General features: G+C 46.4%; 4 protein-coding genes across 4 annotated transcripts in view; 3 read left to right on the top strand and 1 right to left on the bottom strand.

Moving 5' to 3' along the window:
• Positions 1 to 17,692: 17,692 nt before the first annotated feature.
• Positions 17,693 to 63,071, top strand: SH3BGRL (SH3 domain binding glutamate rich protein like). Its single transcript, XM_048514498.1, has 4 exons — positions 17,693 to 17,919; positions 58,254 to 58,439; positions 60,060 to 60,140; positions 62,017 to 63,071. The coding sequence occupies exons 1-4, from the start codon at positions 17,875 to 17,877 to the stop codon at positions 62,047 to 62,049; spliced, it is 345 nt and encodes a 114-aa protein (XP_048370455.1). The 5' UTR covers positions 17,693 to 17,874; the 3' UTR covers positions 62,050 to 63,071.
• Positions 63,072 to 69,061: 5,990 nt separating this feature from the next.
• LOC125443095 (SH3 domain-binding glutamic acid-rich-like protein 3) lies at positions 69,062 to 78,837 on the bottom strand. The gene is made up of 3 exons (XM_048515002.1): positions 78,770 to 78,837; positions 73,583 to 73,750; positions 69,062 to 69,457 (listed from the first exon to the last, which is right to left on the bottom strand). The coding sequence occupies exons 1-3, from the start codon at positions 78,797 to 78,799 to the stop codon at positions 69,374 to 69,376; spliced, it is 282 nt and encodes a 93-aa protein (XP_048370959.1). The 5' UTR covers positions 78,800 to 78,837; the 3' UTR covers positions 69,062 to 69,373.
• Positions 78,838 to 87,844: 9,007 nt separating this feature from the next.
• LOC125442947 (TLR adapter interacting with SLC15A4 on the lysosome-like) lies at positions 87,845 to 90,625 on the top strand. The gene is made up of 3 exons (XM_048514752.1): positions 87,845 to 87,909; positions 88,969 to 90,170; positions 90,564 to 90,625. Exon 2 carries the CDS (start codon positions 89,020 to 89,022, stop codon positions 89,905 to 89,907), a length of 888 nt encoding a protein of 295 aa, XP_048370709.1. The 5' UTR covers positions 87,845 to 87,909; positions 88,969 to 89,019; the 3' UTR covers positions 89,908 to 90,170; positions 90,564 to 90,625.
• Positions 90,626 to 107,291: 16,666 nt separating this feature from the next.
• Positions 107,292 to 142,985, top strand: part of LOC125442948 (sodium/hydrogen exchanger 2-like) — a 54,609-nt gene continuing 18,915 nt past the window's right edge. The window contains exons 1-9 of the mRNA XM_048514753.1: positions 107,292 to 107,322; positions 110,490 to 110,900; positions 114,876 to 115,339; positions 117,917 to 118,167; positions 119,972 to 120,189; positions 122,758 to 122,954; positions 126,874 to 126,963; positions 127,277 to 127,347; positions 139,002 to 139,166. Coding sequence (XP_048370710.1) covers positions 107,292 to 107,322; positions 110,490 to 110,900; positions 114,876 to 115,339; positions 117,917 to 118,167; positions 119,972 to 120,189; positions 122,758 to 122,954; positions 126,874 to 126,963; positions 127,277 to 127,347; positions 139,002 to 139,166 — 1,898 coding nt within the window. The remainder of the gene's footprint in view (positions 107,323 to 110,489; positions 110,901 to 114,875; positions 115,340 to 117,916; positions 118,168 to 119,971; positions 120,190 to 122,757; positions 122,955 to 126,873; positions 126,964 to 127,276; positions 127,348 to 139,001; positions 139,167 to 142,985) is intronic.

The raw sequence follows: 142,985 nt of genomic DNA on the forward strand, positions 1-142,985 counted from the left end.
GTTTGGGGTGATACAGCATCTCGGTTTACAAAAGCTCATCCTCACATGCAAGTTGCCACTTGGTGCTGTACTTTATCCAACGTTGGACTTGTAAGTGTGAATCAGTGGCAAGTGTTGGGGAGAACAGTCAATAATGCAAATCGCTCAGCACAACAGAGCTCAACACTTCTCCCAAACCCCTTTTCTCACCATTTTGTGCTCTTCCTTTCCCTTTGGGAGGTATTGAATTCATTAGTTTATAGAAAGGCATTTGCTAGGGCTAGGCTAGACAGTGGTGGCAAACCTTTGGCACTCCAGATGTTATGGACTACAATTCCCATCATCCCCTTTCAGTATGGCCAATTGGAGTGCCATAACATCTGGAGTGCCAAAGGTTCGTCACCACGGGGCTAGGATGTATAAACTACAGTCAGCAGTAGTGAAGGGCCGCTACAATAAGATACCATTTGAGGATCAGCAGTGGCATAGTGGTTAAAAGCAGGTGCATTCTAATCTGGAGGAACCGGGTTTGATTCCCCGCTCTGCCGCTTGAGCTGTGGAGGTTTGTCTGGGGAATTCAGATTAGCATGTGCACTCCGACACAGGCCAGCTGGGTGACCTTGGGCTAGTCACAGCTTCTCGGAGCTCTCTCAGCCCCACCCACCTCACAGGGTGTTTGTTGTGAGGGGGGAAGGGCAAGGAGATTGTCAGCCCCCTTGAGTCTCCTACAGGAGAGAAAGGGGGGATATATCTTCCGCTGTTCAAGATTTGTAACATTTCAGGAGAAGAAATGTTATACAGCATTTGCCAGGGAGATAGGAGCAAAACTAAATTAGTCATGTTATTGGCAGAGAAGGACAGATACAATGCAGATGGCAAAATTTGTGGCATCCGCCATTAAGACACATTTAAGGTTACTGAAATAAATTAATAAGATCTTAGGTATGACTAATTATATTTCATATTATTTTATGGATTTTATGAATTTAGATTCATTTTCAGGGGTACGTTAGTTCGTATAATTGCTTATTGTTCCAATTATGTGATAGTTTGTGCTGATATCATTATTGCAATTCATTGTGTTTTTCTTCTTGAGCTATATTGTTTGCTATAGGTGTGCTGAAACCATAAAGTTGTTGATCAATTGATTGATTATTCTTCTGCCACCTGAAAGGCCCCTTGCTAGAGCACTTTGAACCAACTGAAGTTTCTGAAATGCCTTCAAGGGGAGCCCCACATAAAGTGTGTTTCAGTAGTCAAGCCTGCATGTGACCATGTCATGCTGCCTGTCCTTGGCCAACTGGGTCCTCCCCAGATCTGACCCTGTCCTTCATGCCATGCTGCAGTATTGCCTCAGGCGGCAGCAGTGTCCCCTTCCTATCAGCCATCTACTGGTAGGAGAAGGAGGCGGAGTTTGGCTTTGGCTGCTGCGGTTGCTTGGTCTTGACCACTCAGTGCCTTCTGCCCCAACTGTTGCCTGAGGAGGGGGCAGGCAACAGTTTGGGAAGAGGGCACTGAGTGGTCAAGAATTCATAAAATCCATAAAATCATATGAAATATAATTAGTCATATCTAAGATCTTATTAATCTCAGCAACCTTAAATGTGTCTTAAGATCAGAGAATCCCTGCTGTTTTTGAAAACTCTGAAAGTGTGACTTTCCCTTTGCAGGGAAAGCGAAGGAGATCAGTATGCATTTAGCTTTCTTTGGGTTTTCTCACTCCTCCCCACCTTTCCTCACCCACACAACAGCAATTCCGCTCTCTCTTCAGGTCACCATTTCAGAAGGATCAGAAGAACTTTCTTTTTAAAAAAATTAACACTGAAGGTTTATCACTGGAGTGATACTCAGTACGCTGTCAAGAAATTGACATCTTGCAAACTTATATAAGTTTGAGCCATTTTTTTTTTTTAATGGAGATCAAAAATTGGGATGGGGGAGAAGCTGGGATGGGAGTTTGGTTCTGGTCTGCAACTCATCAATGTGCTGAATTCCATCCAAATATCATTTGTTTTATATATTTATTGATCAATGGCAGTTTTATAATTCTTGTTGCAATCAAGCTTTTATGCCTATTAAAGGTTAAAATAAAATAAAAAATAAATCAAGCTAATTACATTTGTTACCATTGCCCTCTGCTTAAAAAAAATGTTATTTATTACTGTATTCATCTATTTGGCAAATAATGACTCAGGAGGTAATTGTCAATCTCTTTTTTAAAAGTCATATTTATTGTTGTTGTTGTTGTTGTTGTTGTTGTTGTAGATTTCACAGCCTCCAGATCTTTAGCTGGTTGTTGGCCTTCATTACAATTCGAGCCTCACCCAGAGGCCTAGGAAGTTGTAATGTATCGGCGTAGTATTTGTGCGGATCCCAGCAGGGCTGCCTTCTGAATTTGACAGATGTTAATTTTGTCAATTCAAAGATATTTTATATGCTGCCCTAGTGTTTTTGGGATGGCGCCCAGCGTGCCGATTACAACTGGGACAACCTCAGCTGGTTTGTTCCATAGACGCTGAAGCTCAATTTTCAAATCGCGGTATCTAGTGACCTCCTCCTCCTCCTCCTCCTCCTCCTCCTCCTCCTCCTCCTCCTCCTCCTCCTCCTCCTCCTCCTCCTTATTGTTATTGTTGTTGTTGTTGTTGTTATTATTATTATTATTATTATTATTTGTTAGATTTAATAGACCGCCCTACCCCTGAAGGGGTCAGGGCAGTGTACAGTTACTCAACATACACTAATATGTTGATTAATCTGTTGTGGTATATCCTATATGGGTTTGCTGGCTTAATGATAATTAAGATTTTTTACATTGCATCCTAAAACTTTGATCCATGTGGCGGGGAGAGGAAATAGTGCACAATAACCATGTGTTATGGGTGGCAGGAGTTATTTTTTACAGATTGGGCATGAGGCATTGTCCTATGCTGCCTTAGCACATGCATCTCAGAAAAAAAATCAATGTTGAAAATATGAAACACAAATTTGGAAGCGGTCTCATATAGTTACAACAGGACTAATGGCATATCTGGGTATTAAGTTAAACTGTAACACTGAAAAAATTGATCTATACAATAGTATATTATCAAATACATTATAGAACGCTAGTTGTTGGCAAAATTAGTCATTTAAAGAAAATAGTCTTGAAGATAGCGTACATATCTACAGAATTATCATCCTCTAAATCAGTGATGGCGAACCTTTTCGAGACTGAGTGCAAACTGCAACCCAAAACCCACTTATTTATTGCAAAGTGCCAACACGGCAATTTAACCTGAATACTGAGGTTTTCGTTTAGGAAAAACGGTTAGCTCCGAGGCACGTGTTACTCGGGAGTAAGCTTGGTGGTAGTCGGTGGCTTTGCTTTGAAGCAACCATGCAACGCTTCAAATGGGTGAATCATGACCCTAGGAGGGTTTACTCAGAAGCAAGCCCCCCCCACATGACAAACTCTGTGCATGCGTGCCCACAGAGAGGGTTCTGAGTGCCACCTCTGGCACCCGTGCCATAGGTTCGCCACCACTGCTCTAGATTATTTTACATTAAAAATCCTCATCATGCTTCAAAGTGAATAAAATCTTGTCTCAAAAAGCATTTCATTCATTCCAAAACAAAATATGTCATTGGGGTGGGGTGGGGTGGGGTGGGGGGTTTCAGTGATTCCCAGATTTTCCTTTGAAATAATGGGGAAAGTATCCTAGGCGGGGGATGTGTCTCCTAAACTTTTCTGTTTTTCCCCCAGATGACCACATCTTAGGAGGCTCACTTGACCAAATGCTACATAGAACATTAACATGCTAGTCAGGGCTGCCAAGAAGCTGCTAGAAAAATGTCCTGTCCCTGTAATACAGGCTTACTGTGTGGAAAATGGGCAGTTAGTTAAAGTTATTCATGGCATGGAGGTGAATAGCATCAACTGATAAGTAACATCCCATTAAGCCTCTATTTAAGGCAAATGAATTTTTAGTCCTGGCCCGGTGATAAGACTGGGAGCTCTCCTATAGTGGGAGACCTCTGGCTGGTAGAAAAATAAAAAAACAGCAGTGATGTTGACTGCGAAAAATTAATCAAAATAACCCCCCTTATTTGTCAAGCACTCTTCATATGGTTGCCAGTTCTGAGTTGGTAATATCTGGAGCAGTGGTGGGATCCAAAAATTTTAGTAACAGGTTCCCATGGTGGTGGGATTCAAACTGTGGCGTAGCGCCAATGGGGCTGCGTGGGGCGTGACAGGGGCGTGGCCGGGCATTCCGGGGGTGGGGCATTCCTGGGAGGGGCTGTGGCAAGGATGCAGCCGGTCCTTGGGTGGGAAACAAATGCATGCAGGCGCAGGCTGCCACGCACGCCGGTGCACCTCCTGCTAGACTGCTTCAAGTTCTGCGCGCTACTGCTGAGAGGAGGGGCGTAACTAAGGCAAAAATCACGTGGCAAAATCACCAATTAGTAACCCCCTCTCGGCACACACAAATAATTAGTAACCTACTCTCGGGAACCTGTGAGAACCTGCTGGATCCCACCTCTGATCTGGTGGGTTGGGGGTGGAGCCTGGGGAGGGCGGGGTTTGAGGAGGGGAGGGGCCTCAGCAAGATGTAATACCATAGACCCCACCCTCCAAAGCAGCCATTTTCTTCAGGGTAACAGATCTTGGTCATCTAGCAGTCAATCGTAATAGCGAGAGATCTCCAGATGCCGCCAAGTAAAGGTTCAAACACGCCTGACAGTGATATATACTAAAAATATAGCCCATTTTTTAAAAAATGACAAAATGAATTTGTCTACTGGGTTTTTTAAAAACTCAAATTAATCTTACAAAATGTTATCCCAAATCTGTAATCTCAAATTAATCTCAAGTTAATGTTATCACCAATTAATGATACAAAATAAACAAACTTAGTATTTGTCCTACAGAGTTTTTGTGCAACAATCCAACAGGTCAAGCATTTATCACACTTGTTGTACCAAGTTTTAGCTGATGGAATCAAGTGTTTAAAGCCTCACTTGTTATGATAATGTTTCTTATCCATTCCAAAATGTAATTCAGCAGGTGAAGTGTAAATGTAATTCAACAGGTCAAGCGTTTTCCACAGTCCAGAAGTTGGCAACCCAGACTCTGCAACATTTCTTTTATCTGTTAATTCTGTAAAATTTCAAACACACAAGCTCATATTTGCCAACGTTTTTAAACAGACAGGGAGAAGTTGGACAATAAAGTAGTACTCTGCTCTGTTATCAAGAAAGGTTGGTTTGGGGTATGGATTTGGGGAGGCCTGAGTATAAATCCTTGTTTGGGCCCATTTTGGCATACTTTGCAGTGTTGCTATCAAGAAAAAAAATGGGATCATCCCATCTTTATACACCATTTCAACCTCCCTTCAGGGAGGGTAAGCTCCAAAGGAGGGTAGGTTCCAAAGGAGCAGCAGTGGCGTAGTGGTTAAGAGCAGGTGTACTCTAATCTGGAGGAACTGGGTTTGATTCCCTGCTTTGCCGCCCAAGCTGTGGAGGCTTATCTGGGGAATTCAGATTAGCCTGTACACTCCCACACACGCTAGCTGGGTGACCTTGGGCTAGTCACAGTTCTTCTGAGCTCTCTCAACCCCACCCACCTCACAGGGTGTTTGTTGTGAGTGGGGAAGGGAAAGGAGTTTGTAAGCCCCTTTGAGTCGCCTTGCAGGAGAGAAAGGGGGATATAAATCCAACTCTCCTTCTCCTTCTTCTTCTTCATCATCATCAATATGAAGAATAACCTATGGCAGGGGTCTGCAAAATATGGCTCTCCAGATGTTCCTAGACTACAATTCCCATCAGTAGGACTGATGGGAATTGTAGTCCAGGAACATCTGGAGAGTCATCCTGCTGGCAGGGACTGATGGGAATTGTAGTCCATAAACATCTGGAGAGTCATAGTTTGCAGACCCCTGGTCTAAGTTGCTGTGTTGCAGGAACGCCTGTTGCGGGAACGCCTTGAATTCTGAGCTTATTCTATACAAACATTACTATCTTGGCCTTGACCCTCTCCTTAAAAAGCAAAACAAATATAGGCTGTGATTAGTCATTTTAATATCTCGCTCCTGTTCACTCAGCTTGGACATGCTGGAACATATCAGATCATAATTAAATCTTTCAAAGTACCAGCAGAACAGCATGACTTAGCATCTTCATTCCTTATTAGTAATCACTAAAGAATTTTTAAAAAAATGCTGTTCAAACATGTAGCTTTTCCAATTAACATCAAAGATGAATGGTGATGTTTACTAATGTGATTGGATAAGGCCACCTAACATCACTGACTAATGGGCAAGAGCCGCCCTTATCCTGAAGATGCAGAGATGAAGGTCTGTGGTTTAACTGCCAAAGGATTTGATAGAAATGTCAAATGTTGGGTGCGTTTTGTTAGTCTTGATCCATTTTTAGCTCACAGTTGTAATTTGCACAGCTTGTTGCATTCTCTATTCTCCTTGTCCTCACTGAGTTTCTATTATCTAGGACAGTGGTGGCGAACCTTTGGCACTCCAGATGTTATGGACTACAATTCCCATCAGCCCCCGTCAACATGGCCAATTGACCATGCTGGCAGGGGCTGATGGGAATTGTAGTCCATAACATCTGGAGTGCCAAAGGTTCGCCACCACGGATCTAGGACATAGGTGTCAAACTTGCATCATGCTGGCAGGGGATGATGGGAACTGTAGTCCATAACATCTGGAGGGCCTCGAGTTTGATACCTGTGATCTAGGAAGTCAACTGCTTACATTACTTTTTTGCAAATGGACTTTTTTTTTACAAAATGCACAAATATATTTAACTATTTTGTTAAGGAATTGTATAAACATGGTTTCCAAATCTGAGTGATAAAGCAAATTCAATCCTCCCTGTTTCTCAGTTTTCATACAGAAGTTCTTGTTCCAAAAGACCATGAAAAAAACCCACACATCAAAAAGTGTCTCTGTGTATTTCTTTGTATCATAATCTTATTTCTGCATTGATATTTTATCCATCATTATTACCAGCCACATTTTCTGCAACCAGCTCTCCAGACTTGGCAAAATTTACTGCTTCCAATTCTTAGCAATTAACCTTCTAGCTGTTCCTGCTAAACGCAATACTAAATACCACAAATTATTGGGTATTTTGCCCAGAAGGCATGTGAACAGCATAAAAGGAACATTTTTATCATGATATCTGGTATCTCTGTCTGTATCATATTTAAATAATCTTCTATAAAGCCTGCTGCCATCCCACCATGTTTCAATATTGGTTTTAATGACAATTAATGTTAGTTTTATAAGTCTGTGGATATATTTCATTGCTGCTGTGAAGAAGCCGCCATTTTGTCCACCCCCTGCGCCAGTCTTGGTGTTGGAACCAGCCAATGGTGGGATTCAGCCGATTCGCACCACTTCGGCAGAACCTGTTGTTAAAATGGTGCTTGTAAACAACCAGTTGTTAAATTATTTGAATCCCACTACTGGAACCAGCTTGTTTCCTCTCTGTAGTTGCACAGGGCCAGTACAGAGGTTTCTGACCCTATCACAAAAGAGAGAAGGCAAATTGATTTATAACCAGGGGTGGGATCCAAAAATTTTAGTAACAGGTTCCCATGGTGGTGGGATTGAAACTGTGGCGTAGCGCCAATGGGGATGGGCTGGGGCACGACGGGGGCGTGGCCAGGCATTCCTGGGTGGGGCATTCCTGGGCGGGGCTGTGGCAAGGACGCAGCCGCTGCACCGGTCCTTGGGCGGGAAACGAATGCACGCAGGCGCAGGCTGACACGCATGCTGGTGCACCTCCTGCTAGACTGCTTCAAGTTCTGCGCGCTACTGCTGAGAGGAGGGGCGTAACTAAGGCAAAAATCATGTGGCAAAATCACCACTTAGTAACCCCCTCTCGGCACACACAAATAATTAGTAACCTACTCTCGGGAACCTGTGAGAACCTGCTGGATCCCACCTCTGTTTATAACGTTGTCTTGGTGATGGGAGAAACATGACTATCCTGGGGGAAAGCTGTGCCTCACCCAGTGTCTAACCATCAGATTGTTGCTCAGGAACCTCCACGATTAACCAGCGCGCTTTGTTGGAATTGACAATGTCTAACGTGCAGAGGAATGTGAGAAGACCACCCTGCAGGGGGCAGCAATTGGACAGCTAGACAGGTCAGTAAAGTTAGAGACCTTTCTGTCCTCTTATGTGTCTCCTCTTATCTGTCCTCAGACTTATGGCAGGCTGTGCCAGGGGATTTGCCCTCTCCAGGGCACTTACTCCGGTGGAGGGGCAAAACTGCTGGTGGAAGCTGTGGCCCTCTGGGATGATGCCCACACACGATACTGGGAACGCCGTGGCCTGGACCTTGGAGTTGTGCCACATGAAAGGGTGGCATAACTCTATCCATGGAGGACTTTTAGGTGGCTAGTGGGGGGGGGGGTTGGCTGTGCCCCCACGCTGCCTGAAAGCCTTCCGCAGGCGCCACGGTGGCATGGCAGCAGAGATGTCCCCAGCCACAGCACCCTCTGGATTGGGCTGTTAAGGAAAACTTCCTCCTTCTCTTTGGAATAGTTCTCTTTGCTCTCATGTAGTTAGGTAGCTAGAAGCTGTCTCTGTCTGGAGCCTTTACTAGCTATTATTCAGTTCCTTTAATAAACATTGAATTTAATCCTTAATCAGAGAGTGCTAATTCTGGTGCATGACGTACATGTTGCAAACACTTTAGCCACAAACAGAACCTGTTGCATTAACATTTCCCCAAAAAGGATTTCCTGCCATGGACCTGCTGACACAGTAATCCAATTTAGATTGTTTGATCTCCCTGCCAAAGTTCCATTTTTCTAATCAGACCGAGATTGCACCAAACACCCGCCCTCTTTGACCTCATACTTGTTGTGGACAGGCCCTCAGGAACCAAAGATAGTCTGGACACAGTTGTTAGCAGGTTCAGTCATTTAATGAGTACACAGAGCCTGGAACCAAGAGAAGGCTAACAGAAACAGCGACCTGCAAACTGAACCACAAGCTAGCTCAACCGCAACCTCTCTTTTATAGCCAGCCTTCTATTCACTAGTGCAATAACCTCTTGCAGCTGGGTTACTTTAGCCTGGCTCCTGCAAAGACTTTGCATCCAATCCAGCTCGCCCCATAGCTGCTAACCTGCTGCTGTGTCTCCTTTGCTGTAAACTAGCATGGAGCTCCTGCGTTGCTTCTGGGGCGCTGGAGACAAGGGAACTGGCAGGGTCCCTCAAGGCTGAAGAGTCTCACAGCTGGCTGGCTGGGGAACCCTGTCTCACAGACCCTGAAGGCTGAAGAGGCTCACAGACCCTGGCTGGGGAACCTCAGAGCTTGGACCTGGCTGTGGATCCCCAGCCTGAATGCTCTGCCTGAGCCTCTGGACCTGGTCCTGCAGGAACTACTGACTGCTCAGGCTCTGCGTTTAGAGGCAGTGCCTGGGAATCTGGAACCAAAACTGTCCCCTCCTCTCCATCTGAGTCTTCCTCCCAGAGGTCCCCAGCCAGACCAGCTTGAGCCATAACAATACTTTGGGGTCTTCAAACTATGGCCCTCCAGATGTTCATGGACTACAATTCCCATCAGCCCCTGCCAGCATGGCCAAGTGGCAGGGCTGATGGGAATTGTAGTTCTTGAACATCTGGAGGGCCATAGTTTGAAGACCCCTTGCTATAACCACCACATCATTATAATGCCTGAATTTGCTTTGGGGTTTGTCTGGTTGTTTCTGAGTATACTTCTCGGCTTTGTTCTTCCAAGGAGTCATAAGGAAGTTACTAGATATATATCACTTGGAAGCTCATTACTGAATGGAACCATTCTTGGGGGTAGCACAGTCACAACATTTCCACTACAAATATTTTATTAATTCGTTATAAGCATATTCTGCTTTTCTAACAATTGTCTCCCAAAGCCATTTATTTATAGTCTAAAAAGGCAAGGCATTCAAGCAAAGAGACTTGGGGAGAAGGGGTAAAGGAAGATCAGTCTGGCAGGATTCCTATTCAACTGTGTCAGGGTCATCTTCCAGGCAGATCTTACAAATACCTCCTATATATATATATGAATGAATGAATGAATGAATGAATGAATGAATGAATGAATGAATGAATGAATGAATGAATGAATGAATTTTATTGTTGTGGTCAAAGACCAGTCCTTAAAAATTTCTACATCATTTATCCATAAAATACCTACCGGTATATACAAATCTAGTGTACTTTCTGCCGTTACACAAGTACATACAATAAAACATACAGTTACATAAAAATAACCTCAAGATTCAGTTCCTTAGATGGGCAATCCAAAAGTACACAATATTATCACATTCCCATCATATCTTATCTCCCCACTAATTATTTGCTACTAAAACATATACATTATAAATTTGTCTTAAAATTCCTTTAAATTTAGCTCTTCTTCACTTATCATAATAGTCTTAAATATATATATTTATATATGTGTCAAAATTCCAGCCCTTAAGTGTTATTCCCAGCAGCTTTCTTAGTGTTGTATATTGCCCTTCCAAATTTAGCAACCTTAAAAGTAATTTTGTGATCCTTGTCGGCAAGTATATATGATAGAAGAATATTTCTATCTCTCTATCTCTCAGCAATCGTTCCAAGATTTCCTTCATTAGGACTTCTCTAACATTTCTATACAATTTACAATCGAGAAGGGTATGGTCTAATGTCTCAATACTCCCATCCCTGCAAGGGCAAACACAATCTTCTAGAAATCCGCTATATAGGAAAATCTTCTCATGTTCAGAAGATATTGTAGATTTGCAATTGAGTTGGTATTAAGGAAAATGGAGTTGACAGCAGAGTCGTAGCAAGGAGGAACTGTGTCCGGGGCATGTTTCTGCCCCACCCCCCTGCCACGCCCCTGGAAAGGTGCCCCCACGCAATGGGGGTGTATGCACGGATGCAAAAACACACATCTCACAGATCCTAGTCTGACAATAGAACCACTACACCATGTTGTCTGTTTCCACTGTTTCCTATTACCGGTAGATATAATGATGTGTCAGAATTACCAGGCAAGTGTGAGATAATGTAGTTGATTTAAAAATACCAACTCTGTCTTATTGCCATTTTTGGTTTCTCAGTAGCTGTTTTAATGTCTTTCCTTGCACAGACTTCTCTGAGGGTTTGTTGCTGCTCCAGTAGGTGTCTCTGTTTAGTTGCAAAGTAATTCTCCCAAGTGCCCTCAACCAATCCACAGATATTTTATTTCCAATCCCTTCTGAATATTTTTGATAACATACGTGAAACAATACATACTAGAGAAGTTTTCACCCCTTTTCTGCTGCACTTTTGTTACTACCTGTTTAAGCTGAAAAATGACATTTTTTTCCCTATTGACAAGCGCATTAAAGGATAATAATAATATTTTCCATAGGACTGCACATATACAGATTTTAGAACACCCTCTTTACATATGATGGAGTGGATCCAACCATGCTTCAATGTGCCTCTCTCCAGCCTAAGGAAAATTCCTCCAGTTTAATGGGTTCTTCCTCCAGTCATTTAGGAAGAAGCGGTCAATAAATAAATAAACAAACAAATAAATAGGGGAAATGGTTATCCAGCATAAGGAGACTAATTAGATTTAATAGCCATCTCAAATTAAATGGAGCTGTCTTAGTCACAGGACATCTGGGGCCCCAATCTGAGATGTTAATTTCAGTTTGGTGAAGTTAGGTTCAGGAGGACCAAAGTTATGGTCCCTCAAATGGGTAGCCCCCATCTCACGTTAGCTCCCTTTGAAAACAATCGGGATGGGGGCATTCCATTTGGGCATCCATAACTTTGCTGCCCCTGAACCAAACATCACCAAACTTGGGTGGTATCATCAGGGCAGTCTCTGGATGATGCCCTGAAATCATGGTGCTGCTAGCTTTAAAAATGTGCTCCCTGCAGGCCAAAAAACACCAAAAAATATCCCCCCAAAGCCCAAATACCTTGCATTTGCATTTGTTCATATTTGGGCAGGACATAATTGGACAATTTTTGTCCGAATTTGCCCAAATTTGCCCAGATTCCAGCCGAATATGGTATTTGTTTCATCTGAATCTCCCTCAAAAGTGATGCTGTTTCAGGGTGGGGGAGAATCCACCCCCAAACAGCATCACTTTCAATTTTGTTTTAACCGGGGACCCCAGATTCTCCCTTTAAGGTGGATTTAAAAGAAGAATCTGAGCTCCCTAGTTTAAACACAATTGAAAGTGATGCTGTTTGCGGGTGGATTCCACTGGAGGTGTTTTGTGAGAGATGATGCTGACATTTGTTTGGTAAATGTTTTGCTGGGGGTGATTTGTGAGAGATTTACATGCTTAATACCGACTTGAACTGGCTTGGAGTTGTTTCTCAGGCTAACAACCTACCTCATAGGGTTGTTGTGATTAGAAAATTAGGAAAAGAGTTGGTGGGGAGAGAGCCATATATGTTTTGCTGGGAGTGGGAGGTGTTTTGTGAGCTGGTACAAAAAAATCATTGTTTGGTCATGGTGGGGGAGGGTGCCAAACTCAGGTTTTGTCCCTGGGCGCTAGGTATGCCCCTGGCAATGCTGCATCGATTTGGTGGCGGTGCCTGTACAAAGGCTTCCCCCCTCCCCAACGGTGTTTCACCGATTTCGGCCCATGCAGAAATGGCCAGGGTTTGTGTTGAAATGACAAGCATGCCTTTCACCTCCTTTCCTGCAGGACCTTGCGTGTTCTCCTCCTCCATCATTCCTGAGGCTCTGGTGATGATGGAGGTGAGCCGACTGGCATCTGGCATTCTGCAGCTGGCTCAGATGAGGGGTTACTGTGCCGATTCTTGGCTGCAGGTTCAAGCCTGCCACACAGGGCCTGTATGACTTCTGCCATCAACTGCGGATAGGAACCTGAGCTGCTGGCTGACTCTTCATCGGAGGAGTCTTTGGTAGCTAGGACCCTTCACCTTCTCTTCCTCTGTATTCAACAGTGAAACTTCCCATTACACTGGGGAATCAACATTAAAGTTGTCAAACATCTCCAGCGCTTTTTTTGTGTACAAAAGAAAATCAGCTTTGCCAACACCACTGAGATCCTAGAGAACCTCTGCGAGTCAGAGTGAGCAATACTGACCTGGCTAGATCAAGAGTCTCAGCAGAAGGCATTCTCATATGTTTGGACACCAATTTGTACCTAAAAAGGGATCAGGCTTCCCTTTCCGTCTTCCACATCCCTGGAACGCTAATGCATAATAAGTTGACAAATGGACAATAACAGTACAACTCTATGCGTACTTCCCTAGGAGTAACTCACAGCAATACTTAACCTCTGAGAAAAATGTACACAGGCATGGCTATAACTCCTTCAGTATCATCAGGTGAAGTGAAACAGTCCACAAGAGAAACGCATAAGCTTGTCTAAACAAAGGCCCTTCTGTCAGCACATTTCCTGTTTAGGAAAATAAGCCTATTCTCATAAACCAAGAAGTTTAGCTTCTGGAAGGGCCAACAATAGTTCACTTTATAACTATCTGCCTCATTTAACTGGTATTCTCAGGTGAGCTGCCCAGATGTACCAAATATATAAAAATTTTCCACTCAAACAACAGAAGACCAAATTACACAGAGGAATGCCATAAAGGAATCATACAAAAAGTAATGGACATTGTACGGTCTTCGAAATAACACCAAGCGCAAACACATCAAAACAGTATATGTTTTGTACAGATTGCCCACTGCAGAAAATTTAAAAAAAATGGAGTCTGCTTTTCCACCCCCCTGAATAGCCCCAAATTCTTTCTATTCTTTTAAAAAATGTTATTATAAACAAAGAATCATAGAGTTGGAAGAGACCTCAAGGGCCATGCAGGAACACAAAATCAAAGCACCCTTGAGAGATGCCCATCCAGCCTCTGTTTAAAAACCTCCAAAGAAAATGATCCCACTACCCTCCGAGGCAGCACATTCCATTGTTGAACAGCCCTTACCACCAGGAAGTTCTTCCTAATGTTCAGGTGGAATCTCTTTTCCTGTACTTTGAATCCATTACTCCTTGTTCTAGTCACTGAAGCAGCAGAAAACAGGCTTCCTCCATCTTCATTATGACATCCCGTCAAACATTTAATCATGGCTATCATGTCACCCCTTAACCTTCTCTTCTCCAGACTAAACATACCTAGCTGCTTAAGCCACTCCTCATAGGACATGGAATCCAGACCTTTTACCATTTTGGCTGCCTTTCTCCCAGGGACGTAGGTATAGATCAGGGGTAGGGAACCTGCGGCTCTCCAGATGTTCAGGAACTACAATTCCCATCAGCCTCTGTCAGCATGGCCAATTGGCCATGCTGGTAGGGGCTGATGGGAATTGTAGTTCCTGAACATCTGGAGAGCCGCAGGTTCCCTACCCCTGGTATAGATGTTTTATGGGGGGGTTGGGGGGGCATACCCCCACCCGCCCCTAGGGCATGGCCATGCCTCCCCAAGCCCCACCCCTGGCCTAGCGCTTATAAAAGCAGCTCTCTGAGGTCGGGGATGGCACACTCCCCTGCCCTCCGCTCTGGCCAGAGGCATAGAGGGAAAATGGAGCCTGGTGCAAAATCTGAGTTTTGTGCCCCCCCCCCCCCCCCGGGCAGCCGCTGTGATGCTGGAATCCACCCCCAAACAGCATCACTTTCAATTGTGCTTAAACTAGAGAGCCCAAATTCTTCTTTTAAATCCACCCTAAAGGGAGAATCTGGGGTCCCTAGTTAAACAACATTGAAAGTGATGCTGTTTTGGGGTGGATTATCCCCCACTCTGAAACACCCTCCAGACCCGTTCCAGATTGTCAATATCATTTTTGAATTATGGTGCCCAGAACTGGACACAGTATTCCAGGTGAGGACTGACCAATGCAGAATAGAGTGGTGCTATTATGTTGCTCGCTCTAGGCACTATTAATGCAGTCCAGAATTGTATTGGCTTTCTTGGCTGCCATATCACACTGCTGACTCGTGTTCAGTTTGTGGTCTACTCAGACTCGCAGATCCCTTTCACATGTAGTGTTGTCAAGCCAGGTGTCACTCATCCTATATCTGTGCATTTCATTTTTTTTCCTGCCTGAGTGTAGCACATTTATCTATGTAAAAAAATGCATTTTGTTAGTTTTGGCCCAGCTCTCTAACATGCAGGCCATTTTGAATGCTGACCCTGTCCTCTGGGGTATTAGCTACCTCTCCTAATTTGGTGTCATCTGAAATTTGATTAGCATGCTCTCTATTCCATCATCCAAGTCATTGACAAAAATATTGAATACTACTGGGCCCAGGACTGAACCCTGTGGCATCCCACTAGTGACTAGTCACTTCTCTCCAGGATGAAGATAAATAATTGGTGAGCACCATTTGGGTTCAGTCAGTCAACCAATTACAAGTCCATCTAACAATACCTTTGTCTAGCCCACATTTTGCTAGCTTGCTTGCAAGAATATCATGGGGCGCCTTGTCAAAGGCCTTATTGAAATCAAGGTATGCTACATCCACAGCGTTCCCTTCGTTTACCAAGCTTGTCACTCTATCAAAAAAAAAAGAGAGATAAGATTAGCCTGGCAAGGCTTGTTTTTGAGAAATCCTTGCTGACTTTTAGTGATCACAGAATTCCCTCTGAAGTGCTTACAGACTGTCTGTTTAATGATCTGCTATAAAAGGATGTAGAGTGATAAGTATAAAGTAAAGGACAAGAAGGTTCCTTTAGCCTCTATGATGAAAGATTTTTAATAAAACTTTTCATTATAACCTCTCTCAATTTTTGATATCAGGTTAGATATTTAAAATTCAACAATAAAATATTCAAGACCATTCTTCAATGGATATAAAATATATTTTCCTCTGCTCAGGACCATCTCAATCCTTACGGCAATATACTAGTTACTAAATCCTTAGTTCCTTTTCACTGCATGGTGGTGTAGTGAGCCAGTGTGGTGTAGTGGTTAAGAGCGATGGACTCTAATCTGGAGAACTGGGTTTGATTCCCCCCTCCTCCACATAAAGCCTGTTTGGTGACCTCGGGCTAGTCATAATCCTCTTCAAACTCTCTCAGCTCCACCTGCCTCACAAGGTGTCTGTTGTGGGAAGAAGAAGGGAAGAAAGTTGTAAGCAGCTTTGAAACTCCTTATGGTTGAGAAAAGTGCAGTATAAATCCAAACTCTTCTATTCAAATTCATCTTTATGCCCTTGACTTGGTTTTTTTGGTTGGATGGTGTCTGGAGAGAAGCCCTTTTTATGCCCCATCAAGTCGCAGGCTATTCAAGGCAGGAGGTTCAGAGGTGGTTTGCCATTGCCTGCCTCTGCATGGCGACCCTTGACTTCCTTGGTGGTCTCCCTTCCAAATACTAGCCAGGACCAACCCTGCTTAGCTTCCAAGATCTGACGAGATCCGGCTATCCAAGTCAGGGGAGAAGACTATTTTTCGAAATAGAATACACACAACATAGAATCCTATTGGATACGGCTGATTCCAGTGTCAGTTCCGCCATGACCTGAGCAGGCAGTAGGGTTGCCACCTCCAGGCTGGGAAATTCCAGGATATTTGGGAGCAGAGCCTATACCCGTTTCAACAAAAAGAACTAACTGCCACATGCTGGACTATCTTGGGCTCATTCCGCACATGCGGAATAATGCACTTTCAAACTGCTTTCAGTGCTCTTTGAAGCTGTGTGGAGTAGCAAAACCCACTTGCAAACAGTTGTGAAAGTGGTTTGAAAATGCATTATTTTGCGTGTGCGGAAGGGGCCTTGGTTTTAGAATGCTCGGCACCAGGACCCAAGCGGAGCATTCTAAAACAAAGACCGTCCAGCACATTGCGGATCAATTCTATGCAGCTGTTTTTCTTGAAAAGGGTATAAGGGGGGAATGATTTGGGAAGGAGGGAGACCTTCGCAGGGTATCATGCCGTAGAACCCATCCTCCAAAGCAGTCATTTTCTCCAGGTGAATTGGTCTTTCTCTCTCACACCCCCTGCTCTTTGACTGAGGTCTTGGACAATAAATCCATAAAACATAAAAACAGGTGAACCAATCTCTTTCGTTTGAGATCCTTTTGTAATTGTGGGAGATCTTCATTCCCCACCTAGAAACAGGCAACCTTCCTTGCAGGCGGCCTTAAGGACACTCACTACCCCGGCTTCAGAGGTGGGATCCAACCAGTTCTCACCACTTCTCTAGAAGTGGTTACTAATTTTTTTCTGAGTGCCGAGAAGGGGTTACTAAAGCAACCTCCCTGCCCAATAGGTGCGTGTGTGCAGCGGCGCCACTGTTTGAATCCCACCACCATCGGAACCTGTTAATAAAATTTTTGGATCCCACCACTGCCTGGCTTCTACCTCTTTTCTCCAAGGGGAGGCAGAACACATTGGTCTACCTTACCAGGCTGTTGTAATGATTACACTAGATGAAATGCACTCTGCCCAGCAGCACAGTAGCTCTAAGGCTGACCTATCTCATGAGGAACTCCCTGGTCCAAATACCCCTTCTCTCGAGGTAAACCCGTAGCAGGCGCCCGAAGAGGCAGAGGGATCGCGGTGCAAGCGTCCCTGAACGAAAGGGGCTTCTCTTCTGCCGCCGCCGCCTCCTCACCCGCCTGCCTGCCTGCTTTGAGGCGCAGCTGGCGTGGCCAAAAGGCTTGGCGCCGCCCTCCTTTGGATCGGGATTGGATCGCAGCAAGGCGGTTGGGCGGTTTCTCCCCCCGCCGCCCTCGCCCAGCTCCTTCCGGGGTTGGGAGCGGCAACCCAGCCAGCCAGCCAGCCAGCCAGGCGGAGGAGGAGCCGGAGCCTTTTGGGGCTGAGCATTTCTCGCCTTTGCGCGCTCGCCGCTTCGCATCCCTCCATCTCTCCATCCATCCATCCTGCCCGGGCTGAGCAAGGACCCGCCCGCCCCGGCCCTCGCCATGGTCATCAAGGTCTACATCGCTTCTTCGTCCGGCTCGACGGCGGTAAGGCGACCCCTGGCCCGAGCGACCCCCTCCTCCGTCCCCCCTTTGTGCAGGAGGAAAGTTGCAGCAGCCCGGCGCCGTCCTTCCTTCCTCTGCGCTCCACTCCCACCTTCCAGCGTGGCTGGTGGCGGCGGCGGCGGCGAAGGGGCTTTCAGAGTTGCTCCGACTCCTGAAACTTTGGGTGGGCACGGCTGCAACAGCACTCGCCTTAAAGGCTTGGGGATCGAGGGAGCGCCGCGCCGCCACTGGAACCCCAGCTGCGCCCTGGGCGCGCTTTGCAAATCTTCCTTTTGCTAATCACCATACCGTTGTTTTTGCGTGCTGGGGAAAAAAAACCCTCCCCGCAGAGGTGGGCCACAGACCTTTGCGCCCTCGCTTTCTCGCAAGTAGACGCGGAGAGCGTCATGGGGCTCCTTTCGGAGCCAGCCTGTAGGATGGAGCGCATCGCTCCGGCCAAATTTGGCACAGTCGCTGGAGGGGGACGGGGAGGCTTCTGCCACCCGCGGGGCGGGGGGGGGGGAGCCACCAAGCTTCAACCTCCGTTGCGAGGCCTGAACCTCTAGAAAGGGGAGTGTGGTGGTGTCTGAGCATGTGCAGAGTTTATTGTCTCCTTAGGGGGGAGAGGCCGTCTGGGCTGGAAAAAGGCAAACGTGGTACATTTCTCAGGAAGCATGGCTTGTTCAAGGCTTTCATGGCTGGAATCAACTGTGGTTTGTGGTTTTTCTAGGCTGTGGGGCCATGGTCTGGTAGTTTTTGCTCCTAACGTTTCGCCCACTGGCAAAAAACTACCAGACCACGGCCACACAGCCGGGAAAAACCACAACAACCAAACATGGTTTCCTTGTTTGGTTGCTACATGTATAGCTCATATCACCCCCACCCAGGGGTAGGGAACCTGCGGCTCTCCAGATGTTCAGGAACTACAATTCCCATCAGCCCCTACCAGCGCAGCTGGCCCAATGCCTCGACCCAGAGGGCTGATGAGGAATCTGGGAAGTTCCTGAACATCCTAAAGGAGAGCCGCGACGATTCCATACCCTGCTTTAGGGACCTAGAGCTGTTTGGTTTCAGAGGGTATCTGTTGATCTTCAGTAGAACATCTAGATTTGACTCATTAGAAACCAACAAGATTTGGGGGATACGCGCTGTTAAGGATTAGGAGTCCCCTTCGTCAGATACCAGCAGCTCAGGTAACTCTCCTCCATTTTATTCTTGTAACAACCCCGCGAGATGAGTTAGGTTGAAACTCAGGTGGAAACTGGCCCCAGATCATCCAGTGAACTTACATGGGCGGGGGGGGGGGGGGGGTCTGGTGTCTCTCAGGTCCTAGTCCAGTGATGGCGAACCTTTTTGAGACCAAGTGCCCAAATTGCAACCCAAAACCCACTTATTTATCGCAAAATGCCAACATGGCAATTTAACCTGAATACTGAGGTTTTAGTTTAGAAAAAATGGTTGGCTCAGAGGCGTGCATTACTCGGGAGTAAGCTTGGTGGTAGTTGGTGGCTTTGCTTTGCTTTGAAGCAACTGTACAACTCTTCAAATGGGTGAATCACAACCCTAGGAGGGTTTACTCAGAAGCAAGCCCCATTGCCAGCAACCGAGCTTACTCCCAGGTAAAGGATCACACTTTAGTTCTTCGCATGAAAATCAGTGGGGTTTAACAGTGTTTAACAGGGTTACCTACACTGCTTCCCCAAAACTTGGTCTTAATGCTAATAATTGAGCCCAGCGACCCAGGCCAGCCTAGATGTGTGGGGGGGGGGGTGTGGGGGCAACTCTGTTTGCACGGGCCCACAGAGAGGGCTCTGAGTGCCACTTCTGGCACCCGTGCCATAGGTTCGCCACCACTGTCCTAGTCTAGTACGGCAACCACTATGCTACATTGGGATGCTGCTTTTGTAAAAAAATGCGGAGGCACTTCTTCAGGTGTAGCTCTTAAACATGATTCTCTGCCACACCCCTGGGTTTTTGACTTTCAGCATCCAGATAGGCGCCCCTGCATTTGCATGGATTTCTCATGCACTCCCTCTTCCAAGGGGCTCAGAGCTACCTCGATGAAGCTCCCTGGTTGTTTTTTATTCCGGTGCTGTCCAGGTACAAGTCTGCATAACTTCCGAAGTGGAGCGTCGCCATCGGTCCCTGATCATTGGCTGGCAGCCAAGTGTTGAATCAGTGAAAGGGCACAGGTTTCGTTGGCAAGGAGCTCAGCAGCATAATTCTGTGCAGAGCGACTTCAGTCTAAACCCGCTGAAATGAATGGGTTTAAATGTAGGATTCCACTTTTGGCTACCAGGAAAAAAAAATGTTTTAGGGTGGGTTTGCTAAGTCCAGTGCAAACCTGATGGACAGCTTCTGGGAGCTGATAGGGTACTGAGGTTGATCCCGTGAGATCTGGGTTCAAATCCTTATTTGGGCAGGAAGCCTGCAAGGTGGCCTTTGGCAAATGTCTAACTGTTGCGCGCTGCCTTTCTCACAGAGTTGTGTGCCGAGATCCTAGGTGAGCCACCCGGTGCTCCTTACAGGATGGCTTAGGTCGAAATGGGGCTGTCCATAATACCCCTTTAGAGCTTTGCAAGTTTGTTTGTTTTCAATCTGGCCCTGCAGATGGTTCATTGTAAGAGAGTAAGGGGGCTCTGCATGTCATCAGACACGTGCTCCAGTGAAGGATAAGGCACAAAGCATCAGTTGGTTTTTGCTTTTTGTTTTGGTGTGTTATCTTTGGCCAGCGTGGTGCAATGGGTTAAAGAGCGACAGACTCTAATCTGGTGATTTGTTTCCCATATCCTACACATCAAGCCTGCTGGATGTCCCTGGACTAGCCACAGTTCTCTCAAAACTCTCGGCACTGCCTACCTATCAAGGGCTCCTTCCGCACATGCAGAATAATGCACTTTGAAACTGCTTTCAGTGCTCTTTGAAGCTGTGCGGAATGGCAAAATCCACTTGCAAACAGTTGTGAAAGTGGTTTGAAAATGCATTATTTTGTGTGTGTGGAAGGGGCCAAAGTGTCTGTTGTGAGAAGAGGAAGGGAAGGCAGTTGTCAGCTGCTTGGAGCCTCCTTAAAAGGCAGAGAAAAACTGGGTGCAGATTAACTTCTTGATTTCACTTTCTGATATTCTTAAGGTGTTTGGTATTTTCCTATCTGTTTTACAGTAGATGCCATTTTTGTGCAATTGACAAAACCAGGTGCCAGTTTCAATAACCGTCTTCCCACCAAAGGCAACGGCGGTTTCACCCCAAACGGGGAGACATCATGACATAAACTAGAACGATTATTGGAAATACCCTGTGAACCGTACGTGATATTGGCATACTTTATCATATTGTCTAGCCTGCAGTGCTCTACAATCTTAGAGGATCTTCTTAAACTCTTGTGCCAGAGACCTTTGAACCAGAATAACTAGAGATTTGGGATGCTGGTGGGAGGGGCAGGGGGGCGGCGGGAGGTGAGCTTAGATGTCCAAAGTCTGTACAGTGCCAATGGGCTTTGGTTCAGCTGAGAAGTTTTTTTTAAGGTTCAACCGCATGGGACAGATCTCTATTTAGGATTTCTTACCCTTCCTCCCCCCTTTTTTTAAAAAGTTCAAAGCTGTAGGGCAGTGATGGCCAACCTTTTCGAGACCGAGTGCCCAAATTGCAACCCAAAACCCACTTATTTATCGCAAAGTGACAACGCGGCAATTTAACCAGAATACTGAGCTTTTAGTTTAGAAAAAACGGCTCCGAGGCATGCATTACTCGGGAGTAAGCTTGGTGGTAGTCGGTGGCTTTGCTTTGAAGCAACCGTGCAACTCTTCCAACTGGTGAATCATGACCCTAGGAGGGTTTACTCAGAAGCAAGCCCCACTGCCAGCAACCGAGCTTACTCCCAGGTAAAGGATCGCGCTTTAGTTCTTCGCATGAAAATCAGTGGGGTTTAACAGCGCTTAACAGAGTTACCTACACTGCTTCCCCAAAACTAGGTCTTTGGTTTAATGCTAATAATCTAGCCCAGCAGCCCAGGCCAGCCTATATTGGGGGGGGGGGGACTCTGTTTGCACGTGCCCACAGAGAGGGCTCTGAGTGCCACCTCTGGCACCCGTGCCATAGGTTCGCCACCACTGCTGTAGGGGGTAGGAATGCACAGAGATGAACATCAGTGGCGTATCTGCCAGAGGAACATGGGGGTCAATGACCCTGGCCCCCCCAGTGGATCACGTGGGAGCCTGCCGAGGAGGTGCCCCACCAGGCCCAGCCCCACCAGGCTGCCCGGGACCGCTGCTGGCTAAGGTAAGTGGGGGTGGGGGTGCCTGGAGCAGGTGTTGCCCTGGGCACCCTTTCCCCCCAGCACGCCTCTGATGTGCAAACAGATGCTTGTCTTTAAACTGGGAAAAAAATGGAGAGGCACAAGGAAAAGATCCTCCTTAGGCGCGTTTTCCCCCAGCTGGATTCAACCCCCTCAGGGTTGCCGTCAGAAAATAAGAGGAAGAAATCCCGATTTCAGATCTTGTATGTCCCGTTGATATGCGGTTTGAATCCAGAAAACAACCTGCTAGCAGACGCTCGAAACTAACCAAGAAAAGGTGTCAGTCGTAAAATTCTGCTCGTGGATCCGAAGGACGGGGGTAGAGTTTTTCTAAGCATAGGTGTCAAACTCGTGGCCCTCCAGATGTTATGGACTACAGTTCCCATCATCCCCTGCAACCATCATGCTGGCAGGGGATGATGGGAACTGTAGTCCATAACATCTGGAGGGCCGCGAGTTTGACACCTGTGTTCTAGAGGAAGACAGTGTCCCCTCACTGCAGCCCCCCCTTGCCATTGGGTGCAATGTGGTAAAGAATTGGGGAGGTTTGCAGCAGGTGGGAGGAGCTGGAAAAAGTCTGACCCTCACAAGTGGGAAAAGCTAATTAGATAAGGTCAGAGGTGGGATCCAGCAGGTTCTCACAGGTTCCCAAGAGTAGGTTACTAATTATTTGTGTGTGCTGAGAGGGGGTTACTAATTGGTGATTTTGCCACGTGATTTTTGCCTTAGTTATGCCCCTCCTCTCAGCAGTAGCGCACAAAACTTGAAGCAGTCTAGCAGGAGGTGCACCGGCGTGCGTGGCAGCCTGCGCCTGCATACATTCGTTTCCTGCCCAAGGACCAGTGTAGCAGCTGCGTCCTTGCCACAGCCCCATCCAGGAATGCCCCGCCCCCAGAATGCCCGGCCACGCCCCCGTTGTGCCCCTCCCAGCCCCATTGGCGCTACGCCACAGTTTGAATCCCACCACCTTGGGAACCTGTTACTAAAATGTTTGGATCCCACCACTGAATAAGGTGCTTCTGTGCTGACAGAAAGGGAGGTCCAAAGACATGTGGCATAATCTGTGGCCTGCTATGATTGTATTTAAGCCCTTGCATTAAAAAAAACATGCCTCTCCAAGCAGTCCTATACTGTTCGTGGATTAAAACATGGATTAAATAGCTGTGTACCTCCTGGATAAAAATCTGAAAAGTCCAAGAGCATCCCCCCATTTCTTCTCCCCCCACCCCACCAAAAGCAGCAGGGTTAAACTGTGCTTTATCCCTAGATTCTCTACCCCCTAAATTCAGAAAGTGCAACTATTAGAGGTGGCTATTCAAGGATGAGGCACTCTGCTCATGCTTAGAGGAACCACCATGCTAATTTTTCCCTTGTTTCCCCCTCCCCTTTTGTCTCCTGGGCAAATGAAACAGCCAGGGGGAAGTCTGTTTCAATTAGTTATCCTGTGTAAGGAGGGATAGACCAATGTAAGGCCTCTTCTGCCTCACACTGTATCCCTGATCCAAAATTGATCCCATGGCAGGGGGCATTTCCGAAAGTGCAACTATTGGAGGTGGCTATGTAAGGAAGAAGCACTCTGCTCATGTTCAGAGGAATCACCACGCTCATTTCCCCCCTTGTTTCCCCCTCCTCTTTTGTCTCCCGGGCAAATTGCAGCCAGGGGACAGTCTGTTTCAATTGGTGATCCTGAATAAGGAGGGATAGACCCATGTAAGGCCTCTGCTCCCTCGCAGTGTATCCCTGATCCAAAATTGATCCCATGACGGGGGCATTTCCCTCCCTGCCCCATGTGATTATTCCCGAGGAGCACTTATATCTCACGCTAGTTTACTGACTCTGCACACGGACTGGCTATTGTTAGCAATCATTAAGAGGCTTGGTATGTGTGCCAAAGGCATAAATTCCTCAGCTTTAAAAAGGAAAAGGGGGAAAAAAGAGTGACTGTTGTGTGAATAGCCTTGTAGTGAGGTCTGAGAACAGTTCAGGGAAAGCTCTTAAAATGCCAGCCCCCCCCCTTTTTTTGGGGGGGGGGCAATGCCAGTATATCCAAAAGCAGACTTTGTTGAAGATCTTCCCATCTTTGCTACACTTCTGTCAAAATGCTTTCTGAAAAAGCCACACAGGAACCACTTGTGTGTCAGAGTTCCTGCTAGGGGTTTATTTACAGACAGAGAAGCCGTTGCCGCTTCCGGATTGATGTAATTTGCTGTCCTCCTCCCTTTCGCAAGTGCGCTGGCTGCCAGAATCCTGCACTGTCTAAACCAGTGATGGCGAACCTTTTTGAGACCGAGTGCCCAAATTGCAACCCAAAACCCACTTATTTATCGCAAAGGGCCAACACGGCAATTTAACCTGAATGCTGAGGTTTTAGTTTAGAAAAAAACGTTTGGCTCCGAAGCGTATGCTACTTGGGAGTAAGCGTGGTGAAGCAACCATGCCACGCTTTGAACAGGTGAATCACGACCATAGGAGGGTTTACTCAGAAGCAACCCCCATTGCCAGGTAAAGGATTGTGCTTTCTTCTCATGAAAATCAGTGGGGTTTAACAGCACTTAACGGGGTTACCTACACTGTCTTAGGTTTAATGCTTAGGTTTAACCATGAAACTCTTCCAACTGGTGAATCACGACCCTAGGAGGGTTTACTCAGAAGCAAGCCCCATTGCCAGCAACTGAGCTTACTCCCAGGTAAAGGATTGCACATTAGTTCTTCGCATGAAAATCAGTGGGGTTTAACAGCGCTTAACAGGGTTACCTACACTGCTTCCCCAAAACTAGGTCCTAGGTTTACTAGTAATAATCGGGCCCAGCGGCCCAGGCCAGCCTAGATGTGGTGGGAGGGACTCTGTTTGGGCGTGCCCACACAGAGGGCTCTGAGTGCCACCTCTGGCACCCGTGCCATAGGTTCGCCACCACTGGTCTAAACTGATGTGCTTAAGATGGTCCGGTCCCATATGGATTGTGCAGCTTTGCAGAAATCCTTGCACAATCAGCGAGAAGAATGCGTAGGAAACACCCACTGAAAGAGCGGGCTGGTTGTGCCAGTCATCCAAACAGTTGTTGGAGGACTGTGGGGTTCAGATGATTGCTGCATTAGGCCCCTTCTGCACATGCAGAATAATGCCCTTTCTGTGCACTTTGCAGCTGGATTTTACTGTGCGGAATAGCAAAATTCACTTTCAAACAGTTGTGAGAGTGGATTGAAAGTGCATTATTCTGCTTGTGCAGAAGGGGCCTTGGTGCATTATAACTGCAGAAATTTACCACATGGACTCTATGTATCACTATCTCAAGGAGGTGCTTTTCAGATGTTCTTCCAAACTCATGAAGGACAAAATGGCTAAGATCCGATCACAGTGATCTTTTCCATGAAGATTTCTTGTGAAAGTGTGTGTGTGGCGGGGGGGGGGGGCACAGAGGTGGGATCCAGCAGGTTCTCACAGGTTCCTGAGAGTAGGTTACTAATTATTTGTGTGTGCCGAGAGGGGGTTACTAATTGGTGATTTTGCCACGTGATTTTTGCCTTAGTTACACCCCTCCTCTCAGCAGTAGCGCGCAGAACATGAAGTAGTCTAGCAGGAGCTGCACCAGTGTGCGTGGCAGCCTGCACCGGCGTGCATTCGTTTCCCGCCCAAGGGCCGGCGCAGTGGCTGCGTCCTTGCAATAGCCCCGCCCAGGATTGCCTGACCACGCCCCATTGTGCCCCGCCCAGCCCCATTGGTGCTATGCCACAGTTTGAATCCCACCACCATGGGAACCTGTTACTAAAATTTTTGGATCCCACCACTGGGTGGGGGGTCTGGTTGCTAACCATCCACCTGCCATCTGTGAAGTTAGGGGACATTTAATTAGCCAAGCAAGGACTTTTACAAATAAGATCACCCCCCCCCCCCGCCCACAAGTACACTGGGAGTGCATTTTGAAGGCTCCTGGATCTGTGTATGAAAAACTCTCAATAAAGCAAAAATCTGTGTCCCAGTGGTTATGGGCAGGTTGTTTTAAAGTTGGCTGTAGCTACAAATGGAACTGATGTCTGCATCGAGCAGAGGAAGCCGTTGAGGAGTGCCGTGAGGAAGAAGGCGGTCAAGATGGGAGTCCTTTTTTTCAAGACAAAACAGTCGCTAATGTTTGACCTAAGAGAAAGGGGCAGAAGTGGGGGAGTGGAAGGCTGCTGTATCTTTCCTCGTAAAAAAACAAACAAAACATCCACTTTGGCAAAGGTTTTTGGTGAAAGCCTTTTAGTCCTTTACCCCCAACTGAAACAAAGCCCAAATAAATGGGGTGATGGCATTTACTGTATTTGTCCCGCTCTTGTGTGTTCCTTGGTGTCTCCATCTCTCCTTTGACCCACTCCCTGGAATCTCAAATTCGACTTTGCTTGTATTACTTTAATAAAGTGTTGGCGTGTATTGATTGCTGCAGCTACCTGTGCAATCCTAAGAAAAGGTACTCCAGTCTTAGCCCATTTATTTCATTGAAAATTGCCCGTTTCCTTTGGGAGGTCCTTGCTGAATAAATGATAGATTTCCTACTGCATTACCCTTCCCCATATGGAAGTTCCCTGGTGAGGGAGAGCCATCCAGGTATCCAAAAACTTTGTCACCTGAATTGGCTTCTCTCAGGTGGCTGCCACCACTCCTGACCCCCTGCACAAGTTATCACCCCAATGACAGTGGAATTCACTGCCTTGGAGATTGGTGGAGTCTCCTTCTTTGGAGGTTTTAAAACAAAGGCTGGATCGTCCTATGTCGGGAGTGCTTTGATTGTGTGTTCCTGCATTGCAGGGGGTTGGGCTTGATGGCCCTTGGGGTCTCTTCCAGCTCTATGATTCAATGAATAGAGGGGCAATTTGTTCTCACTTTTGTGCTGGACTTCCCAGAAACAGTGAGGAAGAGATTCAAAAGAGGGGAGAGTCTCTTATCTTGCTTTGCACCTGACTTTTGAGAAGAGAACTCTAGACTCTCTTGCCACTTTTGACTCCCCAGAACACTTGACATAATGTGTGATGGTCTCCTGGACCTTCTTGTCCACTTCCGGTCAGCAAGTGTTAGATAGAAAGACCCTGTACCGCATCCCACCCACTGCCTGCATTATTTTGTGTATGTACCAGCGGATTTTAGCATACGGATAATCAGTAACTGATCAGCTAAGCCAAAATATATATGGTGCCTTCCCCAGCAAAAAACTACTTACTGTACTCTGGGGAATAGTCTGCAGCAGTGGCGTAGGAGGTTAAGAGCTCGTGTATCTAATCTGGAGGAACCGGGTTTGATTCCCAGCTCTGCCCCCTGAGCTGTGGAGGCTTATCTGGGGAATTCAGATTAGCCTGTACACTCCCATACATGCCAGCTGGGTGACCTTTGGCTAGTCACAGCTTCTCGGAGCTCTCTCAGCCCCACCCACCTCACAGGGTGTTTGTTGTGAGGGGGGAAGGGCAAGGAGATTGTAAGCCCCTTTGAGTCTCCTGCAGGAGAGAAAGGGGGGATATAAACCCAAACTCTTCTTCTTCTATACTCATTTTAAATAAGTAAAATGGAACACTTGAATATAATTAACACTTGGAATAATATATGCCTTTAAAAATAGCTTGTGTTTCTCTGCTTCTCTGTTGATATATTTATTAAATGAATTTCATATGTAGGTCACTTGGACAGTTTAGATTTGTATTCAGTCTTAGATCACTGAAAAAAGTGAGAAGATCTCATCATCTCTCCCTGCCCAGAATGCCTCGAATTACTACAAACAAGTATGGTCAACCAATCACTTGTACAGTCTCCTGCAGTCAGCTAATGGTGCTTGTTTGCAACATGTGAAAAGGATTTTGCATGGGACAGTTGCTCAGGCTATGATGTACTGGCCTCTAAAGTCCCGCTCAGTGCAGTACAAAGTGCCATTCCAAGGTTGAGAGAAGGTGCGAACTAAACAGCCCAGATATAAAGCAGTTATAGCAACACGCGCTTGTGTTAGTTTTGAAATTACGTTTAGGAGACAGTCGTAGTCCAGTTGAACTCTGTCTGCTACTAGCAGTGAGCTTTTTAAATTTTATTTTTGTTCTCTGTGTTCCTACACGGTCGATATGAACCTGGTTTGTTTTGTTTGTTTTTTACTTCTTCTGTATAAGTTTTTAGTACAGTCAGATGACATTAAGGACTCAAAAAATATAGCAGAGTAATGATTAGATTACATAATGAATGTGCAACTCAGGGAATTTGCCGACAGCTCTGGCTTTTCTCCTGTCGATAAGCGTCTTGCCAAGGTTGGAGCCTTTTTAGTGTTGGTGCATGCTTCTCTTCCATATGGTGTGGGTCAATTTTTGTTTCCTCAACACTTTCTAAGGCAAGACCTCATCTTGAAAGGAGGACATTTCCTTTGAAGGGCAGACAGGTAAGGGCTTGTTTGGGTATGACTATTTTTTTAATAGAAGAAGAAGAAGAGTTTGGATTTATATCCCCCCTTTCTCTCCTGCAGGAGACTCAAAGGTGCTTACAATCTCCTTGCCCTTCCTCCCTCACAACAAAACACCCTGTGAGGTAGGTGGGGCTGAGAGAGCTCCGAGAAGCTGTGACTAGCCCAAGGTCACCCAGCTGGCGTGTGTGGGAGTGCACAGGCTAATCTGAATTCCCTAGATAAGCCTCCACAGCTCAGGCGGCAGAGCGGGGAATCAAACCCGGTTCCTCCAGATTAGATACACGAGCTCTTAACCTCCTACACCACTGCTGCTCCCTAGAACTCCCTAGAATAGAAAGAACTATTTGAAGAACTCACAATCCTTATGAAGGTGTAGTAGAAATATGGTGGGATAACGCTGGTACTCTGACTTGGTAAATTACCTCAGGCTCCACAGAACCACTCATACCAGTAGGGTTCAGTACGCTGGTCGATTTCCTATAGTCTGACATTGTCAGTTGACAAACTGTTATATTGTTTCCTATTCCATGAAGTTAAGAATGCTCCCATGTCAATGACCATTCCTCTTTGACCAATTCCCTAGTGGTATCATTTGTTAGCAAGGACAAGACGCTAAAGATCTGCATTATTCAGCAGATGTAGCGGTCAGCATGATGTAGTGGTTAAGAGCAGCGACTCTAATCTGGACAACCAGGTTTTATTCCCCATTCCTCCGCATGAGCAGCAGACACTAATCTGGTATACCCAGGTTTGCTTCCCCGCTGTTCCACATGAAGCCTACTGGGTGACCTTGGGCTAGTCACAGTTCTCTTGGAACTCTCTCAGCCCCACCTACGTCACAAGGCGTCTGTTGTGGGAAGAGAAAGGGAAGAAGTTTGTAAGCTGCTTTGAGACTTCTTACATTGCGAAGTGTGAGGTATAATTCCAAACTCTTCTTCAGTACGAGTTCTTGACTGTCACTTCTCACATTATACCACAGTTCTTTGCTTTCTGAAATCAGCTTGGACCATTCTTAGGGAGTGCCTGTTAGATGAAGTTGCCTTATTCCAAACCAGACTGTTGATCCATCTCGCGGGGTATCGCCTATTGCACTTGGTCACAGGTGAAGAAAGCTCTTTCCAGAGATTTTTAAAATGTTGCTAAGAAATACATCGAGGAGCTTCTGCATATGATGTGGGGCCTCCCTTAAAGATAGCCTAAGTGTGAGGTTGAGATAATGCTTTTTAAAAAAATAATTTTTATTGTATCATTTAAATATTCCATTTTATATTAATACTCTTCATTCATTTTCAAACAATACATTTTCCCCTCCCCCCTGTATTTTCTTCATAGTTTTATCAAACAGCAGTAAGTTCATTCTTTGTAATCTCTTCTCTCAGATCTCCTCATTGACTCCAGCTTCTTTTATCCAGTCCGCATATATAGTCCATATCTTCAAAATTTCGCTGTTTATCTTGCCACAGTTTATTTTTTGTTATTATTTCGAAAATGTCCAGTGTCACTTGTTCCCAGATATATTCCAACCATTTCTGGATTGTCCATTTTTTCTTTTCTTTCCAGCCTAAAGCTATCGTTGCATGTGCTGCTTTGATCATTATTTTATTCATGTAGCTATATTTTTTATCTACCCTTCTATCCTCCATTACACCCATGAACATTAAATCATTATTTATCCCAATATTAATCTTCACCAGTTTCTTGATATATAACATTACGGTTGTCCAAAAATTTTTCACTTCTATACATTCCGTCCACATATGACTATAATATGCCTCTTGGTTTCCACAGTGCCAGCATTTAGGACTGAGTCCTTTAATCATATATGCTAGCTGTTTTGGTGTTCTAGGTTGAGATAATTCTATATAATACTTCCTTTTTATACTATTCATCTGTTTCTGTAACTCAGTCATATATCTAAACATATGGATTCAGTCAACATCAATAGAAAGCATCTCTTGCCCAGAAATTTGCAAACAACATGGAGATGTGTAGCAACCGGCCTTTAGAGAAAAATTATTCTTTTCAGACTCCTGATAGTTTGAAATTTCCTATAATACTAACAGTTGTGTTGAAATCTAGTACACTGAAAAATGCTGTTTTACAAATCTTGGCATCAGTGTGTTTGTAATTAAACTCGAGACTGTGTCGAAACTGATAGGGCTGCTCTCGGTGACCTATGAAATGAATGCTGAGATTTTCAAAGGCTGATAATATTTCCAGGTATCAGGGTCAAAGTATTATTCCTGTTTAAAATCAATCTTGTATAGATCTTCTATTAGAAATTCTTAATCTTTCTTCCTTACATAGGTGGTAAAACAGGTGTAGCCTGAACCTATATTATTAAAAAGAGGACCGAAGAGAATCCAATCAAGGATCCTAAATTCCCTAAAAGGAGCAGCAATTAGGCAGTGGGAGGTTAAGAGCTCATGTATTTAGATCTGGAGGAACCGGGTTTGATTCCCAGCTCTGCCGCCTGAGCTGTGGAGGCTTATCTGGGGATGTCAGATTAGCCTGTACACTCTCACACACGCCAGCTGGGTGACCTTGGGCTAGTCACAGCTTCTCGGAGCTCTCTCAGCCCCACCTACCTCACAGGGTGTTTGTTGTGAGCGGGGAGGGCAAGGAGATTGTAAGCCCCTTTGAGTCTCCTGCAGGAGAGAAAGGGGGGATATAAATCCAAACTCTTCTTCTTCTTCTTCTTCTTCTAAATGTAGCCAGCGCTTATGAATGCAAAGAATAATATGTTGCCCATAGGAATGCACATAGAAGCAACTTTACTTGCCTGCTTATGTGAAAGTGTCTTAGACCCATTGGTCCAGTAACTCAGAGTGGTGTAGTGGTTAGAGTGTTGGGCATGTGAGATTCAGGTTCAAATCCCACTGTGCCATGGGGGCTTGCTCAGAGGCGAAGCTAGGGAAAATGGAGGCCGGGGCAAAATCTGAGTTTTCCGTGCCTCCCCCCCCAACAAAAGTATGATTTTTTGCGCCAGGTCATCTCAAAGTCACCATCACATTATAGAACATGCCCCAACTCACAAATCTGACACACACCCAGGGCTCCCTAGTTTAAACAACATTGAAAGTGATGCTGTCTTTTTTTGGAGGGGGGATTCACCCTGAAACAGCATCACTTTTAATGTTGTTTAGACTAGAAAGCGTAGATTCTCCTTTTAAATCCACCTTAAAGGGAGTCTCTGGGCTCCCTAGTTTAAACAACATTGAAAGTGATACTGTTTTTTTTTTTGGGGGGGGGGTCCACCCCAAAACAGCATCACTTTCAATGTTGCTTAGACTAGAGAGCCCAGATTTTCCTATAGAACCCAGATTCTCCTTTTAAATCTACCTTAAAGGGAGAATCTGGGCTCTCTAGTTTAAACAACATTGAAAATGATGCTGTTTCAGGGTAGATTCCCCACCCAACCCCCAAACAACATCACTTTCAATGTTTGTGGTTGTGGGTTTTCCGGGCTGCGTGACCGTGGTTTGGTAGAACTTGTTCCTAACATCTCACCTGCATCTGTGGCTGGCATCTTCAGAGGTGTATCACAGAGAGAAGTCTGTTATACACTGTGTCCAGACTTCTCTTATAACAAACTTCTCTCTGTGATACACCTCTGAAGATGCCAGCCACAGATGCAGGTGAAATGTTAAGAACAAGATCTGCGAGACCACAGCCTGGAAAACCCACAACAACCAGTTGAATCCGGCCATGAAAGTCTTCAACAATACTTTCAATGTTTTTTTTAATCTAGAGAGCCCAGATTCTCCATTTAAATCCACTCCAAAGAAGGTGGATTTAAAGGAAGAACCTGGGGAAAATTGAGGGTGCCTGTTAGAGGAGCAATGTTTAAGTTAGCAGTACCACGTGATCACACGGTGGGTGCCCGGGACATTTGTCCCCACTCATTCCCATGGTATCTACGCCCCTGGGCTTTCTGGATGACCTAGGGCCAGCCACATCCTCTCAGCCTCACCTACCTCAGAGGGTTGTTATGAGGATAAAATTGAAGACAGGAAAACAATGTATGCCACGCTGAGTTCCTGGGAAGGAGGGTGGCATAAAAACGTACCACATAAAACGTACCACATAAAAAAAGTCCTTCTCACCAAACCTGTTATCGAAAATGTTATCGAAAATGCCACTGATTGAACCTGGCACTTTCTACCCACAAGGCATATGTCCAATTGGCCATGCTGGCAGGGGCTGATGGGAATTGTAGTCCATAACATCTGGAGTGCCAAAGGTTTGCCACCACTGGCATATGTTCTGTGACTGAAATGTACCCTTCCTACAGTCTTGCCTCCTAAATGGGACCAGGAAGTGAGAATACCATTGCTTTCGCTTTTTGCGCACATCTGTGGAGGCGATAGGGTTTCTTTTATCCTTTTCGTTTGGCTCAAACATGGCTCCCGTGGTTGTCTGGCAATCTTCTCTTGCTTGAATTCCCTCATGAACAGTTATGAAAACTGACCGGTTTTGCAGATGAGCGCACAGGACGGAGCACTCTGTGAGTGTGACAAAAAAATTGGCCTGGATGAGGGAGATTCTTGACTTCCCTTCCAGCTTTGACAGCCGGCCAAGGTCTGGAAGCTATTGAATAATAATTCCCTTCCAAACAAGGTATGCTTGTCTCTTCCCACTTCCTGGGAACGCAGTCTGTGAGTTACGTTCTGTTATTTGAACGGGTTCAAGTAACCTTCTATGGACAGAGAGGTGTGCATGGTCTGCTTAAATAAAATCGCGTCCCAAATATTAATTCTGATTCTCTATAAATTATGAAGATTATTTGTTCATAATTATTTGTTTGGGATTTGTTTTGGCGGGTCAGGGGCAAAGCTAGGATTGACCTGCTTATTCTTGCGGTGCTCAGTCCCCCCTTCTGGGAGGATCTGCTACAAAGAATACCCCAAACCCATGAGGAAGAGCTGGGGGGTTTGGAAGAGGAGCGTGTGCCAAATGCATGTGACCACCAAGAATTAGGAGACCATCTGGGAACTGTTGAAAAACTAGTTTTTGATACATTTAACATCTTGCCGTAGAACTAAATTGTACAAGGACAATATATCATCAATTATAAGAACTGTAATGTAGAAATGTGAACATTTAATATTTGTACAATTAATAACCTAGGATAATTCACTGTAAGAATAGTCGTATTATTTGCTTTACTTTCCCTGTCTTTGTTACCGTGTTTCCCCGAACATAAGACAGTTTATGCTCCCAAAGATGTGCTATGTCTTATTTTCAGGGGATGTCTTATTTTTCCGCTCCACGGCTGCATGCTCTGGTGTTCTGTTCGACGGGCATGCTTTCAAACAAAAACTTTGCTACATCTTACTTTCGGGGGATGCTTTATATTTAGCACTTCAGCAAAACCTCTACTACGTCTTATTTTCAGGGGATGTCTTATTTTCAGGGAAACAGGGTAGTTATCATGACGTGATGTTATGTAGAACGGATGGTGTAGTCAACCATTTAAACAATTTAACAGTAGAAGTTTTGGTAATTTCCACTGAGGGAATATATTGACAAATGTATATAACTAAAACTATAAACTGTGGTTATGTATTGTATTTTTAAAATACTTATTGAAATAAACTTCTTTAAATAAAAAAGAACAAGGAGGCCAAGGTAGAAGCTGTTTTGGGGGGCTAAGCAAGCAAGCCCACTGATTCAGTGAGATAGCACTCTAGATCTCATGCCTGTTTCGAGGCTGGGGCAGCCACACACGCAACTAATGCATGAGTGGGAAGATGCGCAGATGGTGTTGTGTGGCATTTTTATTGGATTTTGCCCGCCAGTCTTCAAGCCACATGCGCTAGATTGAAACTCGGGCTTTTCAAGGTGGCGGCGGTGGTGGTGGTGGTGGTGGTACTACTACTACTACTACTAGTAGTAGTAGTAGTAGTAGTAGTAGTGATCTTGATCTTTATTGTTTGAGGCATTGTCTATAACATCCAGAAAAAAGAATAAATAGTCTAAAAGGAAAATATGACGTACAATTAAAACACAAAAGTAAAATAAACAATTAAAACACAAAAGTAAAATACAATTAAAACACAAAAGTAAAATAGAAGTAAAACAATAACACAAAAGAAAAATCAGAATTATATTTAGTTAAAATATAAATAAATTGTATTCACTAAAAACAGGTTAAAATGCCATATCAAATACTATCCACATCAAATACTTCTACAGCCTCTTTCATACTAAACTGAATTGTCATTACACGTAATAAGTCATCCGTTTAAACGATGCCTTTCCCTCCTTATAAACTCTGCTCGCGTTTTCCTAACCGCCAGGGCAAAAAGAGCCATCTTGTAGGAAACATAGGAATTGATGTCAGATAATAAAAAAAATCAGTTTCTCATCTTCAGACAAAAAGGCTGTCCTAGGTATTATTGTGTCTGAAAGTTTTCTCCTAATATCCGAATATAAGGGACAAGACAATACGTAATGAAAAAGATCCCCAGGCACAGAATTTCCACAGATATCGAGACGCTGAGAAAAAGGTATTCGTGGGTACTGAGTTCTGTGCTTGCTTCAGATTTGTGGGCTTATGTGTTTCAACTGCAGAGAGTGGGTATAGTTTTGGATCCATCTGTGCATCTGGGCTTCTTACTGCTTTCCCTCTTTAATTCTAGTGCTTTGGAGGGTTTCTTGGTTGCTGAGACTGGGAGTGCTTTCGAAATGAGAGGGAAATGGGACATCTGGCCGAGCCAAATTCCCTGTGCTCAGCAAGGCGAAGACAAAGCGGGACTGTGTTCTTCTCCCTTTGCTGAACTGCAGCAGTTAATGGATAACCCAAGTTACCAGCCGGCCCCTGTGGCCATTGGGGAGGTTTCCTCCATGTTTACTTTGGAACAGACAAAATGCCTTTTTCACAGGCGTGTCAAAGTCAAACATTGTTTGCCTCATTTCAGAGACTGCCAAGGGCTCTCTTTCTCTCGAAAGGCAATAATTGGGGTTGTGACTGTGATGATTTGGGCGGCGGTTTGTGCTTTCAAAAAAGCCCGCAAGGCCACCAGAAGGCATCGTTTTGAAATCTGAGCATGTTTCTGAGCTGCAGGCAGAAGCGAATATTTTGGGCGCCATCGGAGCATGCTTCTTTGTGAAGGAAGGAGGAGGGCCCCGATGTTGGGTCCTATTCATCGGAGATTAAAATAGCTTGTTTTTTCTATTTCAGTGTGGAACAATGATAGGCTTGGTGCTAAATTCAATAGACTCCGTTTACGAGCTCAGAAACTGATATTTGTGCACGGAATTCAATGTGGTTTTGTAAAATGCCAGCTTCTTCCCTTTGGATCGACACTTGGAGTGGCTTTTTGAAATTTCAGATGCTGTGTCACATGGAATTGCATTAGAAGAAGAAGAAGAGTTTGGATTTATATCCCCCCTTTCTCTCCTGCAGGAGACTCAAAGGGGCTTACAATCTCCTTGCCCTTCCCCCCTCACAACAAACACCCTGTGAGGTAGGTGGGGCTGAGAGAGCTCCGAGAAGCTTTGACTAGCCCAAGGTCACCCAGCTGGCATGTGTGGGAGTGTACAGGCTAATCCGAATTCCCCAGATAAGCCTCCACAGCTCAGGCGGCAGAGCTGGGAATCAAACCCGGTTCCTCCAGATTAGATACATGAGCTCTTAACCTCCTACGCCACTGCTGCTCCTTGGTTCTAACATTAGGCCATGTTAGAACCATTAGTCTAGGGGTGGCCAACCTATAGTGCTCCAGCTGTTCATGGACCTCAATTCCCATCAGGGCTGATGGGAATTGTAGTCTATGAACGTCCTTCCAACTCATTATTGTCTGCCTGGGGCCATTTTGCAATTATTGGTCCAGCCAATTTAGTATTGTCTAGGTGGGCAATTATCTGAGGCCTACTAGCAGAGAGAATTCTCTACCCAGCATAATGTGGCGGTTACAAGCAGTGGACTCTAATCTGTGGTCCTTTTAAACTGGAAATGCAGGGGACTGAACCGGGGACCAAGGCACTTCCACAGAGCCACAGCGGGCTTTGTCTCTGGTCTGTGCCTATTCTGCACACGAGTAAAATAGGTTCGACCCAGTTCCCTGAGAAGGGTACTAACTTAGGTCGAAGCCATTGTTGTTCCCCACTGCAACCAGCTCGATCCCAGCTCGGAGGGTGGAATCATCCTGTGCCTCTTCACCGCTCCGTTCCGATTGGCTACTGTTCTACGGCCATGTTCCGTCTATCCCCACACACGTTCTAAAAAAAAATGCCACAGGAATGGAGGGAAGAAGGTGGCGTTTTTTGATTGGCCAGCTGTACGCGTGCCCGAAACACTCAGCTGCGATTGGCTGAATGGGGGACTCCTGGCACCAGAGATTCCGCACTTTACTGGAAGCGAGCTGAGTTCGAGCGTGGTTCCCTGAAAAAGTAGTTGTTCCCAACTGGAGTCGGAAATTTGACCGTTACATGGGGCGAAGCTGGTACAAAACCACGTTGATCCCAGTGGTTGTGCGGAGCACTTAGGTCGAATGCAGCTCGAACTTAGGTCGATAACGCAAGTGCGGAATCGACCTAGGTCTCTACATTAAAGCCAGGCCAATAGGGGACATCTTCCAGTTGTGCCACACATTTCCACTGGCCAGCCTCCCTCCCTGCCCCATCTGCTGGGTAGCAGTTGGGGATGGATACTGCAGTGTCGACTGAGAGGTGCCTTGGTTGCTACGCTGGGGGGCATTTGATTTTTCTTGGGAGTGGGAGTTCTGGGAGAATACGAACATCCCAAGAGAGCGTGTGTGATTTGCTGTGTCTCTTTCGAAAAGGGCATATAGGAAGGTAGTAGAATTGGTGTAAGGAGGACGCTATGGTGGGAAAACTCCTTACCTTTGGACCTTAGGCGGAGGAGGGTGGAGTTGGCTAAGGACCCAAAAAGGAAAGTTAATGGGCAATCCCTACTACAGTTGTCAACCATGATAATAACACAGTAAGCTGGACGCTCTGTGGGTGAGGATGGTGCACTCTAAACCTGCCATACCTTGATGATTATCTGGTTGACGAAAGGAAGAGTTGGGTAATTCAAAGACAAAAGATTTTTTAAAAAAATCTTTACTAATTAGAATGGCGTGTCTCTTTTCCTGGCATTCATGGATGCTTAGTCCTCTTAGATTTAAGCAAAAGGGAGCTGTTGATTGTTGCAAAACGTTTGGTTAATCCCTTGGGAGGAGGGGAAGGAAAGCAAAAGCTGCTTTAGAAGCACTCTTGTCTTGTTGTGGTTCCGGTTGTATTTAAATGCCCCAGTGTTTGTTTGTTAGTTTCTGAACTGGAACTGTCTTTGTAAATTATTTTGTCCCATGTCCCATTTTGTCCCATGTCCCATTTTGTCTCATCTCAATGTATTGTCAACACAGTGTATAACAGACTTCTCTCTGTGATACACCTCTGAAGATGCCAGCCACAGATGCAGGCGAAACATTACGAACAAGATCCACCAGACCACGGCCACTCGGCCCGGAAAGCCCACCACAACCAGTTTCATCTCAGTTCAAGGATTTTTTAAAATTCAACTTAGATGTTTGACATTGGCAATGGGTTTGAACCCCCCCCCCTTTCCTATCAAGTTGCAACTGACTTATGACAACCCCATAGGGTTCTCAGGAAAAGAGATGCTCAGTTACATGATTCTGATATTCCTTGGAGGTCTCCCATCCAACCCTGCTTCGTTCCAAAGATTTGATGAGATCAGGCTAGCCTGGGCTATCCAAGTCAGGTCATTATCAGGAAAGGACAGGAGAGCCTCTGCCCCGAGAAACTTACAATATAAATTGGTTGAGGTGGGTTCTCCAGGCTGTGTGGCCGTGGTCTGGTAGATCTTGTTCCTAACATTTCTCCTGCATCTGTGGCTGGCATCTTCAGAAGTGTATCGCAGAGAGAAGTCTAGACATAGTTGAATCCGGCCGTGAAAGCCTTCAACATTACAATATACCGTAAATGTTTGTTTGGAAGGAGGAGGAAGATGACTTGTTTGGAGGAGGAGGAAGATGACTGAGGATAAGAAACTGGGGAAGAATTGGAAGGAGATGCAGTCAATGGGCCACTATCCACTTACCTCTTCAAACCGCAACGCCGCAGCGACCCCGCAGTGAAAAACCTCCGCAGCTTCTGACCACGGAGACATTTGTTCCCCACAGGAAAATTGCGCGGGCAGCAAAGAGCAGAAGTTCCATGGAAATAGGGGGAATAGAGCGTTCCGATTGGCTGGAGAATTTGTGCGTCACGGCCATCCGAGGGCGGGTCTCCATTTCGATTGGCTGGAACGCTTTTGGTTTTGATTGGTTCGTACGTGCGTACGTGCGAACGTCATCAGAAAGGCGCTGCACACCTTCTCCTAACACGTCTGCATGAACTGATGTCAGCACATTCTGTCGCACATTCTGTCCCATTAGTTGCAATGGGGGATGGGGGCACCCCCTCACCCAGACCTCACCAAACCCGGGCAGTAGCATCAGGAGAGTCCCCCAACCTATCCCTGAAAGTTTGGCGCTTCCCCCCCCCGCTGCAAACCCGCACAACCGTGGAGCTCGAGCAAGAAAAAAGAAATGTTGAGACGTCTTGTTGTGCACATGTCTCAATTTCCGCGAAAGTGCATTGGGTGTCGACACGTGTCTACGTCATCACTACGCGCACTTTTAGACGGGGACACCCCCACTTAACAAGATGGCGCTCCCTGTTCCCTGATTGGCCGTGAGCTGCGCGTCACAGCGAATCAGCCGAGCGCAAACAGCCGAGGTTCCCCACAACGGGTGCCGCGGGTTTTTTTAAAAAGTTGCTCTTTTTAGCGGAGCTAATTTGCCGCGCGGCCAGGAGGCAGGAGAGAGGTAAATCCCTGGCAGGCGCAACGAGCGCCGGAGATGTGGGGAGCGTCCAGGATCCCCGTGGCTTTTAAAGAGGTGACCCCGCGGCTTATGGTGAGTGGATAGTGACCCAATGTGAGCAGTTGTCATTCTCTTCCGTTTTTTTAACCTAAATTTGGATATATATTTTTTGTCTGTCTTTACTTTTTAATTTGCAAGGTATGGGGAGTGATCATGCTCCAAAGGGTGATCACTACTGCACAGAGGATTATCGGCTGCCCTCTCCCCTCCTTGGAAGAACTCTATAATTCCCGAAGCCTAAAGAAAGCCCAAAATATTCTGAGAGACCCGTCTCATCCAGCACACTCTCTTTTTGAACTGTTACCATCCGGCAGACGATACAGGTCTATCAAAACTAGGACAAAGAGACTTAGAGACAGCTTGTACTCTAGAGCTGTGGCTGTGCTAAACTCCGCAGCTTCGTATTGATGGGTTTGGGGCTGTGTAGGGATGGGTGGAGGAAGGGGAAAGTGAGGATGGGGTATGAGTCTGAAATTGTGTGCATCGAGGAATGCTGCTGTAAATTTCGTTGTGCGTGCACAATGACAATAAATGCTTATGCTTATGTGTTTTTGGAAAGCCTTAAAAATGTTCATTAAATCAGGATGGTGCTAGAAGCTGCTTCATGGTACTGGAGATTCATTTTATTCTATGCATTAGCGAGCGGCTGATTAAACTTGTGTAAAGGCCTCGTGTATTTCCTTGGTGGAAAGATGCTGCTCGTTCTTTTAATGTTTACCCACCCTTTCCAAGCAGGTACTTTGAAGGAAGCCAAAGTTTAAGATATTGAACGAGGGTGACTGGTGCCAGGGGCTGTCCCTAAAGATGCCTTGAATATCTCCTTGCAGAGGTCTTTGGCCTGATCCCTAACCTCAGTTCTCAGGAGTCAGTTCATTGTTTCTGTGGGGGAGGAGTTTCTTCCCTTGCTTTGTATTCTATTCCACTGGGGCTTTAACTTCATTCCACACATCATAAATTCTTTGGGACGAATGGTGCACGTTAATGGAATCTGTTCTAGCCTGCCAAATTCTGTTTTGGCTCCAAGCCGTCCCAAGGAAAGCTGTCTTCTTCGTGCAAAATGCGCAGGCGGCTTTGCAGCTACGCCGACCAAAAGACCCCTTTGACATTTCTGAGTCCCCTGAAGAAAAGCCAGCTGCCTTTCGTTTACCTTTCTGTCAAGTTGTCGGAAGCAAACCCATCTTGGGGGCGGTGGGGGGGCTGCAGCTGAATGAAACTCAGTTCTGTGAGGAATGACTGAAAGGGTTCCTGTTTGGAATGTATTCAACTCTTTTTTAAAAAAAAAGAAACATTGCAACAACTTGTCTTAATATGAAGATGTCTCTGCCTTTCCTCTACAGAAGGGGCAGGGGGGTCGAAACTCATTTGTTACGAGGGCCTTATGGCCCCTTCCGCACATACACAATGATGCATTTTCAATCCACTTTCCCAATTGTTTGCAAGTGGATTTTGCTCTTCTGCACAGTAAAACCCAGCTGCAAAGTGCATTGAGAGTGCGTTATTCTGCATGTGCAGAAGGGGCCTGTATTATTATTATTATACACATAACAACACAGCACAAGTGTCTGGAATTCATCTCTGAATATCGAGTCCTTCCCAAGGACCTAGGATATTAGAGGTATTTGCGTAGAATGTGTGCAGTTCCTAGAAGTGCTGCTTTCTGCAGCATGTGGACTGATGTTCTGTCCAAGTTTAGGCTTTCCAGATGTTTTTCAAGATTTCTTGGGATTCCTCCTAGAGCACCGACTACTAGTGGGATTACTGTTGTTCTTTTCTGCCACAATCGTTCAACTTCAATTTGTAGGTCCTTGTATTTTGTGATCTTTTCCAGCTCTTTGTCCTCTACCCTGCTGTCAACTGGCACAGCAACATCTATGATCCAAACATGTTTTTTCTCTATCACTGTTATGTCTGGGGTGTTGTGTGCCAGTTGTCTGTCTGTTTGTATTCTAAAGTCCCAGAGTATTTTTGCTTCTTCATTTTCTGTGGTCTTCTCTGACTTGTGCTCGTGCCAGGTCTTGCTACAGGGCAGGCCATACTTTTTGCAAAGGTTCCAGTGCACCATTGCTGCTAGCCTATTGTGACATTCAAGATAGTCAGTTTGGGCTATTTTCTTGCAACAGCAGATGATGTGCTCCACAGTTTCATCATTCTCTTTGCAGAGGTGGCACTTTGGGTCATTGGAGGACTTTTCAATTCGTGTCTTTATTGCATTTGTTCGTAATGCTTGCTCCTGGGCAGCAAAAATCAGGCCTTCAGTTTCCTTGTTTAGAGTTTCCCTTCTGAGCCACTCCCATGTTTTCGGCTGTCAATCTTCCCTTCAATGTTCTTAAAGTACTGCCCATGGAGTGGCTTGTTTAGCCACTGCTCCTTTCGTGTTTTAAACTGTTGGACTCTATACTCTTTTGATTCTTTGGCTTTCAGCATCTCAGCCTTGTGGACTTCTTTCAATGCTGGCTCTTGACTTTCTTGGATGTATTCTTTCAGGCCTCTTTTTTCTTCCTCTACTGATTGCTTGATGTGGAGCAGTCCTCTTCCTCCTTCTGACCTTGCTAGGTAGAGTCTGTCTACATCACTTCTTGGATGCAGTGCTCGATTGATGGTCATAATTTTCCTTGTTTTTCTGTCCAGGATGTCCAATTCGGCTTGTGTCCAGTTAATTATGCCAGCAGTGTAGCGTACTACAGGCACCGCCCAAGTATTAATTGCCTTTATTGTATTTCCTCCATTTAACTTTGATTTCAAAATTTTTCTTACCCTTTCTTCTTCTTCTTCTTCTTCTTCTTCTTCTTCTTCTTCTTCTTCTTCTTCTTCTTCTTCTTCTTCTTCTTCTTCTTCTTCTTCTTCTTCTTCTTCTTCTTCTTCTTCATAATAATAATAATAATAATAATAATAATAATAATAATAATAATAATAATAATAATAATTCAATTTGATAAGCCGCCCTACCCCCGAAGGGCTCAGGGCGGTGTACAACAATAGACAACAACACAATAAAACAAATCAAATAGCCCCAGTTAAAAATAATACAAAACCTTAAAACTATAGCAGCAGTAACCTTCAATAAATAGTTAATAACAAGAGACGTCTGGCATCACACCCCAGTGATCAAACCCTGAGAGGGAGGGGTTTGGCAGATGGTCAAATATATAGCCAATGCGCAGGGCAATAAGAGTGGCGGGCTCAGCGGCCGGCCCCTCCCCCTCAGCGGCCGCCCCCCCCCAAATGTGACTTGGTAGGGCCATGTTCGAGGGGTAGGGGTGTGGGTAGCTACCTCAGCTGTCCCTAGAATGGTACTGGGCAGCAGGGTGTCTGGACTGGTGAGTCCACATCTAGGTGTGGGGGGAGGGGCGCTACCTTGAGAGGGTTTATTAGCCTCACAAGCCAGCTGTGGCAACTCCCTCCCTTGCTCTTGATCTGGCCTGGAGAACCCAGCAGGAGCAAAAAGGAGGCTTGCCTCAGCTGAACTTGAGGACCTAAGCCAGTGATGGCGAACCTTTTCGAGACCGAGTGCCCAAATGGCAACCCCAAACCCACTTATTTATCGCAAAGTGCCAACACGGCAATTTAACCTGAATACTGAGGTTTTAGTTTAGAAAAAACGGTTGGCTCTGAGGCGTGCGTTACTCGGGAGTAAGCTTGGTGGTAGTCAGTGGCTTTGCTTTGAAGCAACTGTGCAACTCTTCCAACAGGTGAATCATGACCCTAGGAGGGTTTACTCGGAAGCAAGCCTCATTGCCAGCAACTGAGCTTACACCCTGGTAAAGGATCGCGCTTTAGTTCTTTGCATGAAAATCAGTGGGGTTTAACAGCGCTTAACAGGGTTACCTACACTGCTTCTCCAAAACTAGGTCTTAGGTTCAATGCCAATAATCGAGCCCAGCAGCCCAGGCCAGCCTAGATGTATGAGAGGGGGGTGGGGACGACTCTGATTGCGCGTGCCCACAGAGAGGGCTCTGAGTGCCACCTCTGGCACCCGTGCCATAGGTTCGCCACCACTGACCTAAGCCCTCTCACAGGGCCAGATGCAACCGCTGGCCTGCATGTTTGACACCCCAGATTGTTCACTTGTCTTGGAAACATTGAGCAAAGCATGGCATTGAGCAACAAGTAAGTTTTTGTTTTTAGAAAAACAGATTTTGAGTAACGACTTATTTATAGTATAAATCTGGCAATTCATTTTCCTGTGGGGCTGCAGTTTTGTGTGGGAAAGTGCCCCCCCCCCCCCGAAAAAGCTCCCCTTTCCTGGTCAGCTGGGGCTCCCCCTTCCAAACCATGATTCCGCAGTTAAAATCTTGTGAGAGATCCGTGTGAAGCTATAGTGTGTGGTGTTGCACCCTCAATTGTCTTTTGTGTACGCTGATATCACCAGAGTTTAACTACTAAATTTGGTTTAGAGTCTTCTGTCACATTGGATCAAATTTGCAGTCAGTCCCTAGAGAACTGTTGTGGCTTTAATATCTAAGTAGGGATTACCTTCTTCGGACAACTCAACGATAGAGTTGTTTGCTTTTTTAATGTGGGCTTTATCACTTTCCTTTAATCCGAGAGCTTTGTGGTTGGCAGTGTTGTGTATGTTCCGGCTTCGGATATTTGATGGCCGGTCCTTTTAAACAATGGAGTAATCCAGACGAGTTGTTCTCTTTCTTTTCCTCCTGACTCAGCTTTTCCGCGGAGATGTTTTCCCCGTCCCTTTTGAAAACATTTCATTTGCCTTGGGAGAAAAACGGCAGCATCGCCAGGTTCACGCTTGTTGGTTCTGCTGTACTCATTTTAAAAAGCTTGACTTAACTTCTCACATTTACATGTTCATTTTGATGCCAGTTTTCTGGAATGAATACTTGGTGCCAGGGTTACAAAAGTATGAACTAGACCGGAGCTGCTAGGAGTTACTAACCTTTGTATGCAGGGAATTGGGGAGAAGGGGAGTTCCTCCAAAGATCTTCCCACAATGCAAAGAGTAAGGGATGGTTTGGCTGCACTAAACTGTTGCATGTCAAAAGCTAGTTTGTTACGGTTACGAGTGTCAGGGTAGGACCTGGGGCAACCAGATTCAAATCTTCACTCTGTCATATAAGCTTGATGGGTGACCCTAGGCTGGTTACCACTCTCTCTCCATAGCCTACCTTGCAGGATTGTTGTGAGGTTAGAGAGAAACCGGATGTGATGAGTCACTTTGGGGCCCTATTAGGAAGAAAAGGAGAGAGACACACATGCATACATACATATGGGGGCAGCAGTTAAGAAATTATTCAACTGAGGCAATACGCCAAGATGCCTAACTGTATCTGTTTCTCTAATGAATTGTGCCTCAGGTATTTGTGTGTTTAAAAACCTCTGTTCTGCCCTTCTACTCATAAAGAGGTGCTCCTTGCAGCAAGCTTAAAAAAGCTGAGTACAAATAGCATAGAAAATTGGCAGCAAAGCAGCACGAAATAGCAAGAGGAGCCAGATGGACTTTATGGATATTGTCGAACAATTGAGCCTATATGGTAATTTCTTGAGCCTTACAAATTACAATTGGAATTTAGGGTGTTGTAAAATCAAATGTTACAAATGTATGCAAGCTTTACAGTGATTGTTACATTTGATTTTAATTCCATGTAAAAATAATTAATCTGTTAAAAATAACGTATTCACTGTAATTGTGTTGTGCATGCAGAGGAAGCACAGCTCCAAGCCACAAGATCAGGAGTCTCCAACCTATGGCCCTCCAGATGTTCATGGACTACAATTCCCATCGGCCTGTGTCAGTATGGCCAATTGGCAGAGCTGATTTGAATTGCAGTCCATGAACATCTGGAGGGCCATAAGTTGGAGACCCCTGAACTAAATGCTGACTTGGTGGAAACTCTGAACTGACAGTGTGCCACCACCATCCACAAAGTCTTCTTCAGGGTTTCTCCTTTTCTTCCTCTCTCTGCATGCTGGCTAATGGGGGAAGGAGTCTCTCTGAGGAGAGTGGCGTCCAGGGCCAGGCATTTTTAGACCTCTGCCATCTTTTTTTTTAACCTTTCAGAGAGATTTAATATTAACAATAGAGCAGTGTACCAAACGCCAAAAGGTAAAAGAAAAAATAAATAAATAAAAATTTAAAAAATATATATTTAGAAAATAAGAAAAGAGAACAAAGAAAAAGAAGGGGAAAAAAAGAGAGAAAACCCCAGGAGAGGGAGGGACTTCCAATTCAAGAGAGATCCCTTATAAGGGATTACATTATTATCTTAATACATATAGCACTTGCTAATTATTTCCCCGTACATTCATTAGTTAATTGTTATTTAACATTGAAGGTATAATAATAATTTATTTGTTCCATATCTAACTTGTACAAAATCATTTAAAGGTCGCCAAGTGTCTAATATCTTTTCTATATTTCTTTTTTTTAATATACCAGAAAATTTGTCCATTGATGCGTATTCAATTAACAGTGAGATCCAATCTTGCATTTGTGGGGGAGAAGACTTCTTCCAGTTTTGTGCAATCAAAATCCTAGCTGCAGTTATATACAAAAGTAAAGTAGACCGCTGCCATCTTAATATGGGTGTTGACGCTCTTCCGGGTTGACTAAGCTGTTGTGTTATCGAGCTGGAGCCACCCACGAACCCTGCTGCGGGAGGCTTGCCTAACGTGTGATTCTTGGCTCCAAAAGCTACAGCCTGAGCTTGAAGAAGCAGTAAGAGCAGCAATTGCCCATCTCTAAAAATAGCTGCTGTCTGCCTGATGCCGTGCAAGGCAGAACAGCGGGGAAATATGTGCAACAAATATTTGGATGCTGCTGAATGCAGCCCCTCTTCCCAAATAAATGTCAACACCTAACTGAGGGGACTCCATACCCAATGAGCAGAATCTCAGGAAGTCCTTGGAAGACTAGGCAAGATTCGTGTGGCTTTTTGCACCGTATACAAAAAAGCCAAGTTGTGTGTAACGTATATGACAGAGGAACAAGACAGCGCGTCACACACCGAAGACGGAGGATCAATATATTCAATAAATGTATTTATACATATTATTATAATTGTCCAGTTACTGAATCCAATGATTGTACATCCAGTTTTTTGAAAAACAAGTAAAATATGTTTTTCAACAACAGAAGTTCATTTTTGAGATATGTAATCCATATCTTCAATATCTACGGAACGAAAAATAGTTCATTTTTTCAATATCTTTCAGATGATTATATTCCATGTAGAAAGTACTTCCCAAACGACTTGCTCGTTTTGCACCATGAAAACTAGCTAAGTTGGGGTGTGGATAGGGAAGACTAGTTTTGCGGCAAAGCAAGTTCCGCTCTGCGTAGCTGCGAGGAAAACCCTCAGCTGTCGGTTCTGCACAGTTTATTTGATATCGGCCTTTAGCTTATTAAACTGATTTTAATCTGTAGGTGTGATGCTTGTTCCATGTTTGAATCCACCTTGGCTCTGGTGCATTACTGAAATGTGGAATGCTTATGCCTGCGGTGAGGTCTTGTGGGTTTCTCGTTTCCCTCTCAGAGGATTGTATGCAGGGGCGGAGCTAGGGGGAACTGCGCCCGGGGCATGCCTGCATCTTCCACCCTGGCCACACCCCGCCTGTTCCGGCCACGCCCCAGCACATCTGCATACCCGGCACGTTACGCCCTACCTTCAGAGGTGGGATCCAGCAGGTTCTCACAGGTTCCTGAGAGTAGGTTACTAATTATTTGTGTGTGCCGAGAGGGGGTTACTAATTGGTGATTTTGCCACGTGATTTTTGCCTTAGTTACGCCCCTCCTCCGCTCCTCAGCAGTAGCGCGCAGAACTTGAAGCAGTCTAGCAGGAGGTGCACCGGCGTGCGTGGCAGCCTGTGCCTGCGTGCATTCGTTTCCCACCCAAGGACCGGCGCAGCGGCTGCGCCCTTGCCACAGCCCCGCCCAGGAATGCCCTGCCCCTGGAATCCCCAGCCACGCCCCCGTCGTGCTCCGCCCAGCCCCATTGGCGCTACGCCACAGTTTGAATCCCACCACCATGGGAACCTGTTACTAAAATTTTTGGATCCCACCACTGCCTACTTTGCCTCGTTGGCGCTATGCCACTGATTGTATGGCAGGTTTGCGTGACCCACGGTTCTACAAATGATGCAGACTGAGAGGAAAAAAGTGACTTATGCTTTCAGTGCCCGTTTCAGTGCCCAGTGCAGAGGAGAGTTTCGTTATGGGGTGAGGTGACATATAGGCATTTTGGGTCTTTTGAGAAAGACAAGTTAAATACTTCCAAGCTTGTAGAGAGTCTTGCGGCATTTAAACTGCCCTGTTTATTTGTCAGCTCTGACTTTGAAAAGCATCTTTTGAGCAACGGTTTAGATCAGGGGCGTCCAACTCTGGCGCCCCAGATGTTCATGGACTACGATTCCCATCAGCCCAGTTTGGCCATGCAGGTAGGGGCTGATGGGAATCATAGTCCATGAACATCTGGGGCGCCAGAGTTGGACACCCCTGATTTAGATTTTTAAATACGAATTGGAAATGAGTGGGCACAGGAAGGGGAATCAACTCTCTTGTGGCTCACGGTAACAGACTCCTCCTACTCATCATTTGCCTTATTGTGTAAACTTTTGCAGGGATAGAGAAACAGTATGCAAATTCTTATCTTTTAATCATTTACTGGTTTACATCTCTGTTAGGTTCAGCCTGTTTTCTCAGATGCATTATGAAATAATAGTTAACTGTTGCCACACTTCCTGCAAAATTTGCAATCCTAAACAGAGTTATTATACCCTTTTATGCTCACTGGACTGAGAAGGGTGTAAATGTACAGGATAGCCCTGTTAACACATACTTCCAGTTTCTTGAAGGCGCCATGATATTGGCCCATTTCTGCATAATGTGTCTCTCATAGCAAAAATAAATATCAAACCCCAACAGAGATGCCATTCTGGAATATTATTTTGCTCTCCTCACTGACAAATGCTTCTCCGCTGGTTTCCTTCTCCTAATGTATTTTTTAAAAAATGCTTATTTTTTGTTGCAAATGCCTTAACAGACAAGGTGATCGGGAGCAACAGCAGCAGAAGGCCATTGCTTTCACATCCTGCTTGTGAGCTCCCAATGGCACCTGGTGGGCCACTGCGAGTAGCAGAGAGCTGGGCTAGATGGACTCTGGTCTGATCCAGCTGGCTTGTTCTTATGTTCTTATGTCTTGATGCTTTTAACAGTCTGCTCCTTAATTTCTCTTTTTGTTTGCATAATTCACTTAGACTTCTTTTGCCAGGCCGCTTCTTCCTTCTGTTCACTTCACTGGGGCAGACCTTCCATTTTGACAAACTTTGTTTTGCCTTTTATGGAGTCATTGACTTGGGTCATTAACCACACAGGCGTTTTGCTAGATCTGGCCATATCTTTCCTCACCTGGGAAATGCATTCTATTTGAGCTTCAACCAATTAGTGTGGTTTTAAATAGCATCCTGGTGTCTTCTAGGGATTTGACTCCCCTGAGTTCCCTTTTCAGCTCCTTTCTTACCAACTTCTCCTTTTCATGAAGTTCTCTATGTTGAAATCAAATTAAAGAGTTTTAGAATGGTCCACTCTTGAGTGGGAAAGGATCCGTGGTAGAGCACCCCCTCCTCTCTGATGTGGTTCAATCTATCTGCAGTGCCTTCTATCCCCCTCCCCAGTCCCAGGTAAGAGCCTGGGGCTATCTGCTGCTGAGGCCAAGAGGAGAAGACCATCCATGCACACAACTATTGGGAATATAGTGATGGTGGCCATGGCTTAGTGGCTTAGAGCATAGGTGTCAAACTCGTGGCCCTCCAGATATTATGGACTACAGTTCCCATCATCCCCTGAAAGCATCATGCTGGCAGGGGATGATGGGAACTGTAGTCCATAGCATCTGGAGGGCTGCGAGTTTGACACCTGTGTGGTAGAGCATCAGCTTGATGTGCACAAAATCTGTGGTTCAACCCCCTGCATCTTCCTTTTAAAAATGTGGAAGTCCTAAGATCCCAGAGAGCTGCTGCCATTCAGAACAGACCAGACCGAACACAGCACGAAAGGTCTGACTTGGTATAAAGCAGGGGTCTTCAAACTGTGGCCCTCCAGATGTTCATAGACTACAATTCCCATGAGTCCTACCACTTGGCCATGCTTGCAGGGGCTGATGGGAATTGTAGTCTGTGAACATCTGGAGGGCCATAGTTCAGTGGTGGCGAACCTATGGCACGGTTGCCAAAGGTGGCACTCAGAGCCCTCTCTGTGGGCACACGCAAACAGAGTGCCCCCCCCCCACAAGATTTCAACTGGGGAATCATAATTTGGAAGGGGGGAGCCCCATCTGACCAGGAAAGGGGAGCTTTTTTTGTGGGGGGTCACTTTCCCACACAAAACTGCAGCCCCACAGGAAAATAAATTGCCAGGTTTATACTATAAGTAAGTCGTTATTCAAAATCTGTTTTTCTAAAAACAAAAACCTACTTGTTGCTCAATGCCGTGCTTTGCTCAATGTTTCCAAGACAAGTGCACAATCTGTGGTGTCAAACATGCAGGCCGGTGGTTGCATCAGGCCCTGTGAGGAGGCTTAGGTCAGTGGTGGCGAACCTATGGCACGGATGCCAGAGGTGGCACTCAGAGCCCTCTCTGTGGGCATGCGCAAGCAGAGTCATTCCCCCACCACACACACACATCTGGGCGTGCCTGGGGCCTCTGGGCCTGATTATTAGCCTTGAACCTAAGACCTAGGTTAGGGGAAGCAGTGTAGGTAACCCTGTTAAGCGCTGTTAAACCCCACTGATTTTCATGCGAAGAACTAAAGCGCGATCCTTTACGTGGGAGTTAGCTCAGTTGCTGGCAATGGGGCTTGCTTCTGAGTAAACCCTCCTAGGGTCATGATTCACATGTTGGAAGTGTTGTATGGTTGCTTCAAAGCAAAGCCACCAACTACCACCAAGCTTACTCCCAAGTAACGCACGCCTCCGAGCCAACTGTTTTTTCTAAACTAAAACCTCAGTATTCAGGTAAAATTGCCGCGTTGGCACTTTGCGATAAATAATTGGGTTTTGGGTTGCAGTTTGGGCACTCGGTCTCGAAAAGGTTCACCATCACTGCCATAGTTTGAAAACCCCTGGTATAAAGCAACCTCATTTGTATTTAGTGCGCCGTCGTGTTGGATTTTAATTGCGAGAGGCAGCTCTGGGAGCCCATTCTGGCTGGAAAAATGGGGCTGCAGTTTAACTAATGAACTAAAATCCCATTGGGGACGTGTCCGAGATCCTTCTCTTTGTGAGGAGAGCACGGTGGAGACTTGCACTGCTTTGTAGTACCTCTTTGCTGACCTTTGTCCAGATAGGACTGGAATGGCTGGGGGGGAATTAAGCAAGCAGCCGGGCAGCATAGTTTTGAAATCATGTGTCAGGTCTCCCCAGCTGCTTCCTAGTTCCCCTGGGCTGCTTTTTGAAAGCCTCTTTCGAAACCTAAACTTTTTCTGGCCCCAGGTCCTTACAGCCGCACCCTCTCCCCAAGATAGTGGGATGTCTCTGAAATTCCAGCGGTTTGGCCTCATCGAAGGCTGTTGAGTAACCTTAAACCACCAAGGCATGCATGTGTGTTATATAAAGACAACCTTTACATTGCACTTTTGTGTTCTTAACTTTGGATCAGGTTTGAGGGTTTAAATGTTTGCAGTGGGCATCTGGGATTGCATTTCCTGATGTTTCGGTGTGGGCTGCCAGGGCTGTAGGATAGGTGGACAAGGGGCATGAACACTGATAGAAACCCTCCCTGAATTGCTGGTTAGGGGAAAAGATCAGACTGTACGACCAGGAATACCAGTCTCTCCTGAGTGCTGCACAAAGCTCCTGTTCCCCTCTATACTTTGGGATCACACCCCCGAAATCTAGCCCTGCTGTATATTTAGAACAGCTTGTTAATTATAGTGCAGATGGGTCATGACTAGAGCAAGGGGCAACTCATTCCCCTCTGTCTATCTTCAAGGTCGTTTCCTTAACATCCCACAAAGTGAGCGTTGTTGTCGGTACTGTCCCAACGCTATGGACTCAATCCCTCATATCCTGCTTTACTGTTCAAGGTATAATGATATTAGAACCGATCTGGGAGCTTTACTACCTCTAGAATTTATGTTTCTCTCAGACAAACTAAAAATGTCTAAGCTATTGAACAGCCCTAATGTAGAAATTTCTGAAGCAGTTGCTACATTTTTTAATCCATGTTCTACATGATATATAACAATGATCCTGTTTTTGTACTTGGAATGTATGGTACTTCTGGTTTATGCCTAATAAAGGTTTTTGGATTGGATTGGGAAAAAGTTCAGGTATGGCTAACCCAGATTCACATCTCAGCAGCTAAGCAGAACCAACCCTGGCTAGTACTTGGATGGGAGGCCACCAAGGACGTCCAGGAAGAAGAGTGTGGATTTATACCCCCTTTTCCCTCCTGTAAGGATATTCAAAGGGGCTGACAAACTCCTTTCCTTCCCCCAGAACAGACACGCGAGGCAGGTGGGACTGAGGGAGTTCTGAACAACCTGTGACTAGCTCAGGCTGACCAGACGTCCCGCTTTTGGCGGGACAGTCCCGCCTTCAAACAATTTGTCCCGCATCCCGCGGGTTATTTAAATTGTCCCGATTTTTTGGGAGGCTGCCTTTTTTGCCTTCTGGGCGGGAAACTGCCTTCTGTGACAGGGCGGGAAACGGCAAGCCCCAGAAGGCAGTGCTCTCCCTGTGACTCGCGGCGCATGTAATGCCTTGCGAGCCTACCCTGTCCCGGTTTACAAAGGTGACCATCTGGCCACCTTAGACTAGCTCAAAGTCACCCAGCAGGAATGTAGGAGGGTGGAAACAAGTCCACCAGATTAGAATCCGCTGCTCATGTAGTGCAGTGGGGAATCAAACCCAGTCCTCCAGATTAGAGTCCACCTGTTCTTGTCCACTACAACACTTTGGCTCTCAGCTGGCAATGACAAACCTCCTTTGAAGTCTCTTGTCTAAGAAAACCCCACAGGGTCACCATAAGTCACCTGTGAGTTTACAGCACTTTCCACCACATAAGATGGAATCTGATTATGTTTTCTTTCTTTCAGACCAATAGCAAGCATATGGGATTTCCGTTGAATGGCTTATGGGGAGGGAGTTAACCCTGACATCATATTTCTGACCTGAATCTCCCTTTCTCCATGGCTGATTTTTTATAACTTTGTACGTGTCCAGAGCTTCAGTTGCCGAGCTCCAAAGTCATGAATGGCCTGGCATTGAGCATTCATTCACCAATAAAACCTTGAAAGAGGAGGTTTTATTTTGGCCAGATTCAGGTTGGCATTAAGGTCCTTATTAGAGAATTCCTTTGTGCTTCAAAAATGGCCAGATCTGCTGCGCAGTTGCCGGGGCTGCTGGTAAATATGTGCCCTTTCGAAACAAAAAGTTTTCAGTTTCTGTTTATTCAGGGCACTCTGGCTAGCCTCTTGGCCCACTTAATGCACCCTTTGTTTTAGCCTCTGAAACACCACAGTTGTCCTCAGCTGGGCCCTTTGCAGCCCTGCTCTTCTGACTTAGAATAGCAGGAACGTTCTGGGTGTTCTTTGGAATGCCAGCCCAGGCAAAACATGCCGCCGGGACCTCAGACTGGCTCTGCTCCCTGCGGAGAAATTAATTTGCCTTGGCAGCAGTCCGGCATTCCTTGTTATGGCCCGATTTCTGCTGAAACAGAGACCTTTTTGGAGTGTTAGCAACAGTAGTTCCATCCTCTTTGAATGAACAAACGCCGTGGGTGGCTTTGAGGATACCTTTTGCAATTGATCGATGCACCAGAAATTAAGTATAGTCTTTCCCCCCCCTTTCATTAATCCCCCCCAAATATATAACTTAATTTGCTAACATAAAAAAAGTTGACATTTAAATTTTCAGTCTTTACAATCAACAATCAAACGTTCAATTACATTTTGGAATTTTTTTCCTAAAGTAGCATTTGTTTTTTTTTTTGTAGATTTAATGACTACAATTGTACCAGTTCCAATGAGTCAAAATTTAAATCTCCAAGTATCTTATATATATTTTCACTACCTTATGATTTATTTATTTCAATGATTTATAAATGGATTCCATGTTTGTTTCCTTCTCTAGAAGGGTAGGAAGGGCGTAGGATTTGCTAATACCCCCATCACAATTTGAGCCCCCCTCTCATTGTGGCTTGAACCTTGTGGGGGGGGGGGGGAAGACAGATGTGCATTCTAAAATGTGGTGGAAATGGCTGAACTTGCATTCATTGCTCAGAAGAAACATTTCAGCGTGTAGAACATAGGTGTCAAATTCGCGGCCCTCCAGATGTTATGGACTACAGTTCCCATCATCCCCTGCCAGCATCATGCTGGCAGGGGATGATGGGAACTGTAGTCCATAACACCTGGAGGGCTGCGAATTTCACACCTGTGGTGTAGAATCAGGCAGGTAACATTCTTCCAATTACACATCAGAATGTATGCGGAACTGCACTGTTCTTCGAGCTATAATCATTTCAAAATACCCCTATTTATTTTTCAAATGCAGCTGTTTTTTGGAAGGGAACAGCGCAGGGGTGATGTGAGGTGTTGCTTTTGTTTTTGACTTCTGTCCCCTGCTATTTTCCTGCTGAAAAACACCACCCCCAATCTGCTTTTAACCATCTTTTTTCCCAAGGGAGGGAGGACATACAGGCACCTGTACGTTTTTCTCAGCTAAGGAAAATATTGGCAGAAGGTGCCACTTCCTGTGATCAAAACAGCAGGCAGAATGAAGGGTTAAAGAGCCCCTTCCCCAATTCTGGTTTCCTCCCAAGCAGCACCGTTGCATTTGGAAGAGAAAAGGGAGCCTCTTCAAATTCCCCCATAAATGCCGCAGCCTCAATCGTCCGTATCGGCGAGATCCGCAGAGCCCCAAAGAGCATCATCCCACTGTGTGCCAAGACCTCAGAATCATCTTGCTTGTCTGCAGCTCCGGCTTCCTCTTTCGGCATCTCCTGCTCACTTGGCTGCCATATTTGGAGCTTTGTGTGACAGTCTGCTGACCTCACATCTGTTTGGGGGAGGATTTGGGTGTTTTTGACTTGCCCATATAAGGGAAAGCTGCTTGAGGCCAGTTATCTGGCCTGCATCGGAGAACTGTTTTTCTCACGATAGACGTCAGCCTCCTCCTAGCTGCTCTCCTGGAGAACTGAGCATATTTGAGGAGGGCAGATGTTCTGTCTGAATCCGATCACAACCTGTGTCCTTGTGAAGGATTCCTCCAGACCAGCCGCTGAGATGGGAGATAGGAAGCTAGACAGTAACAAAACTAACCTTTCCGATGAAGTTTTATTTATGTTTCACAGGGTGGACGGTGTATAATGGCTCAGTACAATTAACAAAACGGGACATTCAGTAATCACCTCAAATGTCCTTTTATTTGGTGAAGGTAGAGAAGGATAACCCCACTGCTAAAGAAGGATGGGTTGATGACCAATTATCACAGTTTTTCCTTTCTTCTGAATGAAGAATCCATTGCCTCTTCTCTTTTAGTAATTCAGCATTAAATAATTTTTTAAAGTTAATAATTAGGATATGTTTAGAAGGGAAATTAAAATGTGTAGATGTATATATACACACACATTTATACACACACACCCCATGTATGTATGTGTGTATCTGTATCTAACAATACCCTGATTCCCCTAATATAAGACATCCCCGAAAAATAAGACATAGTAGAAGTTTTGCTGAAGTGCGAAATATAAGGCATCCCCCGAAAGTAAGACATAGCAAAGTTTTTGTTTGGAAGCATGCCCGATGAACAGAACACAGAAAAATAAGACATCCCCTGAAAATAAGACATAGCGCATCTTTGGGAGCAAAAATTAATATAAGACACTGTCTTATATTTGGGGAAACACGGTATATAATTGACTAAGGGTTTGAATGAAATGATGACAAACCCTTAGCCAATTACCATGCAGGACGCACAGGGAGCCAAGCCCTGTGCATCCTGCACTCCCATTGGCCGTTGCCAGGCTGCGGAGCAGCTGCTCCTCAGTCGGGCAAAGCCTTTCCCACCTTCCCTTCCCTTCCCTTCCCCCCCCCCACCCCCAGAACCCCCCAGCTGGGCCTTCTGCGGCCTGGTGACACCTTTCCCCCCACCCTCCCAGAAATGCTGTTCCCATCCCCTGCCTTCCCTTCCTCGTTCCCAGCAATGCCAGGCCTCCAAAAGGTCTGGAGTTCCCCCTCCACCTTCCCCCCAACCCTCCGCAGCAACACCGTCCCCCCACCTTCTGCCCTGTCCTTCCCAGCAATGCCAGGCCTCCAAAAGGCCCAACATCTCTCCCCCCCCCCCACCCAACAGCCCGTTACCAGGATGGAGACACAGTCTCTCAATAATGTGGGGGAAATTAGCTCAGAGCAGACTGCGTATTAATAATGCAAGAGGCTGGGTAGAGAACCATTAATACCAATATATACAAAGATCAGCTCTTGGAAGAAAATCCACAAAGAGGAATATAGTGCAAATTCGATAATCTTTATTGCAGGAATAAGAGGTTCACAAGCACTTGATTCAGTGTAATAAACACACACATAGAGTTCGTAAGATATAAATAGGTTGGAAAATAGGTTTGGAATAGAAAGGGGTATGGGATGTGTGTGTGTGTGGGGAGGGTGGGGGTGGGGGTGGGTAATACAGCCTGATGGCGACTTGAAGGAGATCCGGGGTTCAGAACCAAATGGCCAGCATCTGGTTCCGGGGGACAATGCGTTGGGCACAGTGACAAAGACGGAAAGGTGTCAGTGGCACTGGGCGATTGGCTCTTTGGAGGGTAGGATATTTATAGGATGAAGAACCACCTGGGGTGTGTGTGTGTGTCAGGATGGCCTTTGGGAGGTGCTGGGATAACCTCTGGGGTATGTCCGGGTAGATTGTTTGAGAAACAATAGAGTGCATTGTAAGGTGGTCAGGAGAAGTTAGTTACAGAAGGGAGTATCTGGATTAAGATAATCAGGGGAGGCAATGCCGTCAGAGGCCTTCTTGTGGCTGGAAATGAGTATCCATTCAGCAGGGCTACTGTATCGTGTTGAGGACACATTCTTCCTTGGCGGTGGAGCAGAAAACGTGCTGCTGTGGCAAGCAAGCTGAAAGCATGAGAACAGAAAGAAAAAAATTCGTAGAAGTTCCTTGTAGGTAGACTTGGCAATTGCCAGAGAATGGCCTCCCCGTCTCTCTTTAGGCTGGTGTGCGGGCAGGGATATCTGTGAATAAGCACTCCCCCTGCTTAAGGGAGTATGTCAAGGGAGTATGGTGCCCTCCTATGTGCCGAGACTTCCAAAGGCCGGCATTTCCCTCCGCCTACCCCAAAGTGGCCCTCAACTCTCCCCCCCCCATTCCTACCACCCACGCCAGCTCTGTGGAGCTGCTGTTCTTCATAGAGCCCTCACCCCACCCCACCCATCCAAGTTCCACCTTCCCCCACCCCTACCCAACCAGTTGTGGTTGGCCAGGTAACATCTGTTACATTTTTGGTAAAGACAGGCAACCCATGTTGGATAATCTTGTGGGGTAGAGCTGTGTGAGATTTGTACTTAAACAGGAAATACCCGGAGAAATTCTGAAATCCATGCCTCATGCAAATAAAATTTAAATCATGCAATGTAGTAATATGAGCTTTGAAACTGGGTCTTCCCAAACAATCTTTCTTCTGTCCTGGGCTCACTTTGGAGGTCTTTGGCAAAGCATACTCAGTGTAATAGAGGATTTTATTGGCCTACATGTATAATTTTATCTGATTTAAAGTGTAAGGATTGCACCAAGTTGATACGTGACACATGAGATCATTATTATTCTTTCTCTGTTTCTCCAAGTCATGCGGGAGCTGGGTGGGGGGGAAGAATGTTGAAGTCCCCCCTTCTCTTGGCTGGCAGCCGTACACATCTGGATTCTTGGATTCCAGGGCTCTGGCTAGTTTCTTTCTCAACATAGGACTTTTGACTTATTCTGTCGTGAACAGGGAAATATTTAGATAATAAGAGGTCTTCTGCCATTCCAGAGTATTAATGCATTTGCTGATTGAGTAAAGTAGAGTTAGGGAGTGCTGTTATTTTTCACTGATTTGGGAGGGACAACTGTACTTTGGTATCCTACCAACGTTAAGTACCTTATATACTTGCATATAAGTCTACTTTTTCAGCACTTTTTTTGTGCTGAAAAAGCCCCCCTCGACTTATACGCAAGTGAGGGTCCCACTTAATTCTTGTGTGGCATTCCCCCCGCTCCCATCTTCGCTCTCTCCTGCCTTTTCATTGCCTCCCCTCTTTCAGTTGCTTTCTCTGCCTCTGCTTTGCTCTCCTCTGCCTTCTTCTCTGCCTTCCCTCTTTCAGCCGCTTTCTCTGCCTCTGCCTTCTTCTCGGTGGCAGCCGGCCCCTGGCTCTCGGTGGGTGACAGCCAGTCGACCTGGGTGAGCTGGACAAACTGCGGGATGGAGAGGTCGGTGGCAGAGACTGTTAGAAGAGTCAGCAGAGACTTTGGGATTGGTGAGATGGGGGGTCAGTGGCAGAGACCCCCAAATAGCGCCCGACCATATCTATTTTTATTTTTGAAATTTACCAGTAGCTGCTGCATTTCCCACCCTAGACTTATACTTGAGTCAATATGTTTTCCGAGTTTTTTGTGGTAAAATTAGGTGCCTCGACTTATGTTCAGGCCGACTTATACACGAGTATATACGGTAAGCCTTCCCATATCTGATTTGTCTTTTCTTTTCTCCCCTGCCTTTCCTTGTTCTAGATTAAAAAGCAGCAGCAGGATGTGATCGGCTTCTTGGAAGTCAACAAGATTGAGTTTGAGGAGAAAGATATCGCAGCCAACGAAGAGAACCGAAAATGGATGCGGGAGAACGTCCCTGAAGATAGCCGGCCGGCTAGCGGGAATCCGTTGCCCCCTCGACTCTTTAATGACAGCCGGTACCTTGGGGTGAGAGCCAGGCATCCCTTTTGTCCCTTTTGGGCCTAAATTCCTGGGAAAGCTGTTCTGTGTGAATCTTGTTGATATGCATAGGGCAGTGGTGGCGAACCTTTGGCACTCCAGATGTTATGGACTACAATTCCCATCAGCCCCTGCCAGTATGGTCAATTGGCCATGCTGGCAGGGGCTGATAAGTGTAGTCCATATCTAATTAAAGAACCACTCCTATAGGCTTGCTCAAGGGGAAACACCGTCCTGTGTACTGGCTCCATTCATCTCAATGGGTGAATCCAACTATTCTCCAAGGAGCTTTCCTCCAATAGAAGAGCACTAAAGTTGGAGGAAGGCTTCAAACTTCACTCAGTTGAAACATTGGACAAGGGTAGGATTGGTCCCCAATCAGAGAATTGTGCCTTTCAAGATACTGTTATCTGTTTATGATAAATCTATCCTACAAGCTTAGTACTACACAGGGTTGCTAGATGTTTGGCTGCTGTTGTGGAAATAAGGGAACACTCAAAGTGAATGTATAAACCTTTTTCCAAGTAGGCACCTTTGCATCACCTGCTCATACAGAATCTCTTAGTAGCTGTTAATGACCACTTGGGTGAATGAACAATGAAATAAGGCACAGGCCATAAGATACTTATGACCCCAGCTGTCAAGGGCATTGTCAAAGGCGCTAAAACCCAGGGGCGTATCTTCCAGAGGGACATGGAGATTAATTAACCCCCAGCCACCGCCCATCGGGACCGCATTACCCCATATGCCCCTTCTAGGCCTCTGCGTTCAGCAAAGGCCAATTTGCTGCTAGTCCCCGGGCCCTCCATGATGCGGCTGGCCTCCACTCGGGCCAGGGCTTTTACGGCCCTGGCCCCTGCCTGGTGGAACACCCTTCCTCCAGCTGTCCGGGCCCTGCGGGATCTTGGTGAGTTCCGCAGGGCCTGTAAGACAGAGCTGTTCCACCGGGCCTTTGGAGTGTCCGGCCGCTGAGAAGTCCCCCCTCCCCCCCTCTCCCCCCCTCTACTCTAGTCTCCTGTGCTGGGGTCCCTTTACCACCTATGGGACCCCTTTCCCCCCCCCTTTTGGGAAGGTTTTTTAATAAGGATTTCGTTGCTGACGCTGTTTTTATATGCTGACTGCTGTGCTTATTTTAAATGGATTTTAATTGTATGTTGCTTCATTTGTTGTTCACCGCCCAGAGCCCTTCGGGGGTGAGGCGGTATAAAAAACTCAAAAAAAATAAAAATAAATTAGAGCACAAAACTGCCCCCACTTCCCTCCCGTGGAGAGGTGCCCCTGCCACACCAGGCACCCCTCAGCCCGGTCCCACCAGACCTGGCCCCAGTAGGCTTCCCAGGACGACTGCCGCCCTCCTTCACTGGCTAAAGTAAATGGGATGTGGGGTGGGGTGGGGAGGGGAGGGGCATTCAGGGGCAGTTGCGCAGGTGTTGCCCCGGGCGCCATTTTCTTCCGGTTCGCCTCTCTAAGCCCAACATAGTTTGGTTAACACTGTTTGTTGGCCCCTGTGAACAGTTATCTCCCACCCCACGCTGATGCTTTATAAATGCCTGCACCTTGCCCTGGATATTCCTATCTAACGTTTTGTGCTCTCCGTCTGTCTCAAAGGATTATGAAGCCTTCTTTGAAGCCCGAGAAAATAATGCCGTTTACGCTTTTTTAGGCCTGACGGCTCCCCCTGGTTCTAAGGTATGCGGCGTCGTCATTTTGTATTTCATTTCAGTGGTTTTTAGTCAGATCTTTGCAGTTGTTTGCTGGTAGTCAGGGGGCATTTGAATTTTGCTTAACAGACTTGGGGTACTGTAAATAAGGTGGGATAGCTGGATAGTTCAAAAGGCAGAATCCCTCAGGTTTTGCAAAGATCAGAATAAACGTTCATTTTGTTTCAGGAAAAGAAAAACGTAGAATGTATCGGAGGCTGGAGGGGATTAAAAATGCATTTTAAAAACTTGAAAGTACTTTTTGAAAAAGATGTTGTCTTTTGCAAAGAAATCTATGCTCCCCTTTTGAAGAGAAGCGCATGCTGTCTTTTGTGATAAATGTTGCCCTAGGTTAGTTTGATAGAACTGTCTAGGCCGGTTAAGCATTAAGTTGCTATGGCAAACCAGAAAACTGGGGGAAAAATACCCTATTCCTTGATTTTGATAGGATCAGACAAGACTTGGCTGCCAGTCAGGCATTCCCCTAAAACAAACACGTTCGCTTTTCTGATTTGCCGAGTCGCTGGATTCCCCACCCAAGCAGATAATTGTGTCTCCAGAAGTCACTGGGCGTTCAGAGTGGAAGTTAATCAGCAAAAATCAGGAATGTTCAGGATCCCCAAAAGTTGAACGTGAATCTTGAAACAGTGGTGAATTTTTTGAATATGTCCGTGATGGACAGGAGTCTGTCCTCCAGAGGTGGGATCCAGCAGGTTCTCACAGGTTCCCGAGAGTAGGTTACTAATTATTTGTGTGCGCCGAGAGGGGGTTACTAATTGGTGATTTTGCCACGTGATTTTTGCCTTAGTTACGCCCCTCCTCTCAGCAGTAGCGCGCAGAGCTTGAAGCAGTCTAGCAGGAGGTGCACTGGCGTGCGTGGCAGCCTGCGCCTGCATGCATTTGTTTCCCGCCCAAGGACCTGGATAGCTTTAAAAGGGGCTTGGACAGATTTATGGAGGAGAAGTCGATCTATGGCTACCAATCTTGATCCTCTTTGATCTGAGATTGCAAATGCCTTAACAGTCCAGGTGCTCGGGAGCAACAGCCACAGAAGGCCATTGCTTTCACATCCTGCATGTGAGCTTCCAATGGCACCTGGTGGGCCACTGCGAGTTTGGGAGGCTGCCGCACTGCCTTCTGGGGCGCAAGGCAGTGTGGCAGCCTCCCACGCGCGTGGCCGCAGGAGCGCACGGCCTTCTATTTAGACCTTGCAAACGGCAAGCCCCAGAAGGCCGTGCGCTCCTGCGGCTGCGCGCGCCTCCCCCCTGTCCCGGATCACAAAGGTGACCATCTGGTCACCTTAATCTAGTATTCAGCCAAACGTTCTGCTTGTGCGCAGTATCTCCAAGAATCTATTAGTAATAGAGATTGCTATAGAAGTTGTGCTCAGAGGCGTGGGGGGGGGGGGATGGTGCCTCGGGGCAACACCTGCTCTGGGCGCCCCCCCCCCACTTTAGCTGGTGGGAACCAGCCATGGACCGCCCCTCAGCCTGGCCCTGTCAGGTTGCTCCTTCAGCCGGCAGAGCCACACTGAGGGGCGCCTGGCAGGGCCAGGCTGAGGGGTGCCTGGCGGTGGCCTAAAGTACTCCTTCTGCTGGAGGCTCCGCCGGCTGAAGGAGCAGGCTGGCGGGGCTGGAGGGAGGGGGAGGGGGTGGAGACCAGCTGGTGTGGGGCCCGGGGACATGTGACCCCACCATGGTTGTGCCTTTGTGGTTTTGTCCCCTGGTTGTGCCTTTGTGGTTTCGTCATTCGATTGGATTTTGCCCCAGTTTTCCCTTTGCAGCAGCACATGCTCAAGCAGTCAACAGTTTGCTATGTTTTTATTCATGATGCGGATGTTGTTGTTCTTGTCGATGTCGTTTCAGGAAGCGGAATCCCTCGCCAAGCAAGAAGCGTGATTTCCCTCCTCTCTGCCCATTCCTGCCTCAAGCCTTAAATATTCTGCAAAGGGAAACGTCCACAGCTTTTTCTACAATGGCAAAATTGCCGGGCTTCAAGGAAAACAGAAAAGGTTTTGTTGTTTTTCCTCAAACGCCGATTGCTACGCATAGCATAAAACAGAGCCAAGACAAAAATCACAAATGTGAGCTGAAGTCAGTGGTCCGAAAAGAAATCTTTTTGATTTTTCCAGCTGGTACAGCACATATTTTTGGCAGCCAGATTGTTTTTGTAAACTTACCAAAACACTGTGTTTCGCTATTAATAATTCAGATTTATACTTACAGATACAGCTGTTTAAAGGGGAGGAGGAGCGAAAATGTCCATAAAGAAACCCCTGTGCCTGAAATGCCTCGAGGAGAATTGAAAAAAATGTTATAATGTTGATGCCTTTTAAATTGTGACTTTGCTAAAAAAAATTGAACATAGTAATGATCATAATTGCTTGCTGAAATTAGGGTATTTCCATTTTTGTTCATTGTAATGTTGTAGTTCATGGCATAGGCTTCAAAAGATGAATTGTTACAAGATTTTCACTGAATTGACCAATGTGGGGAATTTCCCAGGGAGCAAGATCCGGCTTGACTTACCTGTCTTTTAGAGGACCCAAATGCACCAATTTGTGCCAAGGTTTTACTGCTGGCTTGGTGGAACTGGCATCAGTGACTAGACAGTGAAATAACACCCCCATCCCAAACCACCGACGATCCTTATTTCTACTTTTCCTGAGACTTCTCAGGAAACAATGTGCAGGACTTCTGTTCCGCTGTACAAACATGTCTCTATTTAGACCTCGACAAGCAGGAAGCAATCTAGTCTAGTCATTCCAAGTAATCAAAATTGTAAAATTGGGTTGCTGTTCTAGGAAGAGAGAGGTCAAGAATAGGGGCCATGTGTTGAAAATCCTCCCAATGGGTTCTGTCGATCCACACCAGTGCTTTTAGCGTTTGATACATCATCCTATAAAATATTGTGAGGCCGACTTCAGTTTCTGCAAATTTGTTTCAATACATTGAGGCTTCTCATTTAAAAAGTCGTATCAAAGGCTGTTGTCCTCTTGAAATAATGTATTGATATCATGTCGATTTAGTAGGGCAGACAGCAGGAATAGGATTGGTCTGAAGGGGCCGATCGGATGATGCCCTGCCAAACTGTCCTTTTGCCTGTTGGCACACACCAAACCGACTGACCTTATGCATATGGGCTTGAAAGAGTTCTTACCCATGTGTCCTGTTTCGTGTAGTTGATATTCGCCACCAGTCTGCACAAATCTCCTGTCATCTTTACCCTGAACAGGATACAGTATGCACAAGCTTCCATCCCACCTGACTTACAACCTTTTTATGCCATGCAAATTGCTGGATATGTCTTGAACTGCATGTATGCATCATGAAATGGAAGCGTCTTTGAAGTCATTTTAAGTTTGGCCCCTTCCGCACACGCAAAATAATGCGTTTTCAAACCACTTTCACAACTGTTTGCAAGTGGATTTTGCTATTCCGCACAGCTTCAAAGAGCACTGAAAGCAGTTTGAAAGTGCATTATTCTGCATGTGCGGAATGAGCCTTAGTCAGAAAGCCAGAGCAAAACAGGCTGAACTATCTTAGGATAAATGTGTCGCAAATGGAGAATAGGCTTTTGGAATGTGAAATAATGGGGTGGGAAGAAAATACATTCCTCTTTGGTTTGAGACCTGGAGTGTTAGTGTATTTTTAGGACCAAAGGCTTGGAAGAGCCTAAATACAGTTTTACAGTTCTCCAATAGAAACTCCCTCACAGGACAGCAGCTTTAGAATTATTAGAGAAGTTTGTTTTGTGCAATAAATACTCCCCTTGATACAGTTGGTTTTGCAGTTTATGGAAGGAAGCGAGATGTTTCCCTCCCGCTAGCTTTGAATTTGGATGTCTGCTGTAATGTGAACGATTTGCCAGTCCAAGTAGCAAGTGATGATTCTCAGTGAGGCTCTACCACACCCTTGAGATCTTTGAGAACTGACCAAGTGGCAAAGTTGGGCTGCATTGGTAGACTGAGGACCCAGCAAGAAGGGTTCAGTTCTTTTTCATTAGGTGGTCAGTATATCAGAACCATTCACAAGGCTAGACTAGAATGCATCTTATGCTAGCTATTATATAAGTAGTTGAATTATTGGGGATTTTGTAAAATGAAAAAAAACATGCAATCTCTGCAAACCTTCAATCTGAAGGAGCAGCAGTGGCGTAGGAGGTTAAGAGCTCGTGTATCTAATCTGGAGGAACCGGGTTTGATTCCCCGCTCTGCCGCCTGAGCTGTGGAGGCTTATCTGGGGAATTCAGATTAGCCTGTGCACTCCCACACACGCCAGCTGGGTGACCTTGGGCTAGTCACAGCTTCTCGGAGCTCTCTCAGCCCCACCTACCTCACAGGGTGTTTGTTGTGAGGGGGGAAGGGCAAGGAGACTGTAAGCCCCTTTGAGTCTCCTACAGGAGAGAAAGGGGGGATATAAATCCAAACTCTTCTTCTTCTTCATATGTACCAGGCACAGGTCAGTTGCCTCTATGACAGGGGTCTGCAACCTGCGGCTCTCCAAATGTTCATGGACTACAATTCCCATCAGCCCCTGCCAGCATGGCTAATTGGCCATGCTGGTAGAGGCTGATGGGATTTGTAGTCCATGAACATCTGGAGAGCCACAGGTTGTAGACCCCTGCTCTATGAGAACTGTACTGAGGTTTCTTGTTCAAATGAGACAAGACTATCTCCTTAAACCAGTGGTTCTCAACCTTCCTAATGCCGCGAGCCTTTAATACAGTTCCTCATGTTGTGGTGACCCCCAACCCTAACATTTATCCATTTTACAGATGGAGAACACTGATGCAGAGTGTTTTAGGCGACCCCTGTGAAAGGATCGTTCGACCCCCAAAGGGGTCCCGACCCACAGGTTGAGAACTACTGCCTTAAACTGTTATTTTTTGAGATTTGCCAAACTAATTGGATTCGGGTGTCAAAATCTCAGAGATGGAATTTAGCCATTCTTTAATTCCTGTTTTTCTTCTGAAGAACTGAAACAATCCTATTGGGGAACTGAATTGAGTATTGGAGCCAGTGTTGGAGCCAGGCTGCAGTGACACATTTGCCCCCTCCGTGGTGCAAGGGGCATCCTTACTGGTGGAGGGGCCAGAGGCGTGGCATCTGGCTGCCCCTCAGCTCCATGGTGACGAAACCTGAAAGTTGGGGCCACTGTGGAACTATGCAGGTGTCCCATCGGATGCTGGCATGGGGGGCATTCCCAGGGGTTGAACTGTTAGTTGACTTTTAGCCAGGTAAGCCATGGCCCAGGGCTCCAAGTGGCATAACTCCATTTAGCCCTATGGAGGTGGCATAACTCCATTTCAGGTGGCATAACTCCATTTAGCCCTATGGTGGCATAACTCCATTTAGCCCTATGGAGGTGGCAGCGCAGCAACAGTACTGGCTCCACCCACCTCAGGCTTTGGATTGGCCTGTGAAAGTCTTTAAGTTGTTTCTTTTTATAGCCTTAATTTTTGCTCATTCTGGTTGGCTAAGTTTTTTTTAAATTCCCAATGATCCTTCTAGGTTATGAATTGTCAAATCCTTAATTACAAGATGTTTGACTTCCCTCATCTTAACATACATTTCACTAGCCTCTCAGATTGATTTCAGGTTGTTTGTTTTTGGTCCTCCTGTTCATGTTAGTCTTAATCCTGAAAACCAAACAAAGCCACACAACCCACATTTTCAACCTTCTGTAATAGAAGCTGCACATTTTCCCTCTATAATGTCCATTCTGTTCTTTCATGCGGTTTGCAATTAAGAATAAAAGTTTCTACTTGGCATAAACCCAAGCTTGAGTTGCATCTTGTTTCCTGTTTGTAACCTGCAGTGCTTCTGTGCCTTTCTAGGGCGGTGGTCTTCAGCCTTTCCAAACACCTAACTCAGCCATTCTCAACCAGGGTTCCCTGGTACACTGGGGTGCCGTGAGCATGTCCCAGGGGTACCGTGGCAACACTACTGCCCCCCCTCATTTTGTGGTGTCTCCCACCAGTGCCAGCAAGGACATGGAGCTGGCCCATGGGGCAGGGCCTGCCACAAGGTCAGCAGCCACCCCCACCCCCCTTCACCCTGGGAGGGGAAGATGAGGGGTGTGGCAAGCAGGGGCAATGGGAGGGGAAGGTGGCGGGTGGCGGCAGGGGTACCGTGAGATATGAAGAGTGAGGTCAAGGGTACCCTGACCTCGAAAAGGTTGGGAAACACTGATCTAACTTAACGTATACAAAGTCAGACCATTGGCCCTTCCTGCTCAGAATTGCCTACTCTGACTGGCAGCAGGTCTCTAGCAGAGGGACCTGCTGAGAAAGTTTAGAGATGCAAAATGTTGAACCTGGGACTTGCAAAGCTGGATTTACACTGTCCAAGTTAAGGCCCCTTCTGCACATGCAGAATAATGCACTTTCAATCCACTTTCACAGTTGTTTGCAAGTGGATTTTGCTATTTCGCACAGCTGCAAAGTGCTTTGAAAGTTTATTATTCTGCATGTGCAGAAGGGGCCTAAGACACACAGTCTGAGGCTATAAGGAAGTGACGTTACGTGTGCTAGAACAGGAACACAGTAGTTTATAAGAATATATCAACTTTATGGTATATCCCGTGGTGGGATCCAGAAATTTTAGTAACCGGTTCCCATGGTGGTGGGATTCAAACAGTGGCGTAGCGCCAGTGGGGCTAGGCGGGGCACGACGGGGGCATGGCCAGGCATTCTGGGGGTGGGGCATTAATAATTTCTCTGTTACTGTAAAAAACTCTTACTGTAAAAAAAAAGTTCCTAATTTCCAGCTGGTATCTTTCTGACCATAATTTAAACTCATTATAGCAAGTCCTACCGTCTACTGCCAACAGAAACAACTACTTCTCCTCTAATTGACTGCCTGTCAAATACTTAATACTTTCAAATACTTAATTTTGTTTCTAGAAATCAAAAGAAATATACTTTCTTAAAACAAGGAACTTTACCATATTTCTAAAACATGTTTTTAAAACAGCCCAACAGGGAGAATGATCCCGTTTTCTACCTTCGCTAACCAGCCACATAGGAAACAACAGGACTTTATGATTTTTGGACCTAATGGAATTTCTAACGGAAAAGCGGACCCAATTAGTAACCCCCTCTTGGCACACACAAATAATTAGTAACCCAATCTCGGGAACTGGTGAGAACCTGCTGGATCCCACCTCTGGGTATATGCCAGAACTCTGTTTTGCATTTATGGTGCATCTTTCTTTTACTGTAGTACTTCGGTTGATACTAAAATAAATAGTTCTTTGACAAAACGAGCAGGAGGTACTGTCTAATTACTTCATATCTGTTTAAGTCTACCTGTAACCCAAGATGGCTGTGGAATTCTACCAGAGGGCTGCCTGTAGACCAGTTGCAGGTCATGACCCAGGAGTTTAAGAACAATGATCCAGTGTTCTCCGGTATGCAAAGAATGCAGTACCAGATGCCTCAATGTGATACGTGCATGGTTGCCACTCCATTCACTTCACTGCACATGACATCTCCAGCACACACTGGAAACAGAGCAAATGTGCATTGTGCATTAGTTAATTGCACATCCTATGCTGCTTTCCCCATTCTCCAACCATGAGAAATGACAATGAAACTGATTTAGACACGACTTCTGTGCCTTGTGAAAGAATGGACTGGGGTTGCCAGACGTAGGCACACTTCAGGAGATGGTGAAATGGGTGAAGTATATGGAAGATTACACTTACTGCCCTTTGTAAGGTGTGATGTCACTTGTGCTTTTCTGTTCTTACAAACCCTCTGTTTTGGTCAGGTGAGATCATGTTTTCAAAACCGCTGCTCAGCCTCTACAGAAAATATATATATATATTTCAGGTAAAAAGCGAGCCAAAACTTAGAACTCTGAATTAGTCTCATTTTTTAAAAAAAGCACTGAACAGAGACTCCCGCTCAAAACGGTGGAGACCAGAATGAAATCTTGTCTACCCAGAAAGCGCTTTCTGCGTAAAAATGGATCTTGTTGCTGATGCATAAAAAAGAACTATCTGGGAAGGGGAAAAAAAAGTTGAAATGTTTTAATTTCTGCAAAATGTATGCCTTATTGTATATTCATGCTCTTGGACAGTGTACAGCAGCCAGATGAGCCCAGTTCAGGAATCAGGCCAAGCAACGTTTCACCCTAACCATTCTATGCAGTAGTTCAGAGCAGTTCGGTAGTTTCAGAGCCTGTTTCTGTTTTGGATCCACTCAGCACTCCTGTTTCTCTGGGGCAGAGACTTTGGGAGGCAGAGCAATAGCTGTAACTATGGCTCATTCCGCACATGCAGAATAATGCACCTTCAAACTGCTTTCAGTGCTCTTTGAAGCTGTGCGGAATAGCAAAATCCACTTGCAAACAGTTGTGAAAGTGGTTTGAAAAAATGCATTATTTTGCGTGTGCGGAAGGGGCGTATGATTTCTGAGTTTGAGCATCACAAACTGCTGTTTACAAACTTTCTTCAAATCTTGGCTTCTGATTAGTGACCCAGTCTCAAGACTGTGCCTTGCCAACACATCGTTTAAACTACCATGGTTTAGCGTGCAGCCTGAACTCAGCTTTAGCTCTAGAAATGCAAGGTTAAAATTCACAGCCTCTTGCTTTCCTGAAATATAACTATCTAATATGAAATATCCAAAGAAACAGCCCTTGGCAAAGAATGAGGCCCTCAGCAGAGTGTCTGAACTCCACATATCCCAAAGCCCTTACTTGGCTTACCTGAGAATACCAGGCACTAGATCAAATTCTGTGACCCCCCACCCTTCTGAAACCTTTTTAGTTTCTGTCCTATGCAACACCTTTGAATGAGTGGCAAACTACTGCCTGTAGGGAAAATACCATTCATAACTATAGTTTTGGATAAAAACTCAATGGCTTTTTATCAATATTCAACAAGAGCAAAATTTCCCGTTCTTCAGTGTTTTCTCTTTTCATCACAGTCCGACACAGCAACTTTCCAGGATGCTGCAGAAGGAGACTGTGCTGAATTTGATTTCGTGGAAAGGATCTTTGAAAGTGGCAGAACGTTCTGTGCAAATGTGGGAGAGGCTCCTTGGGAGACTTGAAGGTCATTTGAAATGCTTTGTTGTTCCTTTCCCCCTGGCACGACTCTCTTCTACATGCAAGATTTTCTCTAAGACCCAAAACGAATAATAAAGCAGTCATTGGCGAAAGCGTCATGGCGTCCCCTCTTCAGACAGAAATCTCTTCTCTTGCTGTGTTCTCTAGTCCCCATCTTCAGAAGTCCCCATCTTCAGAAACTTCCTGATTTCTTCATTCTCAGTTGCTTCGTAGAGCATCTGGGAGTCCTAAAACATGTAAACAGCGAATCACTTGAAGCCAACCTTTCTCTCCTACTCCCTACTGTGTTTTCTTTACAGAGGTGGATTTACATCTTGGGCTACATCCACACAGTGACGATTTTCCACACTGCATTCATTACCAGTGCCACTGTGAATGCAGAGGGACGCGCAGAGGTGGGATCCAGCAGTTTCTCACAGGTTCCCGAGAGTAGGTGACTAATTATTTGGGTGTGCCGAGAGGGGGTTACTAATTGGTGATTTGGCCACGTGATTTTTGCCTTAGTGACGCCCCTCCTCTCAGCAGTAGCGCGCAGAACTTGAAGCAGTCTAGCGGGAGGTGCGCCGGCGTGCGTGGCAGCCTGCGCCTGCGTGCATTCGTTTCCCGCCCAAGGACCGGCGCAGCGGCTGCGTCCTTGCCACAGCCCCGCCCAGGAATGCCCCGCCCCCGGAATGCCAGGACACGCCCCCGTCGTGCCCCGCCCAGCCCCATTGGCGCTACGCCACAGTTTGAATCCCACCACCATGGGAACCTGTTACTAAGATTTTTGGATCCCACCACTGGGGACGCGCACTGGCAAGGGAGCGTTTGGGTACTGTTACCGCGCTGCTCAGGGTAACACTTTCCTTGCTCTAGAGTATCCCGCTCTCGGCAGCGCCCAGGAACCCAAGCAAGACCCGACAAGGCTCGGATATATAAAAGAGATTTATTGAGATGCTGACCTAAGTGTCAGCACCTCCCTTCCGCACCAACACTGCGCTGCCTAGCAGCCTTACAATCCCTTAAGTACACTTTCTCCAGTCGGGAGCCCGGGAGAACCAAAGACAGCCCACCACCATTCAAAACAACCAATCATTCATCTGCAACATGCAGGAACCAATCAGTGTCCGATATGCATCCTCTTCTCAAGTTTCGCGCCAGAGCAGGGCGAGGCGATGACGTGTCCACTGGCGGGGGACACACAAAGGTTTTCTCCAGGTGTCCGGGGTCAGGAAGCCAAGAGCGATGACGTGAGTCCCCTTATCTGCCTGCTGACGAGATTAGGCAGGGCAAGGCGCTTCGGCTGAGGTTTCCCTTTGTCCGCGTGCATCAGGGGACTTTACACGTGAATGGGATAAGTCCGGGTGGGGCAGAGATGGCTCTCTGCCCTGGGCCAAGGAGGTTCCATACAAGCACAAATACAGGGAAACTTACAAATCCTATTTCTACCTAATACAAACCAGTTTCTACCTAAATAAATACAAAACGGAATAAATCCTCCAATCGTTTTAATTCAGACATAGTCCAGGAGCGGGATTCTCTCCTGGCTCCGCTATCAGTACTTTCCTTTATCAGCTGCTGTTTTACCAGCTTTACCAGCAAAGGTGGGGAAGGGAAACTGCAAATTATGTGGTCTTCCAAACACTCTCCTGTGGTGTGGCAAGGAAAAAAATGTCCCAGATGTGGGCGGGACCTTGGCAGAGATGCAGTTTCACATCCAGATGGAGTGACCATATGCTCAGGCAGTCCTCTTCCTGAAGAGCGGAGCAGGCTTTGGAGGGAGCCACTGAGCATACAGAAAATGGCAGGAAAAACAATTAAAGAAGGTGTGACATGCATGCCGCCCCCCCCCCCTCAAAAAAAAAAAAGATCCAGTTAGAAAGCAAAAGCAGAGGGAAAAATTGGTATGGGAGGAGCTTTTGAGTACCAGTATGGGACAGCATCTCACACTTGGACCGGGGAGTCCTGGGTTCAGACAGCTAGGTGACCTCGGACCTGTCTTAGGTCATTTCCCCACTTACCTGGGTGAGTGGTTGCTGCGCGCTACTCCCAGTGTGCGTCATTTCTGGCGCGCTCCCGGGCTTCCCCACGACCCCGCGCTCTGCGGGGTCATAAAAAGGCGCTGTTTCGAGGAGCGCCAGGAATGTCGCGCGCTGAGGGGGCGTGACAGTGGCAGCGTTGGGGCGGCTGCGTTGTCGCCGCCCCTGTAGTGGGGAGTGCCGGGGGACCCCACGCTACTTGGGGAGAGTAGCGCGCAGCAGCAGGTAAGTGGGGAAACGCTCTACGTCAGCCTACTTGCCTCTCTTGTATGGGAACCATGTATTATTTATTCGACTATTCATGCGACTTGTATGGTGCCCTGAACTCCTTAGAAGAAGAGGGAAATGGGAAAAAAACCAAAACATTTCTCATTCCACTGTATGGGACTGTGGAACCAAACAGTCATTTCCACACATTACTCGGGCTTGAATCACACACGACCCAGGTGAGACAGAAACATTCCCCTATGGGACTTTGCACAGACACAGTGTCTTGCTTAAAATATGCCCTGCCCCTGCCAATCAACCGGGCACGCCAGCACAGACCCAGCCCAGGCTACAGAGGAGAAAGGAGGAGGCTGCCTAGCAAGATATCACCCTCCCCTGAGTACCGTAACCAGGAACTCTCAAGCTGCAATATTGGGGGTTGGTTCAACTACCTTTTGTCTTCCCTGTGAAATCTCATCTGCTGTTAATCTACCTAAACGCAAGTTACAAGGACACAAGTTACAGTTTTCTTGGCATGGGCAAAGTCCCCGGCGGCTAATTTAAAGGGCTTGACAAGACTATGATACAGTTATTCTGAGATTGATGAGAATCAGATGGTTATGATAACTTGGTATGTGGGCAGTGGTGGGATCCAAAAATTTTAGTAACAGGGAGCAGCAGTGGCGTAGGAGGTTAAGAGCTCGTGTATCTAATCTGGAGGAACAGGGTTTGATTCCCAGCTCTGCCGCCTGAGCTGTGGAGGCTTATCTGGGGAATTCAGATTAGCCTGTACACCCCCACACACGCCAGCTGGGTGACCTTGGGCTAGTCACAGCTCTTCTGAGCTCTCTCAGCCACACCCACCTCACAGGGTGTTTGTTGTGAGGGGAGAAGGGCAAGGAGACTGTAAGCCCCTTTGAGTCTCCTGCAGGAGAGAAAGGGGGGATATAAATCCAAACTCCTCCTCCTCCTCCTCCTCCTCCTCCTCTTCTTCTTCTTCTTCTTCTTCTTCTTCTTCTTCTTCTTCTTCTTCTTCTTCTTCTTCTTCTTCTTCTTCTTCTTCTTCCCCCCATGGTGGTGGGATTCAAACTGTGGCATAGCGCCAATGGGGCTGGGCAGGGCACGACGGGGGCGTGCCCGGGCATTCCGGGGCGGGGCATTCCTGAGCAGGGCTGTGGCAAGGATGCAGCCGCTGCGCCGGTCCTTGGGCGGGAAACGAATGCACGCAGGCATGCACACCGGTGCACCTCCTGCTAGACTGCTTCAAGTTCTGCGCGCTACTGCTGAGAGGAGGGGCGTAACTAAGGCAAAAATCACGTGGCAAAATCACCCATTAGTAACCCCCTCTCGGCGCACACAAATAATTAGTAACCTACTCTCGGGAACCTGTGAGAACCTGCTGGATCCCACCTCTGTATGTGGGGTGGGTGGGGAACGCCTCCCAAACAACGATACATGGGTGTGCCTTGGGCTGACTGAAGAAGGGGGTTTCTATCCAAGGGGAAATATAACTGATCTGGTCTCAAAACATTATCAGAGCAAGCATAGGAGTAGGCAATAGGATGGAATAACCTGGCAAAGTATTGAGGGCTGGCTCAATTAATGGGAGAAGAACAGTTTGCTCAGAACCTTCTAGAACAGTGGTTCTCAACCTTCCTAATGCCGCGACCCTTTAATACAGTTTCTCATGTTGTGGTGACCTCCAACCATAAAATTATTTGTGTCTCAGTTCCTAAGACCTGTGTGAAAGGGCCATTCGACCCCCAAAGGGGTCGCGACCCACAGGTTGAGAACCACTGTTCTAGAATCTTCTAGAAGGTCCCAATGGCCCACCTTAAGAAGTAGGGCTCTCCCTGGAGTGGGTGTGTGTGGGGGATATATGTATGCAAACAAATACACCTATACTTTACCTCTGAGGGGCAACTCACCTCATCTGGTGCTCTTACAGATGTGAAACTAACTGACTGTAGACCCTTTGCAGCTCTATCTAACTGGTTGAGTGGAACTGATATGGCTGAGGTTGGTGGGGCACATGGACCTTTGGCCTAACCTGACAAGATGTTATTGACACCCAGTCAGCTTTCAAGGAGATCGCAGTTTTCTAAAAAAAAATCTCCCTAACCTTACCCCACAGTAATGTTCCCCGTTAAAGATCTGCGGTGGTATCGCACCAGGGTTGCCGGCTTTGTCCCTCATTTCTTGAAGCAAACTTTCACTGACAGACACGTCAACTAACTCGTACGTCATGTGGTTTGTATCCAGAATGCGGAGGACTTCTGACTGCCTCTGCTTCACCTGCACAAACAAATGTTCCTCTTTGAAAGAAGGACTTCCAGGCAAGTTAGAAAGCTTTTCACATCATCCCTCTTTATACACAAAATGAATTTTAAAAATCCTAGGTCAGTGGTGGCAAACCTATGGCACGCGTGCACAGAGTTTGTCGTGGGGGTGGGGCGGGAAATCACCCCCCCCACACACACACATCTAGGCTGGCCTGGGCACGATCCTTTACCTGGGAGTAAGCTTGGCTGCTGGCAATTGGGCTTGCTTCTGAGTAAACCCTCCTAGGGTCGTGATTCATCCGTTCGAAGTGTTGCACGGTTGCTTCACCAAGCTCACTCCAGAGTAACGCGCGCCTTGGAGCCAACTGTTTTTTCTAAACTAAAACCTCAATATTCAAGTTAAATTGCCGTGTTGGCACTTTGCGATAAATAAGTGGGTTTTGGGTTGCAATTTGGGCACTCGATCTCGAAAAGGTTCGCCATCACTGTCCTAGATGAATTCAGCACTCCCGAAAGGTTGCTAATTTTCTCTCTGGAGTGGTAATTTTGTTGAGAGTGGTTAGTCATTTTTCCCCCATCTTCCTGAAACTTTGGATATTGACACTTTCCTCACCCACGCCCTCTTTCAAGGATGGATCTTCCTCTCTGTGTACTGAGGGTGTTTCTCCTTTGTTCAGCTTTTGATGGAGTTAGTTTGGGGCGCTGCCAGGTGGAAGAAAGGGAAAAGAAGGCGTCCTTGAAAAGAAACCAGTCCTTTCCCTTTCAAATGGAATGGACAATTTTAAATACGACTTTTAAAAAATTCAGATGCGTAAATAGCTTTGTGAAGAGCTTTAAAAATCCCAAGTTAAAATGTCTGGCAGCACTGCGCAATATAGGTCTGTCTTTAAAAAATTACTCCAGGGTTTCAGTACATAGAAGGAGATTCTGGCTGTCATTCTATGACAGTGGTGGCGAACCTGTGGCACGGGTGCCAGTGGTGGCACTCAGAGCCCTCTCTGTGGGCACATGCAAACAGAGTCGCCCCCCCCCCCTCACATCTAGGCTGGCCTGGGCCGCTGGGCTCGATTCTTAGCATTAAACCTAAGACCTAGTTTTGGGGAAGCAGTGTAGGTAACCCTGTTAAACCCCACTGATTTTCATGCGAAGAACTAAATCCTTTACCTGGGAATAAGCTCGGTTGCTGGCAATGGGGCTTGCTTCTGAGTAAACCCTCCTAGGGTCATGAGTCACCCATTGGAAGAGTTGCACGATTGCTTCAAAGCAAAGCCAACAACTCGCACGCCTCGGAGCCAACCGTTTTGTCTAAACTAAAACCTCAGTATTCAGGTTAAATTGCTGTGTCGGCACCTTGCGATAAATAAGTGGGTTTTGGGTTGCAATTTGGGCACTCGGTCTCGAAAAGGTTCGCCACCACTGTTCTATGACAAAGCTCATGCTTTGCATGCAAAAGGTCCAAAGGTTCATTCGCTAGTACCTCCAGTAAAAAGAGCTAATAGGCATCGGGAAAGATATTTCTCTGGCTGAGACCTTGCAGAGATTCTGGTGGAGTACGTAACGCTAGACAGGCCAATGGTCTGGTATCGGGCAACTTTAGATGTTAGTTCAATTGGCTACAAAGCCATAAAACAGAAAGGTCCAGACTAGGACATCTCTATGCATACACATGTACACCTACAATGCACGTGCAGTACTCGCTTTCAAGAACAGTAAATGGAGATAACACAACCTCAAACTGTTGACGTGGTTCTTTAACACTTGAAAGGAGAACCTGGAACTGCATCTACACATTAGTGTGGACAGTGCATGCACACAGGCCTGCAGAAATCATTTGCAACTGGATTGTTGCAATCGATGTATTTATTTACATTTATACCCTGCCTTTTCCCCCACAGTGGGAACTGAAAGCAGCTTACATTGTTTCCCTCCCCTACCACTTCATCCTCACAACAACCCTGTAATGTAGGTAAGGCTGAGAGCATGTGACTGGCTCCAGCTCACCCAGCGAGCTTCCACTGCATGAGTGGGGATTCAAACCCGAGTCTCCCAGATCCTAGTGCAGCACTGTAACCACTACACAACGTGCGCTTTAGTGCAACACTACTGCAGCGTCCAACCAGCAAGGGCTTCAAAGAGGAGCATTTATGGCAGTAGAGCTCAGATTCGGAAAAGGTTCTGAAGAAATGAATGTTACTCTTTCAGGTGCCCCTGGACCCATTTTATTTTGTTGCTACGGACTAACAGGGGCTACTCAGTGAGGTATAGACGCAGCCCCTCTCTCTTTATGAGTAGAAAGTAACTCCTAATTAGCGAGGTTTACTTCTAAAGAAATACGCATAAAATGGCATGGCACGTCTTTCAAGCACCATTACAGTCTCTGTCTCTCATTTCTTAAGACATTCTCAGCCTCTTTTGAACATGTGAGTTGCTGGGAGTGGTGGGTTTAACTTATAGCAGAGTTGCGGGGTGGGCGGGGGGGGGAGAGTGTTATACCATTTCAATCATGCCTTTTTTTTCTCCCCTCCCCTTTTGATTCTCAAGGGGTTCCCAATTCTGGCTTGGGAAATTCTGGGGAATTTGGGGGTGGGAGAGAAGAGGGACTGTGGGAGGAGGTTGCAATGCTATGAGGTCCGTCCACCAAAGCTGCCATTTCCTCCAGGGGGACTGATCCCCCCCCCACCCCGGTGTAGAGATCACCTGAACTTTAGGAAAACCTAAGGTTGGTGCCCCTATAGCAGTGGTGGCGAACCTATGGCACTCAGAGCCCTCTCTGTGGGCACGCGCAAATAGAATTGCCCCCGCCCCACATCTAGGCTGGCCTTGATTATTAGCATTAAACCTAAGACCTAGTTTTGGGGAAGCAGTGTAGGTAACCCCGTTAAGCGCTGTTAAACCTCACTGATTTTCATACGAAGAACTAAAGCAGGATTCTTTACCTGGGAGTAAGCTCGGTTGCTGGCAATGGGGCTTGCTTCTGAGTAAACCCTCCTAGGGTCATGATTCACCCGTTGGAAGAGCTGCACAGTTGCTTCAAAGCAAAGCCACCGACTACCACCAAGCTTACTCCCGAGTAACACACGCCTCGGAGCCAACCGTTTTTTCTAAGCTAAAACCTCAGTATTCAGGTTAAATTGCCGTGTTGGCACTTGGCGATAAATAAGTGGGTTTTGGGTTGCAATTTGGGCACTCGGTCTCGAAAAGGTTCGCCATCGCTGCCCTATAGCAAAAACTTGCTAGGTTGAGGAGTTTCTGGTCCAGGGTCCGCCCTTGAGCAAAACAGGGATCTGCCCCTGCATCAGGGACGCCTTGCCAACTCCAGCTTACAAAAGACTTGGAGATCTGGGGATGGAGAGGTTTGGGAAGGGACCGCAACAATTTAAGATCATAGAGTTCATCATCCAAAGCAGCCATGCTTTCCATTTCTACTGCCTGGATCACAGTTAGATTTCCGGGAAGGCTCCAGTCCCCGCCGGGAGGTTGGCAACCGCTCCCAATGCACAAATATCTTTCCTCTGTATTTGGCCGCGGGTCACTTTTTCCTTCTTCCAAGAGGCAGGGGGAGAAGCATCTGTCCCCCCACCTGGAGGTCACTTTATTCACCCTCCCTCACCTCTCTAGACCCCGTAACGCTGGTGTAATAAACCCGGATGCCGGCCATCTTTGCACCACCCGCGCCCGCAAGAACAAGCAATCCGCCCGCCCGACTCGCCACGCGGTTGCCATGGAAACCCGACAGCCGGAGCAAGGCGGAGGCCACCGTCTCATCGACTTGCCTGTTGATTGGTCGGTGCAGTTGTCACTCAAAGGCAAGGCCCTCGCATCTTCTATCTTTGCTCTCTGGCGCCCCCACGCTTACGGGGAGCGGGGCGCAGAACACAAGGCTCGCTTTTAGATTTTAAAAAATCGCCTTTTTGTGCTTAGTTTGTGGGTTGTCGAAGTAAACCAACAAGTTCCCCCTCCTTCTGTTTCAATTTGATTATTATAAGAGGCTTTTGTTAGTTAGCTTGTGGGAGACGGGCTGAATTTTTATAACTGCGTGGTCCTTGGTCCAGGCAGAAGACATGAAGTGCAGCTTTTGCATTGCTTTTTCCAGACTGGGAAGAGCCACACCTGTTGGATTGCTGCCGTTCCTCGGATGTCTGTGACATCTGTACAGTGCGGTGCAATTCCATCTGTGCGGTGCAATTACATCTGTGATATTGGTGTATATTGGTCAGAGTGCAGGATTAGAATGGAAGGGATAGTAGTTCAGATTCAGATTCCTACTCAGCCATGTATAGGATTGCCAACAGGCCCGGAGAAAAACATCCCAACCCTTGAATAGGATCTGGGCGGGATGTTGTTTACCTCCGTGCCATTAAAAACTTCACCAGCCCATTTCCACACACTAAGCTTCCGTAAAAGGAGAGGACACCTTTTCGATGCCACGAAACGCTGCGTGTCCTTTAACCAGTGGCTTTGACTTCATTTAAGCTCTCTTGCTAAGATGTTGTCAGAACAAAAGGGAGGAGGGGGGGGGCAGGTCTGTGCCCTGAAGATTCTCGGATGAAAAGTGGGGTGAAGCTAGAGATCCTTGAGCAGAGCACATATTCTTCTCTTAGTGCCTTAGCATTTACGGACAGACAGCTGTTGACATAGCCGTGTTTTGTTATGTTCAGTTTGTGTATTTAGTATTTGCACTTGCATTTGCACCAGAGCCTGACCCATTCCTAGGCTACCAGATGCACCAGATAGGCCAAGAGTGGTGCATTTGTTTCCTAGGGTACAGTGTGGTGCAATTATCTTGAGTTTTGGATTTGAGGTGCAATTACCCCCAAAAGAAAAACATCAGGGTCTGAAACTGAACTAGAATCTAAGTGGTCTGGAATGGTTAGAGAGATAACTGAAGCTGATGAACCCAATAATCTCTCCCCCCCCCCCCCCCCAGTTCTGCAAGGTGGAGAGACAATGGCTCAGTGGCAGAACTTTGCATGCAAAATATTTCAGGTTCAAACCCCATTAAAAGGAACTAGGTGACAAGGAAGAACTTTACCGGAGACCTCAGAGAACTGCTGCCGATCATAACAGACGCAATTGAGCTTTTCAAAACAGTGGTTCCGATTCTGCATAAACAGGTTTCATGTATTCATAAGGCAGTATGCAAATAGCAAGAGACTAGTGTGTGTGTTCGTGCGCATGCGTGTTTAGGAGCCTGGGTGACCAGGCACTGGAATTTTCTCTGTTCTTTTCTGCTGAACCATAGGGATGAACAATCCACATGCCTGTTAACACTCCTGTATGGGTTACAGTTGACCTCAAAGCTGACAACTCGATTTCTGCACTCATGCATCACGACCCACAAAGGCAGAAGCTGTTAAAGAGCGGAGGTGGTTCACTTCTCTGCCGCTCACTTAATGTGTCACAAGAAATAGGGCTTCTTTTTTTTTGGAGAAGCAGCAATGATATTGAAGAACTCCAGAATTTAAAAGCCCCTTTTCTAAAGAAACAATGAAAAGCCCCTTTTCTGTCTTGGCATGAGGAAGGAATGAGGTGGACGCTTGTTAGCGTTCATTTTGTGCAACATTGCTTCGTGAATAATCATTATTTGTTTTTATGCATGATAGCAGCGGCAAGCAGCGGCAAGCAGCGGCAGAAATGGAAAACTCCAGCTATACCAACAATTGAAGAATACTGGATGAAAGTATTAAAGGTGGCCGAGATGGCCGAGTTAGCCTCGTTATTTGAAAAAAAGAACTTAACTAAGTTCATGGACAAGTGGAAGCTCTTGATAGTTATATCTAGATGAAATAGAAAAAAAATAAATTGATTAGTGGTTCTGAAGGTGAAGGACTGTTAAAATTATGTCCAATTGCATATTCTGCTATTCTCTGCCTTTGGCAGAGGCCAATTTGCTTGTGGTCCTGGACCCTTCCATGATATGGCTGGCCTCTACCCGGGCCAGGGCCTTTAGTGTCCTGGCTCCAACCTGGTGGAACACTCTACCCCCAGCCATCCGGGCCCTGCGGGACCAAGAACAGTTCCACAGGGCCTGCAAGACGGAGTTGTTCCGCTGGAGCTTTGGGAGGTTGGCCGTTGACGGTGCCATCCCCTGCGCCCCATATTCCACCTTTGGGGCTCACCCACATTATGCCGCCCGCCCGATGAGTCCGTTATTTATGTTGTCATCATCTGATTTTAGGATGGAGGTTGGAGCTGGTTGTTATTTAGATTTTAACTGGTATTTTAAAATGTTTGTTTTACTGATCATAATTTAATGTGATTGTTTTATTGGTTGTACACCGCCCAGAGCCCTTTGGGGATGGGGCGGTATATTAAATCTGATAAATAAATAAATATTCATGGACAATTGGAAACCCTTGAGATAATATTTAGACAAAATAGAAAAAATAAATAGATGACCAGTGGCTTTGAAGCTTACGGACGGTTAAAACAAGATTCAATAGAGAAAAAAATGAGTTTTTAAAGATCAATAATGCGGTGAAATATTTTATTTTATTTTGATGTTTAATGACCAAGTGGTGAAAGGTTAGGATTTAAGGGTGAACGTTTGTTGCAGAAGAAACTGAAGGTCTCTATGAGATAAGTACTTTATAATTTGGTCAACTCTTGCCTTTGTATATGTTTTGGATTTTGACTTTAAAGTACAAAATAAAAATTTGAATTAAAAAAATGATAGAGTGATGGCGGTTAACAGCTCTGACACTCACTTAATCTGCCTTTTGAAAATAGGACTTCTTTTTATGGAGGAGCAACAGTGATTTTAAAGAACTCCAGAAATTAAATGCCTCTTTCTGAAGAGCTATCTTGTCATGAGGAAGGAACGAGGTAGATGTTCGTTAGAGTCCATTTTGCGCAACATTAAGTGTTCCGTGAATAATCATGATGTGAAATGCGCTGTGAGCCAAAGAGTACCAACAACCATTTACGCCTAAGCATAAACAAACGTAATGATCCACTATAAGGAGATTTAATAATCCGCAAGAGAAATGCAGAAGGCGTCAGCAATGGAGTGGAGACTGCAACTTGGCAAACAGAAGAAAACAATACATTTCTTGAATCTACAAGGAGCTCGGAAGGGGGACGTGGCAGAATTAAGTAACCAAAGGCCCCTGCGCCGCTGAGTTAATGCATGGGTTCTGGCCTGGCACACTCAGACTGTTGCACACTCAGCTATGCAGTAAAGGTACACCGCAGCTCAACTGCCATGAGAAAAATGCCCCTTAAAGGCCCAGGAAATAATGAATTTAGCTCTGCCCTCTCCCTCACATACTGGCTGCAGGTAAAGTATTCTGATGGACCCTCCATCCCCTGCACATTTTCCCCTTTTAAACTAGATCAAGGGAGCATTTTCTTTGATCTTGTTAAAAGGGGAAAGGCCCAGTCTCATGTGTAGGTGAAAAATTACTGTGTGGAAGCAGCCTTAGTGGGCCACATCTATGGCCAAAGATGAAAAGGAAAACAGCAAAAGGAACAAACGCTCCACTCTCAAGATGTCAGAACTGCAACTGACAAGGTGAATTCGCAAGGTTTGTCAATAACAGCGGACCTTTCTACACAGCACAAGTAAAACATCTTCAGGACATTAAAAGAAGCGTTTTGGGGAGGAACTCTGCACAGCCGCCGCCGCCCCCCCCCCCCCAATGTCCTCAGGACATTTTATTTCAGCTCAACTAGCAACTTGCCCCTTGAAGCTGCGTTGGAAATGTCTCCTGCTTGCTGTGTGGAGAGCAGGAGACACTTTATTTTTCCTGCTTTCCCCTTCCAGTTCTTACTTTCAGTTTCCACAAAGTAGCTTGTGCCTGCCATTTTCTGCCTTCTTCAGGAGGCTCTGTGCTGCCGTCATTTGTGGAATGTCCCCACAGAGTTTCCTCTACTGGCAGCTGATCTGCATGTCACTTCAGTGTATAAAGTTCGTAAATAGCGTTAATTTTTCCTGGCAATCCCATGCACATGTCTTTCCCCCTCTTTTTTTGGTTTAAATGAGATATCTTTGAAGCTACGTTACAATGTGAGATTCGATCTCATATACTGACATCCAGTCATCCAGGCATCAATATCCTGAAAGATTGCCATTCTCAGAAGAACTGCTGATCTTTCTTCTCAGAGTCACTGAACACAACAAACCATGCTAGGGAGAGACAGCACCTTTGGATGGGGCTGTCAGTAGCTCCACCAAATCTTAACAGGCCATATTTGGGATTCTTCTCCCTTTGTCAGAGAAAGGCAGCCCATAAACAGCCAGTAGTGTACCTGAACAAAATGGCACCTGGGGCAAGAACTAAAATGGCATCCCCCTGGGCCTTCCAAATTTGTGCCATTCCCTCAAAATTGTGCCTTCTCCAGAGCGGTGGTGGTGGTGGTGGTGGTGGTGGTGGTGGTGGTGGTGTGTGTGTGTGTGAGTGGGTGGGTGGGTGGGTGGGTGACAAAGTTTGTTTGTTTGTTTGTTTGTTTGTTTGTTTGTCTTCCTTCAGCAGCTGCCTGCCTTGGTGAGCAGCCTTCTCTCCCAGTGGCTTCTTCTCCTCCACACACAGCCATCTGATCATCTGAGAGCCAACGTGGTGAATGGTTAAGAGCAGGTGCACTCTAATCTGGAGAACTGGGTTTGATTCCCTGCTCTGCCACTTGAGCTGTGGAAGTTTATCTGGTGAACTAGATTAGCTTGTCACTCCCAACACATGCCAGCTGGGTGACCTTGGGCTAGTCACAGTCCTTCTGAGCTCTCTGAGCCCCACCTACCTCACAGGGTGTTGTTGTGAGGGGGGAAGGGAAAGGAGTTTGTAAGCCCCTTTGAGTCTCCTTGCAGGAGAGAAAGGGGGGATATAAATCCAACTCTTCTTCTTCTTCTTCTTCTTCTTCTTCTCCTTCTCCTTCTTCTTCTTCTTCTTCTGAGGCAACGCACTGAGAGGACGCATGGGGAAGGATGGAGTGCAGGGTGCTGAAGAGCCCCTCACAGGACAAGCTGGCACGGGCAGCCTGATTGGCCCACGACCCAAGTAAAGTTGGATGAGCATTATGGCAGTCTTACTTGACTTTTGGGTCTTCCTGCCACTCTCACTCTTCCAGCCAGCAGCCCAAGATGGCGGGTGGAGGCAGGTGGGGGGCTGAATGTGCCCTCCACAAGATGAATCCAAGTGGTGCCTGGATTGTAGGGAAAAAAAACCCGCCCCCTTAAAATGCCACCGTAAACAGCAGTTACTACAACAAGCTGATGTGTTTGAATTAACTGGGACTTGGAAAAGGGAAGTCATTGAGTCATCCTGCAGAGGATCCCACTCATTGTATTTATATATGCGGTTCCCACCCACATACATTGAACTCGGACATCTTTGCGTTACATCTGGAATGACAAAGCCAGTCTCTTGATCTTGCAACATACATTGGACATGTGTAGAATCCTGCATTTAATCCCTCTTCTCCCCCAACCCCCCCCCTCCAGAAATTTCCATAACTGATGTTATTATTATTATTTATTAAATTTGATAAACCGCCCACCCCCGAAGGGCTCTGGGCGGTGTGCAGCAAAATCACAACTAAAACAATGTGCACAATAAATAAGTGATAAATAGTTAAAATACATAACTCAGAATAAGCAGCATTCTAAAACCCAGTAAAACAATATTAATAATAGTAATGATGGCTCCCAGTCCCAAGGCCGGGAGGGGACAGACAATACCGAAAGATGTCACACCGGTAGTGCCAATGATGGTACAGCACGCAACACAGCACGCAATGTTGACAACCTTTGGTTTTCTTCATTACTGTGAGTAGGGCTGTGACTGGGAAACTAGTAAGATTTTTTTAAAATGTTCCTTGATGGCTGAAAATCTTACTTCCTTTCCTTTGGAAAGTGACACCTTTATGCTCCTATGAACATAAGACTATAGGGCGGATTCCACATGGGCCAAAAACAGCAGTGTGAAAATGGTGTAAAACGGTTTAAAACAGAGAGCAGCAGTGGCGTAGGAGGTTAAGAGCTCATGTATCTAATCTGGAGGAACCGGGTTTGATTCCCAGCTCTGCCGCCTGAGCTGTGGAGGCTTCTCTGGGGAATTCAGATTAGCCTGTGCACGCCAACACACGCCAGCTGGGTGACCTTGGGCTAGTCACAGCTTCTCGGAGCTCTCTCAGCCCCACCTACCTCACAGGGTGTTTGTTGTGAGGGGGGAAGGGCAAGGAGATGGTAAGCCCCTTTGAGTCTCCTACAAGGAGAGAAAGGGGGGATATAAATCCAAACTCCTCCTCCTCCTCCTCCTGCTCCTGCTCCTCCTGCTCCTCCTGCTTCTCCTGCTTCTCCTGCTCCTCCTCCTCCTCCTCCTCCTCCTCCTTCTTCTTCTTCTTCTTCTTCTTCTTCTTCTTCTTCTTCTTCTTCTTCTTCTTCTTCTTCTTCTTCTTCTTCTTCTTCTTCTTCTTCTTCTTCTTCTTCTTCTTCTTCTTCTTCTTCTTCAGGGGTTTACACTGTTTTCACACCGCTATTTTTGGCCCAAGCGGAATCCGCCTAAGAATTAGTAGCAGTTTAGAAAGAAAGCTATGGAGCAGTTTGTCCCACCTTTAAGAGCACTTATTGTCTTCACAGATCTGATTTGCTTCAATTACACATAGCACAAAAAACAGCCATTTAGATCCCATCAAACATTACACATAGCATGTAGTATGTTGATGTGATCTCTGGGACTGTTTTTCATTCAGTTTTTAATGACTACAGAGTGTTTTTAACTTAAAGATTGAGTGTACTGTGCAATAAATGTTGATTATGTAATTTGTTTTATTTTCTCTTGGTTCTTAACCTCGTTGGTTTCTAACAACAGGATTTGCATATGGTTTGCTTCCCTTCATTTCCTCTGCCTCAGTCCCCCGTGGCTGCTTTAGAGATGTTTCTAAATTGACAATTATCATACCCCCTTCCCCTTTCTCAGCATCTGAGCCAAACCATCTGCAGGCAAGTGACAATCCAGTACTATAAAGCAAGAGGATCATGTGGAGACATGTTGGGATTTTGCTAGTGTGTGTCACAACTCAGTCATAAAAGGGTTAACTGTTTGTATGTAAACAAGTTGCTGAAGTCGCTGTTTATGACCTGATCTATTGATTAGCTATTGGTCAGTCAGATTGTCAGTCACGTACCTACCACGGCTTTGCGCCCTGGGCACGCGCCATTGGGGTCACATGGGGGTGGAGAATCACCCCCACACCCCTCCCTCTTCCTCCCTCTCCTCGCACCCGCCAGGCCCGGCGGAAGTCGCTGCTGGCCTGGCCTCTTTGCAGCCGGCTGAATTAAGGTAAGGGCCCACGGGGGCGGGGCCTGGATGCCATTTCCCCCCGTACCTCTGCAGATAGCCATTGCTTACATGTTAGTGAGCACATACATCTGAAGTTATAAAGTTAACTCTGGTCGAATCCCCACTTGAAATTTGCACACAGATCCAAACCTGTTCATTGTGAAACCGTGTCCTCTTCATTGGAGTTTCTCCCTCCCCACCGCAGTGAGCACCAGCAGACACACCCGGTTGCAGAACTCTTAGCAATCCCCACTACCAGGCGATCTCGCTTTGCTGGTCTCCCCTGATTGGCTGGCATGCCTTGATGGGGTAGGACCTTTTCCCACTGCAGAAACATACATTGTAGGGGTGTGATAAAAAAAACCAGCATGTAAAAGTTTAACGTTTAACTGTTTAACTGTGCAAACAGTCAATCATTACCTGTGTAAACCATGAACGATTCAAAGTTACGCGTTTGACTGTTTAACGTTTGCGTCCCCTTCTGCTGGCCGATCGCAAAAGTGGAAATGAAGCCATGTGCATTGCAGTGCTGATTGGTTGCCCGAATTCTGTGTCACACTCCAGGGCGGGAAACAAGTCAGGGTTTCAACCCTCATCCCTCCCCTCGGATCAGCTCTGAACCGTGTTAATGGAGTCTATGCCACTTGCAACCAGGTCCTGCCGGAACACGGATTAACGGGGAGAACGAGCGCCAGAAATGGAATCTGCCACGCAAGCAATGGGGAGGTCGTCCCTCAAACCTGGTTAGTTTGTGTTCTGAAACCTGGCTAAGACAGTAGTGGGGATTCGACCTCTGTTTCTTTGTTTGAGCAATCACGACACCACCACCACCACGACCATGAGCATGAGACAGCAGATAGGTACCAAGATGTAACCAAACGTACAGGAATGAAGATTGTAACAGGAAAGAAAGGATTTCTTATTTTATCTCCATGTAACCCTCCTTTATAGTTAGTAAACTCATTTATAAAAAGCAACTGAGAATCTGTCTCTTCTGTTCTACTCTGCTAAGTTCCAAAAGGAAAACAGGCTATTCATGCTAGGTAGGGCCAAGGAAGACTTCAGATGTTTTCTGAGCAAATGTCTTGACTATAAGGAGTCAGACATGATTCGTGTCATATAACTGCTCCAAAATTTGGGAGACAGGGGACATCAGTCCCTTTTGCATTGAAGAAGCACCACTTTAGTCTTGGGTTGACACAATGGGTGGGGACAGGTTAGGGTTACCCACCTGCAGGTGGTAGATAGAGTTCTCTTGTGATTGCGACTGATCTCCAGGTGACAGAGGTCAGTCCCCCTGGAGAAAAATGGCCACTCTGGAAGTTGGACTCTATGGCATTATACCCCATTGAAGTCCCTTCCCTCATCAAACCCTGCCCCTTTCAGCCTCTATCCACAAAATCTCCAGGTATTTCCCAATTCAGAAATGGCAGCCCTGCAAGAAAGCTGATATCAGCATACCCTCTGGTGAGGCAGCTGCCAAGACCCAGGGCTACTGGCAGGGCCCACTGCAGCCGACTTCCGCAGCATGCCCAGTGGTGGAATCCAAAAATTTTAGTAACAGGTTCCCTCGCCAGCCCCCCCACAGCAAAAGGGGGCAGAGGCGTAACTAGGCAACCGTGAGCCCTGGGCAAAACCTGTTGAATGCCCCCCCATGGGCAGCCACCCCACCATGACCCCAAATTTTTTTTGCACCAGGTCATTTCTAAATCATGATCACATTATAGAAAATGCCCCAACTCACAAATCTGAACACAGCAATGGTGAAACACACAGGTTCTTTGACTGGTGAGATAAAAGGCATGAAAGGCTGAGAATCAATGAATTGCAGGACCTGAAAGGGATGAACCCAGTTCAGGGAGTGACATTATTAGTCGCAATTGCTATATGGAACCTTCACGTTCAAAGGCAGTAGGCCTCTCGGGGAGGCGAGGGCGTGGAGACGGGAAAGCGGACCCAATTAGTAACCCCTTCTCGGCACACACAAATAATTGGTAACCCACTCTTGGGAACTGGTGAGAACCTGCTGGATCCCACCTCTGCCTGCCATTTCCCTGCCTGCTTACTTGGGAGTGCTTTGTCAGTTGGGTTTCCAGCTGCACACACGGCACAGGGCCATCTGGGAAAGGGCTGCAGGCCGTGCAGACGGCCGTGAGCACGTGCAGGGGGAGGGCTTTTGAGCAAGGCAAAGAGGGATGCATGAGCACGTAGACAGACATGGGTGAGTGGGTGGGGCGGGGGCTCTGGGAACTCTCTATCCAACCCTCCCCCCACCAAATTTGGAACCAGCCCTGGTTGAAGGGGGCTGCCAATGTCATCCCACATGGCCCACTGCCCACCTTTCAACCACAAATGCACAGTTTGCGTAGGTGTCAAACTCACGCCCCTCCAGATGTTATGGACTACAGTTCCCATCAACCCCTGCCAGCATCATGCTGGCAGGGGATGATGGGAACCGTAGTCCATAACATCTGGAGGGCTGCGAGTTTGACACCTGTGGTTTAGAGAGACTGCAGGAATCGCGGCTTTGGTCCTAGCAGTCCACATGACGGGGTGCAAAGCTTCGACAATATTCTCTTTCGTTAGGGCGCGCTTCCCGTTTCCCACAATTATGAAACCAGCAATGTGGAAAATGTTGTCTTTAACATCACTTCTTGCTTAACGTTTCTAAAACCTCACATCCTCTTTTCAATTGCGTGTCAGTGGAAAACGGATCACATTCTTTTTCTGTCGTGTGTTACTTCTGTACTGAATGTATAAAAGGCACACTATTGCTCGTCAATGCATCCTCGGAACATCTTATGAACACAGAGACGAAGGAATCCTCTGCATCGGGAGTGTGCGACTGTTTTCGTAGTAGTTTTGCAGAGCATGTGACAGCTGGCTGTTTGCAGAGGTGGGTCTCGTGTGTGCTTCTCGTAACTTATTCCAAAAACTTCTAAATAACTTTTATTTAATTTAAATCTATTGAAAATGTGCTGGCTGGGATCCAAAGATGTACTTGAAATGGTCAAGTCCACAGGCTTGTGAATTGCCAATGTGATTTTGGAAACTTCAGTGTTTTAAGTCTCCAGCCTCTGCTGAGCAATTCCCCCCCCCAATTAAGCTTGCCAACCTCCAGGCGAGCCCTGGCGATCCCCCAGAATTACAATGGATCTTCAGACTACAGTGGTCAGTTGCCAACCAATAGTGCTCCAGATGTTACCTATGGTACTCCAGATGTTAATGGACTACAATTCCGATCAGCCCCTGCCAGCATGGCCAATTGGTTGGCCACCCCTAGGCAATACCATGCCATTTTTCGCCCACTGTTGACCTTATATCACTGTATACAACAGTATTATCTGTTTGCTTTATGTATTATCCTGTTGTCACTGCATTCTTTTCACTGATGTAAAACCGTTTTCTTCATTGGTTAGCACATCAAGCCTAGTATGTTATGCTTTGTATGAGTTTTCTGTAACCCTATTATATTGCTTATTAGATGGCTCGTCCTGCTAATTCCATAAACCACCTTAAGTCTCAGTGAGAGACATGTATTTATAAATATAATAAATATAAAACATTAAAAATAAGCTGTAGTCTATTGTCGAAGGCTTTCACGGCCGGAATCACTGGGGTGCTGTGTGGTTTCCAGGCTGTGTGGCCGTGTTCTAGCAGCATTCTCTCCTGACATTTCACCTGCATCTGTGGCTGGCATCCTCTGAAGATCTTCTGAAGATGCCAGCCACAGATCCAGGCGAAACATCAGGAGAAAATGCTACTAGAACACGGCCATACAGCCCGGAAACCACACAGCACCCAAGCTGTAGTCTAATGTTGAAGTGAATTGGTGGAGTAAATCACCATTGTCTGGAACACTGGACACAAAGCTGGAAAGAAGGGTTTTTCTTTCTTTTTTCTCCTTCCTTTTCTAAAACGACTTTTCATGATTTCATATGATTTTTCCCCCCAGAGATATTGCTTACGGTACCAGGTAGTTAGTCTCCATCACCCGCCGACCACGATGTTGGCGGAAAGTCTCTTGAGTGGCATCGCATACAAAAATGAAATACGTAAACCCCACAAATGTCGGGCACGAAAAGGAGTTGTGGAAGACGACTGGAAAAACCAGCTCACAGACGCAAACACCAACATCCACACCACATTTGAGCAGCACGTGGCGAAGGAGATCGAGGAAACCTGTGAAGTCGCCATCGGTGGAGAAGTTCTCCTGGGGAGTTCTGCACGAAAGCCACCAACGGCGGAACGTGGTGGTGATTCTCTTTTAGCTTCTCGGTCGGTCCCTCTGTGTATACCCAGAAGGGAGCCCCACTGCAAAAAAGAGTTGGATTTGTACCGGTCTTGGTCGAACCAGAGTCTTTATCAGCAGTATCCGGACCTGTATATCGGAGGAGATCACATTGCGGACCACACGTGCGACTCAGGTTGCGTCATGGACCAAACCGACGATGAACTGTCCGACGGTCCCGTCTTGTTCTCAGGAGACATCCCAGTGGGCCAGTCGCCTCTCGTGGAGACTTTGCAGAATGGCAAGGCTGTCAATCTCTGGACTGGAGAGGAAGTTGGGGACCCGAGCATAACCCTCCACAGACAGCCCCTTTCCAACTCCATGATCAACAACTACATGGAAAGAAAGGTTCAGGAACTCTATAAGCAGTTTTTGGATGAAAAGCTGACCAGGTGCAGCTCCATCACGCATGTTCTGACGCCACATCTGCTGAGTCACATGAGTGAAGGGAGCCACCAGTTACCCTGTGAATGGCTGGGGGAAGCGGCTAATGCCAGAAAAACTCTCTTCCATTCTCTCGCTCTTCTTGGCTTACAAGACTCCAGCAATGGGAACAGCTGTGAATGTAGCACCCCAAATTTACAAATCTCAGGACTTCCTTGAAAACCGATCCCTCTGAGATATAGCATACACCAGGACTGAAATGCTGGCTTATAAAAGGACTACAATGACTCGGTGCTTAGTATAATGGTTAGAGTATCAGGTTGGGCCCTGGCAGCTCTGAGTTCAAATCCTTACTCATCCATGGAACTCACTGTGGGCCAGCCTTTATTTCTCAACTTAGTCTACCTTGCAGGACTTTATGGAGGATACAGTAGTGTTACCATATCGCCCGGGCATAGCAGGGAAGGGGGGCGGAGTCAGAGGTGGGATCCAGCAGGTTCTCACAGGTTCCCAAGAGTAGGTTACTAATTATTTGTGTGTGCCGAGAGGGGGTTACTAATTGGTGATTTTGCCATGTGATTTTTGCCTTAGTTACGCCCCTCCTCTCAGCAGTAGCGCGCAGAACTTGAAGCAGTCTAGCAGGAGGTGCACCGGTGTGCGTGGCAGCCTGCACCAACGTGCATTCGTTTCCCGCCCAAGGACCGGCGCAGCGACTGCGTCCTTGCCACAGCCCCGCTCAGGAATGCCCCGCCCCGGAATGCCCAGCCACGCCCCCGTCGTGCCCTGCCCAGCCCCATTGGCGCTACGCCCCTGTTTGAATCCCACCACCATGGCAACCTGTTACTAAAATTTTTGGATCCCACCACTGGGTGGAGTGCTTATACACAGGTATCTCTGCCCACGTGCCAGCCTGAAGGGTGATGCTGGCATTGCAGAGATGGGAAGGCCATTCTCTGGCAATAGCCAGGTCTACCTACAAGGAACTTCTAGGATTTTTTTTCTTTCTGTTCTCATGCTCTCAACTTGCTTTCCACAGCAGCACATTTTCAGCTCCACAGCCAAAGAAGAATGTGTCCTCAACACAATACAATAGCCCTGCTGAATGGATACTCATTTCCAGCCAGAAGAAGGCCTCTGACGGCATTGCCTCCCCTGATTATCTTAACCCAGATCCTCCCTTCCGTAACTAACTTCTCCTGATCACATTACAATGCACTCTATTGTTTCTCAAACAATCCATTTGGACACCTCCCAGAGGTTGTCCTGACACCCTTCGGAGGAGGTTCTTCACCCTATAAGTATCCTACCCTCCAAAGAGCCAATTGCCCAGTGCCATTGACACCTTTCCATATTTGTCACTGTTCCCAATGCGTTGCCCCCTGGAACCAGACGTTGGCCGTTTGGTTCTGAACCCTGAATCTTCTTCACGTCACGATCAGGTCATATTACCCATATCTATATCCCATATATCCCATACCCCTTTCTATTCCAAACCTATTTTCCAACCGATTTATATCTTAGGAACTCTGTGTGTTTACTGCATTGAATCAAGTGCTTGTGAATCTCCTATCCCTACAATAAAGATTGTCAAATTTGCACTATATTCCTCTTTGTGGATTTTCTTCCAAGAGCTGACCTTTGTATACGTTGGTATTAAAGATTCCCTACCCAGCCTCTTACAATGTTAATAAGCAGTCTGCTCTGAGCTAATTTCCCCCACATGGTTGAGAGATTGCTTCTGCATCCTGGGTAACAATAGGGTTGCCAGGTTCCCCCGGTCACTGGCTGAGGATGGAGCAGGGTAGGGTTGCCAGATCCAAGCTGTGAAACTCCTGGACATTTGAGGGAGGAGCCTGGAGAGTCCAAGGACCTCAGTGGGTTGCAGTGCCATCAAGTCCACCCTCCAGAGCATCCATTTTCTCCAGGGGAATTGATCTCTGCAGTCTGGAGATGAGCATTCCCAGGTCCTACCTGGAGGCGGGCATCCCTAGGATACAACTGTGGAAGCATACATTATGCACACTATCGTGTAGCTGCTTTGATGATGGATTTGATACATTTTGTTTGGACATGACATTCATTTGACCAAAAGGTGGGGAAGGACGTGCGGCAAAATCAGCGGAGGATTAATGTAGCTACCCTTCCATAATTTGGTCATGAATATCCAGCCATTATAACCTAGTCATGCAAAACCTGTTTCTGATCTATATACACATTAAGTGGCTACTAGTGATTTCAGAGGGAAGGCATGAAAACTCGGCTTAGAAAACAGTTTACATATTACCACTGAGGAAGGCAGGGGCGGAGCAAGGGGGAACTACGCCTGAGGCAAGCGCATGCCCTGTGCCCTTGCCCACCCCGAAACGCCCCCTTCACACCCCTGCACCAGTGCATGCCCAGGGCATTGCCCCTGGAGGAAGACCGCTGAGGCTGAAATGCATATGGTTTTAGTTTGGTCATTTGATATTGACATCAGCTATATATATTACATTGATATCGCTTTTGTAAAGTAAGCCTGACCCGAGATGTTCTTAATTTTGCTATTTGTGTGCACCTTATAATAAATATTTGTTGAATGTTATTTTATTTTATGTAATTGAACACTTGTAACTGAGGATATACCGAGTTAGGATTAAGTCTGTGTTCCCTTTTGTTTGCTGGTTATGATTTACTTTATCCAATATTTATAGTGCCTCAAAGCAAACCAGATAAAATTTCATAAGGGGGCTGAATCCAACATTAGGTTGAAATTCATAATAATAATGGGGCGGAGAAAAATATATGTTCTTTCTGTTTACAAGGTTCAGCAGAAGCAGATCATCTTCAGTTTACATTTCATGTTTCTCATGAACAGTCTAGCACATGGAATAAAAATGAACCCTTCTGGGGGTAGAAGGTACGTTCTGAAGTAAGAGAGGCAGCAATGGCGTAGGAGGTTAAGAACTCATGTATCTAATCTGGAGGAACCGGGTTTGATTCCCACCTCTGCCGCCTGAGCTGTGGAGGCTTATCTGGGGAATTCAGATTAGCCTGTGCACTTCCACACACGCCAGCTGGGTGACCTTGGGCTAGTCACAGCTTCTCGGAGCTCTCTCAGCCCCACCTACCTCACAGGGTGTTTGTTGTGAGGGGGGAAGGGCAAGGAGATTGTCAGCCCCTTTGAGTCTCCTGCAGGAGAGAAAGGGGGATATAAATCCAAACTCCTCCTCCTCCTCCTCCTCCTCCTCCTCCTCCTCCTCTTCTTCTTCTTCTTCTTCTTCTTCTTCTTCTTCTTCTTCTTCTTCTTCTTCTTCTTCTTCTTCTTCTTCTTCTTCTTCTTCTTCTTCTTCTTCTTCCTCCTTGTATCCAGCCAACATACTCTGAGGCCCCTTCCACGCATGCAGAATAATGTACTTACAATCCACTTTCACCTGATCTTGGAAGCTAAACTGGGTCAGTCCTGGTCAGTACTTGGATGTGAGACCCGTGAGGAAGTCCAGGGTTGCTATGGAGAGACAGTTTCTTGCCTTGAAAGCCCTACAGGGGTCTTCATAAATCTGTTGTAACTTGATGCCACCACCACCATTACACTGGACATAGGGTTGCTAACTCTGGCTGGGGAAATTCCTGGAGGTTTGGGGAGCTGCGTGGGGGGAAGGTGGGGTTTGGGGAGGGAGCTCAACAGGGTATGATGCCACAGCAGCCATTTTCTCAAGGAGAAGCACCCTGGATTGTTTGGAGAACCGTCCTGGAGGATGTCAGGCCGAGCTGGATATCACTACGTTACACTAACAGTGTTGCAAGAGGGTGATCCTAGATTTGCTTTGAGTATGGCAGTGATGGCGACCCTTTTTGGGACTGAGTGCCCAAATTGCAACCCAAACCTCACTTATTAATCGCAAAGTGCCAACTCGGCAATTTAACCTGAATGCTGAGGTTTTAGTTTAGAAAAAACCGGTTGGCTCCCTCTTCCTCTGCCCCACTCGCTCGAGCAGGGGCCAGCCTGCTGTAGCCTCCAGCAAGTCCCGCGCGCACCACTCTGTGCCTTTCTAGCATCTCTGCCTCCTCTGTGCCCCCCCCCTCGGGCAGCAGCCACCTGGAGCACAGGAACCAGGCCCGCCAGCCGAGTCCTCCATGCTCTTCGTGGTGCGCGCACGTCATGCTCAGTGGCCCAGGCCAGTCTAGATGTTTGTGTGTGTGGGGGGGAGGTGATTTCCTGTCCCTCACATGACGAACTCTGTGTGCGCGTGCCCACAGAGAGGGCTCCGAGTGCCACCTCTGGCACCCGTGCCATAGGTTCGCCATCACTGGAGTATGGTCTGTCCCCACTTTGCCTATAGTCATTTTCGTTTTATTTCTTCTATGGAAGCTTGTAATGGAACATTGCTAAAAACACTCGATACGCAATCAGAATCATTCTTCTGAGTGCTTTCGAATCCCCATTTGCCACAATCTATAAATACATTTTTCAGACAATGGGATAATTTAAGAGCCTGTGATGATGTTTCCATGCCAAAAGAAGGGAACAGAAACAAACTAGTACTTTTAGTTTTATTTTGAAGTTTTGACTCTGTCACCCGCAAGGAAGTTATTATTCATCTCTTCAGATCTCTAAAATGCTGTTGTGCAAAGTGTTTTTCTCTCTAGTCATTTTTTTCTTTCTAGCCATTGCCTAACCTAGGTGGATGAGGTCAAGGGGAAGAAGAAGAAGAAGAAGTAGAAGAAGGAGGAGGAGGAGCAGGAGGAGGAGGAGCAGAAGGAGCAGGAGCAGGGGGAGAGGGAGGGGGAGGGGAGTTGGATTTATATCCCCCCTTTCTCCCTTGTAGGAGACTCAAAGGGGCTTACAATCTCCTTGCCCTTCCCCGCTCACAACAAACACCTTGTGAGGTAGGTAGGGCTGAGAGAGCTCTGAGAAGCTGTGACTAGCCCAAGGTCACCCAGCTGGCGTGTGTTGGCGTGCACAGGCTAATCTGAATTCCCCAGATAAGCCTCCACAGCTCAAGCAGCAGAGCTGGGAATCAAACCCGGTTCCTCCAGATTACAATGCACCTGCTCTTCACCACTACACTACTACTGCTTCTCAGTAGATTCAGAACATACAAAAGGAAGCCATTGTTTCACAGTGGGGTTTTTTAAGCTTCTAGAATTCACTGCTACAAGACGTAGCCACTATGTAGTGGTGTTAGATAAATCGATAGAAGTATATGTTATCAATGGCTATTTGAACCTTTAAGCACCAAGGAGCTTGGAGTAGCACATCTTATTTCCGTCTTCAGTTTTACCCTCACAACAACCCTGCGAAATCAGTTGAGCTGAGGAGGCTTGGCCCAATTTCAGCCAGCAAACTTCATGGTGGAGTGAGGATCTGGACCTGGGTCTCTTGAAACCTAAGCCAACATGTTATCCTAAATATCAGTCTCTACTTTTAAATGGAGACATTAGCTGGAGACTAGAGTGAGAGGGGGTAACTGAGATCTATACTCTACTAGGATGGTCTTGGTGGAAACTCTTAAATGAAGAAGAAGAAGAAGAAGAAGAAGAAGAAGAAGAAGAAGAAGAAGAAGAAGAAGAAGAAGAAGAAGAAGAAGAAGAAGAAGAAGAAGAAGAAGAAGAAGAAGAAGAGGAGGAGGAGGAGGAGGAGGAGGAGGAGGAGCTTGGATTTATATCCCTCTTTCTCTCCTGTAAGGTGACTCAAAGGGGCTTACAGTCTCCTTTCCCTCCCCCACCAGCAAACATAGAGGTGTAGCTGGGCCAGAGTGTGCCTGGTGCACACTCTGTGTTTATCGCCCCCCTCCCGGGGCTCGCAAGGTCTCCTGGGAAGTGTCGTTCCCACCAGGCCATTTTCAGCCTCAAGTGAACAGGCCACTTTTTCCAGCCTCTACTTTCAGGCTGAACAAAGGTAAGTGTGTGTGGGGCAGGGGACCCTTCAGTTTATGCTGTCATCTGGCTCTGCATCTGATTCTTTGTCTTCCAGGGACTGGCTCATGACACCCAACAGGCTTCATGTGTAGGAATAGGGAAACAAATTCAGTTCACAAGATAAGAATCCACCACTTGTGTGGAGGACCAGGTAATCAAACCTAGTTCTCCAGGTTGGAGTCCACCAAACACTATACCACACTAAAAGGAAAGGAGCCTACATGCACACAGGAGGGTATGCACAGATCCCCCCCCCCCACACACACCGCATGAATTGCCAAAGGACAAATACTTATACCCCAAAATGAGCCCTGAGGTGGTATGAAGTAAGCTAGCAGGTATACTGGAGACAAAGAACCCCATGGAGGGGGGCAAATCTGTCCGTGGAAGTGGCGCACGACTGCACTGGTGGATTCACCCTTCCTGGGACATTTACCGCAGAGAATGAGACATTCCACCAGCTTGGGGCTGCTGTTGCCCCCTTGCTGTCTTTGATGTTTTTAGTGTGTTCATTTTATTGTTATCACCCATGTTGGCACCCTGTTTTCTAGAAAAATGTCAGGTCTAGACATATTTTAAATAAGTAAATGGAACCCCACCATAGAGACTGTATTTGCTTGAAAAGAAGGCGACTCTGAATGTTAGGCAATCCTTCTAAAAAAGCTAAATAGTCCCCAAAGTATTGTCGAAGGCTTTAACAGCTAGAATCAGCTGGTTGTTGTGTGCTAGGCTTGGTCAATACCCTAGAAATTTAGTAAAATTTGGATTTATTCAGGCATAAAATTATCTGTATGCCCAAATAAGAGAAATAACATATTTGGATACACCCGAATATTCGGGTATGCCCGAAAAATTCGAGTCCGTCTGATTTTTTGAGGATTTTTGGTGTTTTTTCGCGTTTGTACCTGTAGGGGATGCATTTTTAAAGCTACCAGTTGTGGGCTTTCTGGGCTGTGTGGCTGTGGTCTGGTAGATCTTGTTCCTAATCTTTCGCCTGGATCTGTGGCTGACGTCTTCAGAGGTGTATAACAAAGAGAAGTGTGTCACACACTGTGTTTTTACTGGACATAACATTAACTTGTATGTGAATGCCAGATACCCTCCCCCTTTTTTGATGGCATTCCTAGAAAAACACCAAGTCTTACACTGGAATAAACACCAACATTGTTTTGTGTGTGTGTGGGGGGGGGAGGGCAATTAAAGCACATAAGAGCTCTGGCTTTTGGCTTTCAGCTGCAGCAAGTTACATCACATACACTTCTCATTGCTTTATATCAGTGGTTTTGCACAAAGGTCTGCGGGCTTGTTACTTGGAGGGCGTGTGTCATTTCTTTCACGTAGTTATTTTGGCTTTGAACCACAAGAGGGCAGCAGACAACAGTCAGGCGGGAGTGTTTGTACAAGTGTGGAAGTGCAGATTTTCACACACAGAGAGATAGAGAGAGGAGAAACGCTTCTTAAAACTCTGGCTTTTGCATGAATATACACGTAGTAAATGTAAATATAATACGGCATTGATGCTACACTAATTTTCCTTTTAAAAGTTTCCCTCCCAGTCTTGCACAAACACTCAAAAGAACTTAAAAAAAACAGCCAAAAAAGTGTGGAATGTGGCCAAGTTCTTCACCGAAGCTTTGAAAATCTCCAGGATGGAGCCAATCAACAGCCCAGAGCCAGAGGTTACAGACCCTTGATTTCAACATAGCAGACAAACTTTATATTTTAATGGAAGATCGAATTGACCAATAATGTTTTTAAAAACAAATTTTATTTTATTTTATGTCATTTTACAGATTATTGCAATTTATTGTTTTTCTTATGCCATTAAAGGTTTTTGAAATGGAATTGATTGAACTTTAAAAAGGGGGGGGGTCACGTAATGGTAGCCAGGAATTGGGGTGCTGTGTGGTTTCCGGGCTGTATGGCCGTGTTCTAGCAGCATTCTCTCCTGACGTTTCGCCTGCATCTGTGGCTGGCATCTTCAGAGGATCATCAGAGGATGCCAACCACAGATGCAGGTGAAACATCAAGAGAGAATGCTGCTAGAACACGGCCATACAGCCCGGAAACCACACAGCACCCCAGTGATTCCGGCTGTGAAAGCCTTCGACAATACATAGCCAGGAATTGTTTTCAGGGGGTGAGTGCGAACAAAAGGGGTGGGTTAAACATGTTTCACAAACATTTTAGGAGATTTGTCCGGAAAGGGCCATTATTGCGAGAGTACAGCATAGACAAACATGCACAGAGCACATCCTCTCTAAGGCCCCTTCTGCACATGAGGAATAATGTACTTTCAATCCACTTTCAATGCACTTTGCTGCTGGATTTTACTGTGCGGAATAGCAAAATCCACTTGCAAACAATTGTGAAAGTGGATTGAAAATGCACTATTCTGCATGTGCGGAAGGGGCCAAATTGTCTCTGTTTGCCAGGGACAGTGCGTCAAGCTAGTCCTAACAGGGAAAGCCAGCAATATTTTTTTCAAAGTCTGTTTTGTAATTCCAGGAGCTTTGGATGAAGGCACCCAGCATCCCAAATGCACTGGAATTGCAGCTACAGTTGCCATCTCCGGGCAGGGAAATTCCTGGAGATTTGGCGGTGGGTCCTGGGGAGTGTAGAGTGATTTGGGGAGGGGAGGGACCTTAACGGCATCTATTGCCCCAGACTCCACTCTCCAAAGCAGCAAACTGATCTCTGTTCATAGATCAGTTGCAATTGTGGGAGATCTCAGTGCCCCTCAAACTTCCTTCTCCCTGGTGGTTTTAATCCCTCTCCCAGTCATGGTAGTCATCCTCAATAGTGGCTACACAGGAAGCAGTAAATTTAGTTTTTGGAACTGTCAAAAGTAAGAAAGAGTCATTGTAATTTTGCACAAGTCTGTGAATTGATGTGGGGGGGGGAGGGGGTTTCCCCGGGAGAAGAAGGGTTGAGATTTGGGCATGGATCCTGGGAGTTTAGGGAAGGAAGGGACCTCAGTGGGGCAGGGACGAAGCTAGGGGGAAGTGTATCTGCTGCGCACATGCGCCACGTGCCCCTCCAAGCCCCTGGAATGCCCCGTCTCGCCCTGCCCCTGCCCCTGCCCCTGCCATGCCTCCGCCACGCCCTTGGAACACCTCCATGGGGTGCCCACCCATTGCGTCATGGCTCCCTGTCCCCTTGGTGCTACGCCTCTGCAGTGGGGTATAATGTCATAGAGTCCACCCTGCAATGTGGCCATTTTCTCCAGGTGAACTGTTGTCTTGGAGATCAGTTGTAATAGCAGAAACAGAGCATTAGGCCATGTGACACAAGGAGGGAAGTAGTCTTCAGAAAGAGGAAGTCTGTTCCTTTTTTCAATCTGTGGGATGTTGGCAAGTAAAAGGTTACTCTGTGACCTTACACTGGAAGAAAAAGAGAACCTGCCAGGTCAGCTCAAGAGCCAGTAAGGTGTAAGGGTTGGAGCATGTAAGGGGTAGAGCCCATCCTTGCTGAGCATGTGGCACTTTTGAAATTTTGAAAACATTTAATAGCCCGAGTAATAGCCCAGTAATAGCCCGAGTAGCATAACCCCATCAGGATTCAGAAATTAAGCAGGGTCAGTGCTTGGATGGGAGGCCTCCGAGGAAGGACCGAGGTTGCTATGCAGAGGAAAGCAAGAGCAACCCAGCTCTGCTCATACGTGCATGGCATGGAACGTCATGGGATCGCCATGTATTGGTTGCAGCTCAGTGGTACACTTTATTTCAGTGGGTGCCTCTATTAAATGGCTGCCATGGGTGCTGGGTCCAGTCACCAGATATTGGGCAGTTCCTAGCCCAGCATGCTCCTGTGATGAAGGTGACTGTTTGGATGGGTGCTCCCTGCAGACAGGAAAGTAATTCCTCCTGCCAGTGGCGTACCGCTAATAGGGATATAGGGTATCCCATGTCCCCGGGCATTTGATCACATGGTAGTGGGGGGGGGCACCGGCAAGATCCTTGCACAACCCAGCTGGTGCCTGGCAGCTCCCTCTGTGCTGCTTAGGTGGGCGCGGCCACGGCATTCACTTGAGCCACCCGCCTGAGTCTCCCTCTGCCGAGCCCGGCTGGGCCAGGAGGCAGCGAGCAGCTCAGGCGGGTGCCTGAGGTCAGCTCCTACACTCCCTGGCCTCTTTGCTGACAAGGGGGCGCCCAGAGCATGTGTTGCCCCCTGGTACCATTTCCCCCTGGGATGCCTCTGCCTCCTGCCCTCTTCTGAAACACCTTCTGCTCCAGAGAGAGGGGGAAAGCCAGAATTAGCTCTGTGCTTTAGGCAAAAATGCGCTTTTGGAAAAGAAGGAAGTGGGCACCACAGTGTGTTGGCTTGGGAATCATAGCACACACAATCACCACTCTGGAAACCACTGTTTTTGGGGCTAGGGTCTAAATGTCCTGGGTTTGAATCCCCACTGGCCCATGAAGCTTTCTCGGTGTCATTTCCCAGCTTAACTTACCTCAGAGTTTTCTTGTGAGAATGCTGTAGGGAGGACTGTGCCCAGGGCATCTTGGATGCTTGAGGGACAGCCTGCAAACTATCTGGACATTGGTAAGCCCTTTCAGATGGTTTGCCTGCCGGCAGGTATAATTCAGTGGTACACTGCTTCTGGGCATGGAGGTTCTATTTAGCTATCATGGCTAAGGGCCTTTGTTGGGAATTACCCTCCTTGATGTTTGTTGATCTGCTTTTAATGCAGTCCTTTCTTAATGTATTCCAAGCGACCATCTTTAGATTTCGGGGCAGCAAATTTGACATGTTAATTACGTGTAGTGCAAAAAATCCTTCCTACCCCAACTTCAGTTGTCCTACCAGCACTAGGACTCAGCCAGTTCATCCAGCCAATGGCTGTGCTGTCACAGCAGCGCAATAAATTAGACTATCAGAGTTTTATTTGCATATATAATCATATTTATGTTAAACAGACTGATTGAGAGCATGAGCGTCAGCAAACAATTCAGAAAACAAGCAGTCTGATTAAAAATGCATGGTGCAGTATGTAATGTTTACATTTTCCGAGCCCATGTATATGTTTGTGGATAACAGCTTGGAAGAGCAGATGCAAATCAGGCTTCTTGTGTTGCTTATTATGGTTTGTAGAGGCAGGAGGTTACATTAGACTGTCTGACAGCCCAAAATAAAACCGGAAAGGAAAAACCAAAACAATAAAACAAAATGTGGAGCCACACAGGGGGAAGGCAAACATTCAGGTGCTCAGGAAAGAAAAGGAAAACAAATCTCTCATCTCCTCCAGCACCACATTCAGGGGTTGGACAGTTGATTTCTTTGGGTGAACATGTTGGTGGCTGAAAATAGATCACCCATATGCAAGTATGAGACCGCATTACCCCATATGTCCCAAATCGACCTCTGCGTTCTGCAGAGGCCAATCTACTGGAGATCCCTGGCCCCTCCATGACGCGGCTGGCCTCCACTCGGGCCAGGGCCTTTACGGCTCTGGCCCCAGCCTGGTGGAACACTTTACCACCAGCTGCCCGGGCCCTGCGGGACCTTGGAGAGTTCCGCAGGGCCTGCAAGACTGAATTGTTCCACCGGGCCTTTGGAGAGACCAGCTGTTGACCCCCCCCTCCCCCTCCCCCTCTGCCTTATAGGGGCCCTAACATCTTTGGGACCCACTGTGCTTTCTGGGAGGGTTGTATGCGGGTTGTGGGATACTGTTTTTAGAATATGCTTTTAATTCAACTGTATGTTTTTATATGTGGTATTATATTGTTCACCGCCCTGAGCCCTTCGGGGATAGGGCGGTATAATAAGTTAAATAAATAAATAAATAAATAAATAAATAAATAAATAAATAAATAAATAAATAAATAAATAATATGGTATATCTTCAGCTGGCAGATGCTGACGGCAAAAGCAGGGATACTTATTATCTTCGTGCTTTGCTGGCACATCCTGGAAGCTTTTGGGTGGCCATCCCCGGAAACCAAATGGTGCATGAAATTTTGACCTTTTGGGTCTGATGCTGCAAAACTTAGATAGTATTTTTTTTTCATTTTTCATTCATTTAGCCTTTATTTGGCATAAACAGTATAAAAAGTATAAAATCACATCTAAATCGCATCAAAATACAAACTTGCAACATGTAACAAATTAAGTTGATTCATCCATACTGTTGCTTGTGGGATATTTCCAGCAGAAAGTTCGCAGCCATTTCACAGAATGTAGCATCAGAATTATTTAATAAGAACTTAATGAGTCAAATGTAGACCCCAGTTCATCCAGCTCGCTAGGTATCATAGAAAGCAACCTGGAGTATTTGACTCTAATACTTGCCGATTTAGGACAACGGAATAATTGGTGAGTTAATGTTTCTAATTGATTTGCACCACATGAACACACCCTTTTGCACATTTCTAGGTTGTTATATCTACCTCGTAGTATGGCAGAAGGGAAAACATTGAAGCGAGCGAGTGAAAAAACTCTTCTCTGATCTGGATTGGTCAGATGATACAGATAGGAGGCCATTCTGTTATGTTGCAAGGGGATCGATAGATGCAAAGGTGAACAAGTCTTCCTCGCTGCCAGAGTTAAACAGTTCCATTCTCTCACCAACAACCTTTGTTTCAATAATCTATACGACTCTGAACAAGTTAAAGTTAGAAGGGAGTATTTTGAGACTTTCCAAACCTATGATTCCACATCCATTTTAAAGGGGGTGACATGAAAGAAGCAAAACTGTAATGCCGCTTTGTCAGGATTGTTGATAAAATAATACCAGGGACAAGAATTCGTGTTAAACTGCTGCTAGTAGCACGTCTCTGTACAGCTCCCTGGGTCTATTTTTTGATGCGACCCATTGATCCAGAAGGTATTGATTGAGCTGTTCAGAACAAATCAGCGCACAGGTTTATCTGTGTTTTCTCCCCTCTCCCTGCAGCTCTCTGTTCCATTAGAAATCCAAAAGTTGCATAGATAGACAGGGAAGTCCCTAATGAAGACAAGAAAATTGCACCCCGGATCTATTTATTTATTTATTTATTTATTTTATTTTTTAAACTTTTATACCGCCCCATCCCCGGAGGGCTCTGGGCGGTGTACAGCAGAAATAAAACAATATAGACAGTTAAAACATTTAAAAGCAGCGATAACCATAAAGACGTTCCTAATAAATATATACTAAATTACAGTAGATAAATGGCGTTCAGTGATTCACTATTGTAGTTCCCTTCCCTTCCCCAAAAGGGGGGAGAAAGGCGTCCAACATTCTAATCTAAAAATTCCCTCCCCTCTCTAAAAAGGGGGGGATGGCGAGTCTGAGATGACAGTTGGCCCAGATGTCAGAGCCGAGCCGAGGGCGGGGGCACCATCAATGGCCAGTACCTCCAAAGGCCCGGCGGAACAGCTCCGTCTTACAGGCCCTGCGGAACTCACCCAGGTCCCGCAGGGCCCGGACAGCTGGAGGGAGAGCGTTCCACCAGGCCGGGGCCAGAGCCGTAAAGGCTCTGGCCCGTGTGGAGGCCAGCCGTATCATTGAGGGGCCAGAGACCACCAGTAAATTGGCCTCAACCGATCGGAGAGGCCGTGCAGGGACATATGGGGTGATGCGGTCTTTGCTTTTTTCATTCAGTTTAAAATGTATGCTACTGATTTATGGGGGCTTTCATAGGCCAGTGAAAAGCAGAGGGGATTTGCCATTGCCTTCCTCTTCCTCTGCAGGGTCTTCCTTGGTGGTCTCCCTTCCAACTACCATCCCTGTTTAGCTTCCAAGATCTGATGAGATTGGGTTCATGTCACTGTCCCTCCCCTTAAATGCATAACATACTTTAATTCTAGTGGCTGAAGGCAGAGGTGGGATCCAGCAGGTTCTCACAGGTTCCCGAGAGTAGGTTACTAATTATTTGTGTGTGCCGAGAGGGGGTTACTAATTGGTGATTTTGCCATGCAATTTTTGCCTTAGTTATGCCCCTCCTCTCAGCAGTAGCGTGCAGAACTTGAAGCAGTCTAGCAGGAGGTGCACCGGCGTGCGTGGTAGCCTGCGCCTGCGTGCATTCGTTTCCCGCCCAAGGACTGGCGCAGTGGCTGCGTCCTTACCACAGCCCTGCCCAGCAATACCACGCCCCTAGAATGCCCGGCCACACCCCCATTGTACCCCGCCCAGCCCCATTGGCGCTACGTCACAGTTTGAATCCTACCACCATGGGAACCTGTTACTAAAATTTTTGGATCCCACCACTGACTGAAGGGCTCGTTCAGGGGGTTTGAACTTGAAAGTGTGAATGTTTGGGAGGGGCTCTGGCTGAATGGGGGAGCACCCATTTCATCTGCAGAAGGATATTGACAAGCTGGAATGGGTTCAGAGGACGGCAACAAAAATGGGAAAAGGTCTGGAGTCCGTGCCCTAGGGAACTGGGGATGTTTAATCTGGAGAAGTGTAGCTTGAGGGGGGAGGGACATGACAGCCATGTTTAAATATTTGAAGGGATGCCATGTCGAAGAGGGAGCAAGCTTGTTTTCTGCTGCCTCAGAGACTAGGACACGGAGCAATGGATTCAAGGTGCAGGAAAAGAGATTCCACCTAAACGTTAGGAAGAACTTCCTGGCCGTCAGGACTGTTCCACAGTGAAATTCATGGCCTCAGAGAGTTGTAGAGTCTCCTTCTTTGGAGGTTTTTAAACAGAGGCTGCCTGGATAATATATGCCGGGAGTGCTTTGTTGGTATGTTCCTGCATTGCAGCGGGTTGGACTTGATCGCCCTTGTGGTTTCTTCCAACTCTATGATTCTATGATTCTAAGGTCTTGGTTCATTCTGAGCTACCTCCAACTCAGGGATCTACAACCTACAGCTCTAGGGTCAAATGTGGCTCAGTGTGGAAGCAGATGTGAGTCTTTAAAAAAGACATCCAACTCTTTATGTGGAAATATAGAGGTGTTGGGATGATAGAATAGCCAGGTTGTGAAAGGACCGGCAGGGCGAAGTAGGGTTACTGATAGCGGAGTCAGAAATGAATTATTCCATTTCTGATCTGACATTCTAATAAAGGTAAACATTATGTTTTGTGTCTTTATAAGTTAGATAGGAATAAATTGTATCAGATAGAGAGTAGAAATTGCGGTTGTATTTTATGTTTGTATCTGTGTGGAACCTCCCTTGCTCAAGGCAAGGCGCACGCCCTGCTTCACCTGGGCACATCCCTTTTCATGTGCTAAAACCATGAATGAACACCTGACAAAAGAGACCCTGGAAGAAGAGCCTCCATCTGCCTAATCCCACCAGCAGGCAGATAAGGGTGCCATTGTCGTTAGGTTTAGTTTCCTGGCCCCAAGCACCCAAAGGACTCTTTTGTGTTTTCCCCGCCTGTGCCTACGTCATTGCCTCTCCCGCTTCTGCCGCGAAATTCAAGAAGCGACTGCCCTCTGTACTCTGCGTTTTAATGGGGTGGGGTTTATTTTATATAGAGCCAAACTAATTAATATTTAACTTTTAGTCATGATTTTATTGTGCTCTATTCATGCTTGTTGTTCGCTGCCCTGAGCCCTCCGGGGGAGGGCGGCATATAAACAAACAAACAAACAAATAAACAAACAAACAAATAAATAAATAAATAAATAGTTCCCATGTATTTGTAAATACTCCAGTCTCCCGGCGGGAGAAAGTGTATAAAAGTTGTTGTAATTGGCTTCCGGTTGAATTCCGAATCATCTTCAAGGTGTGGGTTTTGACCTTCAAGGCTTTGCGCGGCCTGGGACCCTCGTACCTTCGGGACCGCATCACCCCATATGTCCCAATTCGGCCCCTGCGTTCTGCAGAGGCCAACCTACCTAGTTGATCCCGGCCCCCCCTCTATGATCTTGGCTGTAGCCTCCCACAGCCTTGAACCAGGGCGTTTCACGGCGCTAGCCCCGGACCTGGTGATGAGAACCACCCTTCCTCCAGCTGTCCGGGCCCTCGGGAACCTGGAGTGAGTTCCACTTGAGGAGCCTGCAAGACTGTGTTGTTCCACCCCAGACGCTGGGAGTGTCCAGCTGCTGAACGGTGCCCCCCCTCACTGCTCTGTGCCTGGGACAGTTACATCAGGGGTCCCCCCCCCTCATACTGAGGGAGCCCCACCGCCGCCCTCATGGGGAAAGGTTTTTTAAATTAGGGGTTGGTGCGCCTCTTGTTGTTGTATATGTATTATGGTTATTCGCTGTTTTTATGAGTTTTAAGCTATTTTATGGGATGGAGCTTATATATTTATATTTGTATGACCGCTCCTGTTGATGTTCAAATAATGTTGTTCACCGCCCGGAGCCCTTCGGGGATCGGGCGGTATATAAATTTAATAAATAAATAAATAAATAAATAAATAAATAAATAAATAAATAAATAAATAAATAAATAAATAAAATAAAACTGCTAGGCAGTTGCAGTTGCCGTGGTGCGGAGGTGCTGACACGTAGGTCAGCATCTCAATAAACTCATTTTTATTTTTCACTATTCTCGCTGTGTTGGGCCCTGTTTCTGTTCCTCTGCGCTGCTGAGAGCTGGTTGATCTGGGAGAGTAAAAGTTACCCAGGCAGCGCGGTAACATTACCATATCCAGGAGGGAAATACATGGAGATTTAGGGGTGGAGTCTGGGAAGGGTGGGGTTTGGTGAGGAGAGGGACTTTAGCTGGGTATAGTGCCGTATAGCCGTCCAAGCATCCATTTTCTCTCGAGGAACAGTTCTGTGTCATCTGGAGAACAGCTGTAATCCCGGGAGAGCTGCAGGCCCCGCCCAAAGGTTGGCAACCCTCCAACAAAAAGCCTTCTTAGACATGATTTACAGAAAAAGGAAATGTTAGCAGTGAACAGGTGCTGTTAATCCAAGCATGACCCATGCACAGATTTATGACAGTGTGCTACAACAATCCTCTCTGGCTCTTCTGTGTATATTTACGTGTTACCATGAGACCTCCTGGGTCCTAAAGGAAGCATCTCCTCGCTTCCTCTGAAAGGCCTGGCAACGAGCAGAGTTTGGGCTGCAGAAACGTTATGGATCATTAATCAACAATACTTCTCAATTATCTGCAATGTTGAACTGTACAGCTTCTATTATGCAAACGGACTTTCTTAAACCAGCTCCCTGTTGATCTCTTGCTCCGAGTTTGATTTAGTTTTACTCTTTAATTATAAAATTATAAAATACCTCTGTTAACTAAAAGGTGGAAAAGCTTTTCTCTATCTGGAGGCCTTGGATAGTCAGGTTAGAGAAGACACAGCTACAACCCAGGGGGTGGAGACACCTAAAAGCAGCAGTGGCGTAGTGGTTAAGAGCAGGTATACTCTAATCTGGAGGAACCGGGTTTGATTCTCCACTCTGCCGCCTGAGCTGTGGAGGCTTATCTGAGGAATTCAGATTAGCTGTGCACTCTCACCACACATCAGCTGGGTGAGCTTGCACTAGTCACAGTTCTTCTGAGCTTTCTCAGTCTCACCTACCTCAAAGGGTGTTTGTTGTGAGGGGGGAAGGGAAAGGAGTTTGTAAGCCCCTTTGAGTCTCCTACAGGAGAGAAAGCGGGATATAAATCTAAACTTCCCTCCCCCTCCCCTCTTCCTCCACTGGTCTTTTTAGGTGGGTCTTGTCTATGTTGACTGTCAGCAGCTGTCAAAGGTCTCTGGCTGATATCTTTCACATCTCTACTTGGAGATGCTGGGTATTGAACCTGGGACCTTCTGCGAGCCAAGCAGAAACTCTGCCACTGGGCCACGGCCCATCCTCAAACCATGGCCCTTTGGCTGTATCTCCTTGTCATTGGTACTGTTTTAAACTGCCAATTTGTTTCACTTCATCTCCTTCCCAACCAGGTGTGTGTGGGTGGTTACTAGCTAGTAGTCATTGACCATATATTCACTGAAATACATTCTATTACATTCTAAATACATTCACAAATAAATATAGTTAGGTACTGGCAAAGTAAAAGGTGAGCAGAAAAGAAACGGGAAAGAAAGGGTGTTTTTTTAATAATGGCTTCTGATTTTTTATGTGCCGGATGCTAAAATTAGAAAACAGTTGTGTCTTTGGTGGTGATAGACAAGGACGGGTTTGGAATCTCCATTTGATTTAGAGGAAAATAAAAATAGGTCACTAGTTTGCCCTTCGCTCATGTTTGGCGTCATTTAGACAGCCTGAGCTAAAGTAGGCCATTGATTTGTTTTTTGTTTGGTCCAGCTATAGCCTGGGGCCCCCACGTTTTCATTAGCTGTGTCCTATGGAATCTCTTGCCTACACTTACTGACTTCACAGAGGAGACTGGTGTTGCATTAAGCCTCCGTGTTGTGGATGTATCCACCAGTGCTAGCAAACATAGTGTATGTCTCCTTCACATGGAGCGTACATTCCCTTTGGGTTGGATTCTTGATTATGCACACATTTTCCCCTCTCCGGAGCTTGCTGCACATTCTGATCTGAGAATGTCCGCAGTTTCTGAAAACTCTCAAAGTGGGACTTTTCAGGGAAAGTGACGGGAAAGCAAAGGGAATCAACATGCATTTCCTTTCCTTTGTGTGTGTGTGTGTGCGGCTTTTCTCCCTCCTCCCAGCTTTCCCTGCTTGCACAAGATCAGTTCCTCCTGCACTAATTGAACAAGGAAGTGGGGGGCAAGCCAAATGGTAGACTGGATCAGCTGTGGATGCAACACATTTTCTAACTTGGCTTACAAAGAGAGGTTTGCTCCATCAAGCCACCAAAACTTTTGAATTGGCTGATTTGAAATCATGTGCCATGTCCAGAGGTGGGATCCAGCAGGTTCTCACCAGTTCCCAAGAGTGGGTTACTAATTATTTGTGTGTGCCGAGAGGGGGTTACTAATTGGGTCTGCTTTTCCGTTAGAAATTCCATTAGCTCAAAAAATCATAAAGTCCTGTTGTTTCCTATGTGGCTGGTTAAGCTAAAAGGTGAAAAGCGGGGATAATTCTCTCCCCTGTTGGGCTGTTTGAGAAAAAAAAACCCTATTTTAGAAATATATGGTAAAAGTTTCTTGTTTTAAGGAGAAAGTATCCCTTTTGATTTCCTAGAAACAAAATTAAGTATTTGAAAGTTATTAAGTATTTGACAGGCAGTCAATTAAGAGGAGAAGTAGTTGTTTCTGTTGGCAGTAGATGTGGTAGGACTTTAACGCTATAATGAGTTTAAATTATGGACAGAAGAGATACCAGCTGGAAATGCAAGGAACTTTTTTTTTTTACAGTGGGAGCTTTCACTACAGAAGGGAGCTAAGGATGCGAGCTCGGTTCCACAGCATCAGTGGGGGGCGATTGTTCAGGCTATCCATACAGCTTAACTTACTTAGCCCCCCTGGAACCCGAACTAAAGTGGGCGGGATCATCTTGGTGCCTGTTTGGCTCCTCCGATCGTGATTGGAGCTTGTGTTACCATGGGGAAGCGGGAGGTGTTCTCTTTTTTTTTTTACGAGTTTTTTACAGTTTACAGTTACATGCCCATATGCGACTCTCCTGTTCTGCCTTTCCACAAAAGAGGCTCCTGATTGGTTGAATGGATGAGGTGTCGTTTCAATGCATCCGCACTTCGAAGCTTCGAAGCGGTATCAACCTTGTTCCAGCAGAAAGGTGCAATTCATAACTGCGACAGGGATGTCACAGTTCTGAGGCGGGGGGGAACTGAGACAAAACAACGTTGAGCTCAGTTGCAGTGCGGATACACTGAGGTGAACCTAGATAGAAACCAGTACAACTCTGTCAGTGCGGAAAGCCCCAGTAAGAGTTTTTTACAGTAACAGAGAAATTATTAATGCCCCGTCCCCGGAATGCCCGGCCACGCCCCCATCATGCCCCGCCCAGCCCATTGGCGCTATGCCATTGTGTGAATCCCACCACCATGGGAACCTGTTACTAAAATTTTTGGATCCCACCACTGGCCATGTCATCTACTTTTCAGGAGGGAACCCACTGCCACGAGCAAATCTGACAAGCTTGGACCAGCCTGGGCCAACAAGTTACAATCAATTTACAGCTGTAAAAATGTCATTATTCACAGGGAAGAAAAATACAATAAGAGGAGATGTGACCGAGTTTATAAACTCATGGGAAGACAAATAGAGAGAAACTATCGTCCGAGAGAACTAAAAATACCTGGCTTGTATGAGATTTACAATTAGGAAAGGGTCTTTATGCAATGCATAATTTATGGACTTCATATGCCTTGGTCAGTGGTGGGATCCAAACATTTTAGTAACAGGTTCCCATGGTGGTGGGATTCAAACTGTGGCGTAGCGCCAATGGGGCTGGGCGGGGCACGATGGGGGCAAACTGTGGCGTAGTGCCAATGGGGCAGGGCTGTGGCAAAGACGCAGCTGCTGCACCAGTCCTTGGGCGGGAAATGAATGCACGCAGGCGCAGGCTGCCACGCACGCCGGTGCACCTCCTGCTAGGCTGCTTCAAGTTCCACGGGCTACTGCTGAGAGGAGGGGCGTAACTAAGGCCAAAATCACGTGGCAAAATCACCAATTAGTAATCCCCTCTCGGCACACACAAATAATTAGTAACCTACTCTCGGGAGCCTGTGAGAACCTGCTGGATCCCACCTCTGGCCTTGGTTTAGGATTAAACAGGATGAATGCAGATTTAAGATTTTAATCGCAGGTGTTGTTGGCTACACAGGTGTGAACTTGCCGGTCTGGACATCTTGAATAAGCATTTGGATCTGTAGTGGGACTGTTTGAAGTACTTTGGAGGGATTTGAGATGGAGACAGCGAGGAGCTCCCCCCTTGACCGGCCCCCCACTCTACGTTCGGGATGCTTTACTGAAAATGAGAATAACAGTGCTGGATTGTTGAAATTAATCCTGGAACGGACACCTAGATTGTCAGAATGCAGGATTTGGAGCTGAACAAGGGATGAATGTAAAGCCCAGGGAGGAATCAATCCACAGTCCCTTGCGGTGGCTTCCTTTTTTTGCACACCAGCTCACATAATTGAAAGCACCCCTCTGAGCAGCAGGCAGGCGGCAGGACTAGGCATCAACCACCGCAGCCTCCCAAACAGAGAGGGACACGGCAGAAGCAGCTACAAGCCAGGCGTCGGCCAGCCACAAACTTTTGCCAGGCAGAGAGACGGCTGCGACAGGCAAATGGGGAGGCTGAGCCTTGGCCGGGCAGCTGCTGCAGGGCCGCTTGCTTCCCTTCTCCTCGCTCTGCCTGTAGCAGCTGCCTTCCAGGACTCTATGAGGCTGGAGTCTCTTGAGGATTTCGACCTGGAGCTGAGCCAGAGAAACGAGTCCGCAGGGCACTCCCACTTCTTCTCCCTGGACTACCACCATGTCCAGGTGCCCTTTGAAATAACCTTGTGGATTATGCTGGCTTCTTTGGCTAAAATAGGTACGCTCCAATTTTTGGTGGTCCAGGCTTTGAGCAGGGAACGGTACTCCAGCAGATGGGGCGGTTTCTAAATGGTGGCTCGGGGCAATTCGCCTCCTTTTGACGCCGAGTCCACATTTGCTGCTTCGTTTGATTTCTTGTTTTATCCCGTGGGCACTGGCGTAATGCCCATTGGGCAAGGTGGGCAGCTGGCCAGGGCATCACCTTGTGGGGGGCATCAACTTGCTGGGTTCGTTTTTGAGTATTTTTAGTGGTTTTCAGTTTTTGGCCTGCAGGGGGCGCGGTTTTTAGGCTAGCGGCACCATAATTTCAGCATATCATCAGGAGACTGTCCTTATGCTACCCCTAAAGTTTGGTGAGGTTTGGTTCAGGGAGTCCAAAGTTATGGACTCCCAAAGGGGGTGCCCCTATCCCCCATTGTTTCCAATGGGAGCTAATAGGAGATGGGGGCTACAGTTTTGAGGGTCCATAACTTTGGCCCCCCCAACAAACATAAACTGCCTGAAACCTGAACATAAGGACAGTCTCAATGACTGAAACACTGAAATTACAGATGCTGATATGTCTAAAAATGCACCCCCTGCACGCACCAATGTCCTGGTGCAAAAAAAATTGGTTGTGGTGGAGTGGCCGCCCATGGGGGGGTGCATCCAACTCAGGTTTTACCCAGGGCTACAGTTTGCCTCGTTACGGCCCTGCCCGTGGGTTTACGGTTGTCATGGGCTTGGTTGTAGTTTCCAGACCTTGTTTGGAAGGTTGGAAGCCATAACTGCTGGGAGCATTTTTCACAGAGGGACGGGCCAGTATATTTTAAATAAACAAATTTGTGTAAGGTAGGTCTATAATAATCCCTATCATTATAATGGCCATTGTTATTTCTAAAACACTTGCAAAGGAAAGGGCTGTACAATAAATAAAAGCCACGATAGCCAAATGGAACTTCCATGGTCTGAGATACTCTACCACTAAATGCTGGGGACAATTCATGTCATGTTTCCATGCTTTCTAGAAGCATCTTTCTCTATTGGAGGGAGCTCAGTTGAATCTCTGGCCCACCAATTACTACATTGTCTCAGATTCAAGGAAATCAGATCCAAGTATGTGAATCTTACTCCTTTACATTTACCTGATCTCCCCGATTTAATTAGATTACACTACTTGTTGGACAACCCTGATCCTTCTCTCTGTATGATAGTGGCAGACTTTCTCCTGGAAATTACTAAACGCCAGTAGATTTCCTTCGACCTGTATTGTATATGCTTTTTAATTCGTTTTTATTATTGTTGTACTGTTGTCTATGCCAATAAAGGCTTGCTTCTTCTTCTATTGGAAGGAGAAAGCTGGATTGAGACGGATCTTTGGTCTGATCCAGAACACCCTTCTTATGTCCTTGTGGCGTTTCTGACTAGATGGCTAGGCTGCTCTAAAGCAAATATCCTGTTACACGAATAGCTGGATATCTTCTCTCCTCTCTTTAAATCAGTCAGGCTTAATTTGGGGAGCTGTTTTGAAAGCTAGGCTGTGTGCCTATATTATATGAAATATTATCAAAGGTAAACATATCACAGCATATCTTCTGATGCTAATTTAAATTATATGTGCGTTTTGGTAACAATACCATTATGGATCTATTGATTAGGATCGCCTAGTCAGGTCTGAGACATTCTGGAGATCTGAGGGCGCTGCCGGTTGAGGGGATGTTTGGGAAGTGATTTCACCCCAACTCTATGCTATACCATAGAGTTCGTCCTCTGAAGTTCTCCACTGTTCTCTGTAGTCTGGAGAGCAGTTGTTGTTCCTGAACTCCAAGCTCCACCCTGGAGTTGGCAACCCCAGATCCATGTGAGGAGGCTATCATCTAAAGAGCAGGCTATCATCTAAAAGAAATATTAACTGTTTATGCAGTGTATTTTGTTAAATGCTCACAGCATTTGACATGTGTTTTCTCCATAATTCTTGCCCAAAGCTGGCATGGCAGGTGGTTGGGGGTGCTAAGGGAAGGGTATGACATCTTAGAGATTTTGAAAATACTCTGTGATGGTTTACAACGGCAAACAGTGGTGTGGTTGTGAAAGGAGGCATTCTCCTTCCACTGCTGAGACAGTCAAATATCCTATGAATCTCAGGAAAGTGAAAAGAGATATGATTGTGGACTCAAAAGTCAAGATGATGTTTGTTTTTTTGAGTTAAAGATAACATAAGAAACTCTTAACTGTCCAACAACCAGTTCTAAATGCTTACTCGTTTTTAAGCAACGCCGGGCTCTCCATTCTCAATTTTGACCCAGCCAAGCTTTCTTTAGATATCAGTAGACTCTGTGTCCCACACTGCCATTTGCCAAGATGGATCTGTTCCCTGTTCAGATTTCTACCAGCTCAGGTTGAACAATATTTTAAGAAGCCATCTCAAGAAGTACAAATGAGGGACTAGGCGTCGGATAAGAGACGGATTGTGTAAAATTGGATAAAATTTAGAAATTGAGATACATTGAGCTATGAGACTTCTGTTCTGGGAATTAAGTTAGGGAGATACGTAAATGATAAAAGAATCTATATTGGTTGGTTTTGAGGTTAATAAAAAGTATAGTAGCATGGATAAGATCCACAGTGTGATCTGGGCAGAAGCATATCTAGAAAAATGCAGCCCGGTGCAAAATCTGAGTTTTCCACCCCATCCCCCGTATGGGTGGCCGCCGTCCCCCACCATGACGAAACAACATTTTTTTTGCACCAGGTCAGTATATGGACCGGGGGATATGGGGGAAGGTGGAGGGGTGTGGGGAGGTGATTCCCCCCCTTGTGACTAAATGGCCGCAACCTGGGGACATTTGACTCTATATGTTCCCCTGGATCTGGGTGGGAAGTCAAATATAGTGTAGTGTATATCTTTGTAATGTATGAAAATTAAGGTGACTGGTTCACTTATGCCTTTTCCCCTCTGTGTTAGTTTTGTTGTAGTTGTGAGACAAAAACCAATAAAAAGTTGTTGGTTTTTTTAAAAAAAGAAGTACAAACCAAAAAGGGGTACTGCCTTAACCAGAGGAAAGAAGAGATGGCCCCTGATAGAAAGGGAACACTCGGGTAGATACGATCAAGGGCTAGCATTGCCTTCTAATCTTTGAAGCTGCTGGTCCAGGAAGAAGTACACAGTGGACTCCAATCATGGCACTTAGAAGACATCTCTTCCCTTCCAGTGACATCAAATAGCCATGTCATGCCCATGAGACTGCAAAGATGTTTCTTATCCATTATTCAGATGCCCAAATTAGCTGTCCACCTCAGCCAGATGTACCAAGGGTGGGTCTCAGAAGGTTGCATTTTCCATTCATTTGAGGTATGAAGGATTAGCTTGTGTTTAAAAATGGAATCTTTTATCATTAATGAAGCTTTCTTGGATTATGAGCCTTTGAAATCTTGCTGGAAACAGGCAATCAGTAGAGAGGTTTTTTTAAAGACACTACAAATTCTCAGCCCTTGAAAAGATGATGCTGAGGTGGTCGTATTGCCTTCGAGGTATTTAATGAGCAGCTATGAAAATGTCAATCCTGGTAGCTTTTCAGACACATAGGTCTGGATCCAAAGATCTCAAGGGTGCACAGATGGGGGTGCCAGTCAGCCCTTCTGTCTTTACTATCCACCTGAGACATAGAGATTTAGCAAATGAATCCTAGAATAGAATCTTAGAGTTGGAAGAGACCGCAAGGGGCCATCCAGTCCAACCCTCTGCCATGCAGGAACACACAATCAACACACCCTTGATAGATAGCCTTCCAGCCTCTGTTTGGAAACCACCAAAGAAGGAGACTCCACCACTCTCCGAGGTCATGTATTCCCCTGTTGGAACAGCCCTTACCACCAGTCAAGATGATGTTTGGGATCCCACATTCTGGTCAGGAGACATGGCAGGATCAAACCAGAATTGTGTAGAACATGATGTTATGTTCTGATAATTGTGTTGACTTTTGGGCCTTGGCAGGTTTCCATCTGTTTGAAAAACTCCCCTCGGTGGTACCTGAAAGCTGCTTATTGATCTTTGTGGGCCTCATCATGGGGGGTATCATCTATGGTCTAAACGACAAGTCCCCTCCAGTCATGGACAGTGATATCTTCTTCCTCTACCTGCTGCCCCCCATTGTCCTGGATGCGGGTTATTTCATGCCCAGTCGCCCTTTCTTTGAGAACATTGGGACGATCCTCTTGTACGCTGTGGTGGGGACCATATGGAATGTCTTCGGGATTGGCTTCTCGCTGTATGGGATATGCCAAGTGGAAACCTTCCAGCTGCGTGATATATCGTTGCTCCACAATCTGTGGTTTAGTAGCTTGATCGCTGCTGTGGACCCCGTTGCCGTGCTGTCGGTGTTTGAAGAGATACACGTCAACGAAAAGCTCCACATTCTGGTTTTTGGAGAATCCCTCCTCAATGATGCCGTAACAGTTGTAAGTACAACTTGAAAGCTTGGTCTTAGGATGCGTCCTGGAAGAGAGCGTCCTTTCCTAACCCTTACAGCTGCCAGACTTTTGATTTCTGCTTATTTATCCTCGCCTTTCTACCAAGAGACTTAAATATTTAGTCTCTACTTTTCTTCCTAAGGCGAACACATGGCTTGTTACAAAACCACGACACTATTACAAAGCCACTGGCTACAGAGAAATACAGTTCAAACAATACCCCCTCCCATAACTTGGACTATATCTTAGACCAGTGGTGGCAAACCTATGGCACTCCAGATGTTCATGGACTACAATTCCCATCAGCCCCTGCCAGCATGACCAATTGGGAATCATATCTTATTTCCAAACTACAGATATCACAATCATATTCACAATAACCTTTATTGGCATAAAGTATAAGAATGTGGTTATTCACTGTGTTAAGTTTAAAAGAGATCATATATGCCATCTATGGGTTTTACATTCCCTTGTGATAGTTCATTTATAGAAGATATAAAATGGATTAATCGGCTTTAACCATTCAATTATAATATATATTTATAAAACAACTACAATACAACTATGTTTAAAATCCGAAATCAGCTTGTATCTGACTCTTCCCTATTCACTGCTGTTTAGCAAAAGATATGACCATTCCCCATGGTCTATAGATAGTATTTACTAACAAAACTACAGGATAAATGAATTTCCATCATATGAGAATAAATAACAGTAAGCATCTTGCATACGCACTTTATAACAAACACAATTTATAATAAACCAGGAGCGCCAATGATGAAATATCTAACACCTTTTAAAATAGGTCATATTAGCATAATAACTGGTTTCGTTCCAATTTGCATTCAGTATCTTTTGGCAGAAATAGATTATATTGTTCTTGATTTTCGGTACAAAAAGTTTCATCAATAATGTTACATATCTCTTAGAGACATAACCTTCAGGAGCAGCAGTGGCGTAGGAGGTTAAGAGCTCGTATATCTAATCTGGAGGAACCGGGTTTGATTCTCCGCTCTGCCGCCTGAGCTGTGAAGGCTTATCTGGGGAATTCAGATTAGCCGGTACACTCCCACACATGCCAGCTGGGTGACCTTGGGCTAGTCACAGCTTCTCGGAGCTCTCTCAGCCCCACCCACCTCACAGGGTGTTTGTTGTGAGGGGGGAAGGGCAAGCAGATTGTCAGCCCCTTTGAGTCTCCTGCAGGAGAGAAAGGGGGGATATAAATCCAAACTCTTCTTCTTCTTCTTCTTCTTCTTCTTCTTCTTCTTCTTCTTCTTCTTCTTCTTCTTCTTCTTCTTCTTCTTCTTCTTCTTCTTCTTCTTCAACTACAGATAAAAGGTCTCCTGGAGGAAACAACAGCTTGGAGGGTGGAGTCTATGGTATTATATCTGTGCCCCCAGATGCCACCTTCCCTTGGCTCCACCCCAAATTTCCAGGAATTTATCAATCTGGAACTGGCAAATGACTTCATTTAGAGTCGACCAATCTGGGTTGGGAAAATCCTGGAGATACAGAAGAAGAAGAGTTTGGATCTATACCCTGTTTTTCTCAGCTTACAAACCTCTTCCCTTCCTCTCCCCACCTGTGAGGCAGGTGGGGCTGAGATAGTTTGAAGAGAACTGCGGCTGGTCCAAGGTTACCCAACAGGCTTTATGGGGAAGAGTGGGGAATCAACACTGGTTCATCGGATTAAAGTCCGCTGCTCATGCGGAGGTGTGGGGAATTAAACCCAGTTCTCCAGATTAGAGTCCCCTGCTCTTAACCACTACACCCGTGGTGAACAACCTTTGGCACTCCAGATGTTATGGACTACAATTCCCATCAGCCCCTGTTATGAACTACAATTCCCATCAGCCCCTCCCTCCCCTCCCTTGCATGCCACCCCTCCCTCTCTCCCCTCCCTCACTTCTCTTCCTTTGCATGCCTCCCCCTCCGACCCTTCCCTCTCCCTCCCTCTCTTCCCTTGCATGCCACCCCTCCCCCTCCCTCCCTTCCTCTCCCTCTGTTAGGGTGGGTGGGCCATATCCAGATGCTGGGCCCCCTCCCTCCCCTCCCTTGCATGCCACCCCTCACTATCTCTCCTCCCTGGAGATGAGCTGTGCTCCAGGGATCCCCAGATCCTACTCAGAGGCTGGTATCCCTAACATTCTAAGGGTGACAATTACACAAAGCCAGCTTGTAGTCCATAACAGAGGAATTGTAGTCCATAACAGGGGCTGATGGGAATTGTAGTCCATAACATCTGGAGTGCTGATGGGAATTGTAGGGGCTGATGGGCAGGGGCTGATGGGAATTGTAGCCCATAACATCTGGAGTGCCAAAGGTTGGCCACCATTGCACTACACCACACTGCCTTTCAGAAGTGGAACCTGAAGAGGGCAGGGTTTGGGAAAGGAGAGGACCTCAGAGTCCACCACCCAAAGCAGCCATTTTCTCCAGAGGAACAGATCTCTGTCATCTGGACATCCGTTTGAATTTCAGGAGATCCCCAGACCCTACCTGGAGATTGGCAACCCGAGCTTCTTTCCTGGCTTGAAACCATTTCCCTTCCTGTTTGCTTTCCAGGTCTTGTACAAGCTGTTTCGCTCGTATGCTGAAATGCCGTCGATCAAAATGGCGGACGTGTTTGCAGGAATCGGGAAATTTTTCGTAGTTGGGATCGGGGGCGTCTTGGTTGGCCTCCTCTTCGGCACGATAGCTGCCTTCACCACTCGCTTCACCAAGAACATCCGCGTGATTGAGCCCCTTTTTGTCTTCCTCTACAGCTACCTATCTTACCTCACGGCTGAAATGTTCCACCTCTCGGGTATTGTGGCGTAAGTAACTTACTACAAGCAGTGGCGTAGGAGGTTAAGAGCTCGTGTATCTAATCTGGAGAAACCGGGTTTGATTCCCCGCTCTGCCGCCTGAGCTGTGGAGGCTTATCTGGGGAATTCAGATTAGCCTGTACACTCCCACACACGCCAGCTGGGTGACCTTGGGCTAGTCACAGCTTCTTGGAGCTCTCTCAGCCCCACCTACCCTCACAGGGTGTTTGTTGTGAGGGGGGAAGGGCAAGGAGATTGTAAGCCCCTTTGAGTCTCCTGCAGGAGAGAAAGGGGGGATATAAATCCAAACTCTTCTTCTTTTTCTTCTTAATGTGCAACAGAACTGGGCCTAAGCCACAAGGGCTGAGAAGGCATCTGCACTGTGCTTAAGATCACGAGGGAAGCAAATGGGAAGTATAAAAGCTTTGGAAAATTATCCCAGATACAAAACCCCCCCACATTCCTTACATTTGTATAATTAGGCAGAAATGAGGACATACATTGGTTCAAAGACAATCAATCTCACATGATATTCTCTGAGGCTCAGAAAGACAAAGAAATGGAATGTAGAGCGGTGAGACTTTTGCCTTTCCTAAGCTTGCTCATTTTCAGTTGTGAGCTGCTAAAGCCCAGCTGGTCTGTGAGGGCCAAAGATTTGTGAACCATCTTGGCGTGTTGTTTAAACAGGACCTGCAATGCATATCTGGTGATTTCAGTCTGTGTCTACATGCTTAATGTGCACGAATTTCATACCCCTTTGTTGCCCGCCCTTGGTGCAGTGGGGAGAGGGGAAGCAGGGGTCGGAACAGTGTCCTGCAATATCATGATGTCATTTCTAGCTCTGTAACTGGAAATTATGTCACCAGATTGTGAGATGCTCTAGGATCCCATGAAACTCTATGGCAGGGGTCCCCAACGTGGTGACCGTGGTGCCCACCATCACTTTTCCTGGTGCCCGTGAAGCGTTTTTAGAAAGTAGGCAAGACCAGGTACCTAACAGGACTTGTATTTAGCCACTGGAGATCTGATTGCGTGTTCAGTTTTTCAAAAAATCACTTCAACAGTTTTTGCCACCAGAGCACAAGGATTTTCTTTGGGTGACTGAAAGTAAGCTGTGTGTAAACAAGAAAATATTTTTGACGATGTGTTCATTTTAAAAGGTGCCCTGTTAAGCAGGACATCTTCCTGAAAGGTTGAAGGGTTACTATGCGATTTATGCATATGCTCACTCCCTGACATTCTGTGCTTGGCTCCACCTCCTCCGGCAGCCATTTTGTTGTTAGCTGTGCTTCCTTTGCAATGGCCATTTTATGATTATGCCCACCAGCCTGGGTCAGAATTCCAAAGCCACCAACAGGCTCAAATAGGTTGGAGACCCAATTGCTATGCATTCACCATAGAGTTTCAAGAAAATCCTAGAGCAGGGGTGTCCAAATATGCCCCACCAGATGTTCATGGACTATGATTCAGGGGCTGATGGGAATCAAAGTCCATGGACATCTGGAGGAGCAGAGTTGGACACCCCTGTCCTAGAGCATTCTACAATGCTGTGACAGTAACTTCACTTAGACTACCTGGCCCAAAAGGACATCACAACATTATGGTGTGCCTTGAACCATTTTCAAAGGCACAATTACACAAGTGGAGGGTTAGTTGTGGAACTCTAGTGTCTTAAAACCTGATCCTTAGACAACAAAATCAAAATCCTGAATAAATGTCTAATTCTAATATGCTCAGATTTGATGCTCACATAGTCATAACTGAGCCTAAATGTAATTCTGCTCAACGTCTTCCTTATTTTTTTCTTTTGCAGAATTATTGCTTGTGCAATGGGCATGAAGCGTTACGTGGAGGCCAACATCTCTCTGAAGTCCCACACAACGATAAAATACTTCATGAAAATGTGGAGTAGCGTCAGCGATACCCTCATCTTTATCTTCCTTGGCGTCTCCACCATTGGCGACAACCACGAATGGAGCTGGCCGTACATTTGTTTCACCATCATTTTCTGCCTTCTTTGGAGAGCGCTAGGTATTGAGAACTGGGGAAAATCTTCTTTGGGTGATGCACAAAGAAAGAAAGAAAGAAAGAAAGAAAGAAAGAAAGAAAGAAAGAAAGAAAGAAAGAAAGAAAGAAAGAAAGAAAGAAAGAAAGAAAGAAAGAAAAGAGGCCACCTTCCAAGTTGAAGGGCTGGCACATCCGCATAATGCAGATTCCAATTATGTCAATATTTTTGTGCCTTGTAGAAACACTGTTTTCCACAGTGAAATGCATTACCCTAACAGTTTTGCACATTCATAGAATGAATTGTTGATCAGTTTGCATTTGGGTCATATGGAAGTACACCCAGTTTGCCTGATATATCAGCAGCATCCTTTCTTGGGGAACAAAGATTTATGGCTAGAGCTATCTCTAGGGCCCCTTCTGCACATGCAAAATAATGCGTTTTCAAACCACTTTCACAACTGTTTGCAAGTGGATTTTGCCATTCCGCACAGCTTCAAAAAGCACTGAAAGCAGTTTGAAAGCGCATTATTTGCATGTCTGGAATGAACCTAGGTCTCTTTATCTGTGGTGGATTCCGCACAGCACAAATAGAATGTCTTCAGGACATTTTAGATGTAGTGTTTTGGGGAAGAACTTCGCACAGGTCTCTTCCCCAAAACGGCTCAGGTCCATCATATTTCTCTTAAGCTGGGTTTGACAGAAATCACTAAACCAGCAATTTTTTTTGCAAAATCCCCAGTTGAAGGCCCTCTCATGCAAACACAACAGGTAGGAGACCCTTTATTTTCCCAGATGTCAGCCTTTCACTTGAGCTTCCGTTGCCATCGGCCATTTCAAGGAGAATCTGCTTGCCCGCCAGTTTGTTCAGTTTGCCCGGCACATCGTAGGGTGATCCTCAGGTCGAATCTCCACTTGAAATTTGCATGCAGATCCAAACCTGTTCATTGTGAAACCGTGTCCTCTTCATCGGAGTTTCTCCTTCCCCACCGTAGCAAGCACACAGCAGACACACCCGGTTGCAGAACTCTTAGCAATCCCCACTACCAAGCAAGCTCGCTTCGTCGGTCTCCCCTGATTGGTTGGTGTGCCTTGATGGGGTGGGACCTTTTCCCACTGCGGAAACATACATTGTAGGGGCGTGATAAAAAAAACCAACATGTAACAGTGTAATGTTTAACTGTTTAACTGTGCAAACAGTTAATCATTACCTGTGTAAACCATTAATGATTCGAAGTTACACGTTTGTTTAACGTTTGCATCCCCTTCTGCTGGATGAATCACAAAAGCGGAAATGAAACAAAGGAAAGGCTGCGCGCGCATCGCAGCGCTGATTGGTTGCCCGAATTCCATCAGGGTATCAACCCCCATCCCTCCCCTCGGATCAGCTCTGAACCATGCTAATGGGGTCTATGCCACTTGCAACCAGGTCTTGCCAGAATGCAGATTAACGGGGAGAACGAGCGCCAGAAACAGAATCTGCCACGCAAGCAGTGGGGAGGTCGTCCCTCAAACCTGGTTAGTTTGTGTTCTGAAACCTGGCTAAGACAGTAGTGGGGATTCGACCTCAGAGCGCCCGCCATTTCTCAAGTGCCCCAAGCACGTTTTCTCCCATTGGCAGCGAGTATGACCGCCATGTCACTCACAGATCCACAGCAACACATTTGTTATTGCCTGGCGATTGTAGGAAAGTCCCTTGTTCTCTCTTTAACTTTTGTGAGTTGAACAAGCAAAGCTATGCAAGTGCAGCCAATCAGATTGTGGGACAATTGGCATGGCTGCCGGTGTTCATTTCTGTCTGCCTTTGCAGGTATGCATGCATCGTAAAAGAAAAATTTCAAAAGAGAAGTATTTTCATGCAAAGGTGCACAAACAATTCTAATTGTTTTCAGGGGCTCAGATTGCTTCCCGAACACTTAAACAGCACACGTGTGAATGGGAAAAAGGAAAATGGGTTCATTTGTAACAACTGCAACTTGTTATAAATACACTGTGCGGAATCCACCTGTGTTAACACGAGTTAATACGCGGGCTGCTACTGAGTGCTCAGAAATGACAGAGTTTGAGACAGAATTTGAGACAGAGTTATTTGTCGAACGTACTCCCCCTTGAGGGTCACCTGACATCTCCCTCTCTTTTTATGACTTCAGGTTAAAACAGTCTCATTTACCCAGGATTTTAATCAAAGCATTATCTCATCTGTTTCACGAGGGCAAACAGAGCCCTAGGTTAGGGTTTTGCTATGGTGTGATTACAATAAATAATAAATGAAATATGCCTATATAGGAGAGCATTCCAGGGTGGGGGTTATTTTGTCTGTAAACCTTCCGATTTAATTTCCCTTCATTCCCCGTGAATTGCCATCCCTCTTCATGGCTACCAATCTTGATCCTCCTTGATCTCAGATTGCAAATGCCTTAGCAGACCAGGTGCTCAGGAGCAGCAGCAGCAGCAGAAGGCCCTTGCTTTCACATCCTGCACGTGAGCTCCCAAAGGCACCTGGTGGGCCACTGCGAGTAGCAGAGTGCTGGACTAGATGGACTCTGGTCTGATCCAGCAGGCTAGTTCTTATATTCTTATGTTCATGTCTTTCAGGAGTTCTTGTGCTGACTTTCATCATCAACAGATCACACATCAATACTGTGACCTCGAAGGACCAGTTCATCATTGCCTATGGCGGACTGAGAGGGGCCATCTGCTTCTCTCTGGTTTTCCTGCTCCCAAACTTGCCGAGAAAGAAACTCTTTATTGCAGCCACAACAGTGGTCATCCTCTTCACAGTTTTCATACAGGTAAAACCAGGTGATCATTGTTTTCCTCCTTTGGGTAGAAGCTTTGTTTTCCATTTAAATGGGTGGTAACCAGCCCTCTTTTTTACTCAATCTCAAGAGAGAGTTCAGAGAGAATTGTGACTAGCTCAAGGTCAGCCAGCAGGCTTCATGTGTCGGAGTGGGGAAACAAATCCAGTTCACCTGATAAGAGTCCACTGCTCATGGGGAGGAGTGGAGAATCAAACCCTGTTCTCCAAATTAGAGCCCACCGCTCTTAATCCCTACACATGCTGGCATCTTGCATTAGTAGAACATTTAATCTGGATTCAACCCTTGATCTGGGATGTGACAGCAGGAGTGGGCTGTCCCATCAGCTCCTCCTATACCTGCCAATGCTACGGGGCTACTGGCCACAGGGTTGCCAGACCCATGGTCAGGGCACGGGATCCTCTGCCTCCAGCTTGCTTTCCATTAGGTCCAAAAATCATAAAGTCCTGTTGTTTCCTATGTGGCTGGTTAGCGAAGATAGAAAACGGGATAATTCTCCCTGTTGGGCTGTTTTAAAAACATGTTTTAGAAATATGGTAAAGTTCCTTGTTTAAGGAAAGTATCCTTCCTTTGATTTCTAGACACAAAATTAAGTATTTGAAAGTGTTAAGTATTTGACAGGCAGTCAATTAGAGGAGAAGTAGTTGTTTCTGTTGGCAGTAGACGGTAGGACTTGCTATAATGAGTTTCTAAATGCTGGTATGAACAGAAAGTGTTATTTTCCAGCTGGAAATTAGGAACTTTTTTTTACAGTAAGAGTTTTTTACAGTAACAGAGAAATTATTAATGCCCTGCCCCCGGAATGCCCGGCCACGCCCCCGTCGTGCCCCGCCCAGCCCCATTGGTAGCGCTGCATGCTGTTTTTGAATCCCACCACCATGGGAACCTGTTACTAAAATGTTTGGATCCCACCACTGGGGGGGATCCCTCCTGTGTCAGTAGCCACATTAAAGGTGAAGTGGAGGAAAAAGGTGGAGCAAAAAGGTGGGGGGGAGGGAAGGGGAGCTCAGCACGTCTGGAGGGTCACAAATGAAGAAGCAATACTCAAAGGGTGCTAAAGAAAATGTTTCTAGGTGGTTTCATTAGGTTCCTAAATACGTCGTCTCAGTTTGAAAGCTGGGCTTTCTGTGTCTTTGTTTTGCTCGCCACCTATGGAAATGTTGGTCCTGGGTTGCCGGAAATAGACTGCAGGTTGCTGGGGGTGATGATCATATTTGTGGCTTGCAGGGTGGGGTTTAAAGGAAGGAGGCACCAAGCAAGATGTTTCTTGGCGTTTGTGCGCCATCTGGTGGTTAAAATGAACCAAGCAAGTGATAGCCATGAGATTCCATACACTTCTGCATGAGAGGGTGGTTTACAGCCTGATTTTCTCCCCAGTGGGACCCCAAAGTGGCTCACAACATTGGCCCTTTCCCCACTTACCCTTGTCGGAGGGTTACTGCGTGGGGTCATCAAAAGGCGCCATTTGAAAAGGCGCCAGGAATTACGCGCACTGAGGGGGCGCGAGAGAGGCAGCGCCGGGGCGGCTGCGTTCTCGCCGCCCCTGAAGTGGGGAGTGCAGCTGGACCCCGCGCTACTTTAGGAGAGTAGCGCGGGGCTTAAGGTAAGTGGGGAAAGGGCCATTGTTCTCTCCATCTTCCGTTTTATCCTCATCACAACTCTGCTGGGGTAGGTTACATTGAATGTTTGTGACTGGTCCGAGGTCACCCTGCAAGCTTCCAGGGGAGAGCACGGATTTCATTCTGGGTCTCCCAGATTTAAATCACAGCTTGGTGAAGGCCTTGGTGCACAATCTGTGCTTGGAAGTTGCCAGAGAGAATATTCTCCTCCCCAATAATAGTGAAGATCCAGGATCCCCAATGAGGCACCCAAGGGTGCATTGGCACCTGCTGATACTTTTCCTGGCATCCGCCAGGTGTTTTCAGAAAGTGGTCAGGGCCAGGTAGGGCTTTTGCCCAGCAAGGCTTCTGATTGGCTACTGGAGATATTTTTGGCTGTGCAGATTTTTTAAAAAAATGTTACTTTGGCAGCAGCTGCCACCACAGTGCAAGGGTCTTCTCTGTGTGACTAAAGTTCAGCTGTGATGGTCATTTTGTGGCTAGCTCTGCCTTGTGCAGCTGCCATTTTGTGGCAGCCATTTTGTTGCTGCACCCACCATGCTGTGTGCAGAATTCCAGATGTGCCCACGGGCTCAAAAAACCCCAGGATCTCCTGCTGTAGATATTCAACCAAGCCTCCAGGCATGGCCATTTCTGCCCTAAACCTACATTGGGAATCTACAGGTCATAGGTGTCAAACTTGCGGCCCTCCAGATGTTATGGACTACAGTTCCCATCATCCTCTGCCAGCTGGCAGGGGATGATGGGAACTGTGGTCCATAACATCTGGAGGGCTGCAAGTTTGACTCCTGTGCTATAGGTGAATTAACCATGACCTTTACCAATGAGTAGTTCCAATGCTTTTGGAGAAGCTGTTATACCCACATGAGTGGGAGTAGCACTTTTCCTATCAGAGGCAGGAACATGTGTATTCCTCACTGTTTTGGACTAAGACAGGAGGGCTCTGGGTTCAAATCCCCACTCACTTATGAAATTCTCCGGTTGACCCAAAGCCACTCAGCTTAACCTGACTCAGAGTGGTTGAAACAATATGGATTTGAAGGGGAAAGCTATTCATGCTTCTCTGAGCTTCTTGGTCAATATCAGGATGGAATCCTGCCTTATGAGGTTGGTCAATATCAAGCTGGACCCTTGGTCATGTTTCTAGATCCTGCCTTATGAGGTCGGCCAATATCAAGCTGGGTCCTTGGTCATGTTTCTAGATCCTGCCTTATGAGGTTGGTCAATATCAAGCTGGACCCTTGGTCATGTTTCTAGATCCTGCCTTATGAGGTCGGCCAATATCAAGCTGGGTCCTTGGTCATGTTTCTAGATCCTGCCTTATGAGGTTGGTCAATATCAAGCTGGACCCCTGGTCATGTTTCTAGATCCTGCCTTATGAGGTTGGTCAATATCAAGCTGGACCCTTGGTCATGTTTCTAGATCCTGCCTTATGAGGTTGGTCAGTATCAAGCTGGACCCTTGGTCATGTTTCTAGATCCTGCCTTATGAGGTTGTGGCAATGACATATTTTATTGTATAGGACCCTTTCCAGAGCTGAGAGATCTTGTCATGCTTATTTGTGCATGGAGGACTGAGGACTATAAGGGGATCCAGGTGGGTCTGCTCTTGAAGATTCCAGAGCTAAACTCCAGATGAGTCTGGGGAGATGGAAATATATCCAGCCAGTTTTGCAACCACTGTCATCATTTTCCGGGAGCTCCTGGGTCCTGTCCAAAATGCCAACATCTTTCTGAAATGCCTGCGTCCAACTCAGCCTCAGAAGTATCTCTTTGAGCTTCTCGAGGAAGGAATAACAATCTGATACATGAAACGGAGAAGGAATATTAAAAAATGGCTGCTTCACAGTGATTTTTAGGTCTTTCCCCTTCTTTTGACAATCCAGGTCAAATAGTTCTATTTTAAAATCTTCTGCTTCTGCACTGACCTGCTTGTTAGTTAGTCAGCATATTTACAGTCAGAGACCAGCCTGAAATTAAAATATATATACATATATTTATATATAGAAAAGCACATCGCAGCCGAAAAATATTGCTTAATTAATTCCAATCATACCATTAAAAACAACTTCTATTATTATATGAATCATGTCAGCTTGTCTTGTTTGATTCTCCTCAGTTTTGGTGTTTTGATTTCTGTTGATCTTGGCAATTTTCTTGAATGGCCAAAAATGCAAGATACAAAGTAGTTCACCTTGCAATTAGTTTGCCTTTTGAGTGAAACGCGTCCATTCTTTGCAGCTTATTTTCTTTCATTTTTCTCTTGCGCCACAGGGAATTACGATTCGTCCTCTTGTTGACTTGTTAGCTGTCACCAGAAAACAAGAAAGTGCCCCCACCGTGGGAGAGCAGATTCATATCCGTGTAAGTGCTCCTATACTGAAGAAACATCGAAAGATGGCCTGTAAATATTAGAAGTGTAAAATTCTAGATGACCTCTTTGGAACTGGTGTAGAAGAAACTTCTTTTGCTGGCCCCCAGATATTGATCTATACATCTAGGGGCATCCCTTTGATGGTACAAAATTACATCGTACAAAATTAAAGAGTTTGAATCCTGAAGGGTAAATGTGCCACTTAAGGGCAAGAATACAATTTTTAATGCATTGCCACTTCAAATACTCTGTGCAGATGAAACAATGCATCCGTTTATAGCAAAATCTTTTCTCTCTGTTTAGTTTTTGGATCATTTGTTGGCTGGCATAGAAGATATATCAGGACACTGGGGACAGTATTACTGGAAAGATAAGTAAGGATTTGCCAAAAATACAATTCTCTACATGTGTAGAAGGAAGGGAAGATGACACCCGGGAGACGGATTTCTGTTTCTCACCAGGGACATCTTGGTACCATTCATCTTTGTGTCATAAAGCAGATAACCACGGCGTTCCAAAATCTCTCCCCCACCCTTTTCCTTCCTTTTTTGTTAATCACAAAAGGGAAGGACCAGATTGTTTGGGAGCTAAATTAAAGAAGATTGTCACCATTCATAAGTGAAGGAAGCCCTCAGATGTGTAGACTGCATTGTTTGTAGTGGTCCCTTCATGAACATCTACTGTTGCCTTACACAAGATCAATGAACCTACTTTCCTCGGGTTGTCTGTTCAGACTAGCGATGGCTGGGCTCCAGGTTCTCAGATGGAAAAGTTTTCCTCAGCGCCCAATAACTTGAAATCCCTCATGCCAGCTGGGTGACCTTGGGCTAGTCACAGTTCTTCTGAGCTCTCTCTCAGCCCCACCTACCTCATAGGGTGTTTGTTGTGAGGGGGGCAGGGAAAGGAATTTGTAAGCCCCTTTGAATCTCCTATAGGAGAGAAAGGGGGGATATAAATCCAACTCTTCTTCTTCTTCTTAATGACAACGCCAGGGATCGAACCTGGGGCCTTTGGCTTTCAGACCAGGTGTTCTTCTACCTTCTTCATTTGAGGCAGTTGTTCTACAGCTGAGGCACAGCTCAGTCACTTTGAACCAGAAGGAAAGGGAGGATATAAATGTTCCAAAAGATAAATAAAACTAAAATCTCTTAAAGCAGTCTTATACCCAGTGAGTCTAGGGTAAGGTGACCAGATGGTCACCTTCAAGAACCGGGATGGGCGGGCGGCTCCCCCCGTAGCACACACACACACTTGCGCAGCCACACACACACGCACACACACATGGAGCGCACACTCGTGCGCGCACACGGAACCACACACACACTTGCGCAGCCACACACACTCGCACACACACATGGAGCGCACACTTGCTGGCATACCTTGTTAGCCACACACTCGCGCACACACACACACACCTGAGCCACACACACTCGCTATCACCTATCACACGGAGACTGCCTTTTGCTGGCTACAGAGCTACCGTTTATCAATCACCAGAGGCGGGAAGCGGCGGCGCCTCAGAACTTTCAACTCTTGACGCGATACGCATCTGCAGCCATGGGGCGCTGCAATTTCAGCACTTTTGGAAGGCGCTGCCGTTTCTCACCCTGGTGACAGGGCGGAAGCGGCAGCGGCGCAGAAGCAAGTGGAAATGCTCCTGCGGCTGCGCTGGAAACTACGCGCGACTGCCTTGCGCCCCAGAAGGCAGTGCGGCAGCCTTCCAGAACCCGGGACATTGGGGAAAACCCGCGGGACATGGGACAAGTTCTTTCAAGCTGTGAATGTCCTGCACATGGACGGATGGTCCCAGCTTGAAGTCTGAGAGATACTTCCAGGCACACGCATGAGCAATGTGTTTTCAAACCACTTTCAGAACTGTTTGCAAGTAGATTTTGCTATTCCACACAGCTTCAAAGAGCACTGAAAGCAGTTTGAAAGTGCATTATTCTGCATGTGCGGAATGAGCCCAGTATTGTGTAATCTAACTGGGAGTCACTTTCCATCTTCTCAGGCAAAGAGGCTTTTTCTGAACACCTGCTATCTGAGACCCTTTCACTGTTGACGGCAGGGATCAAATGCCTTTTGCACCTATAAAAAGAAGGTTTTTCCTTCAGAGCTGAAGTCCCTCCTTGTAGCAAGGATCAAAATAATGGATCAAGAAAGAGGTCGTTTTTAAAAGTCTACTAAGCTTCTTTCTCAGACCGAAAACTGGATGGCTAATGTTGATGAGTTTCTATCATGCTGTAATTATACAGCAATTTTTTTCCCTGTAACTAAACATGTCATTCAGGTATCTAACTCCATTTAAGGGGCAATATTCAAATTTATGAAAAAAAAAACCTTTTTTTTGGACGCTCAAATACCAAGGCTGCAATCCTATGTATTTTGGCAGAAGCCCCAATGGAAACTTACACAGGGTTAGGGTGTGCACGTACACTTGAAAACTCATGTTACCTTGCCACTCCCATTTAAATAAGAGAAATTATTTCCCTCACCAATTAGCTGTCGAGATAAGAGTGGTCAACGCAGTGTCCCATGATATTTGGCGTGTCCTGTACAATGTGGGAGGCAAGATCTATGGGACGGATTCATCCTTTGGTTTCAGAATCCTGTTCTAGGATCCTGCAGAAATATGGTTGTTCGTCCCAATGAACTTTTTCCGCCCCCCCCCCCAATAATTTTTATTAGCTTTAAATTTATACAATACTAGCGGAGACCCGACCCACTTGGCGTTGCTAATAACAGTGTCCTTCTCATAAGGAGTCCTTAACCACACAGATGTGCATACAGGTTCAATGATCATAGCTTGCAAACTTTAGGGTAGTCAAATGGAATCCTTTTTTCCCTTTTCAGTTCACATTGTTATATCGTTGATGTGTAGTAGTCTCATGTAAGGGGGAAGGGTGTGCAGACAGAGTGTAGTGTTCCTGTAGGTTTAGGGTTGCAGTGCTTGTGGGTGAATAACATTTCTTGCTTCTCTGTTGCGGGTGTAGATGTAGAGGTGTTCTGGGGTGGATACTCTCTGGAGCGTACAGCGATATGGTTAGCCCATGAGAAGCATTGGTGTAGATCAACCACCGCACCACTGTAGAGATTATGCTTTGTTGATGGTGATAGCGAATGCTAGCGGATGGGGAACTGTAGTCTCCTTAAATTGGAATGGCATATCTGTTGTATCATGTGGGTATGCGAGGGGATAGCATCCCTCTCACCTTTGAAAGGGCTTACTAATGTCCAATATTGTGGCCTCAATTATGTTGGGCATTAGAGTTTTGACGGCAAGTCATTATTACCCATTACAGAGTTTGGCTGATTGATGTTACGGTAACCTTGTGATAACTGGAAGTAATTTTAATTGTAAGATGTGTGGTGGCATTCCTGGCAGATCGAGGGAGTTCAGAAACTCTGTTGGGTACTTAACTGCTTCATCTGCTTCTACAACAGTGTCGATGGACTTGTATGTTACTGTGTCGTAGTCAATGGTGGATAGGATTAGAGTGTTGAGGTCTTGGACATCTTTGTTCTTGGGGGCAAGAATAGCTCGCTCACTCAGCCAATCATGGCTCTTGTAGTTATGTGTAATGTTGGGGAAAATGTTTTGTATCAAAGCATATCTGGATGGTACTGTGTTGCAAAAGTTGTGAGGCAGTGGGATGCGTCCTGAGGCTGGATTCAGAGGCAGCGTGCCATTTCCGATGTCCAGCAGTTGGCTAGAGAAGATCTCAGCACTGTGGTGGTTCTGTTGGTGGACACGCATATTAATTGTTAAATGCACTGTTGTGACGTGCTGCCACAAAGGGGAGTATTTCCAGGCAAGCATTTAATTTCATCTGCTGGTGTTGATCGGGGAAGTACAGGAAGTGTTTGTCTGAAGTCTCCTGCAAGCAGGAGGACTGCATTTCCAAATGGCCTGTTGTCTGTACGCAAGTCTTGTAGTGTGCGATCTAGGGCTTCAAGTGATTTCTTGTGGGCCATTGTGCATTCGTCCCAAACGATCAGTTTGCATTTCTGCAGGACCTTTCCCATGCCAGAGCCTTTGGAGATGTTGCAAGTTGGAGTGTCATTCCATTGCATGTTTAGTGGGAGTTTCAGAGCAGAATGAGCAGTTCTTCCACCTGGAAGCAGTGTTGCTGCAATGCCAGATGAAGCAAGAGCTAAGGCAATGTCATTGGTGGAGCGTATTGATGCCAGAATTAGTGTGAGTAGGAATGTTTTTCCAGTGCCTCCTGGTGCATCTAAGAAGAAGATTTGTCCATTGCTGCTGTTCACAGCACACATTATTTGGTCATATGCGGTTTTTTGCTCTAGTGTGAGTTTAGGGTATGTGAGTGGATGTAGGAAATGAGGTCAGTGGTATTGTAGGTTTGTTCACGCCGCAGGTCAGCGTCGTAAAAAGCAGCAGCAGAGCGATGTGGTGATGGCATGCCCAACTGGCAGAGAAGTTTGTTTGCGATTTGTGAGCACAAATCTTCAATGATTACCAGGACCTCATTGTAGATGTCAGCGGTGGCAGATATGTCCAAAGTCGAAGTGTTAGTGCATGTTCGATGGACAATATCTTCAGCCATGTGTGACTTGTATGTCTCCCATAGATGTGTAGGGGAAGATGGAGAGCAAGTGGTTAATATGATGGCAAAAAGCGACCGTATTTGATGAGGATGTGAAGTGTGGCATGCTTCAGTAAGGCACAAATCCCAGTGTTGGTCGTTCTCTAGTAAATGGAGAGCTTGACATGCACTGCGGTAAGTGGGATGTATGACACCGTGGACAGTGCGTAAATGTTGGAAAGATGTTGGGCCGGGCACATTTACCAGTAGCATCCGTAGGAAGAAGCATTAATCTTGAGTGGGATGAACGGTGTATAGTCTGCCTATTGTAGGTTGTTTGAAGATGCCAGGGTGGCCCTCGACATGCTCACCCCGCTTGCGTCGCTGAAATGTTTTTCCAATGGCATTCCATACATAATATGTAGGAACCTCAGAGTATAACAGTGTTTGTGCAAAGGTGTCGGTTTGGCATAGCAGGAAGAAAGCAGTCAAAGTTGTAGACGGAGGGTTATGGGCCAGCTGTTGCACAGTTGTAGTTGTGAAGTACACACGTTGTCCATTTTCCAGGTGTACTGCTAAGTGGACAACTGGGGGATGTCGTGCGTGGATTGGAAACGAAAGAATGTAGCTTCATTGCTGCTGGAAATGTATGTACAGTCTGATACAGTGCAATCTCATGGGCATGTGTGAGTCGCGTTGGTATCCTGTCTGTGTTAAGCATGCCCGGCGGCCATGTCACTGCCTTTGTTCACATATTTGCAGATGTATTTAATGGATTTCCGCGGGTTGCAGTATTCAACGTTGATGTGTGCTTTGTAGGCTTTGGATAGCAAAGGGGGATATGGGACAACCCACCTGTTGTCAACTTCAATGGGGCCATGGCGTGTGTGTATCTTTGTGGAGTGTCCGCCATCCTGTGTTGATCTACGCCGGTATAAGGGATATCCATCATTGCCGGTGATTGTGTCTGGTAATGCTTGGGATACGTTTTGAGCATTTTACCGTCTATCATACATGGTGAAGCAGGATTAAAGAGGGCACCGCAGAGCCATGTATCATGTTGAAACCACCTGATGCAGAAAGGTTGTCAGTGCACAGGTGAATTATTTCAGCACTGATTATGGGTAATCGATGTCATTAAGGTGAGTTTGTTGTAGAGCCAGGGTATGTGTGCGTGTGGTAGTCCTGCTGCCGATACGACTAGGTACATCCAGCAGCGCACAGAGCCGAACACTTGGTTTACCGCAGAGATCCATAAGTGATTGCAGTTCTGTCTGTAGATACGCGTGCCTTGATGTCATTACCTGTCCTGTGGTGACTGGGCAGGAAGGAAGTTGGCGGAGAATGTCATCAAACTGGGTTGCATGTAGAAAGTTATAAATAAGTCTGGGCGGCTATAGTGTCATTTACATATACAATGGCATCTTGAGCATATTCATGCATATGATGTGGGCTGCCAGTGTAGGAAGATGGCAGAATGGTTAGTCTTCCAATGTTAGTTGTATTGCCGTCGAGTACAACTGCATCATGAAATACATGTATTCCTCAGGCGCAGCTTGGTCTGATTGTAACGGAGGAACATCAGGCATTCTGTTTTCAATCTTAGCATATGTCGACAATATACTGGTGGAAGAGGCAATGCGGCATTTTCGGGATATTGGTTGTCTTCATTCTGGCCGAATCATTATAGCGGTATGAGTAGTAGTTCATGGCGCTGCATTTTAAATGTGTGTCTTCACCACTGTGCGGGTTTTTCATCTTGATGTTGAAGTGGTATGTGACTCCATCCCAAAAAAAGGATAGGGTATTGCAGGGCATGCATTGGGAAGGCGGTGAGTTTCTGAGACTTTTGTTAAGTGTGCGTTTTTGCGATGGAGGACAATGTCTCTGGGGTGGAAAACATCGCCGACGATAACTATTGCCACCTCATCTATAGTTGGCGCATTGAATTGGCGGGTATGTTGCCCAGGAGGGGTTTTGTCTGGATGAATGACAATTTTGTGTGTGTCAGATGGCATCATTGCAAGTGCTGTTTTGAACAAACGGATCAAGTGGTTGTTGGCATGGAGAAGCTGTTGAAGCTGTGAAACGATGCTAGGGTTTATGTTGGGAGAAATCCCGCAGCGGGCATGTAGTTCATCATTTGTGTCACCAATAAAATACATTTGGAGGAATTTGTGTTGATGGTCTTGCAGTGGAAGTAGGGACCCGGCTCTGTGGTATATTTGACCTTTCACTTTGAAAGTTGGCATGAATGGAGCTGTGATGATATCTGCGCCGAAAGAAGTCATTTGGAAGCAGGAGTTGTATTGCCTGATGTTAGTGAGGAAATGTTTGGATTCTGTGGTCTGTCCATCAAGCAATGTGTGAAGTGGCTCTGGTGGCTCCTGTAGTGCGGGAAGGGTAACTTTTCCATTTGCGCAGCACATTCCTGGAGTTTCTCCGGGAAATTTGAGTGCCTTGCAGTAAGGGCAGACAGTAGTCATAGTGCCGATGTGAACAGGGGGGGTGGAAGAGTAATCTGTGGCAGGGTTGTAGCAGAAGGCGAGACGATGGTAGTCACGTGACTGCTGTGGGCGGAGTCCGGTTTGAAGTTGAAGGGCAGTATGTTGTTGTCGTGTTTCAGTCATCTGGAGTCTGTGGCGTCGTCTGTTCTGAGTGCGAGTTAGAGGTGTAGCTTTGGCACGTGTTTGGCGTGCATGGAGGCATGCTTCCTGAAGTCTGGCTGAACGTTGTTGTGGTGTTTCCATTGGCGTTGGTGAGTCTTCTTTATTAGTGGCACTCTGGAGTTTGCTGTGGCAACTGTTCAGGTCTTGTTTTGAAACTGATGGCTAGGCGTTGTTAAGCCTTGAAGTGTGGCGGCCGTAGTTTGGTTTGGCGTGAGGCATGGCTGGTTGGAAGGGTAACAGTTAGGGTGGCCTGTGGAAGGAAGAAAGGGAGGTGTTAGAGGGATGGATACTGGGGTACCATAGGGAAGGTGGGCAGCAGGAGTGTGAGGTGTGATGTAATGTATGAGGTCTGCTAGGGGGTTGTCAGGGTAGCGTTAGGTGGCGCCCTGATAGGGCATGAGGAGTAGGAGTGGTGGTATGCCTAGTGTTGATCTATTGCAGGGATGCGTGATGTATTGCAATGTTTGTGTTTGGGGTAGCTTACAAAGAACTGAGTGCACAGCGTCCTATCTCCCAATTAAAATACAACAAGCCAATACAAAAAAATACCACAAACCGATAGAAGTAAATAGGCGACAAAACTGGATATATAATGGTAAAGAAAAAATTATTTCATATCAACGATTACATCAGTTTGTTGTATTTTAGGTGTGTTTGAGCCAGTGCATCTCAGAGAAGATTGTACAGCCTTGTGAGGTGGGAAACTGTGGTTGTACTCCCGGTAGCAGAGGCAGAGGATGGTCTGTGGGATACAATTGTTCTGTTGTTAATAGGTGTGTTTTGGGTTGCAAGTTGCAGGAGGAGGTGGCGGTAAGAGAAAGATCCCATAGTGAGCAATGTTGCAAGTGGTACCTTTAGAGATGTGTAGTTGTAGTGTATGGACTTATTTAGCTGCTGGACCCCTTTGGTAGTGTTGGGTTACCTATGGTACAGCCCATTGAGAGCTGGTCGTTGGATATTTGTGAATAGACGCGTCTACACAGAGGTTATTATTCTTGGCGGGTGGGGAGGGGTTGGCGAACATCAGACCTCCACCCACCCACAAGGAAAGGTTGAAGGAAGCGAGTGGAGTGAACTTGTGCAGGCCAGTTATGTGCGAGCAGTGAGGGGAGATGGTGTGTGGGTGGAGAGTTTTGTGTGTGTGAGGGCTAGGTCGTTTGCTGCTGGGTGTTAGAAGTAACTGAAGGCAGAGAGGTGTGATGAAGAGGGGTGAGGAAGTGGAAATGTGATGTTAGAGTGTGAGGGAGGGGGCTAAGGTGTGGTGATGAGTTGTGTGTGTGTAGATAGCTGAATCGTGGGGGGGAGGAAGCCCGAAGGCGTGTGTGGGTGAGTGGATAGGTGTGGTAATCCTGGGTGAGGCAGGGTTGAGCGATTAAACACACAAAGGAGTAGTGGTGCAAGGGAGAGGGTTTTGGGATGGGAGCTATGGCTGTGTGAAGTGTGGCTGTGAGGAGGGCAGAGAGAGAGTGTGTGAGATGGTGGTTGTGTAAAAGTGTGTGGGTTTTGGTGAGAGAGTTTTGAAAAGGATGGAGGAGGCTATGGCTGTGTGAAGTGTGGGTGTGAGGGGGGGCAGAGAGGAGTGTGTGTGAGGATAAGTGTGGTTGTGTTGAAGTGTGTGATTGCAGTGAGAGAGTTTGAAAAGGATGGGAGGCTGACTGTGAGATGTGGCTGTGAGGGAGGGCAGAGAGGAGTGTGTGAGATGAGGTGGTTGTGTTGAAGTGTGTGAGTGCAGTGAGAGAGTTTTGAAAAGAATGGTGGAGGCTATGGCTGTGTGAAGTGTGTCTGTGAGGGAGGGCAGAGAGGAGTGTGTGAGATGAGGTGGTTGTGTTGAAGTGTGTGATTGCAGTGAGAGAGTTTTGAAAAGGATGGAGGAGGCTATGGCTGTGTGAAGTGTGGCTGTGAGGGAGGGCAGAGAGGAGTGTGTGAGATGAGGTGGGTGTGTTGAAGTGTGTGAGTGCAGTGAGAGAGTTTTGAAAAGGATGGAGGAGGCTATGGCTGTGTGAAGTGTGTCTGTGAGGGAGGGCAGAGAGGAGTGATGGCTGTGTGAAGTGTGGCTGTGAGGGAGGGCAGAGAGGAGTGTGTGAGATGAGGTGGTTGTGTTGAAGTGTGTGATTGCAGTGAGAGAGTTTTGAAAAGGATGGAGGCTATATGGCTGTGAGGTGTCTGTGAGGAGGCAGAGGAAGTGTGAAAGCTGAGATGAGGTGGATTTGTGTTGGGGGGGGTGTGGTGCAGTGAGAGAGTTTTGAAAAGGATGGAGGAGGCTGTGGCTGTGGCAAGTGTGTCTGTGAGGGAGGGCAGAGAAGGAGTGATAGCTGTGTGAAGATGTGGCTGTGAGGGAGAGGGCAGAGAAGGAGTGTGTGAGATGAGGTGGTTGTGTTAAGTGTGTGATTGCAGTGAGAGTTTTGAAAAGGATGGAGGAGGCTATGGCTGTGTGAAGTGTGGCTGTGAGGGAGGGCAGAGAGGAGTGTGTGAGATGAGGTGGTTGTGTTGAAGTGTGTGATTGCAGTGAGAGAGTTTTGAAAAGGATGGAGGAGGCTGTGGCTGTGTGAAGTGTGTCTGTGAGGGAGGGCAGAGAGGAGTGAAGTGTGTGGGCGTTTGGTGGGGGGCTGTCTGAACGGGAACTGGCAGCGTAATGGAGCTCTGGATATGAAGTCCAGCAGAGCAGGCCAGGAGGCGCAGGAAAATGAAGCGGAGCAGGGTGCTGAGGGGAGGAAAAGAAGTTTCCGCAGTGAAGTGAGAATAGCGTTTTGCTGAGCGACTGAGGCAGCGTTAGGATGAAGTGGCCAGAGTGAGAAGTGGGGAGGGGTTGTGTGGTAGCACTTGGAAGAGTCTTTGTCCTTTCGGAGGGAACGAACGTGCAACTGGTGGAGAGAGTGGACTGCATTGGCTACTGTAAATAGCAGGACAGTTAGCACTTGGCAGGGATATGAGAAATTTAGAGGCATGCACTTGAAACGTGTGACTGGAGGAAGGGTGTGTGGAAAAGAGCAAGTTCTAATGGGCGCAGCATCTGGGGAGGAGGCAGCTAGGCGTGGGATGGGAAGCTTCTGGCAGTTGATAGCTCAGGAGGGTGCGAGTCATGTAAATGTTACTAAACACTCGCTTAGCAGAGTGACATTACCTACTAGGAAGTTTAGAGGAGGAGTTCGTCCAGCAGTTTATGAGGCAGCCCCTCAGAGACAAACACACGGTTAGATTTTTATATATATAGATAACATGGAAACCAGTAAAGTCATCGTTCATTAAAAAGTAAAAAGTAAAAAAGAAGAAAAAGAAAAAGGAAGAGAATTATTCAGAAAAAATAAAACATTTTAGAATATATAACTCTTTCATAAAATAGCATGGTTTGACTAGAAAACAGCTACCCTTTGACTTCCTAACTTTACACAAGGTAGAATTCTTTCAAGTTACCACATTTAATTTCATAGCTTAATCAGTTACAATATGTTTCTTAAACTTAAATTATCTCTAAGTATTAACCTTAACATCATATTATAAAGGGGTATATTGTTATATCGGATATCGAAGAGATAGAAAAAGTGCAGAGAAGGGCAACAAGGATGACTGAGGGATTGGAGCACCTTCCTTATGAGGAGAGGCTGCAGCGTTTGGGACTCTTTAGTTTGGAGAGGAGATGTCTGAGGGGGGATATGATTGAAGTCTATAAAATTATGCATGGGGTAGAAAATGTTGACAGAGAGAATTTTTTCTCTCTTTCTCACAATACTAGAACCAGGGGGCATTCATTGAAAATGCTGGGGGGAAGAATTAGGACTAGTAAAAGGAAACACTTCTTCACACAATGCGTGATTGGTGTTTGGAATATGCTGCCACAGGAGGTGGTGATGGCCACTAACCTGGATAGCTTTAAAAAGGGCTTGGACAGATTTATGGAGGAGAAGTTGATCTATGGCTACCAATCTTGATCCTCCTTGATCTCAGATTGCAAATGCCTTAACAGTCCAGGTGCTCAGGAGCAACAGCCGCAGAAGGCCATTGCTTTCACATCCTGTACGTGAGCTCCCAAAGGCACCTGATGGGCCACTGCGAGTAGCAGAGAGCTGGACTAGATGGACTCTCGTCTGATCCAGCTGGCTTGTTCTTATGTTCTTATGCTCTTATGTTCTTATGTTATCACCTCATAACTGACAAATTTTGAGGTATGACTTCTGGCCTTTAATTTAAAATATTCCCTTTAGTTAATACATTCACAATGCTTCACATCTATCATTAAGGTCGTTTCCCCACGTACCTCGACCACCCTTTGCTGCACGCTACTCTCATATCTGGCGCGCTTCCGGGCTTCCCCATGACCCCGCGGGTCTTCAAAAGGCGCCGTTTTGAGGAGCGCCAGGAATGACGCAGGAACGGCAGCATCGGGGCGGCTGCATTGTCGCCACCCCTGTAGTGGGGAGTGCTGCGTGACCCCGTGCTACTTGGGGATAGTAGCGGGATAGTAGCGCGCAGCAGATGGTAAGTGGGGAAACGACCTAAGTCTTATAGACATATCACGGAACTGAACTAAAATACTTATTAGTATAAACATATTTACGAAGACGAGGGTACTTCATGACCAGAACCTCATGGCCAACACTAGCAGGCCACATTGGGGGCGGGGGGGGGGCTTCCATGTTTGTTGACTCTCCAGAACAGAAGGTTGCCCACTTTGTGGAACAGGATGTTTTCCCCACTGATCTGATCTAGCGGAGCTCTTCTTATGTTCTTAGGTTTTTTTTAGTTGTTACCCTCTTCTGTGGCTCCTTGCTGGCCTCTGGCTTTGTATGGTCTAATTCTCTATGATTCCCTGGACAGACTTGAATATTTAAACAGCAAATACCTCCAGAAGTTTTTGCTCCGGGAATACATGCAGCCCAAATCAAGCATTGTGCTCTTGTACGAGAAACTGGAGAGGAAGCACGCCATCGAGTTAGCGGAAGCCGGTCAGCTCATTTATGGGCCGACCCATTCCTCGTTGCTGTAAGTGGGGTATTTTATTTTTTATTATGTTCTGCACTGACTGCTTAGAGAAGATCCAAAGCAGGGGTTAGAGTGAAGGATGCCTCAAATCCAGAATCTCTTTTAATAACTGTAACAGCATTCAGTGCTCTTTCAATGCTCAGCGTCCTTCTCCTGCCTTATCTTATATCTTGATAAGTGAGCTCCCAAAGGCACCTGGTGGGCCACTGCGAGTAGCAGAGTGCTGGACTAGATGGACTCTGGTCTGATCCAGCAGGCTCGTTCTTATGTTCTTATCAGAGGCGTTCCTCCCATTGGGCAAAGTGGGCAGTTGCCCAGGGCGCCCCCTTGTGGTGGACGCCAAAAATGCAGGTTCGTTTGTGGGATTGTTTTGTATTTTCAGTGTTTTTTTGGTTTTAGGCCTGCAGGGGGTGCAGTTTTTAGGCTAGCAGCACCAACATTTCAGGGATTTTTCAGGAGACTCTCCTGATGATATCACCCAGGTTTGGTGAGGTTTGGTTTAGGGAGTCCAAAGTTATGGACTCCCAAAGGGAGTGCCCCATCCCCCATTGTTTCCAATGGGAGCTAATAGGAGATGGGGGCTACCCCTTTGAGGGTCCATAACCTTGGACCCCCTGAACCAAACTTCACCAAACCTGGGTGGTATCATCAGTAGGGTCTCACGAAGATACTCTAAAATTTTGGTGCTGCTATCTTAATAATCGCACCCCTGACAGCAGGCACCCCCTGCTGTCTTCAGATTTGTGAGTTGGGGCATGTTCTGTAATGTGATGGTGACTTTGAAACGACCTGGTGGAAAAAAAATCATTGTTTGGTCATGGTGGAGGAGGGTGGCCACCCATGGGGGCATCAAACTCAGGTTTTGCCCAGGGCTCCAGTTTGCCTAGTTCTTATGATGGAGTCCTTATCATAACGCTGCAAGGTAGGTTAATTCTCTTATCCCCACATTGCAGATCAGAACCGGAAAGAGAGCATGGCAGGCATGCAACCCAGCTAGAGATCTCATGGCAGAGATGAGAGTCAGCCCCAGCCCTCCTAGCCTTGTTCCTCAGCCATTATGTTACCCATGCCGTGAGACCCAGGGCTGTGACCTTGCAGATGCAGGGTTGGATTCTGGGCTACGTTTTCTGCCAGCAGACGTCCCTTCCATCAGGGGAACAGAACTTCCCTGCCTCCTCCTCCGTTTTCAACCCATTGATCTCCCTGAAATGCCATTCTGGGGACACAGGGGGCCCTTGGGCGTGGCGTGAGGTACAATTTGGGGGGGGGGTCTGCTGCGGAAAAGAGGAATTGGTGTGAATTATAACGTTAGCAAAATTTTTAGTTCGAATCCAGCCCTTGAGTCGGGATCTCACATTTGCAGCTGGGCATTTCCTCACAGAAAGGACAATGATCTAAATCAGGGGTCTGCAACCTGCGGCTCTCCAGATGTTCATGGACTACAAATCCCATCAGCCCCTGCCACAAATTTGTAATGTGCATCTTCAGGCTGACAAATATAGTACAGGGATGAAGAAGCAGAGCTACCCTGGTCCATAAGGATTCCTCTTATAAAGGCCTCTGCCCAGTCTATGTAGGCTTGGTGAGATTCCGCAGCTCCTTGATGGAGACATGCCCCTTTCCATGGGAGTGGCTAAGATCCTAGGATCTATTTCTATTGGTCCTGCAGGATCTACCTCCTTTTACACTTTTACCCTGCCCATCTCCCGATGGACTTGAGATGGTTGTTCCTGAGTGGGAAAAAATTCATGTCCAGGGATATAGCTACGGAAAATGGTGCTGGGGAAAACACTGAAATTGCGTTCCCTACCATTATTTTCACTTGCTCTCCGGAAGGCTGGTCTACCCACTGTGAAGAATTATTGGTAGACGATGGCCCTTTCCGCACATGCCAATAAAAATGTGGGAGGGGTGGGTTACATGAACCTGCCCTCACCCTGGCCCCTTAGCATGGCTGGCTGTCCTGTAGACAGCCAGCGTGTTGGCCGGGGTGCACGCCTTCGCATGAAGGCACATCTTTTTCTTTTGCTTCCTGCCTGCCTGCCTGTGAAGCACAGAACCGACCCTCTGGGCTATGATACGGCCCATTTCCCCTGCATGGCTGTGCAGATGGGAGCCAGGGAAGAGTTTTTTGAGAATCATAATTTTCACGACTTTCTTGTTTTAATGTGCCTCGCAGCCGTGGCCATTCACTCGGCCGTAGCTCCAAGCCATGTTAAAACAAAAGAATCACACATATCGTGATTCTTGAAAAACCCAGGTTGGGGGGGGGAATGTGGAGTGGATCCGCGTTAGGATTGGGATCCGTGTGAAGTTCCCCCCTGTCAAGGAAGACTCCACAGTCCCCTTCTACTTGAATTGCTTATTGATTCAATACACTCATAGAAACTTCTTCTTTTTTGTAGTTTATTACATATAACAGGCAAGCTTACAAGTTGCTCTAACGAATTAACAAAAGAAAACTTCAGGAAAAAACGAACTGGGCTTCAGCTTCAGTTAAACCCTCACTCACTAACTGCCCTTCCTGTGTTCTGAGCCACATCCTCCAACTGACACTTTCAGAATGTTCCTGAACTCTTCACATGCCCCTTTTCAGCTGAAATTTAGGGGCTAAATGTCTCAAAATTTCAGTTAGATCCAATCATATCATACAGGCAATTATATATAATTAACCATTACCCTGACGACTTAGTGCATCAGCAATAATATTGTCCTTACCCTTTATATGTCGAACCTCAAATTCATAATCTTGTAGGGCTAAGGACCATCTCAAAATACGAGCATTGCTGTTTTTTATCTTGCTCAAAAAGGCCAAAGGATTATGGTCAGATCTTACAATAAACTTAGACCCTATTAGGTAAGGATGTAATTTTTTGATTGCCCACAAAATGGCGAGGCATTCCTTCTCGATCGTTGAGTATGCACATTCTCTAGGTAACAGCTTTCTACTAAGGAAAACTATTGGATGCATCAATTGGTCTTCGCCTTTCTGAACTAATGTAGCACCTAAACCTCGTTCCGAAGCATCAGTGTATACACTTCAAATGGTTTGTTAAAATCAGGAGCAACTTAATACTGGAGCATTTACAACAGCCCTTTTTACCCGTCAAAAGCAGTTTGACATCTATGGCTCCAAACAACTTTAAATGGAGCTAGCTTTTTACATAAGTCTGATAATGGTGTAGCTAGTTCTTAGTTGATTATGAACTTTCCTATAAACAACTAATCCTAAAAAGGACTGAATATCCTTTTTTTGTGGTTGGAATAGGCCAATTCTTAATACTGGCAACCTTAGCTTCAAGAGGCTTAATTTGACCGTTGCCGACACAGTGGACCAAGGTATATCACCTCCTTCCATCCAATTGACACTTATCAGGTCTCAAAGTTAACCCAGCTTCCTGAACCTTCTGGAAAACCATTCGTATATGTTTCAAATGGGTCTCCCAGGAATCAGACATGATGGCTATATCATCCTGATAACCAAAGGCATAATCTAACCCAGTAAGAACCTTATCAATCAACCTCTGGAAGGTTTTGGGCCGCTCAGTTTAACCCAAAAGGCATTCTCTTAAATTGAAAATGCCCAAGCCACGCTATACAAAGGCTGTTTTCTCAGAGGCTTCTTTAGTTAAGATTTGCCAATACCCTTTGAACAGTCCAAGGTGCTTATAAACTTAGCTAATCTTTCCACCAATTCCTCCAAACGGGGTGTGGGATAAGGATCAAAGGAAGTTGTCATTAGATTAACCTTTCTAAAGTCTACACACAGTCTGAATTCAGGAGGGTCACCCTCAGACACTTGCTTTTTCTTCACTAGTG

This window comes from Sphaerodactylus townsendi, linkage group LG13, assembly GCF_021028975.2.
Source record: "Sphaerodactylus townsendi isolate TG3544 linkage group LG13, MPM_Stown_v2.3, whole genome shotgun sequence".
NCBI classification, from domain to species: domain Eukaryota; kingdom Metazoa; phylum Chordata; class Lepidosauria; order Squamata; family Sphaerodactylidae; genus Sphaerodactylus; species Sphaerodactylus townsendi.

What these genes read in the sequence shown, in the direction of transcription:
- SH3BGRL (XM_048514498.1), top strand. Translation starts at nt 17,875, where the DNA reads ATGGTCATCAAGGTCTACATCGCTTCTTCGTCCGGCTCGACGGCG. An exon ending in CTTCGTCCGGCTCGACGGCG is followed by an intron (nt 17,920 to 58,253) that starts GTAAGGCGACCC and finishes TCCTTGTTCTAG; the next exon opens with ATTAAAAAGCAGCAGCAGGA. An exon ending in ATGACAGCCGGTACCTTGGG is followed by an intron (nt 58,440 to 60,059) that starts GTGAGAGCCAGG and finishes TCTGTCTCAAAG; the next exon opens with GATTATGAAGCCTTCTTTGA.
- LOC125443095 (XM_048515002.1), bottom strand. Translation starts at nt 78,799, where the DNA reads ATGATCGGCAGCAGTTCTCTGAGGTCTCCG. An exon ending in GCAGTTCTCTGAGGTCTCCG is followed by an intron (nt 73,751 to 78,769) that starts GTAAAGTTCTTC and finishes TTGTTTGTGCAG; the next exon opens with GTGAAGCAGAGGCAGTCAGA. An exon ending in ACGGGGAACATTACTGTGGG is followed by an intron (nt 69,458 to 73,582) that starts GTAAGGTTAGGG and finishes TACATGTTTTAG; the next exon opens with GACTCCCAGATGCTCTACGA.
- LOC125442947 (XM_048514752.1), top strand. Translation starts at nt 89,020, where the DNA reads ATGTTGGCGGAAAGTCTCTTGAGTGGCATCGCATACAAAAATGAAATA.